General features: G+C 33.4%; 11 protein-coding genes, 1 long non-coding RNA gene and 1 pseudogene across 18 annotated transcripts in view; 4 read left to right on the top strand and 9 right to left on the bottom strand.

Moving 5' to 3' along the window:
• Positions 1 to 247: 247 nt before the first annotated feature.
• Positions 248 to 4,797, bottom strand: LOC114371156 (U11/U12 small nuclear ribonucleoprotein 48 kDa protein). Of its 5 annotated transcripts, XM_028328589.1 has the most exons (6): positions 3,578 to 4,797; positions 3,289 to 3,403; positions 2,701 to 2,808; positions 1,406 to 2,100; positions 722 to 1,306; positions 248 to 618 (listed from the first exon to the last, which is right to left on the bottom strand). In XM_028328589.1, exons 1-4 carry the CDS (start codon positions 4,774 to 4,776, stop codon positions 1,456 to 1,458), a joined length of 2,067 nt encoding a protein of 688 aa, XP_028184390.1. In that variant the 5' UTR covers positions 4,777 to 4,797; the 3' UTR covers positions 248 to 618; positions 722 to 1,306; positions 1,406 to 1,455. The 5 variants fall into 5 exon arrangements, with proteins under 5 accessions (XP_028184390.1, XP_028184389.1, XP_028184391.1 ...); XM_028328588.1 differs by having other exon boundaries at positions 248 to 1,306; XM_028328590.1 differs by lacking the exon at positions 722 to 1,306.
• Positions 4,798 to 7,379: 2,582 nt separating this feature from the next.
• LOC114370504 (germin-like protein subfamily 1 member 13) lies at positions 7,380 to 8,577 on the top strand. The gene is made up of 2 exons (XM_028327865.1): positions 7,380 to 7,569; positions 7,864 to 8,577. Exons 1-2 carry the CDS (start codon positions 7,440 to 7,442, stop codon positions 8,430 to 8,432), a joined length of 699 nt encoding a protein of 232 aa, XP_028183666.1. The 5' UTR covers positions 7,380 to 7,439; the 3' UTR covers positions 8,433 to 8,577.
• A 5,075-nt stretch (positions 8,578 to 13,652) lies between these two features.
• LOC114371772 lies at positions 13,653 to 14,802 on the top strand (annotated as a pseudogene).
• Positions 14,803 to 15,993: 1,191 nt separating this feature from the next.
• Positions 15,994 to 27,576, bottom strand: LOC114372510 (probable UDP-N-acetylglucosamine--peptide N-acetylglucosaminyltransferase SEC). The gene is made up of 28 exons (XM_028330099.1): positions 27,393 to 27,576; positions 26,755 to 26,900; positions 26,568 to 26,666; positions 26,401 to 26,451; positions 25,910 to 26,026; positions 25,707 to 25,763; positions 24,793 to 24,912; positions 24,393 to 24,455; positions 24,225 to 24,303; positions 23,682 to 23,791; positions 23,536 to 23,589; positions 23,362 to 23,429; positions 23,177 to 23,279; positions 22,795 to 22,997; positions 22,354 to 22,450; positions 19,098 to 19,169; positions 18,910 to 18,986; positions 18,689 to 18,805; positions 18,490 to 18,574; positions 18,234 to 18,401; positions 17,853 to 17,963; positions 17,676 to 17,762; positions 17,432 to 17,559; positions 17,215 to 17,297; positions 16,950 to 17,055; positions 16,668 to 16,814; positions 16,445 to 16,565; positions 15,994 to 16,352 (listed from the first exon to the last, which is right to left on the bottom strand). Exons 1-28 carry the CDS (start codon positions 27,574 to 27,576, stop codon positions 16,239 to 16,241), a joined length of 2,967 nt encoding a protein of 988 aa, XP_028185900.1. The 3' UTR covers positions 15,994 to 16,238.
• A 9,528-nt stretch (positions 27,577 to 37,104) lies between these two features.
• On the bottom strand, positions 37,105 to 57,119 carry LOC114372164. Of its 2 annotated transcripts, XR_003658165.1 has the most exons (14): positions 56,644 to 57,119; positions 56,405 to 56,576; positions 55,797 to 56,014; positions 54,121 to 54,181; positions 53,769 to 53,841; positions 53,567 to 53,644; positions 51,712 to 51,869; positions 45,455 to 45,623; positions 41,180 to 41,645; positions 40,678 to 41,079; positions 40,158 to 40,361; positions 38,590 to 38,723; positions 37,524 to 37,824; positions 37,105 to 37,409 (listed from the first exon to the last, which is right to left on the bottom strand). XR_003658165.1 is itself a non-coding variant. In XM_028329599.1 (13 exons), the coding sequence occupies exons 1-13, from the start codon at positions 56,983 to 56,985 to the stop codon at positions 37,638 to 37,640; spliced, it is 2,664 nt and encodes an 887-aa protein (XP_028185400.1). In that variant the 5' UTR covers positions 56,986 to 57,119; the 3' UTR covers positions 37,105 to 37,637. The 2 variants fall into 2 exon arrangements, 1 of the variants encoding a protein (XP_028185400.1); XM_028329599.1 differs by having other exon boundaries at positions 37,105 to 37,824.
• A 1,587-nt stretch (positions 57,120 to 58,706) lies between these two features.
• On the bottom strand, positions 58,707 to 61,139 carry LOC114369342 (GDSL esterase/lipase At5g33370-like). The gene is made up of 5 exons (XM_028326563.1): positions 60,841 to 61,139; positions 60,511 to 60,638; positions 60,170 to 60,412; positions 59,661 to 59,913; positions 58,707 to 59,308 (listed from the first exon to the last, which is right to left on the bottom strand). Exons 1-5 carry the CDS (start codon positions 61,094 to 61,096, stop codon positions 59,073 to 59,075), a joined length of 1,116 nt encoding a protein of 371 aa, XP_028182364.1. The 5' UTR covers positions 61,097 to 61,139; the 3' UTR covers positions 58,707 to 59,072.
• A 5,341-nt stretch (positions 61,140 to 66,480) lies between these two features.
• Positions 66,481 to 68,883, bottom strand: LOC114369266 (GDSL esterase/lipase At5g33370-like). Its single transcript, XM_028326459.1, has 5 exons — positions 68,573 to 68,883; positions 68,188 to 68,315; positions 67,852 to 68,094; positions 67,061 to 67,313; positions 66,481 to 66,967 (listed from the first exon to the last, which is right to left on the bottom strand). Exons 1-5 carry the CDS (start codon positions 68,808 to 68,810, stop codon positions 66,735 to 66,737), a joined length of 1,095 nt encoding a protein of 364 aa, XP_028182260.1. The 5' UTR covers positions 68,811 to 68,883; the 3' UTR covers positions 66,481 to 66,734.
• Positions 68,884 to 80,191: 11,308 nt separating this feature from the next.
• On the top strand, positions 80,192 to 86,529 carry LOC114369874. Of its 2 annotated transcripts, XM_028327142.1 has the most exons (8): positions 80,202 to 80,517; positions 80,632 to 81,270; positions 81,414 to 81,500; positions 81,639 to 81,896; positions 82,879 to 83,049; positions 83,444 to 83,497; positions 85,624 to 85,770; positions 86,014 to 86,529. In XM_028327142.1, the coding sequence occupies exons 2-8, from the start codon at positions 81,046 to 81,048 to the stop codon at positions 86,389 to 86,391; spliced, it is 1,320 nt and encodes a 439-aa protein (XP_028182943.1). In that variant the 5' UTR covers positions 80,202 to 80,517; positions 80,632 to 81,045; the 3' UTR covers positions 86,392 to 86,529. The 2 variants fall into 2 exon arrangements, with proteins under 2 accessions (XP_028182942.1, XP_028182943.1); XM_028327141.1 differs by having other exon boundaries at positions 80,192 to 81,270.
• Positions 86,530 to 90,627: 4,098 nt separating this feature from the next.
• LOC114370988 (ammonium transporter 1 member 2-like) lies at positions 90,628 to 92,576 on the bottom strand. Its single transcript, XM_028328388.1, has one exon. The coding sequence runs from the start codon at positions 92,548 to 92,550 to the stop codon at positions 90,976 to 90,978; it is 1,575 nt and encodes a 524-aa protein (XP_028184189.1). The 5' UTR covers positions 92,551 to 92,576; the 3' UTR covers positions 90,628 to 90,975.
• Positions 92,577 to 104,125: 11,549 nt separating this feature from the next.
• Positions 104,126 to 106,077, bottom strand: LOC114370989 (ammonium transporter 1 member 2-like). Its single transcript, XM_028328389.1, has one exon. The coding sequence runs from the start codon at positions 106,020 to 106,022 to the stop codon at positions 104,493 to 104,495; it is 1,530 nt and encodes a 509-aa protein (XP_028184190.1). The 5' UTR covers positions 106,023 to 106,077; the 3' UTR covers positions 104,126 to 104,492.
• A 1,454-nt stretch (positions 106,078 to 107,531) lies between these two features.
• On the bottom strand, positions 107,532 to 108,142 carry LOC114370326. The gene is made up of 3 exons (XR_003657817.1): positions 108,087 to 108,142; positions 107,735 to 107,807; positions 107,532 to 107,610 (listed from the first exon to the last, which is right to left on the bottom strand). It is a non-coding gene; the product is annotated as an uncharacterized LOC114370326 (long non-coding RNA).
• Positions 108,143 to 111,694: 3,552 nt separating this feature from the next.
• LOC114369204 lies at positions 111,695 to 117,226 on the top strand. The gene is made up of 2 exons (XM_028326400.1): positions 111,695 to 111,862; positions 116,711 to 117,226. Exons 1-2 carry the CDS (start codon positions 111,710 to 111,712, stop codon positions 117,086 to 117,088), a joined length of 531 nt encoding a protein of 176 aa, XP_028182201.1. The 5' UTR covers positions 111,695 to 111,709; the 3' UTR covers positions 117,089 to 117,226.
• Positions 117,227 to 121,116: 3,890 nt separating this feature from the next.
• The window catches only part of LOC114369696 (ammonium transporter 1 member 2-like), a 2,149-nt gene continuing 1,369 nt past the window's right edge, over positions 121,117 to 121,896 (bottom strand). Inside the window, exon 1 of the mRNA XM_028326941.1 lies at positions 121,117 to 121,896. This exon is cut by the window's right edge and continues 1,369 nt beyond it. Within this exon, the coding sequence (XP_028182742.1) occupies positions 121,448 to 121,896 (449 nt within the window). The 3' untranslated portion in view covers positions 121,117 to 121,447.

The following is a 121,896-nucleotide window of genomic DNA, read 5'->3' as shown; positions in this document are numbered from 1 at the left end:
TATTTTTAAAAGCAAACCAGATTTCAATATATTGTACCCAAACTTGTTTGTACTGATTAACAGACTAAAGTAATCAGAATAAACAGTCAGGGGATAGTTCCTCAGTTCCTTTATTATCCCAAACTAATTGTAGCCTTCGCGCTAAAGTAAGATATTATTCCATAAAATTGTACTGCATTGCAATTTAATGCCCGATTAATTTTTTTTGTTGTGCTCCTACGTTTTTTTATGTGGAATGCCCAATTAATTTAATTATAGAACTCAGTAATCAAATTATTTCATGTTACTCTTTAAAAGTGATAGCAAAAAACACAAATGGAAAACGAGTTTGCAATTTGCACAATTTTAAGAAGTAAATCATACACTAGGCCAGGCTATAGCCTACAGTTGTCACACTAGTTTCCCTCCTCTTTGTATATGGCATGCGCAAGGGTTTACTTTATCAGAACCTGACATCATTTTTGTTGAAGTCACTTCATCACAGCTGGATCTCTTCTACTAAACAAGGAAGAAACCTAGTGAGACAATTGAAGAATCTGTCACTCTGAAGAAGCAAGTATTTAAAAAGAGCAGAAGAATTCAGGTAGAAATTGAAAGATTTTGTTGTTTCAAGCCATTCTGAAATCAAAGCACAAAGAATTAGACGAACCAAAAGCATTAATGCTCAAGACATTTTCTTGCAATAAAATAAAAGGCTAAATAATGACAAAGCTTGACCAACCTTGGCAAATTCTAAGCTAAGATTAGGAGCAAGTGAGTGGAAGAGAACACAACAGGGAAATTGTTGATTAAAAAAAATACTTGGAAGTTCAAACAGGTTCAAAAACAATCACTCCTAAGTGAGACACTGACAGATATAAAATTCATTTCCAAAAAAAAATAAGACATAATTTTCAGTGGCCTCTACAGCTGCTTCACCTTAATACCTAAAGCCTTTGTAAGATATCAAAACTATATATAATTGATCTAGTAGTAGTTAAATGATTCAATATCCAAAGTAAAGCATTATTCAAACTGTTTCATTTCTCCTAGCACGTCACATGCATAACCATAATTGATTCAAAAACTATCTTTTTTTGTTAAGTAAAACAATCATAGAGTAAACTACAAAAATCTAGCGATGTAATAGATTCTAATGTGGTTGACATAATTGGTATTTTATTACTTATTCTCTAAGACACTAATAATATTAGTAACGACAACAGCAATAAAATCACTCCAAGGCAAGCTTGTTTAGAAGCACTTTCACAATCAAGGATACAAAGGAGGATACATTGATAAATCGCTGAAGCTTGATAAGTTATTACTGCAAAGTTATGCAAAGAAACCACGTTAACAGTAGAACTTCACATTAAATTTATATATGTTTAACCTCCAAATAGGAAATGTAACTAGCAAAACTTACCCAAAAGCCACAACAGGTGTAGTGTCTTCCCAGTTCTGACCAAGACAATGCTAATAACCTTCCTTGTCGTAAAATTTATCTGACTTGATATATTTAGAGTCCGAGGAGATATCATCCTCACAGATAACAAGAGATTCTGAAGGATCATATCGATCTGAAAATGCATTATTGGGGAAAGAATCTGAAATATGACTCCTGTGAGTGTCCTTTTGCCATCCATCCTTGATTCTAGATGAGTTGTCATGCTTCTTTCTATTTGAGTAGTAATCCTGTTTGTTATGATGACTACTATGCTCACGCGATCGACTATAACTTGAGTACCTTTCAGGGCTTATAGAACGACGGTCTCTATGATATTTTCCTTGGTCAGCATTCTGTTGATCTTCTCGGCAATAATGGCTCCTATGATGCTCATGTTTCCGTTGTTTGTAATCTCTAGAAAATGCATCCTCCAGACTTTTACTTTGATCACAACAGTTAGAGTCTGATTGTTGCTCACTACAACGTAGGCTACTGATTGTAACTGTAGGAGAGTTATTACAAATCTTTCTTGAATTATTAGCTTCCATAGGAATGTCACGGTCAGGAGGTTTAGATGGAAACAACCCACTCTTTTCAGACATCTTCACATGGCTCTCAAAATCCCCAGCCTGCTTGATTTGGTCCATGAAATCCTCTATCATGTACCTCATTACCTTCAAGGAGGAATTTAAAATTAAGTATAAATTAGCTAAAATTAAGAAATTAAATTGCAAAATGAAAATCTTACTTCAAATAATTTTGCTAAAATAGTGATATAAGACGTATAAGCCAAAAAGGTATCCACCACCTCTGATACAATAGTAACACCAAGTCATCAACTAGGTGTATGTTTGGATTGGCAGGGGCAAAATTGATTTTGAATGAAATTGATTATGAAGTAAATTAGAGAAAATCTACCATTATTTTTTCCATTAAAATTGCTTCTACTAGAAGTGAGGGGTAAATTAGACAAAATTCAACTAGAATTGATTTTGGTAGAAGTAGAAGCTAGCTACTCCTCCTACTTGCTTCAACTACACCATGATTTTTTCCATAAAAATTCAAAATCAAGCTTGACCCACCTCACCATGCTCTACCATGATTTTAAAGCCAGTCCAAACACACACCTAGAATAACTGTGATAATTACAAGATACTCAAGATTATTCAGCTTTAACGGAGCAATTGGAAAATGAAACCAGGACTAAGTACGTGAAGTTACCATGGTTCAAGATATAAGTAGAAAATTTCAATAACTACAGCAGTACTTCTAACCTGCAGAGGTGATTGATTTGTTTTCTTGCCACGATAGGACATTCTTCGACGTTTGTAATCCCTTTCTTCAGCTAGCAACTCCTCTCGTGTCTTTTCTCTTGATGTTTCCTACAATTGATAGCAGATAGACAAAACGTAATTACAGGTAAAATAACAGAAAATATAATATTCACTTCATGGTCAAGATTCATTAGGGTGTGTTTGTATATGTTTTTAATTTTAACTATAAAATTGTAACCTTGTTTTCAGAAGCTTATATATGAAACAGTGAAAATAATTTTTTATTGTTGTTTTCACTATTTCCTACCTAAAGTTTTGAAAATATGAAATGAAGAAAATATAGAAAATGTTTCCTCAAATAAAACGGCCCCTTACATAGCTTGACTTAGGCACAAATTTATAACAAATTGCTCTCATGCTATTGAATGCAGACCAAGTAAGGAAAACAAATAGAATGTGGATTGAACAGTCATTTTCATTTTTGGGTGAACCTAGGGCATCTCCCTATCGAGAGACATTAACTAATCCCCTAAGATACCAAGATTCATTTAAGAATTTGACCTCTCCTAACATAACATATAAAAATACCTGGTTGGATGATTGCGGAAGATGAATGCTATCATGATCAATTAGAGGTCTATAATCAGGACGCTTTGCCCGCTCTTCATTTGCTTTCTCAGACAAATAAGAATACTCAGCAACCCTAAAGAAATAAAGCTCCATGTATTCAGATTAAGCCCACAAAATTCCAAATCATTTGATTGTAAATGACTATCAGCCAAGATAAAAAACACTATTCGTATCTAATAAGTTTCACCAAAGACACATTTCTGAAAGAAAATATACACAATTTGAAGAGTATATAAATACAACATACAGCTGATAGTTACTTGGCTGCTGAGAAAACCAAAATCCCTTAATTTTTTGTTCAAGCAAAGATCGTTCGTGCAGTGCCGCAACCGCCGCTGCAACTTGGGACACAGAAATCTTTCTATTCAGTATCCAATTTTTCTTTTCTCCACACTGAGCACCAGGTTTCGCTTCTTTGGGGTCTCCACTCTCTGTACCTAAATTTTGGGACTCTTGCTTTGAAGCAGCATTGTCCCCTAAAGGAAACAACAACAGAACCGAAGCACCAACCAGAATGCATTTTTTCACGAAATTAAGAACAAAAGCCTTTCCGTTAGCCGCACCGTAAAGAATCGAAACCTGAGACGCTAACCACGTCAAAGCCTGGTTCGTAACGGGGCAATCCACGAGCGAATTTTGGTTGTCCACGGAAACGGAAGCTTCTCTCAGAATTGACTTGAGGCACATACAGCATAGTAAAAATATATGGTGCTGCATAGAGGAATCAATAACGACGCCGTATCGAGGCGAATTCGCTATCATCCAGTCCGTTAAGTCACGGTCGTTGGCAATTCCGAGACCTAAAATTGCACGAAGAACGGAACTGGAGTAGGTAGCGGGAAAATCGTTCCAGCAGTCGAGTTCACGCGCGATGGAGAAGTACTGAGAGGGAAGAATGGGCGCGTGGAAAGAAGCGCTCTCGGGGATGGAGTGAGTGTATGTGTCGGCGCATTGGAGAGATAAAAACGAGGGAAGGGTGAGGGAGGCGGTTCTGGTGAGGGAGTCCGCATGGGAGAAAGCAACGACGGCGGGGGAATCGCGGTAGAAGAAGTTGGAGAGAGAATCAAGATAGAAAGAGAGTTGATCGGAGGGAGAATTGTGGAGGGTTTTGGGGTAAGTGAGAGAGGGAGAGGGGTTTAGATCGGGGAGAGGGCGAGGAGAGGAAGGGCAACGGAGGTGGTGAAGGAAGAGGGAGGGAGGGGGAAGGAGGTGGTGGGGATTGAAAGGGCATTGTATAAGGTTGGAGTTTAGGGTTGGCGGTGATGGTGTGAGGGAGAGAACATGGTTTGAGAGAGTGATTAGGTTGTTGAGGGATGTGAGGGTGGAAGAAAGACTAGAAGAGCTGGGAGATGGATTCATGGAAGAACGAACCCCCTGTAATCTAGATTGCCGCCGCACCAACTCCTCCAAAATCCAATCAACCAAGGGAAGGCCACCCGCATGCATATGTGAGAGACACTGGTTATTTTTGTTGGCTCTTGCTAAATACGCCTTCCGGTTTGTTAAGTCAGTCCCCTTTCTTCTAATTAAATTTGTTATTACCCATTATATCCTTTTTCGATACCCTCTCCCTCACTTGTATTATTCTTTAAACTTCTTTCACACCCTATCTTTTTGTTATAGACAATTTTAATGGGTGGTAATAACAATTGTGATTCCATTGTATTTTTTTTTTCACCCCCACTAGTGCAGCAAATGTGTGTTTCCTTTGAACATATGGGTTTGTGAAAAATGTGTACAGTGGAATTATGATTTTGTTGTAAAAGTGATAGTCAATTAAGCATGCATAATGGAAGTATGATTCCACTGCACAATGTACACCGAAAATCATACTTTCATTGTACAATGTTCATAAATTGTTACACAATAAAATCTTGATTTCGTTGTTACATAGGGGACAAATTTGCAACACAACAAAATTATGATTTTATTGTGTTACATAAATTCTTATACAATAGAATTGGCTTGCCAAAAACCTAGGAAAAGGTGAAATCATGATTTCGTTGTGCATATGAAAAAAAAATGGATTGAACAAGGAAGAGTTGCATGAGGCAAAGAGTGAAGAGAGAGAAAGAGAAAATGAAGAAGGAATGAAGAAAGGGAAAAAAGAAAGGAGGGAAGAAATGAAGAAAGGGAAAGAGGAAAGAGTGATGGGTGGGAAAGGATGGTGCCAATTATTGGAAAAGGTGTTTTGGTCTTTACAAGAATCTGGTAGGGATCAATAGCAATTTTGTTGGGACAATAACAAACCCAGTTATGTAAGATCTAGCTTGCATTCTCATATATGGCCCAAAAACATTTCGCCCTAAATAACTTCAAGAACAAAAGATGGGCTATATAACAACACACAAAAAAATAGTTTTTTATTTAATTATTCCTGAAATAGTATAAAAGATGATAAAACACGGAACATTAAAACTCAAAGGACACGCATTTGTTATTATGAAGATAAACATACTCAATTTACCTTTTCATTATCCTAAATCCTAACTCTCCTAGACATTAAAACTACAGTCATATGTAATCATCACTACCACTTTGAACGCCACTATCATTATCTCCATCATCTTCATCTTTATTTTTTTTATAAAGATAACTTTGTCGTTTTTAAGAATTTAATTATTATTTTCCAAGTTATTCGGTACACATAAAATAAGCCTATATATTATAGGCAATTTTTCATTAGTCCATCTAATACTTATGCGTATCAAACAATATCATTCAGTGAAAGAAAAATATTTGTGTTGTATTTATAGACTGATCTAGCTATTACACAACTATACCATACAGTATTACAGTTCGGGAGTGCATATTCTATTTCTCAATAAACAACAAACGTAGTTGTTGGTTTTGAGTGTGAATTTTCCTATTCGCCTAAGACATGGAGGGGAAAATAAATGTATGTACATTCTGCTTGTTTTCTCAAATGCTGACTGGTTAAGATATTAAGAGTGGGTATAATATTTGTCCAGAAGGATAAAGATAAAATAAAACACGTTAATTATCCTTATGATTTTGCAACTGTAAAATATAACAAGGGAGGAGAAGGATCACAATTTTACCAGTGGATATTCCAAGTTTCATAAATTAAAATGAAACTCAGATTCATAAATTTTGAAGTCATTGTCATGAAACTCTTTAATTACCTGCTTTGTAACAACTTTCTTGTTGGTACCATTACTATCTTATTCTTGTCCTATTGCATGGGTAGAAAAAAGAAAAATATAGGGAAACAAAATAAAAGAGAGAAAATGATAGATATGATACATGATTTGATGAGAAATGAAAAAAGAAATAAGAAAAAATAGAATAGAAATGACATGGAATTGAAAAATAAATGTTTGATAATGTATGTTTATATATAATTACTCTTTCTTGGGTTTCTACCAAATCTGATATCTTTCTTGGGTAGGAACTAGGAACCATTCATTTACGTCACTTGTGTGAGTGAGTCATCTTCAAACACTGTAGTGCGTTTGAAATCCTTTGGTAGTGTAAGAAAACAAATCAAAGCTAGGATGCAACTTAGTTATTCCCCGGATAGAAATCTCGGATCAAAGACTTTATGGACAAGATAAATATACAAAAGTGGACACTCGTTTCTTTCAAAATATAATTACGAGTTGATACATATTTGAAAATTTAATCAATTTTTTTGTCTTAAATAATTTCCATTATCCTCCACTTACTCTATACGATATCTATACCGCAACATGAAGGACCAATTAAAGACTTTGGCAAAAATAAAATAAAACCATTGAGGTGTAGCACTAGTTCCGGTCTTCTAAATGCTCACAAGATTTTAATTAGCCGCCGGGTCTCAAAATTAACATGTTCTAAATCATGCACCAGCTCCCATTATAAAACTAAATATTTCAGGCACAGGTAGTGGATACGTACAATGTCGAATGTACACTGTAATACTGAAAAATTTATCATGACAAGCGTGCAGACATTAAGAATGCTTCCACCATCAAATAGTTTACTAATTCTACAAATGCTAAAATATCTATATCAATGGCTCCGTACCCTATAAATAGCTAGCTTCCCATGCTACAAAATACACATCTCTCACACACTTAGAATTAAGTTAGTAGCGAGGAAGAAAAATGAAGGTTGTTTACCTCTTCGTTGTGCTGATGGCTTTGGCATCATCTGTTGCCTTTGCTTATGATCCAAGCCCCCTGCAAGACTTTTGTGTCGCTATCAATGACACCAAAGCTGGTGGTCTATACGGTGGTATGTACTGTATTCTTATATGAGCACCACTATTTAGTACGAAACTTTGATGCACAAAGCATACGTAATACATGTGTTAATATATTATTGGTTAAAAGAAAAAATAAAAGATAAGATACTTAATACAAATCACGGTGAATTGTCTTTATATATATATATATATATATATATGTACAAAACGAATTCGTACTCCATAGCATTTTCCATTCTTATATACGTAAATTTTGTAGCTACAATATTTTGTGTCAAGAATAATCATCATAAAAGTTACATTGTGATTTTATGTATGTGTAGTGTTCGTGAATGGAAAATTTTGCAAGGATCCTAAGTTTGCTTATGCTGATGATTTCTTCTTTGGTGGATTGGGACCCGGAGACACTGCAAACGCACAAGGATCAAAGGTGACAGCTGTCACAGTTAATGAAATATTAGGGCTCAACACACTTGGTATATCCTTGGCACGCATAGATTTTGCACCAAAAGGTTTGAACCCTCCTCACACTCATCCTCGAGGGACAGAGATTCTGGTAGTCTTGGAAGGTACCCTCTACGTTGGTTTTGTCGCGTCCAATCAAAACGACAACCGGTTATTCACCAAGGTGTTGTACAAGGGTGATGTGTTTGTGTTCCCAATAGGGCTGATTCACTTCCAGCAAAACGTAGGTTATGGAAATGCCGTGGCCATTGCTGCTCTTAGTAGCCAAAACCCTGGAGTTATTACAATTGCAAATGCTGTTTTTGGATCTAAACCTCCTATCTCTGATGAAGTTCTCGCCAAAGCTTTTCAAGTGGACAAAAACATAGTCGACTACCTTCAGAAGCAATTCGGATACAACAACAAAGTTAACGGGGAACATAATTAAATTGTGATACCATCTCTGGCTTGGACCTTGGATAAATAATTTTCTCAATTTCGCTTCCCAAGCCATTACTGCAATATTATGCTTAGTTGTTTTGTGTGGATTTGAACTTGTAAGTGTAATAAAGGACACAGTAACGTGGCTAACATATGTGTCTTTACAAGATCTTATATATATCAATATTGATACTGTTAAGTAAAAAAACCTAAGAGTTCAAAAATTTAAATAGTATATATATATATATATATATATATATATATACCTTCTTTAATTTCATATATTTTTCAATTAAATTATTACACATGACAACTTATAGAAAGAGATCTGTTTTCTTACTTGAGTTGTCCATGTAAGATTGAAAATAAATTAAATCAACTCGAGACTCAATTTAACAATTAATTTATTGAAGTGGAATTCTTGGATTAGAAGAGTTTAACTTAAATTAAAAATTGAGTTCATTAAATAAATAAATTAAACTTGAGAAATAATTATTTTGGCTCATTTAATTCATGAACAATTTTTGGATATAATTAAATTCATAAAATTAAGTTTCTAATTAATTTTATATTATAAAAATGTAATATAATCATAATTTTAAATTAAATCAAGCTAATGATCTAAACTAAATTAACTACTTCACAAGTTTGAATCTAATTGATCGAGTTTAAAGTGAAAAAAGATCATTTTAAACTCAAATCAAACTTTGAGTGAATCAATTCTTATTAAGTTTAGATAAATTAATTAAGTTTAATTGGATTCAACTCATTTTTAGTCTTTATAGTACCATTATTCAATAGAAATAAGGAATGATATAAGAAAAATAGAATATATATATATATAATCCATGCTATGAAATAAAATGTGAATTTTGTCTTAAATTGGCCTTTTTTTATCCAATCTCACAAGTATTTATCTCCATTCTATATATTTAAAATTTTTCCCCTTTCTTCTCTTTTAATCTTTGTTATAAATAAATTATAGATTTCTTATTTTTATCATTTTGGTAGTATTAATTTGTTAGAACAACAACTCTAATTGGTTTGCACAACTTTTATGGCATGTTTGGTTATGCTTCTCCCATTGTACCATATTTACCTTCAATTTATTTTTTATATATAAGAATCAAATGTTAAAAAAATAAAAGGAACACCTGTATAAAATGCCTCCCTCCAAAACACGTATTTAATCAATTAAAACCTATTTAACAAAAAATAATAAAATTAAAGCCTATTCCTAATTGAATAGATGTTTTAATTATCTAATCAACTAAAAATGTTGGAAAGTTTCTAATCCATTAGAGGCTCTCCTCTTTTTTTTTAGGACTTTGAATTTTTTGGATACACACAACTTTAAAAAATAAGACCATTAATATAAAACTTTAATTTGATAATATATATATATATATATATATATATATATATATAATCATATCATAAATAAATGATCCTTATATTATGGTTATCTTATGCAAGAAATTCCAACTAACTTTTATCTTTGTTTATTAATTGAAAAACTTGTTTAATTATTCGACAAATAAGTTTTTTAGTATCTTTTAATTTTTTTATATTTTTTTCCACTTTTATCCTTATCATTTTTCTTGTTACTTTTTTAAAAATAAATCATGATTTTATTATTTTTCTATCATTTTATATTTTTTTAATTATTTCAACAATTAATTTTATCAAACACTGATAACTTAATAAGTTAGTTTTTCAATTTCCAACAAGTTTTGGCAAACGTGTGTGCGTGTGTGTAAAATGTCAATTTTGTCTTAAATTGGCCTTTTTTAATCCAATCTCAGTATTTAACTTCATTCCATATATTTAAAATTTATCTTTCTTTTCTTTTAATCTTTGTTATAAATTAATCATAGATTTCTTGTTTTTATCTTTTTGCATTATTTCAAGAATTTGATGTGAATATTAAAAGGAAATCATTCTGTTAAGAAATAAAAGGAACATGTGTATAAAACACCTCCCTCCAAAACACGTATTTAATCAATTAAAACCTATTTAACAAAAAAAAATTAACACCTATTCCTAATTGAATAGATCTTTTAATTATCTAATTAACTCAAAAATGTTGGAAAGTTTCTAATCCATTAGATGCTCCCCTCTTATTTTATTAGAAGGACTTTGGAGTTTTTGGATACACACAACCTACCCTATTAGAAAAATGCATTTTAGCGACATAAAAGAGCAACTGAAATGTATTTGTGACAAATAGAGACCGAATTAGCCACTGATTAGCAAAATTAGCATTTGCACAAATCAACGACCACCTTTGTGACCAATGTACTCATGGCAACACAAGAATAAATGAAAGGTTTAAATTTAAAATTTTTTGAAAACTCCAGCGACTGATTTTGTGACCAAGCTTAGAAATAGCAACCGCATGTCTTTCAATTGCGCCAAGGTTTCTTCTTCCTTAGCAACCGAGTTTGTTTCAATAGTTGTTTTGAATCTCAAGATAGCCACTGAAAAGGGAATCCGACACTAGGATAATATGGAATTCATACCAATTTAGCGACCGATCAAATTTTTAATTATTAATATTAATAATATTGTATACATTTCATATATAACTAAATATAAATAATAATAACAACAACAACATAGTTACCATAAATTATTTAGGATGTAATTTTTTTTAAGAATACCTAACTTAAAAATAAAATTGTCTTAAAACATAATTTTTTTTAAATATAATGTCACTTTATATATATATATATATATATATATATATATATATATATATATATTATCACTTTACATATTGTCTTGTTAATTGTGGATAAACATTATTGATATAATTAAAATTATAAATAATAATAGATCTATGTTTTTTGGTACAAATATAAAAAAAATATTTCATATATTACAAGTAATAAAAAAGTATTAGAATATAACATTAGAAATACAATATCATCCTATAAAATTCAAGTGTAACACTTATGATTTAAATAAGACACAAGTGTAACATTTATGATTGATCAATAATCAATAAGGCTTAAGGATAAAAGTAATTGACTAACCAAGGCCCAATACGACCCAAATGCAGAAACTAATAATTTACCAAGGCTTAGGTATAAACTAATGATTGGTCGAGGTTCAATATGACCTAAGTGTAACACTTATGATTGTCTAGCGTCCTAAAAGATTGAAGTATAAAACTAATGATTGACTAAGGTTCAATAAGGTCCAAGAGAAACATTGATAATTGATTATGGTCCAATAAGGTCTAATTGTAACAATTATATAATTAACCAAGGCCTAATAAGGCTCAAGTGTAACACTTGTGATTTACAAAGGTCCAATAAGGCCAAAGTATAACACTTATTATTGACCAAAGTCTAATAAGGTCCAAGAGCAACATTGATGATTGACCAAGGTCCAATACAACACTGATGATTGATCAAGGCCTAATAAAACTCAAATGTAACACTTATGATTGACCAAAGCTCAATACGACACCTAGTATGACTGACTAAGGCCTAATAAGGCCCAAGAACAACAATGATGATTGATCAAAATCCAATAAGACTCAAGTATAACACTTATGATTGACAAGGCCCAATAAAGTCCAAATGTAATCCTTATAATTTACTAAGATTCGAGTAACACTGAAGATTGATAATGTTCAATAAGACTCAAGTGTAACACTTATGCTTAACCAAGGCCCAAGTGCAACACTAATAGTTGATGAATGGATGTTGATATGTGTTGGTAGCTTACTAGTTGTTGAGTTATGAAAAGTGAGGATGAAGATTAAATAAGTTGCTTGTTGGATACTTACAAAGAGAAAGCAAGAGTTTTCCCTATGGCACTATTCTATTTTTCCTAATCTCGTGACAGCAGCCAAAAACGAATTAGGATTAGGATTTGTGCTTTTATAGAACAACAGTTTCAAGTGTCCTCTAATTAACTGAATTGGTTTTGTAATTTTTGGAGTCCTGTAGAATTTTTAGCAAATTTATTGGCAGAACATGAGAAAGCTGTCTAAGTGCAGGATTTTACTACATATGGCTACTAATTGAGTGCTTTTTTAATCGCTTAAGAGTCCTTACAGATAACCTCTGGATACTGGTCTACCCATTAGGAAAATTTCTCAAACATAATGCATTACATACTAGTTAGAACCTTTGAATACTTGTATGCCCATTAGGAAAATTTCTCAAACTCAATGCTATACATATTAGTATAACCAGTGGATACTTGTCTGCCCATTAGAAAAATTTCTCAAACCTCTGGATACTTGCTATAACTTTAACCTTTCTGTATTTAATTTGTCCAAGAGCCAAATATGCTTTAAGGTTCATTTCACTTCTTTTTTTTTCAAAATTAGAACTGCCAAATAATCTTTTCCTTCACGAGCAATTTGTTTTGTGTGTGTATAACTCGTGAAAGTTGTGATTCTGTTGTATTAAATTGGCTTGTTTTTTCTCATTTCTCATATATAAAGTTTATGAATAGGGTCAATTCAATCAACAAATGTTATGCATTACTTGTTGGACATTTAGGCTGATTTTCTATGTAATAGATTCGGCAAAAAAAGACCATATATTCAATGCGGATGATTTAATAAATGAAATTTTGGCTGATTCATAACTCTTGAACTTATCTATATGTTTTATTACAATTTTTATTCATATGAATGAATGTTTTATCCTATCTGGATACCTTTTTTCTCTTTAAGGTAGGTTCATTGTGCCTTCTAGTTGTTTCTACTTAAGCTAGCAATGTACTATGTTTTTTTATTGGTTGCTTTGAAACTTACTAGTGTGGATTATATATAATTTTTTTCTTCATTTTGTTGTGATTTCCTTGAATCCTAAATCTTACTAGCTTGTGATTTTCTACTTAAGATCTGTGATGGACATATTTAACTTTATTTTTTAGATAGAATTTCAATAATTGCAGCAAGAGGTCGTGGAATGTGTCACGGAGGAAGACTCATCTACCCCTTCTTCCTCTGTCAACGACAATGGCATATATTTTAATGCTATTGGAGGCAATGTCAAAGGGAATGTGTATGGCCTAGGTGCATTAAGCAAAATGTTCACCTCAAAATCTGCCTAACCTTTTGTGATTCAGTTTAAGGTGGTAGACCAAATACAGGAGACGCGTGAGAGGATTCAAAACTTGAACGTTGAGCTTACAACAAATTCATCCGCAAAAGGACTAGATGCAACTTATATTAGGGAACTTAAATATTAAGTCTCTCATGTCAGGTCCTACTACAACTACTCCCAGTGTAAATGACATTCAGAATGATGTTGACGATGTGGTAGTTGATTGGGCCGGAGAACCGTTCATTGCACCATATGACAATATTTAGCACCATGTTTATTTTGATTTTATTAGTTTCATAGTTGCACTACATGTCTTTCTTGTTGGTACTTTTTGAGTTACGAATCTACACTTCTAAGAATTAAGTTAGTTGCGAGGAAGAAAATTGAAGGTTGTTTTACTTCTTCGTTGTGCTATGGGTTTTGGCATCATCTGTTGCCTTTGCTTATGATCCAAGCCCCCTGCAAGACTTTTGTGTAGCTATCAATGATACCAAAACTGGTGGTATATATTTATATTCTTACTCTTACATAAATATTGTTGCTACTTGTTACATTATTTTGTGTCAAAAATAATATTCATCATAAAAGTTTCTTTGTGATTTGGTTTTTAAATTAAATGTGCAGTGTTCGTGAATGGAAAACTTTGCCACTAGGATCAAAGGTGACAGCTGTCACAGTCAATGAAGATTTCTTCTTTTCTGGATTGGGACCCGGAGATACTTCAAACCCACTAGGATCAAAGGTGGCAGCTGTCACAGTCAATGAAATATTAGGTCTCAATTCACTTGGCATATATATCCTTGGCACGCATAGATTTTGCACCTAACTCACCCTAGAGGGACAGAGATTCTTGTAGTCTTGGAAGGTACCCTCTACGTTGGTTTTGTCGCGTCCAATCAAAACGACAACCGTTTATTCACCAAAGTGCTGAACAAGGGTGATGTGTTTGTGTTCCCAATAGGGCTGATTCACTTCCAGCAAAACATAGGTTATGGAAATGCTTTGGCCATTGCTGGTCTTAGTAGCCAAAACCCTGGAGTTATTTCCATTGCAAATGCTGTGTTTGGATCTAAACCTCCTATCTCTGATGAAGTTCTTGCCAAAGCTTTTCAAGTGGACAAAAACGTAATCGACTACCTTCAGAAGCAATTCTGGTACAACTATAGTTGAGTGGGAATACATGATCGAATCGCGATACCGTATCATCTTGCTCGGGCTTTGGTTGGATAAATGATTTTCTCAATTTCGCTTCATGCAATAGTCAATTACTATACAATATTAAATAAATGAAATGCATGTAGCTATTATGTCTGTAAGAGTTGTTTTGTGTGGAGTTTACTGTTTGATATATCAAATCTAATAAGAAAGGACAATAACGTGCCAACACATTTCTATTCATCTAGTTAGACCAAGTCAAGTTTTTTCTTTTTCACAAAAAAAGAAGCTTGGGCAATCCTTTGAAATTTTCTAACGCAAATATTTTTATTTTTTTAATATAAATACTCTAGGAAGAGTTAAAATTAGATAATATTTTACAATACGTCAACAATGTAACTCAATAGCGTACTTTTACTTTAAAAAATAAGGATATATACATTCCCTATATTAAAGCCATATAATTATTTATCTTTTTAAACATTAAGCATGTTGATACATACACATGTATAAAAAGTTAAGCCTTTAAACTTATTGAATGATAAATTTATGTCTTATTTAATATTATTTTTAAAAGGTAATAAAAATATCACATTCAACCTTGAAATAAGTTTATATTATTTAAACAAGTTAGAGTAGGTTCTTATACATTTTAATCTACTTACTTTCATCCTCATTCCATGCTTTGAGTATTAGTAATTTTAATTTTTATATATTTTTTGATAATTTTTTTTTCAATTAGTCGATTATTCTACTCTGGGACATGTCATCTAAAAATTTCAACACAAAATAAATATTTAATAGATGAAGTCAACAGTAAAAAGAAACACCTTTAACACAAGTCAATTTAGACCTTGATTTTTTTAAATAAGTCAAAATTATTTAATAAAACCTTGTTTGCCCAATCTATTTCTATATTCATGACTGATACCGTCACTGCTGTTGAATAAATTAATAAAACACTGAATGTTAAAAATTTAAAATCTTCGTAAAATACTGCCTCAATTCATTATATTTTATCGTGTATCTACAAAATAATGATTACAAAGGTAATCTATACAGCTCCAATAAAATTTCATTATTAAACAAAAAATCAGATTAACTAATTTCATTTCATATTAAAATTCATTCATTTTACTTGAAAACAATATTTTAGAATGTCTATTGTTTTAAAAAATCTCTAAATTTAATGTCCAAACAAGTGATGTTTTTAAATTTGCTTATTTAATGCATATTTTAAATTCACTTTGAAACTAAATTCAACTCAAAATTCCTCATCGAAACACAATCATCTCTTAATAACCCTAATCTTGGAAGAAGAAAAAAAGAGAGAAGGCAGAACACCAAAGGCAAACATTTTCTTTTATAAATAAAAATACGTCACATTGTTTTACTCTTTTACTACTACGAGGTAATCCACCGACGGTGAGTACACATCACAAATTTTCTCTTTTACTAATACAAGATAGGGGTAGTACATCAACAATGAGTAACTAAATAACCCATCAACATTTGAGTAACTACGTCTCAACAATGCGACCTTCTCTTAATTTTCTTATCTACATTCCCGTCTAATTCCTATGCTACCTGTCGTAAGGGCATTCGAGATCATTTTCAGTGACCTTAAAATGCTGAGGACGTTGACCAGAGCAATGCAGATTCCACATTTTAAAATATGATCTCTCAAGATTCCTCACCTGCAACATTCAGTGCAGCAACTTAAAGAACTGAACAGGCAACAGAAATACCATAAGATTGTATAGAGGGTTTATATAATTTCGAAACTCACCCAGCGGGCAGTGTCAAATAGAGGGCAAGTCAAGCGTACAGCTTTAAGCTTATTAGTAAGAGCTTTAAGCTTCGGCCGATTCAGAGCCAATGAGACTGCTCTATCTTCATACTCTTTCATGCTACATGGTTCCACAAAAGTTGAAAATTAAGTAAAAGACAGGAAGAAGTTTACAAAAGTAAGCAACCAAATCAAACAAAAAAACAAACTGGAAAGTGCTAACCTGCTAACAATCATCTCGTCCCCTAGTCCAGTGGCAAGACAGAGTGAGCCCGCAACCCTAGTAGCCATTTTTTCAAGAGGCAGAGTAACCATTGGCAAACCTGCCCAAAGTATATCTGTTCCTGTTGTATGTGCATTGCATAAAGGCCTACAAGAAAACAAAGTCCACGCACATAAGACGAAGAAAAACTATAGAAGCAAACAATTGTAAGGAAGGGGGAGAGGGCCAATTGTTTGCGAACAGGAAAATGAAGATACAAATAAAATACAGGTCAGTAATTACGAGTCAAGGAATAAGTCTGCTAAAGAACTTCTTCTGATGTGTTCATTCTTCGTGGCAACATCTGTGAAAATAATTTGATCCGGTTGTACCCCTTGTGCAGCAGCATCTGAAAGAGGTCCAGTACTCAATACAAATAGGATAATAATAACTTAAAAAGATCTAAATGCGTATTCACATGGACAAAGCCCATTGGAGAACTAATGAAAATGAAACAGATATTACCGATCAGAGTCTTAAAAACATATAATCAAACGACAACACATACATGCTCTCAGTCTCATTTCCCCAGCTGCAGGAAATCTGAGGAGCCAGAGTGCACTGTTGGGTACACGTTTAAGAATATTACACCTAAAATAATACAAGCATTGTCAGACATGTAAAGAATAAGATGCCAAATTTTGGATAAAAAGAAGAAATATGGAATATAATTGAGGGATATTATATTTTATATAAACAAGCAATAAAGTCCTGACTGACATTACCATGTATTAAATATTTCAGGATCCATCTTGTACAGTTGATTGAAGCATGCAAATATAAATTTATCCTCAGGTAGACCATAATCTGATCGTTTGTGTGGGCAGTTGGGATCTAACACATCTTGATTTTTCTGAACAAACAAAACATGCAGGACAAAGACACTCAATGCCAAGCATACAAATACATTAAAAAAACACAAACAAAATTAAGCCCAAGGTTATCCATTAAAAGTTCAAAAAACATAACCTGTTTATAATCATTTACAAAGTAGCAATGGGGGAGATGTACAATCTTCTCTGAATATATATTTGCATACCCTAGTGGTGAAACAAACTGCAAGAGAAATAATAAGAAATCAGGAAGCAAGTAATGAGTTAATAAAAAATCGTTCTCTCACTTATCTGGAAGCATCAAGTTTCTAACCTCATCAGTGACTAAGTAGTCTATGTAAGTAGCCCCAGTTGTTCCAGGGAATCCCATATATGAAACTTGAATTGGTGCAGGTTGCATAGCAAATATCTCATTTCTGGCACCCTGAAAAATAATGAGAATTACACCGTGCAAGAAAAAAGAATATTTGAGACTTAGGAGGAGGAGGAGGAGGAGAGAGGGGCTATGAATTCCAAGCATAAAATTTACCAGGTCATGATACAATTACAGTTTCAAACAACAGGGGAAAAAAGTCACTCCCAATACTATAGTAAACAAGTAAAATAAAAAGTATAAAACCAACCCCGATATAACAAAATTGAATTAATTATGAAGCTTGAATACTAGAAGGAACATAAAAGAATTACTCCCTACCTTAGTATAACCATTTAGGTTGACAAGGATATGTATCTTATCCTCATTAATCATTTTTGCTATTGCATCTGATGACATGGCAGATACATCCACAAAGTGCTCTGCTTCAGACTGAATACGTTGCCTCCATTCAGTACCATCATTAGCACTCAAGGCATAGCAGAACACCTACATATATAGATTGATAATAATACATTGAGAACAGAAGGAAAAAAAATTGTAAGACAAATAGGTTGATTGAAACCACATTAAATACCTCCACATTCTTCCTGTTGTGCATACCAAAAACAGATCCCATGAGATGAGACAAGGGATGATTACCAAAGTCACTACTCACATAACTGCAACCCAAAAGTTTCCCACACTTAAAAAAAATATAACAAAACTTTTTGGTACAGATAGAACAGAAGGAGGAGAAAATTATTTAGAGATTTAGCTACAAAATTATGACATACCCAATCCTTAGTCTTTCATATCCTCCCTCGCGCTTGATTGGAATAGGAGAAGGATGGTTGAATGGAGGAAGAGCAAAACGAGATGCAATTACCGAGCAGTGTGCAGCATATTTACGGCTGCAAAGAGAGAATGGAAAGGATATTATAAACAGAATATACTATAGAATAGAGCATTTCATATTTTAATTGGTTGTGCCTCCTATGAACAGCAATATTCATACCTAATTTCCAGAGCAAGCATTGGATCAAGAGGATATGCTATGGCATGGAATGGCTGGACACTAGGAAGAACAGACATCTGAAAGACAGAAAGGATAATAACTGAAGGACATTCAAACAAAAGCATGGTTGTACATATCATTATATTTTTAATAGAAGAAAAGCAAATGGAGTATTCATTGCTACTGACATTAATCTGCCTCCTGATTATTGATTCAACTTCCTTGAACATTTTATCGCGATCCTCCCAACAGCAGACACACTGCAATATGACAAAAGATTATATACTGATTGATGCCAAATGAAATTACAAACTACACTAAATAATTTTAATAGTACTACCAACACTTGATCATGAACTAGCAGAGCAAAGCATTGTGATAACCAAACAATGGAGAAATGGCATTTAAATACATTACACACGCCAACAGACGGGAATTAACACCGTAATTCCTTTTTAGGTTGTGGGAATGGGCAGAGCATCATCACAAGACAATGCTAAAGATAATAGTAAACAAAAATGAGAAAGAACATTGTTGCATTATAACATATAGAGCATCATTTTAATCATGACTTCGGTCAATTTTACTGGAAAGCATATCTAAAACCCAAGTTTATGATATAGTCCAATCAGCTCTAACATACAGAAGGCTATACTATACTTATTATTCATTCCAACCACATGACCTGACCAGCATCATCTATCTGAAGCCCATAAATGCAATAGCCACTTAATCATATGGGTGGTACATTGGTGTAACAGCCCATAAATGCAATAGCCACTTAATCATATGGGTGGTACATTGGTGTAACAGCCGTGCCTTTTAAGTTTTCCTATAAATAAATAAATTAAATAAATTAGGTCATAATTTTCCAAAACACTTTTGTTCCTTTTTTCTTCTTCTAACGCACAAGAACCCTAATAGAGCAACCGGAGGAGGAGCTCTAGAAAGCACCAGAAACGCCACAATTGCTAACGCAGAATGCTTGAGCGACTACATCGAGGTAAGGGATGAGCTACTCACACTTGGGGATTAGAAGAAGCATGTATAGGGATCCTTAGAAGAAGCCGTGCCTTTTAAGCATGTATAGGGATCCTTAGAGGATCAATTCTCTAAAATTAAGTTCTGTTTTTTTTAATTGTTTCTCTTGTCATTGTGATCGAATTTTACTCGTGCAAGATTTGTTTTTTTTTTATGTTTCCAGCTTTGAATTTTACATGAATCATTTACATGTTTCAAGCTTTGATTTCAAATTTTGAATTGTATAATATACGCGTTAATTCCTTTTTTTTATATACGATCCCCTAACGTGAATGGCCAAACCTCAAATGGATATTTTTTTTTGTATGAATGATTCTTATGGCCTGGACTTTCTGAGTTTGGCATTAAGCAGCATCGCACCCCTATGTCCTTTGGTTATAATAATTAACTTTGTGAGAAGATGGATATAAGAGTGGCTTTCCAAATGTTTACTGGTCTAAAAAGAATTGCAGCGGGTAAAGAAAAAAGAACTGGTACGTTAAGGTGCAGTATGTATGTTTAATATGTTAATGAATTTTTAATATTAAATTGATAAACGGATTGTGGCAGGTGAACATTCTTTCAAGGTGCAATAATATATGTTAATCATTGGAAATATTAATTCATAAACGGCTGTGCAGTAGTGAAGCTTTAATTTACATATATATATATATATAAAGTAGATATCAAGCTTTTTGTTGAAAGTGCCCTGTACGTGATTCCTTGTGGCACTGTTTTTGCTGTTTGAGATTTCCTATAGCAGTTTAACATATATATTGGAGCATTAAGAAACATTTGAAAGTATACAAAATGGTTTGATACAGTGTTTATTTTTGTCTTAGTGTATTTCAAGTATGCATCTTCACTATGATGTGTAATAATAATAATAATAATAATAGGAATAAATAAAATAAGATTATAGAAATTATTGTTTCATAGTGATTATTTTTTTTACTTTATAAATTATTTGTTGTAGAAGTTTTTTTAATTATTTTGTTGAATTAATATATTTCAATTTAATTAATTTTTTTTTTGTTTTGTTGCGTCAAGTAAATGTTACTATTGAATGATATGTGTAGGATGCATGGGATGTGATAAATTATTTTATTATGAAATTGTGATTGGGATTGTGTGTAAGTGATAATCATTTGGTACGTAATGGATTGTGAATTACATGATTGTTGAGATGGTGTATGTATTGAGTTTTGAGCTATGAATTATGTAATCACACAACTGTAAGACCCTTTAAGGGCGACGAGTTAATGTGCAATGAGTTGTGAGTGTGAGAACCCAACAAGTTTAATCACTTGAGGTGCGATGAGTTAAAATAGTTTTTAAAAAAAATTGAAATTTCGAAAACAATTGAGTAGTTGTGTGCATTGCATAATTCATAGGTAAAGTTTATGTGTTCAAATGTTTTTTTCTGGATTGGACCTGAATCAGGAAGGAGAGGCCCTAACGGACTCTTTGGAGTGTAGGCTTTGGGGGTCACCCGATTTGAGTGCTCCTTTAAGCCTGTGTCGATCCCATATGGTTGGAGCATTCTTGCAAAACAAGCATGACCCTGACTGATCTCCCTATGATTTTACTTAGTGAGCATGACTTGATATACCCATTGCGTGGTGTTTCTTGTCATGTACTCCTAAGCGTCCGACGAGGTTTTTCACCGAAAAATGGTACCACATTGCATGTAGGCTTGAGTCTAGAGTATTTGTTGCATAACGCATGTGTTTGACATTCATTGAGTTAACAATAATTGTGGTTTGATGTTATTTTATGGAGTATGTGATTTTGTGAAGTGATGTTATTTATATAAATTCAGCTTTAAGTATTATATGTTTTAATGCTCTAATATTTTATTATATATGAATGTGATAACTAATTCCTGGTGTGTGTTTGTGTTTGAGTTGATTGTCATTTTCTTTCAGGTGAGCCATCATATGATGAGTTCCATGCTAGAGATGGAGAGACGTAGTCTGTGATAGGGATATGCTCTAGTAAGTGTGACATTAGGACATAGGATTGTACTTCACATGTGATAATTTCAGTAAATGATATGATTGCGTTATATTTTCTATTTTAGCTTTTTTATTCAGAATGGACAGCCTTGTTTTGAGCCAGGATAACTTTTTTTTTTATTCGAACAATTTCTACTATGTTTTTCACTAATTTCTACTATGTTTTTCACTAAGTGAATGTGAATCCTTTATCTTTTGAAATTAATTTAAAGTCGATGTGTTTTAAAAAAAAAAAATTCACATGATTGTATTTCCTTTTATTTGTTATTTGTGTGGGTAGAGGGTGTCACAATTGGGATATAGGATAATGAATTCATGTAACACATAAGCAACAGGATTATATCAAAAGCTTCTCTGCCAAACTCAGAAAATAATAAATAATATTATAATAAAGAATGGACAAAACCTGAAGTGTATGAAGGAGATTGCAAGTTGCTTCAGGGAAGTCTGGACGAAGAATCAATGCTTGTTTATAGCTCTTCACAGCAGCCTCTACATGTCCACTGAAATAGGTGACATAATTTAGATTAGCTTACAGCTATGACCAAGTATCTAGAGAGATCACATTGTTTACACAAACCACACAAAGGTTCTGCAAGGGCAATGCAACGATATGAAGTCTAGAAAACGCAAGAAACTTAACTAATAATGCAGCCAACTAGAGTAAAAAAGAAACAAGAAAAAAATTCCTAAAAGATGCAAGTTCCAGGTTCAAATTCAATATCCGACTAAAGGATACTTATATTTCATGCTCGTGCTGCTAAGAATGTAGTTTGACTTATTCTCTAAAGTTTAAGAGTATGCTGTGGGCTTCACTACCATGAAGCAAAACTAAAAATTAGCGTACCTATCTTTATAAGCAGAAGCCAAATTAGCATGGGCTTCTGCCATGGTGGGCCTGACAACAATTGCCCGTATGTAATCCTGGATAGCATCACTAACTCTACCAATCTCCTTATATGTATTGCCTCTATTTACTAGTCCATCAGCTGCCAAGGGGTCAATGCGGAGGACCTCATTGTAGCACGATATGGCATCTACATAATTCCCCTGCAATAATTTGTCCACAAAATATCAGTAATGATATATTTTCAACAACAATTTTTTTGTAAAAGCTTCTGATCCTTACAATATTTTTATCAAAGCCTACATAGAATTAACCCAACTAATGCATTAACAATTAAGACATACAAGCACTGTATTCATAATTATATTCACATCAGAGCTACCTGCTGCTTATAGATTATGGCAAGGTTGTTATAAGGAGCAGACAACCCAGTTGTTACATTCAGTGTAGCTTTATAATATTGAGCAGCAGCAGCTACCATGTTCCTGCATTTAACCAAGAAAACTCATTCCTACATGTACAACACAAATCACTACCATTAACATGATGATACAAGGGATCACATACCATTCCATGTATATATTTCCAAGATTGGTCAATGCTTGTGGATGGTTGGGCTGTAATGTAAGGCATTGCTTCATCCCACAAAGAAAGTACATTGAGTAGGAATTTTAATGGCATTAAAGCATAATGACTAGAAATATATGTATTGCAAGGCCACGGGATAAGGAAAGAACATACATTATAGCACTGGATTGCTTCCTCCACTCTGCCAACATCTTTTAGAGCATTACCCTATAAGTAAATCAAATAAAATATTATATAATTGCACATAAAATTGCATGTTCCGGTTTTTTAAACCAATTATGACACAAGAAGAAACCAACCAAGTTATTGTAAGCTTCCAAAAATCTGGGGTCACATGCAACAGCTTGTTTATAGTGTAGAATTGCCATATCCAGTTGACCTTGCTCATAATATATACTGGCCAAATTACCTGTGCACCATTTGAAGTGATAAGTATAAATTGGGTTCAATATATCAGTAATCGCAAAGCAGCATAATTTGAATAAATGGAAAGTAAATTTGGATTTTGCCAACAGGCAATAGTTATCTGCATATAGGACACATTTATTCACTGTTTAACAATTTTCAAAATGTTATTTTACATGAACAGCAGGATATATAAACCAATTATGCTACAAATCTACAATATATCAGTGGCCATTTGAGACAAGTCATTGATAGTGATTTTAGAACTAGATAGATAGTACATCAGTTGCACAAATATCAATTTTGCAATGGTTATACAAGTGATTATGAAAAATGAGTATTAGATCTTCATTAATATTCGAAGTCTTTGCACTGATCTTGTACCAAGAAAATAAATTAGTAGCAAACAGATAAAGAAATAAAACAACAGAACCCACCATAAGCCATGCCATAGTTTGGTCGTGTCTGAAGAGCATGTTGATAACATGCAATAGCTTCTTGAGGCATCCCTAAAGCCTGATATAGGGAGAATAAAGAAAACTTTCAGGTTTCCAACAACAATTGAAGTACTAATCCTATCCAACCAATCATGCTAAACACCATACCTTGTATACATTCCCAAGGTTCAGATATGCATCAGGGAAGGAAGGTTTTAGTTTCACTGCTTCCTGAAATATTTTTCAAAAATAAAAGTATGAGAATATATAATGACAGAATAGTGTGAGCAGCATCAGAGACAATTCTAAATATAAATATATCAGGACTTCACAAGTATGAAGCAAACAGCACAAATTTAAGGAAGACAAATGCACCGCACATATGTATGATATATCAAAACTTACACAAGTCCCTCTTGCAGGTAAACATCATTTAGTAATGAGAAACGAAACATCACAAGCAAATTCATCAAAATTAATCAGAGAATCTGATGCACCACTGACAATCTGACATCTATCACAAGTTTAAGAATTTCATTCGAGCATGTAATGTAGTAAAGAGACATACCTTGTAATACTGAAGGGCTCTGTTGAAATCACCAGACTCCATGAACAGGCCAGCAAGATTTGACCATGCAATAGCGAAGGTAGGTTGAATGCGCAATGCCTCAAGGTAACAACTGTATGCCTGCAAAAAATGTTAGATTCTGACTATTTGCAGTCTTGGAGATGGAAGTTACAACAAGAGCAACCATCATCTGAGCCCTGGCTTGAAGACAACAACTTGATATCTGTATCGAACTGTGTATTTGAGCACAGTTCCCATGCACGAATTACTTAAATCAGTAACTAAATTGTAAAGAAAAGATGTAGGGTACAAAATACAAAGCACTGAAGGAGCCCTCCAGGCTTCAAGGCCAGCACACAGCCAGTTTTACTACTTTTATGGGGCTATACAGAAAAGGGAAGATGAATTTGACCAGCATAATATCCAATGCTGACACTCATTCAGGGGAATCCAGTAGATAAGCATCTCAAACTAGAAGCCACATTAGGGTAAAGAAACTATAATGGCTCTGACAGCATGATGTGGTACACCAAGATCTGGGTAAGTAGCATTATGGCAGAAAAGGTCTTCAAAAAGTCAAATCAAGTCAAATCTCACATAAAACAACTAATTCAACGCGATGGAATATAACTCATACTTGCAAATCAAGTAGAGCATAGTCTAAAACTAGGAAGTAGAAAGCCCAATTCCACTTTAGAGAAACTATACAGGCTAAAGAATCAGGAAAGTGGTACAACAAATCCAATTTCAGGGATGTCCCACTGTGGCAGAAAGGTCATTAAGAAAAGACTAACTTCCTATGCGGTAAGAATTGATAGTTCAAAAAAACAAAATTATAGGTCATAGAAAAACCTCAAAACTCAAAAAGAATACCACTTAAACAAGATAATACATTATCCAATGTTAGGACTTACTTCTTGCACCAAGCCTTGAGCTTTCATAAGATTACCCAAGTTGCTATGGGCATCAACCTGTAGTAGTACAGTAGAAAACAATCATATAAGCCACATGATAAAACAGAATGTAGAACAAAAGTAAGAGATTACACACTATTCTTTCTGAATAACTACTACTTAGCATGAGAAACTATTGTCATCAAACAAGAAGTAAATAATACCATTAGAGGATTTATAGCAAGTGCTTGACGACAACACTGGGCTGCTTCAGTGAGTCTTCCTTTACGCATGTATGCACTAGCTAGATTTGACCATGCATCAGCAAAATTGGGACGGAGCTACAGCAGCAAAACCAAGAGGAGGCAACGGGTTAAATAAACCAATCAAGGATTGCACAAAAACATTACAAGAAAGTACATAAGGAAAAATTGCATTAAATGAAAGGGGAAATGACTAACTATTGAAAGATATATAACATAAATAACAGTAAAGCATTATTCTCATAATAAGAACGAGCACCAAAGAATTTTATGGTGAAGCTTATATGGTTGTTGGACACACAACGAGAATTTTGGTTGGGAAAAGGTTACTACCATATCTGAGGGGAATAATAATAATACAAAATAAAATAAAACTAAAACAAAACAACAAATAAGCTCATAAAACATTCACAAAACAAACTACAATTATTAGTCAAGAATTGCATACGGACCTCTATGGCAATCAAGTAGTAGCGAATTGCAAGGTCAATGTTTCCTTTCTCCTGCACAAAATAAAGCTCTACTGATTCTGGAAAATGTATGATATTCGCCTACTGCACACAAAAAATAGTATAACAAGCTCCATCACAGTCATACTGAATTGCCGGCGGTTACTAACCTTCCATGCATTTGCCATATTCCCGTAACACTCAGCAAAGTGTGGCTCAATCCTCAGTGCTTCTTCATTTTTTGCAACACACATATCAAAATCATGCAACTGCCAGTACAAGAAATCAGCACCGGATCATAAACAAAACATCCAACAAATGACAAGACTAAGCAACGACAATAGAAGAAGAACAAACCTGATAATAAACTGCACCCAGGAGTAGTAAGTTGTCAGTACGGAGCGGATTTCTCTCATAGACAGTGTTGCTGTGTTCTAGGGCTTGCTTATAATTGCCAGTCTTGTACATTTGATGTGCAAGAGACAAGTACACATCTTCATCAACTGCATCACGGAGTAGTACAAAAATCATTTCACGAAATGCTAAGGATACATACAAATGCTTCAATCAAAAAATTGTGACTTTACTTCAAATGCTCACACACTTTACCAACTAAAAAAAAAAAAACAAAGGGCAAGCAACTACGAATAGGCTATCCTTGCTCACCAAAACAAGCCACGAGATCGAATAACAGAAAAATCAATAAACAAATATTCCCAATTAAAAATTTCCTAATAAAACCTAATTATGAAATAGATGAAGCCAGAGTAAAATTAAAACTAATTTCAAATGTATTTGGCGCGAAAGAAGTGTAAAACCTCCTGAAAAATCCGCCACCAGCTGACTTAACTCCATCAAGAGCAATCAATAAAATGACGCACCGAAAACACAAACCATAAACATAGAGCAAGAAGGAAAAACAAAAAAAGTTGCAACACAAAATCAATAATGAACTGGATTTACAGTGAATAGATTAAAGGGAAGAAAAAAAAAACCTTCACTAGAATCATGACCGCGTAACGGCAGAAGAGTGAGCGACGCGGGTTCCTGCTTGACGGAGAAGGGCTCGACGCGATCCGCGGTGAACTGCTGCCGAGAGGTGTCGGCGGAGCCGGGAAGCTGCGGCTGGTGGTGGTAGTGGTGGTGGTGGCGGTGGTGGTCGCCCTGCGCGGAGATCATGGTTCCGGCGGAGAGGTGCGGCGAGAGAGATCAGAGCCGAATCAGAGGCTGCGGAAGACGACGATCATTAAAACGTGTGCGATCGGAACCAGATCGCGTGAGGTGAAGTGGCGGAGAGAGAAGATTGCTCGAAAAATCCAAACCCTATGTGAGAAATTTCTCGAGTGTTTCTTCTTCTTTCTCTCCTCTTTTGGGGCTTGGCTTCGTTTCTGTTAAAACTGTGGGAATGGTGACACGACGGAGGAGTCTTTTATAGTTGATGAGGGTCTCGCTCTGGAGTGATCTCGGCCGTTGATGTCAGACAGCAAGAAAATGCCACCGTTCGGTAAAGGGAGATCTCATTATACAGTGACACGTAAGTGCTGATATTTAATATTATGTGATTTTGTTATCTTTCTTTTCTCCTCCGACAAACCATGATGGAATTTTTTCACCTTTTTTCTGCTTTTTTATTTTAAAAAAACAAACTAGTAGAATTTAAAATATATATATATATAATCTTTCATAAATATATGAAGAAATAAGAAGTAAAAACTATATTTTTTAAATCTTTATGTTTACATCTGATTAAAGAAATAAGATAAGGTTAGGAGACTCTTCACATTTATTATGAGTTTGAATGAGAGAAAAAGAGAATAAAAAAAAGGAAAGTTTAAAATTTGAATTGAAATAAAAAAAAGTTGAATTCTTGTTTCTAAAACTCAACTTTTTTTATTTTTTATTTAACTAAAAAAAGAAAATACATTGTTATTTGTATTTTTTTTCTTTTGGTTTTGTTTCCTTTTTACCAAACGTATCATTAAAGTTGATTTGGTGAATTTGAATTAATTATAACCTAACTCAATTTATAAAAATGTTATACAGTATAAATATGTACAATTTTAAGTGCGAAGAAATATGTTGAAACCCTGTATTGATTATAAATATGAAAGAGTGAGAACTTTTTATACACTTATAATTAACTAAAAATAAGTTAAATTAATTTTTGGTACTCTAATTTATTACTTAAATTCGATTTAGTTTTTTAATTTGTTTGGGTTCAATGGTCAATGACTAACTAGTATTAGTATTAGTGTTAGTGATTATGATAACAATGGCACCGATAATAATAACAACAATACCAACAAAAATAATGATTAACTAATGACACGAATAATAATGATAAGTATGATAGTAATAATATGAAAATATTTTAAAAGATAAAATATACTTTTTATTTTAGACTTATTTGGTGGTTAATTAAATTGATGGTAGGATGATGGAGCAGTGGTGAAATTATGACAATGACAAACAATGATAATAATAACAACAAAAATAATAGTTAGGATTATTTGGAGTGGAACAATTATATTGATAGTCTATTTTCAGTTAAGGACACCTATCTCAGGTTATCAAACTCCCATAATCTTAAAAGATAATAGTTTATTTAAGAACATTTGGCAGCAGGATGTTATGAAAATTGGTAAGAAGTTATTCCAACAAATGAGTTGAGATATAAATGGCATATGACCACTCATGTTAATTGTCCTTTGTGTAATGAGAAAGTGGAAGATATGTTGCATGCGTTCAGACACTGCAAATAATTGGACAAATAGCATGGGGCTAGTGATGAGTGTTTGGGCTTGTTCGTGATATCAGTAGGAGTAAGGTAACTCATAAAATCTTAACTCCGGAGAATCCTAAAGACAATCGTGATGTATCTAGGAGATGGAAGAGTGAAAATGGTGAGTGTTTAAGAGCAAATATTTTGACTAAAGAATGAATATGTTAACTATCATTTTATTGATGCATATGCACTGTATTTCACTAGCTAATACAATCGAAGTAGGATTAAATATGTTATATCACTTATATGTGATAACACCATTTGTAAGAGATTAATAATACTAACTTGCCACGTGTCAATCAACACAAACCAATATGCTTAGAGGTGGGGAAATCATGCACAAAAAAGTAATTACAAGGTTCCTACTTCTCAAAAGTTGATAATTAGGTTTAAGCTTGGAAAGTATTTCAAAAGGCGACTTATCGTTTAGGATAGTCTGTTTATTAAGTACATAGTAGTAGTAACTAGTAAAAGCATCACTCCAAAAATGTTTTGATGGGGAAGAAGATGCAAGCAAGACATGTGTGTATATGGGCTATTTGGTGTGAGATGATAGGTTGTGAATTCTAAGAGAGAAGAATATCAACATCAGAGTAATGATAGATAACGCATGCAGATCTAGTTATGAGCCAACACTGTTTCTTTATTGATGAATATAAATCCACATTACAATCTTCTTTAATCTGTACAAAACAAAGTCTATTTATAGACAACTAAACTTAACTAACATTTTAAGAAATAGCAAACAGTTAGTCAGTTAATAACAGAATTGCATAAAATTGAATAGAATTGAACAGGTCAGCATAGCTGACTGGACCAAACCTACAAATCTCCACCTTGGTTCAGTAGCTATGAATTTTTGAAGGATCAACAATGTGGCTGCTAATTTTTGACAAAACAGTGGACAAGGATCACTTGAGTTGAATCAGATCCAAACAGTAATAGAACTTACTGCTTGGTAACACTTTAATGATCATGTCAGATGGGTTATCTTCAGTAGCAACTTTCTGAATAGTTACAACTCCCTCTGAGATGACTTCTCAAACAAAATGTAGCTTGATGTCCACATGTTTGGTTCTCTCATGATAAACTTGATTTTTGGACAAGTGTATTGCACTTTGATTATCACAGTGTACTATGATGATTTGATCTTGAAGTTTGAGTTCTTGAGCTATTCCTCTCAGCCAAAGAGCTTCCTTTACAGCCTCTGTTAGTGCAATATACTTTGCCTCTGTAGTGGATAAAGCCACCACCTTTTGTAGGCTTGCTTTCTTGTGAGTGATTTCCTAGTGTCAAGGCAGCCATCATAATCAGAGTCCACAAACCCTTCTATGGCAGCTGAACTGTAACTGTTCTTATTAGTTCCACCATAAACCAGACCCTTCCTAAATGAACCTTTGATGTATCTCAAAATCAACTTCAAGGCTTGCCAATGCTCCTTCCCAGAATTTGACATGAACCTACTCACCAAACTCACTGAATATGCTATATCAGGTCGAGAACACACCATGGCATACATCAAAGAGCCTACTGCATTTGCATAAGGAATTTTAGCCATAAATTCCATGTCTCTTTCTGAACTAGGTGCTTGATCATTGCTTAGTTTGAATTGTTAGGATATAGGTAGGGTTACTTTCTTAGCTCTAGACATTCCAAACCTGTCCAATACTTTCTTTAAGTATGACTCTTGAGATAGGAACAAGTACTTCTTGTTTTTGTCCCTTTTGGTTTCAATTCCCAAAATCTTACTGGCAGCACCTAAATCTTTCATTTCAAACTCCCTTTTAAGTTCAACCTTTACCTTTGTTAACTCACTCTTATCATTGCTTGTTAGCAAGATATCATCATACAACAATAAGAAAACAAAGGTATTGGGTGTGATGAATTTGAAGTAAACACAGTTGTCATACTTACTTTTGTTGAACTTAATTCTTGACATGAAATCATCAAATATCTTATTCCATTGTTTGGGAGATTGTTTCAGACCATACAAGGATTTGTTCAGCTTACAGACATGATCTTCCTTACCATTTGCTTCATATCCTTCAGGTTGTCTCACGTAGATAACCTCTTCCAGCTCTCCATACAAAAAAGTTGTCTTCACATCCATTTGTTCTAGCTTCAAATCAAACTTTGCAACCATAGCTAGAAGTATCCTGATAGACCTGTGCTTTACAATTGGTGAGAAAACATCATTGTAATCAATGCCTTCTCTCTGTGTGAAGCCTCTAGCAACTAGCCTTGCCTTAAATTTGCCATGTTCAACTCCTGGAATTCCTTCTTTCATCTTGTAGACCCATTTACAACTTACTAACTTGGCATCAACTGGTTTCTTCACTAACTCCCATGTGTGGTTGTCATGGAATAATTTCATTTCCTCATCCATAGCTTTTCCTTATTTCAACTTTTCCTTACTTGCCATTGCAACCTTGTAGCTTTTTGGCTCATCATCCTAAACTTCACTAGCAACTACAAGGGAGAAAGCCATTAGATCAGCATAACCAACTTTTTCTGGTGGTTTGATCTGTCTCCTGGTCTTATCTCGAGCCAGCAAGTAATCATTTGTCTCATCTTCAATATCAGGTTGAGTTCCTTCTAGGCATTCTTCCTCATGGGGTATGTTGTCATCTTGTTTACTTTGAGTTGTATCAGGAGGCTCCACCTCAACCATTGGTTTTATTGGAGCTAGATCCAATTGTCCCTTGTTAGTATTTGATGTTGTTTTGTAGGCCATTTCAGACTCATTGAAAACCACATCTCTGCTTATAATGCATGTCTTATGTCCATCTTCCAGACACCATGGCTTATAGCCTTTGACACCTTCTGGATACCCTATAAACATGCACTTCAAGGCCCTGAGTTCCAACTTGTCTTACTTTATGTGCACATAGGCAACACAACCAAACACTCTAAGTCTGTCATAGGTTAGAGGATGACCAGACCAGACTTCTTATGATGTTTTCATGTTCAAGGCTGTAGATGGACATTTGTTTATAAAGAAACAAGTTGTTGTCACAGCTTTTGCCCAAAAGGTCTTTGGGATAGTTGCACTCGAGAGCATGCATCTAACTTTCTCAAGTATGGTTCCGTTGAACCTTTCTGCTAGGCCTTTTTGTTGGGGCGTTCTAGCAACTAATTTATGCCTAGCAATTCCTATCTTCTTACAATAATCACTGAAAAATCATAATAGAATTGAAGACCATTATCTGTATGAAACCTCTTGATTTTCCTTTCAGTCTGATTCTCAATCATTGTTTTCCAATTCTTGAAAATCTCATAAACCTCATCTTTAGTTTTGAGAATGTGAATCCATAACTTCCCTAAGAAATCATCTACACAAGTCAGGAAGTATCTTGCACTAGAATGAGATAGAGTTCTAGAGGGTCCCCATAAATCAGCATGTATCAAATGCAAGGTGCCTTTAGTTCTTTGTTGACCAACTCCAAACTTTACTCTACAGGCCTTACCATAAACACAATGTTCACAAAAATTCAGTTTCTCCACTTTGTCACCACATAGCAAACCTTGTTTACAGCGCTCCACCAGACCCTTTTCACTCACATGCCCCAACCTTCTATGCCACAACTTAGTTCTTAACATATCTCTTACCGAAACTAAAGCTACTGACCCAGCTACTACCTCTCCTTCCAATGAGTACAAGCCTTGTTTCCTCACACCCCTTCATTACAATTCTTGAGTCCTTTATAACCTCCAATGTGCCATTTTCACCTCTAAACAAACAACCTTTTCTATCTAGTTCGCCAAGAGAAATTAAATTTCTCTTAAGATCAGGAACAAATCTCACATCTTGGATAATCTTTTCAATCCCATCATGTAATTTTAATCTGATTGATCCAATACCTTGAATTTTACATGGCTTATTGTTTCCAAGTAACACTGACCCTCCCTGTAGCTTAGTGAACTTCTCAAACCAGGGCTTATTTGGTGTCATATGGAATGAACACCCAGAATCCATAATCCATTCTCCATCAGATTTCCCAGAGCCTACCATTAAAGCTTCTGTAGATTCATAACCATCTTGGACTATCGCTGCATTTCCTCCTTCCTTTGATCTATGAGAATTGTAACCATTCTGCCTTTCAAGACAAAATCTTCGAGTGTGCCCTTCCTTTTTGCAGTGGTAACATGTTATATTAGGCACATTTCCACTATTTCCAGAATGCGGCTTTGATTTCTTCTTTTCTTAATGTGATATTTCTTGGTTCGTTTCCCTCGGACTATTAAACCTTCACCACTCATAGAAGCCTTTTGTTTATTTCTTTCATTCAATTCCTTTGAGTTTAGGGCTAATTGAACCTCTACCAGGGACAAAAATTCTCTCCCATCCAAGAGAATTTCTTTAAAATGAGAGAAAGACTTTGGTAAAGCACACAATAGTAATAGGGTCTGATCTTAGTCATCAATAGTCACATCTATAATTTCTAGATCAAGAATCAGTTTATTGAAGACATCTAATTGAGATTCCATAGTTCTATCTTCTTGCATCTTGAATGAATATAAGGCTTGTTTAAGATAAAGATGATTTACCAGAGATTTGCAATTTCGACCAAATTCCAACTGTTATCTTCTCCTTCGAGACCTGTCTTGGTAACTTGTCTCCAAGACTCAAGATGATTGCATTGTGAGCCTTATCCATCAAGATCTTCTTATCCCTTTCCTCCAACTTTGCATTAAGAGCGGTTTCACCTTGCAAAGCTTCTTCAAGACCCTGATGAACAAATAATGCTCTCATCTTCAATCGCCATAAGCCAAAATCATTTTGGCTTGTGAATTTTTCAACCTCATAGTTCACAGATGCCATATTTTTTCGTTCTGCGCTCACTGCACCAGTTTGTTGTGAATTCTGAGAAAGAAGAATATGAAGATCAAAGTAATGATGGATAACGCACGTAGATCTAGTTACGAGCCAACACTTCAACATTGTTTCTTTACTAATGAATATAAATCCACATTACAATCTTCTTTAATCTGTAGAAAAACAGAATGAACAAAATTGCACAAAATTGAACAGGTCAGCATAGCTGATTGGACCAAACCTACATAGGTTCTAGAGGGATAAGATTTTTGTTGGTGGTGATGTGTGATGTTTGGTAAACACAGAGTCAGAGTAACTCATGCGACCAACACAAAAGTATTGTTGAGGGAGGGTGTTGAGTTAGATGATTAAGCCATAATAGTTCTAATGATTAGAGACCTAATATAGCAATACCAGGTTTTGTGGCCAAATTTTTCAGACATGGAACCATGATCTCTGTCCTTATCAGATTTACCATGATAATTACCACCAAAAAAATTCCCAAAATTACCTCAACACCTTGCAGTGTAGACATGACTAGAAGCATATTTCTTTTATTGGAGAGAAGTAGAGAACCAACATTTTTTGTACTTCTCTAAGCTTTCGAGTTCTGAGGCCGTGTAAGGCTATTTTAAAGTCACAGAATTAGTGAAAGCATCAATCCATCAAAGATGCTTCTAAATGATCTATAGAGTCTACTGCTGTCAGCATATTTATCAACACTTAATTACTTGATTTTCAACATGGATGATGTAACATTCCAAAAATAATTTAATAATTATTTAGATGAAAATTATCTAAATATATCTTCTAATAAATAAAGGAAAAGATAGATTAAATCGTTTTAATATATTAAATTGTTATTTAAAAAAATATATTAGTATGTATAATAATATATTAGATTGATTAAAGATAATAATAAGTAAATATAGTAAAAATAAGAGATAAAAAAAAGTTGGTGAAACAAATCTTAAAATATATAATTTTAAATTGTGTATAACATTTATATATAAGAATAAATCGTTATTTTTCTTAAAATCATATAAATAAATAATTTTTTTTACATTAGTGGGTTGCTCAAGGATTGAGAAGAATGAAAAAACTGAAGAAATCTTGTTGAAACAATTGATAGAAAAAAAAGATAATGAAAAACTCAAATTAAAGATTCAAGAATTGAGCAAAATATTTATCTTTTTAAAACTTTCATGGTATAGTTTTTAAAGAAAGTGTTTTATATTCTTGATATAAATAAATTGGATCGACCAAATTGTAAGTGTACTACTAAAGTTCATAAAAAAAAATCCTTAGGTGCAATCTACTAACAATTAAATTAACCAAGGCATGCTATGCCGACATTTAATTTGTGGTGATGATACTTGCTTCTTCTTGTTTTTGTGTACAAATTGAAACCTTGGAAAATACAGATATGCGGCACGGGTGTTTAAAAATACAAAAGAGAACCCGAGTAGTATCAATTCCTTTCAATTGCTAAAGGGACCCCCCTATTATGATGACCTATATTGGAGTCTTGCCTTTAAAAATCATGGTGCTAGTAAAGGACAAGAATTTGGATGCTATTGGCCTAAATTTTGTAATATAATAACAGTAAGTTAGAATACATGACACTAGTAAGGGAAAAGTTAGAGTACGAGTAATATATACTCATTATGTAAATTAATGTTACTTTATGATATTGTGTGTGTGTCTTGTGTTTGAGTGATTGTATTGGTATTTGTATATTTGTATGTTTATTTAAGTATATTTTGAATAGTGTATTGTTTATATCATAAATTGATAATTTTGAATTATATGATAGATATTTTTATTTGGGATAATGATGAAATTATTATAGATAACTCCATGTGGGATGAGAAAAAGATTTCAAATACCTTTATCTATGATGGGAAAAACACTAAGACATCATTCTATAAAATATGAGCTCATAAATTCTTTAAAAAATTTAAGATCCATACTGATTTCAAGAATCAAAAAATTGAGTCTAATGATTGCGATTATGAGAATCACCAAGTTAGATATGTTATATTTATTTGAATGCATTGAGGTGTTGTTGTTTATTTAAATATTTTATTTATTCAGAATGTCATAAATTGTGATTGTTTTAATCTTATTTTTATTGGAGTATTTGTATATATATATAATCTTGTTTTCAATTTATCGCAGATGTTATGGTTTATTTTTTGGATTACTGTGTCAATTGAAAATAATATTATTTATAAACACTTTAAGTTTGTTTTATTCACTGAAATTATCATCTTGTTAAAAATGTTATTTTTGGACCACGAGGAAGAAGATGTTAGAATTGAGGATAAGACTTAGTTACCTTTAAATACATTTTTAACTTTGTTAATATTCAAAATAATATACCAAATGTGGTTGATTAAGTTATATTTTTAGTGAGTTATTTTTAGATGTTCATATTTAAGAGTAATATTTTTATTTATGTAAAGACTTATTTATTTGACTTTATTTATTATACATGAGATATTTTTCTACCAATATAATTTTGAAATTTTATATTCTTTACCGTATGGGATGTTATTTTAATAAAGAATGTTACATATGAGTTCTTACGGAAATTAGCCAACTCAATTTTCAATCTACAATCTATCGGAATATTCGAGGAAGGATCAACTAAAATTACTTCATCTCATTTACCTTGTTTGGGCGTTGCATTTGCAAGGCAGCAGGTGTAATTTCCATTGTCAACTAGAACTCCTAGTAAAACAAAATGTCTACCTTCAATGCTATTTCACGTACCTAACTAATAAGTAATAACTACAGCACTTAATTATACTTTTTCGTCAACTTTTTTAATTTTGGCAATTTTTTTATCCAATAAATTAATTTGATTCATTTTATCCTCAACTTTTAATAAACTTGAAAATTTTATCCATCAATTTATCCATTGATAAGCACAAAAGTTGTGGTAAAATTTGTCAATAATAATTCGGGGTAAAAAATATAATTATGTTAGGAGCAAATTAACATATTAGATAAAATTCCCAAATTTCTTAAAAATTGGGATAAAATGAACCAAATTTAATACCAAAAATAAAAAATTAAGAATAAAAAATGTAATTAAACCTAACGAAGTCCTATAATGCTGTCATTAGTTTCTTCAATAAATGTTATTAAATTCCTTAAATATTTTACATGAAATCTACTAGTACTAATCAACCAATGAAGTTTTGTTGCTGAAAGGAAGGGAGAATCAACAAATAAAGTGGACCGGGTCTTGACAACCCAATCACATTATTATCCACCGTGAAACCCGAGTAATTGGTTGTTGGTGACGTTAAATTTTCCACAGCATCATTTCGTGTTGGTGGAATGAATAAGCATCGTCGTTGCAACAGTAGGAACCTTCCATTGCTTCATTTTCAAAACACCCTGATCAAAACAATAGATTGTGGCGGAGTCAAAGAGAACCGAAAAACTCGGGAGAGGAGAAGAAGTGCTACCAATTTAAGTAAATTTTCAAGGCTTGATACTGTAAATACATACATTTGGCTCAGCACAAAATTTGCACATATGTGCAATGGTGGTGATTCATTAAACATCAACCGCTAGCTATACCAGTCCGAAACATTACAACCATTACAGCATGAAGGTATAGTTTTACAATCCTGCATCCCTAATGACACCATTGGAGGTATTGTCAATCCTCTGTTTGGCAGAAATCACCCTATCTAAAGTGTGGTCTGAAACTGAGATCCCTGTGGTTTCCAAATCTGCAACTACAGCAACAGCTGCATCTAGTTCCCCAAGATCAACGCAGAGAGAGATGGTCTCATCATAAAGAGGACTGCAACATGGCATGGGGGAAAACAGGGAAACAATAAGCTGAAAAGCAACAGATATGGGATGGCAGAAAACAAAAGGTTGCCTTCATTTTGCAGCTCTTAATCATAGTGAATAAACTGCTGCATAATCTAATCCAACCCAGTCGAACAGTTATGCCTTCAACCATAGGAATTAAAAAAAATAGCGTACAGAAGTTAAATACTGCATCTCAATTTTAAAAAAAGCAGTAATACACAATTTTTTCACTTATTCATTCCAAGGTGGAACTATGTGGTCCATTATGCTTTAGCTCCAAAGGAACCATAATGACTAAATTAAGCCACAAATTGCAAAAGAGAGTTTCTTGAAATGTAAGAAGATAGAGTTAAGGAGTACCTTAAGGCACTTGTTAAGAATTCAAAATTGGAAAATAGTAATGAAAAGTAAAGCTTTTTAAGTTGACAAATGCATCATTAAACACTTTCTATTTTTCATTTCTTAAAAAGTGTCCTTCGTGCATCCATTGTCAGGACCCAATGTAAAATAGTGAACTTCTACAAATTAGAGAGGAACAGTAAATTCATATGATTTTGAAGAATGTTATGCTTTATGTACTACAGATATGACAGTTTCAGGTGCCAAATTTAGGAGGGTAATTCTTTCCTCCGAAATCTCAGTTGGTTTAACTTTCTTTACCCCTGGTCAAGCACATAAAATGTCTAGATTTTTGTTGACTGGGTTGGGAAACCCACACTAGAAAGTCTTTTTATATGAAGAAAATAGTTACCTCCCAAACTTAAAACCAAGAGCATGAGTTGTTTGCAAAATTGTCAAGAAAGCTGAAGGTAGAGGTGCCCTTATAGCTGCACGCAATATCATGGCACAATCTCCTATAGTTGGTCTCCCTCCCAACTCTATGACCTGTACCATACAGCCCAGAATCTCATTCAGCAAAGACATGCATATTACAGAAGAATGTTGTTAGGTTAAATACATCCAAAAAGACCAAAATAGTATTGCTATTTGCTAAAAAATATTTATTGAATGTGCTGGCTTCAAAAATCAGAGGGAGCTTCTAACTTTAAACAAAATTAGAGGAAGTTTCAGAAATATTTACAAGGATGATGAATATATCTCTACTCCATTGTAATATATAAGCCAAATTTCCAAATTGAATGAAATATTACACTATGCCTGAACAGGAATGTACAAGCGGATAGGTAGACAACTAGACATCAATGTAGTCCTTTTCTTTCTTCTTTGATGCAAAACAAAAATAAATATCACTATTCAGAGTATTTATAAGTTCATTTGTGACATGCCAATAATGTTTAATGTCCCATTGAAGGGAGGAATGAATCAATAGCTTAAGAAAACAAGAGCAACATATCCATGTATCCCTGTAAAAGTTGAACCAAGTAAAAAAAAAAACTTGTCACCAAAAAGATTGCCAACCAGTATGTTCCAGTAAATTATTTTCACAATTGACAACCGGAAGACATAATCTCAAGAGTATCCCTTACATTTAAGAGATAAAAAAATGTAAAGTGATATCCTAGATATGCTAGTATTCAGAACATAAATGGAAGAAGTGCTCCAATGAATCTTTCTCACAATATATTTCATAGAAATTCCCTTGGTTTTATGATCTTCAGTCTTCACCTCAAGTGAATGAATAAACTCAGAAATGGAACTAAAATAATTTACAGATTAAGCAACTTCACCCAAACTATTGGAGCTTCTGGAGACTGACCATTACCAGTAGAAAGGAGAGAAGATACTAAAACAGGGGATACAATATCCCCCCAAATATGGGTATAAAAAAAGGCAGTTGCCCAATAAAAGCATAAAATATAATAAAATAAAGCACTCCAATTTATTTGTCTATCTGCTACTTAGAAAACCAAAACACGCTCAAGTAGAACTAACTGATGCCAAATTAAATTACTAATCCAAAGGCATAAAAACATTTTTGCTAAAAGTTCCAGCATCAAAATTAATAAACACTAAAAAACACTGAGGAATAAATTTTTTATAGTGGCATCAAATACACTGATGTTTGAAACCTGTATGAAAATAGATGTCTTAATATATGAGCAAATCAATCAAGAATACAAGATAATTAACACTATCAAAATCAAAATACAAAATTTAATGTCATTCAATATCCTTTTGGATCTAAGTTTACTTAAAAGTGGAGTGTGAAAAAGTATAGTTTTCATTTTGTACATGTGAAGAGGCAGTAGTCATGTTCTCTGTCTACAAGAAACAGAGGAATTTGATCATTTAAAACCATTTCAACAAGAAGCAAGTTTGCAGTTAAAAGGAAAAAACAGTTAAGGTTTAGCTATTTACCTTGTGCATAACTTTGATTGCCAACTCAACTTCCCTTTCCTGTGACCATCTACGAGGAGGTTTGTTCTTGAGTTCTCTCTCCCATGTCCATCCCCAAGCATCTGCTAATGTATACATGTCTGACACATCAAAAATTTTCCGTTTCCTCATTTCCTTAAATGCCTCAAATAGGTTCAGCGGAAGCCAATCATCATCATCATCATCCTGCAAGCAAACAATATTAGATTCTCAAAGAACAGAATGTTCAGAATGTAAAAACTGCAACAAAGGTTGAAAGAATGTAATGTTAACAGTGAACACAATTTATGGTCCAGACATGGCTCTCAGTTTCTCATGAATCACTCTCACTCAAAATCTCAGGCTCCTATATTAGTTTTATCATATTTGTTGACACATCCCAACATTTTACGATCTTTTGTACAAAAAAACTTGCCTGACTGACCAAACAAGTTGCTGAATCTCACTATCCCACCCAAATTTACAAAGGAAAAGAAGAATACCAAGGAATCATCTATCGTACCTCAACCTGCACTCTGCGAGATCTTTTAAACTTTTTTGATGTAGCAGTAGGTTGATCAATATCTTTCAACAACTGGACTCCAATCATTTGAAGAGGCCTTTTAGCTTCAACTTCTTTCTCCTTTATCCTGTTTACATCTTGGTTCTCTGCTGGTTCTACTTCCTCTTCTGCCTGCTCTGCTTCCTCCTCCTCATCATCTGCTTCATCATCTTCAACCTCTTTTGCAGCATCTTCAATAGCATCAACATCATCCAAAACTTCAGGGACATCTGATTGAACTGCATCCGTTGGCATTTCTTGATCACCATTTAAGCCTTCTCCTAAAAAGCGACGTTTCCAGAACTCTGTATTTCCTTCCTCCAGCTTTATACGTGAAATTAATGCATCCAGCTCTTCGTCCACCTGGAATATGAATCACATTTAAGTTTAGGCATTATATATTAAAGATCCAGATGGAGAGAAAAGAAAAAGGTATTTAGATGAAACAAATGAAGAAATCAACCTCTTCTTCCTCCTCTTCCACGGGAGGAACCCAAAGGGGCCTACCACGAGATCGATTTATTCTCCTTGCTTTCTGTACACGCTGGTAAAGAACATTTCTAGTTCCATCAATAGGCAAGCCTTGTGCATCTAGTTCTTCCTTCAGTTCAGACACGAGCATTTTACTAGCAGCCTTAGGCTTTAAAACATTCTGTTCAGGCCCCTTCATGAGCTTTTTTAGCCTTTCCTGCACTCTAATATAATCAAATTCAGATACATCATCCCCTAAAGCTGCAAGTCCTTCATTCTGCAAGGTCTTCAGAAGCTTTTTATTGTGCAACTTCAACTCCTCCATGCATCTTTGCTTGAAGGATGTCTCCATTGGGTTTGAATAAATAAATCCATGAGCATCAGGATCTAGAGGTGTTTTACCTCTTCGAGGCACCCACCGCTTACGCTCCCCAGTTAGGCCACCCTCATCAATATATCTGTTTCAATTAATAGCAATCAACACATCAACAAAAATAAATCAATACACAATAATAAGCATGAGTTCATTAAGGTTGTTAAGAAAAACTCAAGTCCCACATCGGCTAAAGATAAGGCCAAAATAGAGTATATAAGTGGGAGACAACCCTCACCCCAAAGCTAGTTTTTGGGGTTAAGTTAAGTCCAAACCTACATTCTAAGATGGTATCAGAGCCTATCCTAGATCCATTAAACAGGTCATCTACCAAGTTATCCATGCACCAAGCCCAAAAGTGTTGGGTGTGAGGGAGTGTGTTGAGAAAAACACAAGTCCCACATCGGCTAAAGATAAGACCAAAATAGAGTTATAAATGGGAGATAACCCTCACTCCAGAGCTAGCTTTTGGGGGTTGAATTAGGCTCAAACCCACATTCTAAGAAAGGTCATCAACTAATATATACTAGATATTAAATAAGAAAGAAAACCAAAAAGAAAAAGTAAGAAACTTTTCTAACTAGAAAACTTACAGGAGATTCTTAGGACCGCTGCTTAGATTTTGATTTGCATATTTCGCCAATATTGGCTACTACTGGTATTTTCAAAATATTTAAGTTGCCCCTGGTATGCAAACTAGGATGCACACAAACACAAACTATAGAAACACAATTTATGATCAAGAGGTAAAATAACATGCATTTGGTATGCACACTGCTCTTGTACAGCATAAACACAATTGAAAAGAAAAGCCAATTGAAATAAATAAATAAAAGACAAGTCAAATCATTATAATAATTTCAATTCTCCCTAGCCGAGAATAGATAACTGTTGACAACTGTATGTCTATATTAAGAAATAATTAGACAGCTGGATGTTTATTTTTGGAATTAATTTTCTAGAAGATTGAATAATTAGGATCAAGATCAGATTATTCCGATTTGATCTGATTAGATTATTATTTTGGATCAGAATCAAATCTCTTTGATTTGATCTGATCCCTTTTTATTTACTTTCTTTTCTGCATTTATTATTATGTAATTGGCAGCCTTGCCTATATATGTAAATCTTTTATTCCTGAATAATATACAAGAATTATTCTTCCTTTCCTATTGTTTTTCTCCCCAGCAGTCCCTAAAATCACATGGTATCAGAGCTTCGGCTCTGATCTTGTGGTATCCCGCCATGGAAAAAAATGCTGCGACTGGAGAAAATTCCTCCACCACTTCTACGAATTCTGGTGGTAATGAAACTGTATCATCCCCTATCATATCTGATTCTCTGTCCATAGGTACCAATTTACAGCTTGTGATTCAAAAGCTGAATGGTAAAAATTATGTTGAATGGGCTCAATCTGTGAAATTGGCCCTTGATGGCAAGGGAAAGTTGGGCTACCTGACAGGAGACACCTCTCAACCAGGAGTGACCGACCCCTCTCTCCCAAGATGGAAGTCAGAAAATTCACTAATCATCGCATGGCTGATCAACTTAATGGACTCTTCCATTGGGAAGTCATACTTATTCCTCCCAACTGCGAAAGATGTGTTGGAGGCCGTCCGTGATTGTTATTCTGATCTAGAAAACTCTTCTCAGATTTATGAACTTAAGACTCAGTTGTGGCAGTCCAAACAAGGAGACAAGGATGTCACAACCTTTTACAATCTCATGGTTACTCTCTGGCAGGAGCTGGACCAATACTATGAGGATGATTGGGAAAATCCCAATGATGCAACTAGGTTCAAGAAGAGAGAAGAGAATGATAGAGTTTACATGTTTTTAGCAGGCTTAAATCAAGAATTGAATGAGGTGCGTGGTAGAATTTTGGGCAGAAAATCACTGCCGTCAATGCGAGAAGTGTTCTTTGAAGTTAGGAGGGAGGAATCCAGGAGGAAATCATGCTGCGAAACTCTGATGGTACAAGGATGCAAGAAGCTGAAAGTTCAGCCCTGGTTGCAAGGGGACACGAACCAGAAGGAGAAAAAAGAAGCGACCTTGGTGTGATCATTGTAGAAGACCATGGCACACTAAGGAAACCTGCTGGAAACTCCATGGAAAACCACCCAACTCCAAAAAGAAACCAACTGGAGGGGGTCAGGCTTTCCAAACCTCAAATGCTGAAAATGTGGAGTAGAAAGGCAACTCCGAGTCATCTCCGTTCACTAAGGAATAACTAGAGCACTTGTATAAACTCTTTACCACAAAAATGTCAGTGACTCCATCCTCTTCTTTGGCTCAAAAAGGTATCTCTTTCTCTGCTGCTCTCCTTAGTTCCAAACCTGATTCCAAAGCTCCATGGATCATCGATTCTGGAGCCTCTGACCATATGACAAACTGTTCAAAATTGTTTTCCACATATAGTCCTTGTGCAGGTCACAAAAAGGTCAAAATAGCTGATGGTACCTTTTCTACTATAGCCGGTGTTGGTTCTATTCCTATATCTAAAACTTTAACCCTTCACAATGTCCTTCATGTTCCAAATTTATCATGTAATTTTTTGTCTATAAGTAAATTAACACAGGACTTAAATTGTTTGGCTATTTTTTATTCCTTTACATGTAAATTTCAGGAGTTGAGTTCAGGGAGGATGATTGGCAGTTCTAAAGAGGTTGATGGTCTCTATCTCTTTGAAGATGAGTCTGGTCCTAAGGAGAAACTCCAAAAAAATTGTCTCAATTCAATTCTGATTCATGAAGATGAAGAAATAATGCTATGGCATTATCGGCTAGGTCACCCCAATTTTTTGTATTTGAAGCATTTATTTCCTGACCTCTTTAAAAATAAAAATCCAAATTTGTTTTCTTGTGAAATTTGTCAATTTGCAAAACATCATTGTTCTTCTTATTCCCCTAAGGATTATAAACAATCTAGTTCATTCACCTTAATTCATAGTGACGTTTGGGGACCTTGTCGGGACCCTACACCAAATGGAAAAAGATGGTTTATTCACAGATGCAGACTGGGCAGGATCTATTACTGATCAGAAATCAACATCCGGTTACTGCACATTTGTTTGGGGAAACTTGGTTACTTGGAGGAACAAAAAACAAGATGTTGTGGCCAGGAGCAGTGCCAAGGCTGAGTACAGGGCAATGGTCCAAGGTGTTTGTGAGATTTTATAGCTTAAAAGGATTCTAGAAGAATTGCAGCTTCCTATGACTCTTCCAATGAAATTGTATTGTGATAACAAGGCTGCAATCAATATCTCCCAGAACCCTGTTCAACATGACCAAACCAAGCATGTTGAAATTGATAGACATTTCATAAAGGAAAAGGTGGATGCCGGCCAAATTTGCATGCCTTTTATTCCTTCTTCACAGCAAGTTGCTGACATTCTTACAAAAGGATTGTTTAGGCCCAACTTTGAGTTTCTTGTAAGCAAGTTGGACATGTTGGACATCTATGCACCAACTTGAGGGGGGGTGTTGACAGCTATATGTCTATATTAAGAATTAATTAGACAGATGGATGTTTATTTTTGGAATTAATTTTCTAGAAGATTGAATAATTAGGATCAAGATCAGATTATTCCGATTTGATCTGATTAGATTATTATTTTGGGTCAGAATCAAATCTCTCTAATTTGATCTGATCCCTTTTTATTTACTTTCCTTTCTGCATTTATTATTATGTAATTGGCAGCCTTGCCTATATATGTAAATCTTTTATTCCTGAATAATATACAAGAATTATTCTTCCTCTCCTATTGTTTTTCTCCCTAGCAGTCCCTAAAATCACAATAACAATCATATATGCAAACATAAAAAAAATAATAATAATAATAACAACAACAAAATAAAATAAAAAATGCAACTATTGCTGAAATAGAAACAATACCTAGAAATATAATCAATCTCATAGCCAATTTCAGCCTCCTCTTGTAATGGTTCAATCCATGAGCTCACTAATGTCCGGTATTTTCTGCTCAAGATCATTGCCCGTGAGGGGATTGGCTGGTTATCTTTGGCCATAGCTTCTAAAGCTTCAAGCATTTCAACAATTCTTCCTGAATTTAAAAATGACAACTAGGTTGAGGCAAAGCATTCCAAGAGAATTTTGGTCATAAGATTTTATGAACTATAAATTGAACTCCAGAGAGAAGGCAATACCATGATGGTTATCTTTAGTAACAAAGTTCTTGGTCTCAACAGGGGCAACAAAATATAAGAAAAATAAATTTTAAAAAAATGATTATGTATTGTGGAACCAGATCTTCTACATATAATGGCAAGGCGGGTTACCCATCAACTACTCTCCTATAAAAGGATTTCAGAATCGAAAAGAGAGAAAAAGCTTAAACTCAGAAATGGAGTTTTTGATATTAACTAACTCAACTGAAAGTAGTTACATCTCTAGTATTTATACTAGAGCTAAAGGTTGTTACAACTAACAATAGTAATTGTCAACTAACCACTGTCAACTAACCTAAGGTTAGTTGAGAAACTAACTCAGTTAACATAACTATCAATAGTTAAAAGACAGAAAAGGAGTAATTCTGCTCCTATAATCTAATACCCCCCGGCAAGCTCACGAGGGGTTGACAAAGTGTTTGTCAACAACTCTGAGCCTGTCCCTAAAGATAGTGAAGTTGGAAGGGGAGAGAGATTTGGTGAGAATATCTGCATATTGATCAATGGCAGGAACATGAATCACTTGAAGGCTTTTCTCCATGACTTTTTCTCGTACAAAAAATAAGTTCAGTTCCATGTGCTTGGTTCTGGAGTGCAGAACAGGATTATGAGCCAAGGAAACTGTGCTCTTATTATCACAGAACACCACTGGAGTAGAGTGTCTCACATGTAATTCAGACAGCAAAGTCTGAATCCAAGTTACTTCAGCATAGGCAAGAGCCAGGCTTCTATACTCTGCCTCAGTACTTGATCTAGTCACAACCTTCTGCTTCTTAGACCACCAGGACACCAGTTTTGGGCCTAAGCAAACAGCTACTCCTGAGGTTGACCTTCTGTCATCTGGGTCTGAAGCCCAGTCAGTATCACAGTATGCTTGAACAGAAAAACTGGATGATTTAGAAGCCTGTAGCCTTAATCCCAGGGTAATGGAACCATTCAAATATCGCAGAATCCTCTTAACAGCCTGCCAATGCTGCTCTGAAGGATTGGACATAAACAGACATACTTTATTTACAGAAAAACTGATTTCTGGTCTTGTGATAGTGGCATACTGAAGTGCACCAACCACTGATCTATAAAGAGTAGGATCTGAGAACCTTTCTGAACCTGACTTGGATAGTTTGCACCCTCCAACCATGGGAGGTGCAATGAGATTAGCTTCATCCATATTTGTTTTGGCTAGTAGATCCCTGAGATACTTGGATTGAGTGAGAGTAAGAGAGCCATCAGCCTGATGAGTACTTCAATCCCTAGGAAGTAATCCAAATCCCCAAGATCTTTTAAAGAAGAAACACTATTTAACTGAGAAACCAGTGTTCTAATGAGTTTAGAGTCACTCCCTGTGATTATAATATCATCCACATAGATGAGGATGTAAACCATAGAACCTGCCTTAGAATAGACAAATAGAGAAGGATCACACTTGCTGGGAACAAACTGAAACTGCAGCAAAGTGTGTTTAAGTTTATCATACCATGCTCTAGGTGCTTGCTTAAGCCCATAGATTGCCTTATTCAGTCTACAAACCAGCTGTTTGTTAGAATTTTCAAAACTAGAGGGTTGTTGCATGTACACTTCCTCTTCCAGCACAACATTGAGGAAGGCATTGTTGACATCCAGCTGTTGAAGGGGCCATTTATTGGAGATAGCAAGAGTAAGAATAATCCTTACAGTGACAGGTTTTATCACGGGAGAAAAGTTTTCATTATAATCATGACCAAGCCTCTGATGAAAACCCTTGGCAACCAGGCATGCCTTGTATTTGTTGACAGAACCGTCTGGATTTTGTTTTAACCGAAAGACCCACTTACATCCAATAGCTATCTTGTCAGAAGGAAGCTCAACCAAAGTCCAAGTTCCATTTCTATTAAAGCATCATATTCAGACTGCATGGCTGCAAACCATGTGGGATTTGAGATGTCAGTTTTAACAGATTTGGGTTCAGCATGAGTCAACAGCAGTGTAGGGTTAAGTCTGGGTTTTACTATTCCAGACTTGGCCCTTGTACACATGGGATGAGTATTTTCTGGTCTAGATAAGGAGGGTTGAGGTGGGGAAGCAGGCTGTAAAGGTTCAGGAATTGGGGAGGGAGGGTCAGGTGGTAAGTTTTGAGAAGTGGGGATAACAGGATCAGAGGGAGTGTAGGTGTAGGGGAATGCAGCTGTGAAACAGAAGCAGTTGTGGTAGGAGAAGAAAGGCTAGGTTCAGGTGTGGGATGATAAGAAGATTGCTGCTGTTGTATAGAAGCAGTGGATAGGGATAAGGTTGAGAAACAACAGAAGAAGCAGGGATAGTTGGTAAAACTGTGAGAGGAGTTGGATTTGATTGGTCAGCAATAATAGGGTTAGGCTTTGAAGAAAATAGGGTAGGATAGGGAAATTTTGACTCATTACACAGTACATCCTTTGAGATGTAAATTCTGCCATCAGATGCTAGACATTTGTAACCTTTGTGTGAGTAAGAGTAGCCCAAGAAAACACATTCTTGTGATGTGTATTGATGTTTATGGATGTTGCAGGGTCTTAGAAGAGGGAAACAAACACACCCAAATATTCTGAGAAAAGAATAATCTGGTGTTTTGTGAAACAATTGCTGAAAAGGAACCTCATTTTGGATGGATGTAGATGGAAGTCTGTTGATCTAGTATACTGCAGTTAGAAAGGCCTGACCCCAATAATGAAGAGGCATAGCAGCCTGAGATAACAGTGCCAACCCCATATCAACTATGTGCCTGTGTTTTCTTTCTATCACCCCATTTTGGTGATGGGTATGAGGGCATATTAATCTGTGCTGAATGCCCAAATCACTCAGAAACTTGGTAAAGGGTCTGAATTCACCACCCCAGTCAGATTTCACAGCTTCAATAGGAAAGTTAAACTGAGTATTCACCATAGCCTTAAACTGCTTAAACACATCCAGAGTTTATGACTTGTTGTTAAGTAGATAAATCCAGGTAAATCTGGTATTAGCATCAACAAAAGAAACATAATACTTGGTACCAGTACTCGATAAAAATGGTGCAGGGCCCCACAGGTCAGTGAAAACAAGTTCAAAAGGACTAGAATAGGCAGATAGGGAAGGAGAAGGCAGTCTATGTGACTTGCCAAGACAGAAATGGGAAAAGAAATCTGAGATATTCTTATTGATTGTTGAAATTTTACAGATTTGGGATACATGTCTCAAGACATCAACACTAGGGTGTCCTAGTCTAGCATGCCAAGTGGCAGCAGAAAAAGGTTTACAAGTGGCAGAAGTGCCAACAGAAGTATTATTCTGAGTACTATTTACAGAATCAGAACTAGAACTTGAGTAAACAGTAGTGTAAGACTTTGACTTGGGAAGTTGAAGCAAGTCAGGAAATTGGTAGAGACCATCTTGTCCCACCAAGCCCTTGAGAAGAACTTCTTTAGAAACCTGTGATCTCACCAAACAGAAGGTAGGGTGAAACTCAAAATAGACCAAATTGTCCTTACAAAACTGACTCACACTAATCAGATTTTTAGTAATTGAAGGAACAAAGAGAAAATTATTAAGAATGAGAGAAAACTTAGGGTTTAAAGGAGATGGAAATAAGGTTAGACTTGTGGAATTAATATCAATACCCTGCCCATTACCAATGGTTATTTGATCTGGACCTTCAAATGGTGTCAACAGCTGACTGTTTTGAGAAACATTAGTGACATGATGGGAGGCACCAGAATCTGGATACCAACTGTTTGAAGGAGCTGAACCAGCAGTAGCAAGGTTAGCTTGAGGAGGGGCTTGAGGAGGAAGAGTTGCTTGAACTCCAGTATCATGCACATATGGCATTTGAGGACAGTAGTAAGGAAAAGGACATGATAGGCATGTATTGCTGAGCAGAGGGAAGTTGTTGTGTTACAGCTTGCTGAGTGGAAGGTTGCTGAACTGAAGACGTGGTTTGTGTTTTCATAAACCATGGGCTGTGTAGCAACATAATAAAAACTTCATAGCGATGGTAGCAAAATGAAGCCTCATGACCAAATTTGTGACAAACTTGGCACTGAACATTTGCAAACCTACCATCACCACAGCCATCTCCTCTACTGGCATTGCTTCTCCCTCCATTGCAACCTCCATAGCCACGTCCACCTCTACCAGAATTAAAAAATCTGTTACCATTGTTTGCATTGCTTCCATTGTTCGAAACATTGGAATTATTATAATTCCCTTGAGTGAGGTGAGCTTGAGCATTAACAGTTTGAGTGCTTGAGCTACCACTGGAGGAACTTGGCAAATTTTGTAGCACTTGAACTGGTTGGACATAGGCAGAACTGTTAGAAGTTGAAGCTCCTTGGGAGAAATTAACAGCAGAGTTAGTAGAAGCCCCTTGAGTCAAGTTAACACTGATTTGGGAGTCAAGTTTCTGAAACCTATTAAGCCTAGCTTCATGACCTAGCAGTAACATCGCAACCTCATCAATGGAAAGTGGTTCAAACTTACTGCAGATTAGTGGCATAGTGGACTCATAATCCCTGGGTAGCCCCTCAAGAATAACATCAAGTCGCTCATCAGGAGAAATTGTGACTCCAATTGAACCAAGTGAATAAACAATAGTCTGAATTTGTAGCAAGTACTCAGATATAGACTTATTTTGCAACTGCATACTACGAAGCTCAGTTCTCAGTTTACAAGTTTTTGCACGAATTAAAAAATGAAAGTGAGAATGTAGCCTATCCCACAAATGCCACGAGGTGCGACATCCAAGAAGCCTAGGAAGTCCTCAGGAGAGATTGTTGCTTGAAGACAGGACAGCAGCAACTGATCCTGTGATTCCCAAGCAAGGTACTCCGGAGAAGAGATTCCAAGATCGTGATCTGCTAGGGTTCTGAAACGCGGAGGAATAGTAGGATTTACCAGAAAGTGATGAAGACGATGACCTTTCAATACAGTTTCAACTTGCAGACACCACAGCAATTAGTTCAAGTTTGTAAGTTTTGCCGAGATCGCATGTGAGAAAGAGTAAGGCTGCGAAGACAAAGACGTTGAGGCTTCTGGAATCGCTGCCGTCGGAGTAATTGCCGCTGTTGGAGTAGGGATCGACTGAAACGGTGTTGCAAACACTGGAGTCATCGTTGGAAACTCTGTCGTCGTCAGAAAAGGCTGAGTCACCGTTAGAAACGGTTACTGAACCGCCGTCGCTGGAAACAGTTGAGGAACTGCCATCGCCAGTGTTGAAGCCATAGTCACCGGAATAGAAGAATCCGCCACTGGAGCTGAAGAACTTGGCAGTGGAGGAGAAGGAGGAGGTTGAAAATTATTTGCGGAAGACATTGTTAACAACACAAGGATCGAACAAGCTCTATGATACCATAAAAGGATTTCAGAATTGAAATGAGAGAAAAAGCTTAAACTCAGAAATGGAGTTTTTGATATTAACTAACTCAACTAAAAGTAACACATCTCTCGTATTTATACTAGAGCTAAAGGTTGTTACAACTAACAATAGTAACTGTCAACTAAACACTGTCAGCGATCCTAAGGTTAGTTGAGTAACTAACTCATTCAACATAACTATCAATAGTTAAAAGACAGAAAAGGAGTAATTCTGCTCCTATACTCTAATATCCTAAAATTCTTCTTTGAGCTGAAATTTTAGTACAACTGTAGGATACATGCCTCAGATCTCCTTACATTTCACCCAGAAGATGGGATGACATTTTTTTAGGGGGTACAAAATTTTTAGGTTAAGGAGATGGTGCCCCAATCCAACGTAGGGAAAGCTTTTGAGTTCAAAGAATACTTATGGAAGATTTACACTTCACTCCATGGAGATAAGTGCAGGTTCAAAATTATGACTAGTGAAATGCAACACATGCACACCATGTGTTGCTTCACTCAACCAACCCCTTAAGGTTGATTAAATGAAATTTTAAATTCTTTATTAATAAAGACAACATCTTTAAGAATAAGAAAACTAAAAATACATAGCCACTATAAGCATACCTTCCCGACATAATGCCCGAAGGTACAAAGAAAGTGGATCTCCATGGTTCCCTTCATTATGTAGAACTTCTATACCCCCTTCAAAGTTTTTAAGAGCACGGAAATGCCTAATAGCTTCTCGTACCACACAGTACTTGGTAAAACACTCCACCAACAGCCTGAAGAGACAATATGGGACAAATTAGATCAAGATGACACTTCATAGTCATATATTACAAGATCCTTAACCAATACGAAATCAATTTTAATTTAAATAAAACAGCTTAATGAGTACCTACCTATCTGGTCCCAAAAAATTACAGGTCATTATTCAGTTTACCTGATAATCTAAGGATCCTTCAGAAAATAGAAGGAAAACTTCAAGTTAAAGAATAGCATAGAAGCACTAAAAAGTCAACATATAGTTGACTGTAGACTACTTATAGCATGTTTATTTTTCTGATTAACAGGTCTGAAACCCACGTTCATATGAAAGCTACTCCCTCTATTCCAAAATAATAGTCTTTTTAGTCTTTTTAGCCTTTTTAAGCTATTTTTTTCCAACAATACCCCTAGATATGATTAAGAAGATATATTAATACTTGCATTAAAAAGAGACATCAGCCATAAAAATAAGTTGGTGGTAATAGGATATTTATGACAAGAGTAGTTGAAAAACTAATTGTATTTTGCCTAAATTTGTGCCAATTGAATATTTCTTAATCAGTGTTCCATTACCTTAAAGGACTATTTTGGAATGGACTATGGAGGGAGTACGATTTTTTGCTTCTCTGTAAACGGAGCATTGGAATGTGAGCCTACAGAGTATAATGCATACACATACATGTTATTAGTCGTTGGTGCAATGTAATTTCCTTGCTGTAGGCAGTATCACTAAAACCTATATATTAAACCAGGATTCCAGAGGACTTCTGAGTTCTGATCATCTGAATTTAAACTCCTGGTTTTTCTGTCTAATAAAGGGTTCTGTGATTTAGTAGCAGATTAGCAGCGTCAAGTTGTTGTGCTTCTCAGGTGTATTTAATTGGAGAGCAATGCCCATGTTTTCAAGGGGACTCAGCCCATATAATTGTTATGCTATAGATTCAGTTTTATATTTTCTCTAGGAAGCTCCCTCATTGTTGTTTTAAGGGAATTTCACAACCGATATGCAGACGGCTTTGTAGCAATGTTTAGCCTCACTGCTGCCTTCCTTTGGTTTGGGAGGAATCTCTTCATCCCCCCCCCCCCCCCCCACTCTTTCATAATGTTTCTTCTTTTTATACACATACAGACTCACTAAAGCTTCTTTGCAATCTATTGCTTTGTCACAGGACTTGCTTCAAATTTCTGTTTATTACTGTTAAGATTACTTATTATTGTTATAATTATAACTGTTACTATTTTTTAAAATAACAACAACAACAACAAAGCCTTATCCCACTAGGTGAGTTCGGCTACATGGATCACACGATGTCATTCGGCACAATTAAAAACCAAAGGCTAAATTATATACTAATAAATTCAAGACTTAAATATCTTTTTAGTCCTTACAATTTAGCATTCTTTTGTTTTTCGTCCTTGCAAATTTTTTTTTCTTAATCCTTGCAAATTATGCTTGTTTCATTTTTCGTCCTTATAGCGCTTTAGAAAACATTTTTTACTGTTCAAAGCTTTATCTAAAGTGTTTTAAGGACTAAAAACAAAACAAACATAATTTGCAAGGACTAAAAACAAAAAAACAATTTTGTAAGAATGAAAAAGAAAAAAAAACACTAAATTGCAAGGACTAAAAAGGTATTTAAACCTAAGTTCAAACAATTTTACATCCAACATGTTAGTCAGGTTTGTAAAAGAAAATTAATACGTGTCTTACGCATGGGTCTTCGCATTTGGCTGTATACGTTTGTGATCCTCAACCATCATGCCAAGTAACTCAGCAACATCTTGTACTCTATAAGCCACACACAAACAAGTTTAATACAATCACATCACCTAATAGCAAATTTAACTCAATCCATGAAATAATCAATTTAAGAATTCCAATGGGAGGTTTCACAGCTATTTAAATGTCTAACCTGTCATAAGATTCAGCTCTAGTATAAGCTTGAATAACCCAATTGTATGTCTCTGTATCAGGCTTCATGTAATCTGTTATGTAACAAATTAAAGATAATTTACCTTGCATAGAATTAATAATGAAGAAAGAGAATTTAACAATTTAGAAAAGAGCATCCCACCTCCACCACACACAGAAACAAAAAAGAAGAAAGATACCATAAGAATTGAAACATAATTGTGAACCCAGTAAGAGTATAAGAAAAAGAAACGAGATTCCCTTAAAATGGTAAATGAAATCTTTATAAGTAAACAAATATAAGCATCAGAAAAAGAAGAAAGAGGAAGAGAAAGCAGATGTGGAGGGCAAACCTTCTCCATATTCCATGTTCTCAAATGTTGCAAAAGCTATTTCAGGTATTCCGCAGGTAGCCTAATGAATTTGTAAGATAATATTAAGAAAACATAATGCAAACAGAAGAAGATCACACAAGCTCATAATTTGCTTTAACAAAGCTAATTGAAATTTGATAAGTTTTAAAAAAACAACAACTCAGCATTGTTTGCCTGAAACCTGTAAAACTGAGGGTCCTTTTGATATGTACCAAGGTATAGCACATAATAAATACTTAAGTTACAGAACATTTTTTTTATCCTGTAGATTGTTTGTGAGACAATGGACAACACAATCAAAGCAAAATAATGTGAAATTTACTGCAAAACCCTTTTTAATAATATTAATTATAAAAAATGGTGGTAACGGTGGCGAAGTTTGTGCCAACGACAATGATGACAACAATCATGGTTTTAAATTGCAGTCCGCAACCGCAATGTCAAGGTATTTTGACACTCTGCAATCACATCATGACCGCAATTGCAGCCACATCAGATGCATTTTCTCGCAATATAAAGGTTTTCAGGCTCACCGCAATGCGACCGCAACCGCAGTGGTGGGAATAGTGGCAACGGTGATGGTTACAGTGATAGTGGTGCCAACGACAACAATAGTGGTGATGGTAATAGTGGTAGTGGCAACAATGATCATGGTGGTTACAACATTGGTGGCGTGACGGCAACAGCCGCATTAATGGAGGTCGCACATTAAATGAAATAAAATTGGGTATTTTTGTCTTATGAGTATTTTGTATTTGGGACAAAAAGTTGTCCCATGGTAACAAAAAAATTAAGTTTTTGTTTTGTCCTTCATTTGATTTGTTTGTCCCATGATCTTTTTATAGATCAAACATGGGACAATTGTATTTGTGTTGTCCAGTACCATGCTTTTTAGCAAATGAAACGGACCTAAAGTATTATTGTATCATAATCCATATTAGTTACCTTCACATCTTTTCTAGTCACAAAGAGAATGAAAAAACAGGAAGCAAGGATTTGATTAGTGTTTTCATAAGGGAATTTATCCTTATGAATCATTGCCAAAGATAGGAGTCACTTAATTGCCACAATATATGAATCATTGCCACAGGATAGAAGTCACTAAATTAGCACCAATAATCGGTTTGATTTGATGTACAGAGAAAAAAAATAAGGAATGAGATATGTATGAAAGATTATTTTTTTTAAGAAATACAGAACTCTAAATATTTTCACCCCTATTTTTAAGGTGATACAAAACCAACCACTAATAGTTATAAAAAGAACCACCTAATCTTGCTTTCACAACACAATTTCCCTTGCAAAATTCATGGATATGGGAAAAAATTAAAAAACATGGCATCTACAAAATTATAATCGAAAGAAAAATGCTATATCTTCCTAAAAATCCTCCTCCTATTTTATAAAGAAAGTGTTAAATGAAAAAATTAAATACATAAAATGTCTAAGAAAATATAAAACGTTTTTAATACTTACCATACAAGGGAACTAGGGGGATTTATAATTATTCTAATTGAAAACATATCATCTGACAATGAAAACAAAAGACTATCCAAAAGTCACCTAAATGTTTCCACACCTATTTTTTCAGCAACACCAAACTGACCCCAAGAACACAACATTTTGACCACAAAAACCAGATTGAGGAAGGTAACCTGCACACTGAGGAGGCAATTGAAATGAAACGTGGTTGCCATCCGGCCAGCCGCCTCCATCTCATAGGCAATGTCTAACGCATTAGAATGGTCCCCCACTTTGCAGTCTTCCTGGATCAGAAGATCATAAACCTCATCAGTAGCTTTAAGCCCACCCTTGGCACCCTTCAAGAACACTTCGTTGGCATCTTCTAAATGCATGTTACGAACAAGTTCCTCTACACAACACCACAATTACAACACACCATAAAGGAGACACCAAAACAAATTAACAATAAGTAATCTGCTATACGATAAAACAAGAAGGCAATATGAATTGAGTTCCTCCTATAAGTTAAAATAAACTTGTACACTAAATTATGTGAGAGAGCTTCTACAAATTAGTTAATGGAGGAGAACTAATTTTAGTTTATGGAGAAACTCATTTCATTTTTTTCTTCTATTAGAAATGTTTCTAAAGAAGCTCACCGAAAGAGGCCCTTATATAGAAACTAACTTCTCAAAAAGCTGAGATGCATAAGGTGATTATAGCCAACTCGATTCATTTTACTTTCTTATTTTCTTTCTCCTATAACTGTTTACAAAGAAGTTTATCCAAAGGAACATACCAATGAGAATAAGCCAAGCTTGGCGAATATCATAATTTAGCTTTTCCATAGCTGCAAGTATTTCTAGACCTCTAGTGGCGCGACCTTTAGACCCGAATAACCTTATCAGTGCCAAGAACGTCTCGTGAACCGGTCGAAGACCTGCGGCCAACTCTCTTCTCAACGATTCCATCTGCGTAACAAAGACAATAATCAGTTAAATTGAGACGGCGTCGTCGTGGGGCAATGAATTAACATACCGCGGCTTCTTCGTCGCCGTTGAGGGCGTGCGACACCACCAAGCCATGAAACGACCGAGGACCGGGGCTGAGTCCCGCGGCGATCATGTCGTACATGACTTCCGAGACGCCGTTTGAGTCGCGGTTCCTGGCTCGGTCCATGAGCTCCTCCATGAAACTGAACCGGAGGCCGTTCTCGACCGCACTTTCGTCATCCTTCGACTGCTTCTTCTTTCTGCCTCGCTTGTCCGGAGCTGAAACCGCGGCGCGAACCGTCACGGCTCGGGGAGAGAACCGGTTCAGTTTGAAGGGGAAGCGGGCGTAACCGTAAGTGTAAGTGTAAGGTAAGATGAGTGAGGACATGAATGCATGTATGAGTTTGTGTAATGGCTTCAATTCGAGGGAGTGACTCAGTGACAGTGTCCACTGAGTGACGCACCAGGGTGGCGTGTGATACACCGATGATAAGGCAGACCGCGAATTGAAAAATATAAACAAAAACTAATAATGAAGATATAAATCGATCTAAACAAGAACAGGATCATTTATGTAGTAAAGTTAAGAATTGGATTAATTTATAGATCCCATCAAAATTAAATTAAAAGAATTAAAATTTGTAAAGTTATTTGATTTGATGGTTAATATTAGATATTATTTTCATATGTATTATTATTTGTTTTATTTTTTAATTATATTTATATTATTAATGGATCATATTTTATTTATTTGTTTCAGTAAGTCTAGTTGTAACAAATCTGTTTATAATAAAGTTTATTGTAATAAATTAATTTTTAGAGAATAGTTATGATTTAGATTATTATAATAAATTTTATTGAAAAATATTTTATTTTAATTTGAATTAGTCTATTTTATAATATTATGTTGATAGTATTAAATGAATCAATTTTGTTATTATAATATTGTTTTAATTGAATTAGATATTTGAATAAATTATGATATAAAATAATAATTCTAAAAAAAAGATCAAATTTAAATAAATAATTGGTTGGTCTGTGAAAAAAAAATTGTTTACATATGGGCTGGGTTAAAAAAAACGGTAAAAATCAAAACAAATCAAACCGATCAATTCTAATTGAGTTGAGTCATAAATTTGATCAAAGTCGACTCAAACTTCCTCTAAACACCCTATCTACAAATTTATAATGATAAGTTGTTTCTTGCACCTCAATATATGTAGGTTTCGTGCGCCTAATCCTAATAAAATGTATAATCACAATTTAGATTAGCCTTTCTGAAGGATTAAAAAAGTGCAAGAAGCTACTTCCTTTTTTATGCCATGCAATTCAATTATTTCTTATGGATAACAAATGGAAGAAGATAAAATATATTTAAAGGATTTAAGACATAATAAATATAAGATGTAAATTAGGGTTTAAAGAATAAAAGAAATGGAGGTAAAAAAATTAGGATGCAAGAAATTATAAAGATGAAGGGTTTAAAGAATAATGTTGTTAACTAACAAAGGTCACCTTAGGAAAAAAAACTTTTTTTACTGCACTAAGTCTAAATCATAAACAATTTTGCCTAGTTAAACTACTTAATTAATCTTTCCGTATTAGGAAATTTCTTTGTGTATCAACAAGATTTTAGTGATGCAAAAAATAATTGAACCTGCATCAAGAAGAAAAATAATTGATCCGACATTTTCTTTTTTAACTTATCAATCATGTTTATGATAATGATATCTATTTTATTTCTTGTCTTTATATTTTTTATATTTATTTACTTTTTTGTGTTCTTATCATCCGCATCATTACCTTTTTATGAATTTTTTGAAATTATATTTTTTTTATAAAAAATGGCACGTTTTTTTTATAAAAAAAACAAGAGATCTTCATAATAATAATATTAAATTATTAATGGATTTCTTATATACACTTTTACAAATCACAAGAGATGTTCTAAAAATTATTTACATCACCACTATAAGAATAGGATGAAAGTCACGATACAACTCAAAATGTCGTATAAAAGAGTGCCACATGAAGATTCAAAATCAACAGTTTATCGAAGACCACCAAAAACCTCACTTTTTTAATAAGCAAAATTTCAATAGACCTCACTTTTTTAATAAGCAAAATTTCAATAGATTGGAGAGTACAAGGAGTACTCTAAGCCATTAACAAGATACAAAGAGTGTCAACACTCACAGATACAACAGAAAGGGTCAATACACCAATCTTAATAGTAAGAACGCTGTAATTTTTTTCTCAAAACTAAAACCATAACTAGACCTTAATAAGATCTAAGATAGAAAGTTAATAATATCTATTGACCCTCTCCTAAATACATTCTCATTCCTCAAAATCACACAAAAGAACTTACTTCTATAGAGAGGAAGGTACTGTCATTATTCGATGGACCGGAACAACATGTATATTCTGCAGTTTTATTCTGTAGTCTGTAATGTATGGAAGATGTATGCATGATTAGTATTTCTTGGAATCCAAGGCCAAAATGGTGCTGAGATTCATTGGGTGCATGTACTTTGAAGTTCCTGACATAATCTGCTGAACGATCAATTTGCTAGCCTTTTCCGATGGATGGAATGCATCCCAAAACGCAAATTCGTCACGGTATGGACATAAGTTGGACGCCACCGTGCACAGTCCAATACCATTAAAGGGTCCTTGACCACAACATGCTACTTTTGACGTAATAAATCCTGCACCAACAAATTGATTATGCAATCATTTAAGTCTCCTTTAGTTGTCAGTTATTTATTGCCATCTGGATTATAAGTTTAAGAAAATAAATATTTTAAAAATTATTCTTAAGAAAATTAATTAATTAAATTAAATTGTATTATTTTTAATTAATAAATAAATACTTTTTAAAGTTATTGTTTATTGAAACTTGATATATTTTAGAGAGAGTCTAGTTAAATTAGACCTAGTTAATTGAGATTTATTTATATTTAAGATTAAAAAAATAAGAAATTTTTTGTTGTTTATGAAGAGAGTAATTCATATTCAAACTATCTAACTTAGAATAAAGGCTTAAAATGAATTAATTACCATATGTTTGAGGATTAGTGACGAAATCATTGTGCATGAGTTGTGTGTTGGCTGCAACGAAGACATCTGAACCAACTTCCTTATTGAGTTGTTTGATCATCTCAACAAGTTGTGGGTTGTACAAGGAAGCAGCTTGCTGCAGCTCCTCTGAGCATTCACCATTTCTTCCTCGCAGGGCTAATTCGGCTGGAACACAACCTAGTGGACCAGTTCCTGTCACCACCACCCTTCGTGCTCCAAGATCATATAGCCTCTGATCCAATAATCAATTAATTGCATTCCATTGATCAAACTCAATTGTACTATTTAAGGCGTAATTATATTATATATTATGAGAAAACTGAAAAAGTAGAGTGGGCAAAGGAAAATGTTAATTAATTTATTGTATGTACCAGCTTGAACATGATCATCACATGAGTGACACAATTAGTTTTAAAATGGTCAACTACTCAACTATAATAATTAGAAAGACTAAGAAAGAAAATTAAGGATAGTAATGGGGGAATTACCCGTAGAACCTTCTTGTATTCAGAGATCACAAACGTGACATAATCTGGCAAAGCGAATTGACGGGATCTAGCAGAGTTAGGCACCAAGTAGTAGTTATTCACAAAATCATTACCTCCACAGGTGATGAGGACTAGTGCTCCATTTACTAATTCCTTTGTTTTATCATCTCCGATGAGGGAACTCACCCTTTGTTGGTATTCTTGGAAGTATTCTAGTTGTCTTGAGATTCTGATGATGTTTACCTGAAATGGCAACAACATATATACATGCCCTTAATTCAACCGAATCAATTGCACATATATATAAATGGTCCATATTATATAGATACTAATTCACATACAAATTGGACTCCAGTGTCATTGAGGACTCCAATGCCAGCAGAAGCAAAGTTGGCACCAACGAACAATCTTTCCCCGTTGAGCTCAGGACTTAAATATGGCAACGTGGACTCTGACCCAAGTTCTTGACCTGCAAATATTAATCACAAATTAACTTACACTATATGGCATAATAAGTCATATTTTTTTTTTTTGTCTAAACCACAGATATTCTGTGCACAGAGACAATTCTGTCTAAACAGGATATGATCACTATGTATAATAAGTCATATAGTATTAATTAAACAGCACAAAATAAATTAACGATGGAGAAATCAAAATTAGAACTGAACTGATAAAATCAGGAATGTTGAGTCCATTAGAGAAACGGCCAGTGGGTCTGCGAGTTGGATAATCAATGCCATAAGGTGGAGCGTCTGCTCTAGCTGTGGTGGCTAAATAGTTGTTGTTGCCATTATCAACGAGAGAATCACCAAACACAAAGAAGGCACGTGCTGCCTCTGACCCTTTGAAATTGAAACCGCTAATTGCTAGTGCTATCACTAGACTCAAAAAAATGCAAGACGTGAAAACTGAAGAGCCAGCCATAATTTGGAATTGGATGAAATTGAAGGCTAAGAGGGTTATTTGTGATCAGTGGTGGCTACACTTTAGAGCTGTTGCCCATATATATATAGATTGATGTGTCAAGTGCAAGCATGGGAAATAGTCGATTTTACATAGTTCTGTTCTGACTAGGTGGTTGTGCCATTTTAAAAATAAATGGCCCACGTACTGATAGTTGCATTTTGATTTTTGCATATACGTACGGTTACATGAATAGCATAGTTGTATTGGAAATTAAGGTCGCGAGAGTTGGGACGTTTTATCTGACAACTGCACTGGTTATGGCATGATTTAGCAAATTCATGCAAACACATGCATGCTATATTGTGGGTAGATTTGATCATGCTTATCAAACTCAACTCGTTAATTATTAGAAGTTTACGTACGAATTCACTTATTATTTATTCTTTGTGAATTGATTTGTGTGTAAATTTTTTTAAAACTCTGGATAAATTTAATAAACTCTAAGTAAAATTTTTTGAATTTACTATCGAATCAATGAGATCGAGTTAAAAAAAATTAAAGCAAAACGTGAGTTATTTTAGATTGTTTTCTACTAATTTAGTGTTCAACATACCTCCAAATCGAAAAATTCTCATATCTAATAACATTAAACTCTTGTTTTCTAATAGCATTAAGTTTTCGATGATAAGAATGTTCTATCACTACTTCATTGTTATTTTATTATTATTTAATCGATATATTGTTCATAGATATTTTGTTATTATTTTTACATGAGGTGGACTTACAAGTCTAGGATTTAAGTTGATGAGTCGAGTTTATAAAATTTTTTTAGTCCATTTACATATTTGATCACCTTGGATTTGACCTTTTTTGGAAGCTACATTTAAGACTTAGTAGATTGTAATAATGTAACTAAAGTTACTAACTAAACTAGAGAAAGCATTGGTAATTTGATTCCATCCATGCGTCTGCTGGAATTTCCCCGTCAAATTAAAAGAAGAACATGGGATACTTGAGCATCGTTCGTCATTTTTCGTTTTACTCTAGCTAGCCAGCCCTACAAAAGTTTAGAGTTAGTTTTTCGGGAAAAAAAATGCTAATCCCAGCTTCTATTTTACTTTTTTTTTTATAGGAAAATTTACCTTTTCTTTCTTCTTCTATGCTTCTTTATCTTTGTTTGAGTCTTTATCTATTTTTATATCATAAAATGATCGATTTAAATACTTCATCCACATCTGAGTGTAAGACTTTTTTAATTAATTTATACATTTTAAGAAAAATAATTATCCTATTAAATTTATTAATTATTTATATTATAATTCTAAAATTATTCTTTTTTTCTCTTTACCCACTTAATTTTTTCTCATTAATGTTTGGAGATATAATAATTAAGTAAAAATATATAGCAAAAAAATTAATATATTAAAAAAATAATTTTATAAAAAGGAACAAACAAATTCTTAAAAATGATCTTACAAGTAGGAACGAAGAAAATATATTGTTGGTTCACCTAAGTTTACACTTTTTTTAATTTTGATCCCTTTAAGTTTTTTTTTTCATTTTTGGTTCTTATAAATTTGTGTTTTTCAATATTTATCATTATAATTTGTTTTGTTTATCTTTAGTCCCTATAAATTGAAGTCTTTCCAATTTTGGTCCATCTATTTTTGCATTTTTTTCAATTTCAAGAACTAATTAGAAGGACTAAAAATTGAGATTTTAAAGGGACTAAAATTTAAAAAAAGTAAATTACAACGACTAAAAGCAAAAAAAAAAAAAAAGAAGCTTACAAGAACCAACAAAATTAAAATACACAAACTTACCAAAATAAAAATATATTTAAGTAAAAAAAAAATTTAATATTTCTTTTATGATTTTTTGTTGTTTCAGACACCAAATATGTAATTTTTTATTACTTTTTATTTTTATAAAAATATCAATTTAAAATAAAAGCAAATTACACTTCTCTTCTTTATACAGGAGATGTTTAATTAAATTGCATGTCATCATTTTTTTTTAAAATATACTCTCTACCTTTTGGCATTATTAATTTAAGAAAGAAAGTGAGAGAAAAGAATGAAAAAAAAAGAAGAAAATGAGATAGTCTTACAGATTATTTGGTACCAAAATATATAACAAAATAAAGATATTTTTTCTATTTTTTTAGTTACATAAAATGTGAAAGAAAAAAATTGTATATAAAATTATATAAAAATTCCTGATAAAAAAGAAATATTTAAAAATAAATATATTTTAGTCCTTTTTTTTTATATACCAAAACACTTTTTTCTCTCAAACTGGTCCCACGTTCTTTTTAATTCATCTTTTCCTGAGTTGACTCCCTCTCTCATAGTATGTATCGATCCAATGAAAAAATTAAGACTAAATTGTAGTTCTAGTAAAAAATCACGAAAAGAAATAAAGGAACAAGAATTGTGGATCAATAATTAAAAATTGGCTAAAAATTATAATTTAACCAAAACAAAAAATGTATTTTTTTCTTTCTTTGACCAATCAATCCCTCCCTCTTTTCTTTTTAACAAATAAACCCTTTAATTTTGGAGATAAAAAATAGGACAAAACTTAGATACAAAATTTTAATTGTTGTTTGTTGTTGTCTAATCAAATTCAAGTTTTTTTCTCAATAATCTATCAAATAAATATTTATATTAAAGGATTATGTGATTACCAAAGTAAAACTTCAAAAATAATGTGCAAAATGTATAGCAGTCATCCATATGCAGGAAAACTGAAAAGGAGAACACTGGGGAGATGGAGAGTCTCACTTTCCGAGTTGTAAATTTTAATTTTACAGTTTTTTTTCTATTTTTTTACAAATAAAATTACAATATAAGAGTAAATTGATGTATAATAAAAAAATATTAAATATTTTTTATTTATGAGTAAAGTACGGAGATATTTACTACAGGTGTATGAAATTATGAATGATCAAAGCGTGGTTATCGACGTAGAAAAAAGTACTATCACGCCATGCATACATTACTATAGCTACTTCGTTAATAATCAATGTTCAAAGACTGGATGCATAAGTAATGTGGACATGTGGTTATCAAACGTAGAATAAGAAGGTACTATCAAGCCAAGTATATATAAGGCTTTTTTACTACAGGGGTATTGGTATTTTTAAAAGTAATTTTCTAATGGGTGAGTTTTAAAAAATTATACAAAAAGAATAAGTCATTACAAGTGTCATGATTTTCTACTTCTTTTTTAACTGATCGTAACAGTTAATTTTTCTTTTTTACGATTTTAAAGTTATAAGTAATTTTTATTTTGATTTTAGGACTTTAAAGTTATAAAACCTTTTTTTTTTATCATAAAACTTTTTTTTAATGTTTAAGTTTTTTGTTTTTTTCAAAGTTTATAATTTTTTTACGGTTCATTTTTTTCTAATTTTTAAATTTTTCTAAAATTATTTAAATGTAAAATAAATAATTTTAATTTTACTTATTAATAATATATTTTTAATTTTATTATGTATTTTTATTAATAAATTATCTAAATTTTAAATAAATAAAAACATTTAAATAAAATAATATTAAAAATATATAACATATTTTAAATAATAAAACATTAAAATAAATTAATAACATATAAAATAAAACCATACAAAAATATACTATTAATAAGTAAAATTAAAATTATTTATTTTATATTTAAATATTTTTTAAAAAATTTATAAAAGTTAAAAATAATAAACCGTAAAAAACTTATAAACTTTGAAAAAAAACATTTAAAAAAATTATGACTTTAAAGTTATAAAAAAAATTTAACTGAAATTATAAATAATTTTACCATTTAAAAAATAGAAAATCGTAATAAATATTATAATTTTTAACTCAAAAGTTGTAACACACGTGACTTATCTCTTTGGATAATTTTTTAAAATTCACTCTCGAATGAAAAATTAAGTTTAAAAATACCCTTTTACTAAAAAAAGTCTATATATAAAATTACTAGCTACCCTGCTAATTGACTCGTATAGCTTAGTGGGCAAAATTTCTTGAAGAAGTACTGGTACACATGACGTTAGGTTAATTTTAAATGAGTCTAAATACTTGCACCTACATATCTCCATTTTTTTTCCTATTAGATACATATTTTCTTTTTATTTGCCATATTCCACCGCCTGCCAATTATAGCTTCAAACATAAATAGGGGGACATTGGTAAAAGGAAATGTGAAAGTAAAACCAGTCGCATTAAAATTCGTTGACTTTCTAACCATAAAATATAAATAAAGAATACAATCAACCGTTAAAAGAATTTCAATGCCTGTCTAATATGAAAGTGCTACTTCATTAAGTAAGGGTTTCGGAAAAAAAATTATTATTAAATAAAAATACAATTATCCAACATAATAATAGTTTTAAAAATATTTCATACCTTTTAAATAATAAATATAAAAATATTACTTTTATTCTTTAATATTTTGCAGGATCCAACTTAATTAAGTCTTTATATTTGTTTATATGGAAATATAGAAGAAGAAAAAAAAAAAGAATATGCGATAGAAACATCAAATTTGTAGTCTTTGTTTTTTCGATGCACTTAATATGCATTAGGAAGAAAGTGGTCTGAATCACTTTAATAATCTCCCATATATATATATATATATAAACTACATAGACGAATATTGTATAACATAAAATAGACTATTACACTTTAAGTAGCTAGAGAAAATACTTGTCTTGTGAATACAATATAGTTAATGAACCTTACCCTTAACCTTTACTTAGTGAAAAATGGTAGAAGCTTAAAGAGGCTGACTTTGTGTGTAAAGAATACGTAGTTGCTTGGAGAAACAAGTTAAAGAATACTTGTGTTTGAGCTCAAGAGGCTTTGGTTAAATAATACTACTTATAACAATGTTTTTGTTGGTGAAAGTCTTAGTGGGATACTAAAGTCTGGATATAGATTGAGTTTAAGACGAACTTCTAAAATTATGAGACTTATTGCCCCTTTCATGAAACTCGATCACCTCTTCCAGGTTAAAAACTATGCATTTGCTCTTGCTTATATGGTCATAAGCATCACAATTAAAGCAAATCCAATGGAGTGATATATTTTGTTGTTTAATTCAAACTTTTATACTATTGTTCTCGTGAGGTCAACTCTAATGCAAATCTCGTCCTTTGAGTTATTGAATTATCATCTAATGCATCTTCATGTTTAGACAAAGTGTTTGAATCCACCTTGACTACCCAATCCATTCTCAATTTCTAAGAGGATATGCCTACCATAATACTTAATAGGAAATATCTCGACTGCAATTGGTTTTAACTTATTGACTTGCGTACGTATGAGACTATAATTGCATTATTGAATAATCAGAATTGAGAAGGACTTCGACTATGATCGTTATGTTCATCACGCGCATTATCCATTAAAAATACATTCTAATCATAGATTTCTAAATTTTTAGGAAGCACATAAAGTTGAGAGCCATGATCACAATTACTACTACCATTCTCCACTACACACAAAAATTCTCACAACGATGCAATCAAAAGAATACTACATTTTCGAAACCACAAATGACACTAGCTAGAGGATTCATCAACAGATAACAAAACTTAGGGAGGGCACATATTTAGAATATGGCTTCACACTTATCCTGTTGCATAATGTATCAATCAAACCCTGGAATCTAGGGCCATGATGGTGCTAAGATTCATGGGGTGCATGTACTGGTCAGAGCCAGTCATCATCTGTTGGACTATGATTCGGTTAGCTTTCTCCGATGGGTGAAATGGATCCCAAAACGCGTATAGGTCTCTATTTGGACACAAGTTGGAAAGGGCTGTGCAGAGTCCAACCCCATTAAACGGGCCTTGCCCACAACAAGCTATCTTTGATGTAACAAATCCTGTTGGCCCAAGTCCATAGTAAAAGTTTAATATGCTTTCTTAATTTCTGTCCTAAAAACTAAATGAAATGAAATAATAGTGCACGTACGTACCAAAATCTTGAGGGTTGGTAACGAAATCCATGTGCATTTCATATGCATTTACAGCAATGAAGACGTGAGCGCCAATCTCTTGATTGAGTCCTTTGACCATTTCAACAAGTTGTGGATTAAACAAGGACGCAGCTCTCTGGAGTTCCACGTCACACTCACCATTTCGGCTTCTCAAAGCTAACTCTGCTGGCACACACCCCATTGGTCCCGTCCCCGTTACAAGAACCCTACGACCTCCCAAATCATACAGCCTCTGCACTCGTTAAGTATATGCATGCATTAAGGATGTAATGAATTTATACGTGTATCAAACCAACATTGGGTAAGATCGATGTCAATGCAACAAACAAAATTGCAAATGCTAATAAGTATATTAATATTTTTGAGATACTGGTTAGGAAATTGAATAGAAAAGGCTTTTATCAAAAAAATGCTATTAATGTATTAGACCCAAAAACATTTTTTGTTTATAAATTATGTTATGAATTATTGATTCCTTGGAGGAATACCGTCAAAGACCCATCAAAACAATTTCAGTATGGTTCACCTACCAAATTTTTTATGTCTCCTGCATGGTCACACTCATTTGCTAACTTGAGGCATGTAGGGCCCTTCTACATTTCCATGAGCATTAATTTTATAGGATCATTATTACCCTATAAACTAAAGATCTCTGCTATTTAATTTCGTCAACAAACTGCAATGTCAAATTCTAAGCAATTGAACTATATATACGCATGAAAGGGCATGCATGGGTGAAAGAAATATAGTATTTATTGGGAAATTAATACCCTCAAAATTAGTCGGTACTCGGATATGATATAGGTCACGTAGTCTGGGAGAGAAAACTGGCGAGATCTTACTGAATACGGGACCAGGTAATAATTGTTCACAAAATCGTTGCCTCCAAGTGTGATGAGGATTAGTGCTTGGTTTACATGCCTCCAAGCTCCCTCCTTACCAATGTGTGCACTCAACCTTTGCTGGTAATGTGCGAATAGCTTCAGTTGCTTGTAGATGTGAATGATGTTCAGCTGCCAAAACAATTTGCATAAGCTACTATTACCTTTGGTCCCGTATATTGAACCTTTTTTATAGTAAAATTAACATTAAGTAATTGTACTTACAAACTGAAATCCGGTATCATTGAGAATTCCAATCCCCGCTGATGCAAAATTTGCACCAACTAGGAGCCTCTCTCCGACAAGCAGAGGACTCAAATACGGCAGAGTAGGCTCCAAGCCAAGGTTCTCACCTGTCACAACATAACATGAAACTAATTACTTTCAGCCATGCATGCATGCAAATGGGAGACTAGAAGCAAACAAGCATTGTTATAACTTGTATAAAAATTAAAATTAGTGACTGAAAAATTTATATGTAATTTTTTTATATTTAAAAATGTCACTAAATTTAGTGATTTTAGAGTTAGCGAGGAATAAACAATTTTTCGTCACTAAATTTAGTCACTAATCCATTCTACTAATTTTCTAACATGTCACAAAGTCATACTGATTATGTCGGGGATGTTAAGGCCGTTAGAGAAGCGTCCAGTGGGTCTGTGTGTTGGGAAGTCAATGCCATAAGGAGGGGCATCTGCTCGTGCAGTGGTAGCCAAGAAATCATTGTTGCCACTGTCCACGAGTGAATCGCCAAAAACGAAGAAAGCCCTCCCTTGTTGAGCAGAAGCAAAACTTAGAGACATAAACAAGCTTGTCACTATGATACAACACACTAAACAACTAGCCATGGTTTTGGATGGATATTAATTGTTGCAAGACTTTAGTGGTGATTATATTAGTACTTTATATGGATCTCTCAGTGTGACACTGGTGTGGTGTGGGAAGGGCTATATATAAGGTCTGATCTGAGATGTTGATCTAACGATTTCTCGAGTGTGAAATGAAGCTAAGAGAGCACATTGATAGTTCATAAATGTGGTTTTCTACCACCTCTACAAAGATTAAAGCAACCGCCGAATGAAGAAGAGAAAGTACCTAAATTAATTGCTCCTGGTTGTTTGTTTAAGCAAATGTGTGACTTTTTCCTCAGATTCCAAAACATATCCTTCGTATCAAATGAACACTACATTGTGGTCCGCCAACCCCCGCTACTTGTCATTACTAGCAGCCTATAAAGCATGGTAAAAAAAAAATGGGGGAATGATGCGTCATTAAAACCACATGCAACTTCAAGTTAAATATTTTTACTTTTACCCACACATCTTGGTATAAGTACTTCACTTGTCGATGCCATATCTATGTTACATCACCTGTGATTTAGATCGATTATTCAATTCTTTGAATTTATTTTATATGACTCTTAAATTTGTTTTTACTTTCATTACTAATAAAATAGATTAACATTATGTAGCATCTAATAACTATACTTGAGAGTTTTGATGTGTTTTTGAAAATAACAGGTGTAACTTAATTTGCTTCAGATGGGTTCTAACAATATAAACTAAAAACCAATTCTAACTAAAAAAAAGGGGGCTTTCTTTTCTTTCATTTTTTCAGTTATTTATTTGACCAAAATTTATTTAATTTTTTACTTTTTGTTTATATTGGTTTGGAAGTTTAAAATAATTTCATTTAATTTTTAACACTCCTCGTGATAATATATTCTCTCCATTTCTTTTTACTTAAAGTATTGTTTATAGTACACAAATTAAGAAAAATAGTTAAAATTTTTGTTTATCTTAATTTTTTTAATTTTTTAATAAGTCTTTTATTTCATTTATTTATTACTTTGGCATATTATATATTAATGTTTCTCCCTCTATTTTTGGTATGAGTAAAACTGAAAATATAATAATTAGAGCTATCTTATAAATCTTAATTGATAATTAAACATTTTTTATAAAAAAGAAACCAATATAGTAGTGAGCAGTGTCAACGAATTATTAATAATCTAGAAGTGACTATTGATATGAGGATATATTAAATTATACTTCATACAGTTGAGGTAGATTCAAACGCAGCTGAAGTCAAAGTGAGCTGATAGTCGATAGAATGCTATTATGTCAGAGTTTTAAGAGTTATGCTCTGCAGTTTTGGTGTCAAGCTAGATCTGGAACTTGTTTGTTGCGATGTCATTTGAAAGATCAAACTGAACCCATGTGCACCATGTCGCCATGCGCCTCAAGTTAATTGACTTGAATCTTGTGTTGTTGCGATGCTTCTTCTAATTAATTAATCTCACGAAGTCGGGTTTACTTTAAAGGGTAATCAATTAAGCCATCATAAATGGTTTTCAGCTAAAACGTGTCCTTAAGCCTCTCGGATCGACATGCAGGATAAAAAAATTAATAAAAAGGTAAAATAAGTTAAATAATTTCATAGATTTATATATAATTATTTTTTGTAAGTTAAAATTAACATGTACACTATTACGAAAAAAGTTAGATGAAGAAATTTTTAAAACAGTTAAAGTGACTGAGTGAGTCATGAGAAAAATTTAATTATTTTGTTTACATGATTCGTTTTATTTTCTTCTGATAACAAAATCTCTAACTTGCATAGCAGAAACCACAAACTTGCCCTTGCGGGGATACTGGAGAAAGGAAAGAACGCATATAGTATAATTACATGAGAGAAAAAGACAGGCCTCCCGACAGTGTTATTTTCCTGATATTCAAAGTTCATTTATGAAATTATGCTTAATCAATAAATTCCCTATTGTCACAATCATATCTTGGTTCATTTGGACCAAGATAGCAAATGACCAAATGCTCTCTTTCTAACAAAACCCCATTTAACGAAGTACCTAACCTTGTTGCTTTCCTTCTAAATAAGGATTTCAGTCAAGGGGCGGGGACCAATTAAGAGGAAATATATATACATGTGATCAACATAAATAGGGTGGGGTTTAGTCACAGCAACCTCTTCTAGTATCACTGACTCATATCTTTGAGTTAATATATAGCATCACTTACAAAGCAGAACTTTGCAAAAAAAAGGCATGTGAAACCGCCTCAACCAAAAAGACTGATACATTAGATAGATGTTTAAAAATCAGGTGACAAAAATGTGTTTAATGTAATTTTGCAAAAGAATCAAGATCCTTTTGTTTTTATTTTTTTAGTAGTTAGATTACATTGAAACGGGTATCACAATCATTATAATTGCAAACCAAACATGCACACAATCGGCAAACAAATTCTTTAAGACCTTTCTTATTTTTCTCTCCAACTATGCAAACCAATTCTTTAAGACCTGTAAGACCCTGCTTAGTGGAAAACACACATACACAATGGTTTTCCAATTAATAAGATCCATCGCTATAAGTACAAAAATTTACATAGCCAGAGGCAGAATGAGAAGACTCTGCTTTTTTACAGTCTCTTGTACGTAGTATATTCTTTACTTCTACCAGCATTTAAGCGATGACACGCTAATGTATGCTGCATGTTTATCTTAACATAGACCATGGTTAATTCAGCTTGATTATCTTGTAACTAGAGTTAATTTAATTAATTACAAAGTAGTTACTCTTATAACTAACTATATAATGCTAACATTAATCATATAAAAACTCAATATATTTATGTAAATAATGATTTGATCATTTGAACATTATTAAAAATAATATTCAATTTCTTTTTTCTCTCTTTTTCATCTCTATACCATAGATTCTAACATGGTATCACAGCAAAACCATTTTCTCTCCGTTGCCACCTCATTTCCTTATTCCCTCTCATTCTTCTTTTTCTTTTTTTTTTTTTGCTTTTCATCTAATTTCTCAATTTCTTCATCCTTGTTTCTTCATTTTGTTTCTTGGTCCCATTTTTTATTCCACATTTATCTCCCTTTTTCTTCCACCATTTGCATCTTATGTCTACAACATATCTCATTTATTTGCGTCTTCCTTTTTTAGAACCATCATTTTTTTATGAACCCTAACCATCGCCTTCACTTCTGATTTCTGACCACCACCGGTTTTATTTGGAAAAACGAAACGAGAAACAAACTCTCCCAACAATCCACAACAAAATGCCTTTGTTTTTGGTTGCCGCTGTCGTGAGGCAATTTTTGGCCGTCGTGCGCAGCCTCCCTCCGCCGTGAGTGGCAATTTTCGGCAAGGATGCATATGAAAGTGTCGTCTTAGGCTTGATGTTGGATTTGATGCCCTTGAGTTTGGTAGATCTCGATGTTCTCCCCATATCTAGCATTGCCCAGTTTTACCTACAAGGTGTTTGATTAAATGCTTCTGAAGATTTTGAAGATATATTGACTACTATTTGAAGTTTTGTACTATTTCAAAAAGGTTCACACCAACTGTTTGGTGATTTATCTTTTCATTGTTTCATTAATATTTGACTTGTTTTGGCTTATTGTTTTCAACCTTTGAGGCTTGTTTTGATGATTGCAGCTTCTGCCATGTGTGGTGGTTAAACATTGTTCTTTTGTTTGCTTTTGTCCATGGTGGTTAAATACTATTTTAGCTTCTGTCATGGATGGTTTGGTTGCTTCTATCTTGAATGGTTAAGCATTGTTTAACTTCTGCTCTTGATGATTTGAGCTTCTGCCAAGTGACCTTGTTGTTGCCTTTGCTTGGTAGTTAAGTTTTGATTTATTTATTTTGACCTTTGATGTTTGCTTTGGACTCTTGAAAAAAGATTAAAAATGTCGATGCTGATCGAAGACTTCTAGGAGCTATGCACCATGGCCGCACCTACATTTTGATTTGTTCCTAAATCATTCTATTGTTCCAGCATGTTTATTTTAGTTTTAAAGATTACTAGTGTTACTAGCATTAGCTATATTTTCAATTTCTGTATTCCAAGCTAGGAACGCCAAATATTCATTCCTAGCTTGAGGGGGGCTCTTAGCATAGACCATGGTTAATTCAATTTGATCATTATGTAATTAGAGTTAGCTTTTGAGATTGAATTAGACATAAATTTACATTCTAAAAATCTAATATGGTATCAAAGTATATCTAAGATTAATTCAAAGAGTCACTCACCATGTTATCCACACACTAAGCTCAAGAAGTGTTGGACATGAGAGGATGTATTGAAAAAAAACTCAAATCTCACATCAACTAAAGATAAATCCAAGTTAAAATATATAAGTGAGGAGTAATCCTCACCCCTTGATTTTTTTTATTTTTGCTATTAAAAATACAGTTTAATTAACTTTTGTTTATTTACTTTTCACCCAATAACCGCGCGTGCATGCATGTAGGAGGAAGATACACGCGCAACTCATGCCAACAAACGGTTCTATGTAGAATGGAGGGTAAATAGAAGAATCCTGCCCCAGTAAATGGCTCTACGTGGAATGGTGGATTTTGGTGATCACAGAAAATAATGTTTCACTTTCCATGTATTGGTGGGGACAACCTCCCTTCTCAGTTCTCATAGATTATATTTATGTATCTACTCTCTATTTTCTTTTACATTACATCACTTGTTAAATTTTACATTCACTACATAATACGGTGATTTATTAAAATGGGTTAAAAATTAAAACTAATTATTAAAATGTGTTGGTCAAGAAAGTATTTATTAAAATGAATGATTCTTGTCATGTAAGAAATAGGAGGTGCTGGTGCCATCTTGTATTTTTTATTTGTCCACAAGATGTGTCAACTTGGTAACTTTTATTTTATCCCGTATTTAATGTCAGTCAAATCAACACTAAATATTCATGTTTATTAACTAAAATTGTGTAACATTTTTACTCAATAGAGTCAACTAAGCCGACGCAATATACCTATAAAATAATTTAATTATATTAATGAGATTACTTATAATAAGTATAAATGTATAATTAATTAGGAAAAAATGATATGTACTATTAGTAACAAAAAATGTAGTAATAAGAGGGTGTATGTTTATTTCTTTTGGTAACCAAGAATGAAGTAATACAAATATGTATTTTATTATTGTTATAATGTACTACAAATCATGATAAATAAAAATAGTTATATTCTTTTTTCTTCTAATACATCTTTGTATATGTTATTGTCATCTAATACTGAACAAAAGTTTTGACTTGAAAAAAATAAAAAATATCTTGAGACAAAAAAATCATTTTAAACCTCAATTTTTTTTATATACATAATATCTCTTTTTAAATTCATTTGTACACAATTTTTTCAAGTATTCCAATGACTTGTTTTTTATTCTTCAATTTATTTATATTATATATTTGTGTTATAGTAAAGGAGATTCATTTAGTCATAATATTACTTGATCTAAAATATCATTATTATTATTTTTTATTCGTAGGAATTAATTAAGAAGATTTACAATAACTCACATTTTACTCAATCAACTCAATTAGACTCTTTTGGTAAAATATATTATTTTATTAAGCAAATATATTTTTTGAAAAAGAAAAAATTAAAATTGTAGTTCTAAAAATGTTTGAATTACTGTTTAACCCTTCATTATATAATTATATTTTATTGTAAATTTTATAATTATAATATACTCTTCATTTTATACTTATATTTTATATTCTTAATTAAAAATTGAAATAAAGATTAAAAAAGTAAATAGGAATGAAAATAAAATATGGGTGAGTTTATTTAAATTTATTTTTTTAAAAAATATATGTTTTTAATAAAATAACTAATTTCTGTTTTTGGGTATGCCAATCTTAAAAGGGTGTCTTGTGACGGCTTGAATTTAATTTTAATAAGAATTTAATTTTTTTAATATTTAGTTATAAATTACATTTTAAAAATTTGTTAAAATGATGCTAAATTAAGTAAAAATGTTATTAAATTGAAATATTTAATATCAATTAATTTGACACTAAATACCTAATAGGAACTTTTAAGGAAGAGACATTCAGTTATATGACAAATAAAAAGTACAAGGTATCACTCAGAGTTATACGTCCTATTTCTTATGTGGCTAAAACTATCTTTGTATTTTAAATTTAATTTTTTTAAATAATATAGTACAAGTTTAATTTAATATTTTATTAAGGCTAAAATAGAATGTTGTTTTCTTATCTATACTTTTATCTTAGTTTGATTTTTTAAATAAAAAAAGTTTTACTTTAGTTTTAAAATATTTTTTTATTAGATTAAATTGGTCATTCCTTTAATGTTTTACATTAATATTGTTAATTTTGATTGATGTCATAAATATTAATCTGATGTAACATTTCTCGTATTTTGCTGCGTGTTATTAAGTTGACGATTTATTAATATAATAAATAACGAAATAGTTAACCTAATCTAATAAAACACTTTGAAAAAAAATATTTTTCAAAGCTTAAAAAACTCAACTAAAACAAAAATATAGATTTGTTTTTTGGTAGTTAAACAGAATTATAGATAAGCCATCAAATTTGATTTTATCCTTTTATTAAATATTCATATCTTTCGTGACTCGAAGGATTAGTGGCACGAATTGTCTTCCCTGCGACAGCCATGTGGCACTGATTTGAACTTCCAACTATCAACCTCGAACTAAACAGAGTACCTGTCTTGAAGTATTGGCAATGCAGGCCTCAAGGACCTAAAAAAAGCCCACAGAAATTCTCGGGCTTGTAGCAAACCTAAGGCTAACGAATTGCCAGGTGACTTTTGTAACTTTAAGGCTTTTGCTATATTTTTTGATAGAGTATTCAATTAAATAGTTATGTACTTCTGTTGGTTTTTCTTTATCTTTGACAAATAAACAACTTTGAGCAGATTATATTATGATTTACTTCAAATGAATTTTCACTTTCAAATCATATTGAGTATTAAAGAAGAGTACAGTGGTGGGACTATTATCTTCGGGAAAATGATTGATCGATCTATAAATTTATTGGAGATCAGACGACTGAAAAATCATTTTAGTTATCGTGCAAATTGGTCCCTTGTTATTTCCTTTACTCGTACTTGTCTCGCGTTAATTATTAATAGCTGTCAACTTGTTCCGTCTTTGAGACCAACAGTTTAATATTTTATATATACAATATGTCATGATAAATACTGTTCAGATGTCACGATAAGTGAATTAGACAAATGTGTGCAAGTGGGCACAAATGCTATCTCGCAATATAGAAGGAAAATTATAATAGGGGCGTAGTTTGATAGATGATTGGGACAACCATGTTTGCTTGGGTTCTCTGACTACTATCTGCACTGCAACTTGTTGAATCTGATTGGAGTTGTTCTCACCACCAACAATTTAGTTCACGTTAATTGTCATTAATTTATACAAAACATGGTTATTTAATTAATTACAGAAAAACGCGACGAGGAAATAAATAATGAAGTACTAGTATATGCATTGCATGTGTACGAGCTGAATAAAATTATTACTATCCCAAATTAAATAGCTTTAACGATGGGTACCAGTGGAAGCCATGAGGCCAATTGTTGGTGGCTGCTGAAGTTTTCTTGATTTGCTTTCCTTCTCCGTTAAAGTAAATGAGTGATGGTTGGTGTGTTGTGTGAGATCAAGCATTCAAGCCAGTAGCCACGTCTTATCTGAAGGGAGAATAGAAAGAACCTTTTGAAAGCATTTGAATACCATCTCACACACGTATAATTAGGTGCCGTTTTTTTAGTAATGATCACATATATATCTTTTACAGATCAAAGTAATTAATCTTATTCAAGCCAAATAAAACTGTTATACTGTAGATAGTAATATTTTATATGTCAAGCGGAATAATAATTTGGCGCTGCTAGCTGATCTATCTCAGTTTTCAAGAATGATAAACAGGAACTTGATCACATTACCCATCAGCATTAATCCTATATTAATCACCGAGCTCACTTCATATTCATAATGACTAGATTGCCCTCGATCACCCAACGTTGACCTGCTGCAATTATCAAATCTAATATAAATAATAAATAACTATCCAGGTACTGTATGCCTATATTCTCCTGCACCATCCTTTCTACCACTACTAGAAAGAGCTGATTTTATGATTGTTCTTTTATATTTTTGAACACGATTTTTAACTGTTGTTGTTATTGTTGAATGTGCTTAGACTTAGGAGGATGGTTCGTCAATTATCTTAGAAGCATTTTCCTCTAACATTGTTGTGAACGTCGTTTTAGAAGTGTACTATCCTTTTATGGTATTTAATAAATATGTTTTATATTTTTAAGACATTAAATGTATTTGTTTTTTATTAAATATTTATTATTAAAAGTTGAATGAAGATGCGTACGTAAGAAGATTTAATAAGAGGATATGATATTACTTCGAAGAATTTATATATATGTGAACTTCAATATTTTTCATAGATCAAATTGACTCTTAATTCAAAATAAAATTAAGATGGATAAAAATGAAATAAAAGTAATATAAAAATTACAGATAAGATGCATCATGCATGTATGCATGTACATGTGATCCTTAATATTCTACCTTAAATTAATTAAGGCATCATTCCAATCATATTTCATTGTTCGTTGAAAATTTATTTATGCTTAATTATCTTACATTTGTTTTTTATTGAATCAATTTAAAATTTAAAGCAAAATTAGGGTTGATATACAGTGGTGGAAAATAATTTGGAAATTTGGCATGAACATGGGGAATTTAATCAATATTCCTTCAATTCGTACCAAATACTCCCATCAACATATGCAATAAGCAAATCTTTTCGTTCTCAACTCCCATCAACGTACATGTAGGCAGAAAGATTCCTTATTAATGATTTCTCAACGTAATTAAGCCAAATTCCTTTTTGGATTGTTGATTTTTTTTACTTAATTCTATTTGAATTGGATAGAACTATTTTTTTTTGGTAACTAATAGATAAAACACAATTCCACAAAAAGAAGAAGATAAAAACACAAAAGCTAGCTAAATAAATGAGGTAAACTACCAATTTCTGGCTTGTGTATACAATGTATATGTCAATTATATATGTGTATGAATATGTGATCAACCGATGATGAAAACGCAAATAGGAGTTCATCCTGTTTGGAACCATTTCTGGCTAGTGTATACAATGTATATATCACTGCTTTTGAATGCTAAAGTATGAATAGATGTTACCGTGGTATTGATTGAAATAAAGAAAAAACCTATGACCTTGGATTGTGTATGTTTTGGCCTAATAGGGAGAAAAGGGAACTTAAGTAGGTTTGATTAATTTAATTGGGTGAGTTAGTGATTTTATGAGGAGTCTTATGTATTATGGAATTGTACGTTAATATGACTAAGTGAGGTAGTGGCCTATTGTTCTTTGAAACCGTACGTGATAAGTAATTTTTCAAGTTTAGTAATGAGAACAAGTAGTAATTAGGAAATAGAAAATATTGAATAATATAACTAAGAAAGCTACATGATGGATAAGTTAGGAACTAAAGGAAAATAAAGTTAGTCATTAGGAAAATTAAATATACAATCTCATTTTTACAACTAACAAATGGAACTAATATATGGTGAGATTAACTTAGACGCTAAGAGTTAGTGATTATTAATATAATTGTTCTTGATCCATTGAGTAGTAGACGAATAAAAAGAAGACATTAATAAGAACTTAAATTCCACAACAAAATGTGTTTGATTTTATACGAGAAATAAAATAGGATATAATGGAAAACTAAGCTAATTTGATTGGTTTCCTTCTCTTGGTCCTCGAAGTGAAATTCTATAATGAAGTGATACTTTTGCATATAATTATATATGTTTTATTGCATATATATATATATATATATATATATATATATATATATATATATATATATATATATTGTAACTATAATGAAATATCACGTGAATTATATCGACTAAGGACATGGGCCACAAATGTACTTTAGCATATAAAAAAGAAAATATATTGAGAGGTATATATATTACTAGTGTGACTATATCAACATGCCACAACAATGTCTCAAAATCTATCAAAAAATTTACTTTTTTGAGATGGAAAATTTTTCTACTACAAAATTTTGTCTCAATTTTATTTTTTCCTTGCAGTGTGATGAATTCATTCATTATTATGTATATTGGTTTAATCTTTTAAAAAGTATAGTAAATGCATTTTGCTTAGCTAGCTGCCATATTTATATAATAATCAAAATTTATTTTATAATAATATTTTTCAGAAAAAAAAAAAGAATTCTCATACAAAAGTTGAATTATTTTAAAATTGTATCACATGATTGACTGTTCGTTTTGAAACACATATTCAAACAGAAACCTTAATATCCACAGACAAATTGCAGAGAAACAGAGACCTTAATATCCCAAGAAATCAAACCTATCAATAGCAAGCTCCATATTTGCATAGTTAAATAGCATGACGATGTGTGTGTGTGTTTTTAAAGTGACGAAGTGTTTTTTTCAATAATGAATATTTTGTCTTTTTTCCCCTTCAAGGAGACAAAGGGCAAGTTGGCCAAATGTATATTTGATAAGATATAGTAATAATTAATTTGATTGGTATATTCGTATAGGGTTATCATGAGGGGAAAAAAATTAAAATACCAGCCATAGAATTTATGATCATGCTATATAAGCTAGATGTTCCTCTAACATGTTTTTAATTTGTGTGAATTAGAAATCTAGCATGTTGAATCGACATATATACTTTTCATAGAGGAAAAGAAAAAAAAAAAGAGAAATTGTTTTTTTTTATGAGTTGAAGACATTAATATATATGATATTTGGTGTGACATGAAAAAAGAGAAAGATGGGAAGAAAAATGAGGTGAAAATGAGATAAAAAAAAACTGAATATATGTTAATAATAATAACTTATGTTCTTGATAAAAAAAAAATATAACCTATGTGAGTAGAGAAATCATTAATGCAATGGTACAAAATTGTGTAATTTTAATTAATTTTTTATAGATACGCCATTAAATCTTTCATAAGGGTCCTAATAATTATTATTTTTAAGACATTAGTTAAAAAATCAATAAATAAAAAGATATTAATAGGAGCGCATTAGAAGTCACAATATGCAGTTAAAAAACCTAATACCCTAAAGATAATAATTAAAATTTTCATTTTGATAAATATAAAAAATATATTAATATATCATGTGAAGATGAATCCTGATCACGTTGTCTCTATCATGTAATAATTTCTTGTGTTAGCGGACTAATGCTTAATTATTTGAAAACAATTATTTTTTTTTTAGAAAATTCTTTGAAGAAACGTATAAATTAAATACTTACTTTTTCAGAATAAACTAATTTAAGACGCACTGGACTCTACATTATGCATTCACATAAATTCGGATACACCTACGTCGTCGATCTAGGCGATGAAATTGAAAAGTAGGGCTGCCCCCCACGTGGAAAAACCAAAAGGTTAAAAGCACACATTTCTCCACCAATTGAGTGCTATTTAATTTGTCAGAGTTTAAAAAAAGGTTAAGCAAAGGAATGGAGAGACTGTGAAGGAAAGCAAGCTATAGCTATCGAGGGAGGGAAGGTGTGCTTCAAGGGAAATATTAATGGCAAAGTGTATGGTGGCAGATACACATTGAAGAAGTGCAATAAAAGGTGGATTGTTTCAGTTGGGTAGGTCTGAGTTTTTATAATGCTTTCATTAAGTTTTCAACTTTGAAATCAATCTAACGAATTCAAATCACCCTATTCCTCTCTAACCTCACAAACTCTCTCCTATGGTTCAAGGTTTTTTGTGCAATCACAATTCACAAACAACACCAGAAATTAATCTCCAAACTGCATGTGTGGTGCTTCATCATCATGCACCATCAGCACATAAATCTAAAGCAGGCAATCATGATCTTGATGCTGAAGGTTCAAAAGGGTCTCTGAGCTGCAGCAGCTTAATTGATCTCAACTACTCCCCTTCTCACCATTAATACTATTAAATAGAGAGAGATAGCTAGGGAGAGTCTTCCTTCCTTTCTTTTTTCTCTTAACAAGTCACTTTCCAACTTTCTTTTCTCGGTTTAGTGTTTGGGCATGGAAATAACCATGAAAGTCAGATTTTCTTTGTGCTATTTGCTTTGCTAGTAATGGCTTCCTAGCCTTATTACGTTTTTGTTTTTGCCCATTTTCTTTCTTGGCGCTGAAAGAGATATGGGTATTATTATTGGGAGAAAGAGAAGGTGCTCCTGTTCAGCTCCTCGTGAGGACCATCATCTTCTCCTTCTCACTTTCTTTGTTGCCATACTTCTACAAAAGGCTGTGGTTGAATCCACGACGCTAAATTACACGAGGCATAGGCAAACCAGTACCCTTAGACTTGAAAGGATTAGTAAGCACTTGAACAAGATCAATAAGCCTCATGTGCTCACCATAGAGGTAACATTATTACTATTAATATTATTTATGTACTATAGTTTTCATTGTACGTTGATCAGTGGTTGAGATTTTAATGGCCACATAAATGTTGGTTTTTGCCCTTCTTTATTATATGTAACAGTAAGTATTCTTTTGTATTGCAGAGTCCAGATGGAGATCGTATAGATTGTATTCACAAAAGAAAACAACTGGCTTTAGATCACCCCCTTTTAAAGAATCACAAGATCCAGGTATATATATACATGTACATACAACAACCTAATTATTTTCACAACGTACCTCTTTGCTTTCCTTGCACTTTACTCATGGCCCAAAAAAATGTTGTTTGGTTTTTCTTTAAGTTTTGTATTATTTGATGGATGTAATAGAAAATGCCAACGGAGATGCCAAAAGGGATGAAAGTGAAGAAAGAAGAGAATGATAATAGTACTAGTGAGGTGGCATGGCAAATGTGGCACCTAAATGGGACACGGTGTCCTAAGGGAACGGTTCCCATACGGCGGAGCACAGTGCATGACGTGATGAGAGCAAAGTCTTTGTATGACTTTGGCAAGAAACGGTCACGAGTTGATTCCCTCTCTCGCCGCCACGATGCACCCGATATTCTCAGCGGCAATGGCCATGAGGTGCGTGCGTACCTATAACATTGGATAGATATACTTCAAAGTTCAAATACACTATTGCACCTTCCCAATGAATATAATGTTTTTTTTTTTCAAGCGACAATGAATATAATGCTAATGGCTAGGTATACACACACAAATTAACTACAGCTGCAGGCACGTTGTCAATAATCAATTTCTGGCTACAGATGAAATTATGAAGAAAAAAAAATTCTGCCTCTATGGGTTGACTAATGGCTGCTACTACGTATACATACCACAACCCATTGCTTTCAAGCTTAATTCCAAATATATAAATAAATGCTGCATCAATTGTTTATATAAAATCTTTTTTTATTCATGGGTAATTCGACTACATATATATGTAAAATTTGTAGTTTGTACCCCTTAGTGTTGGAATTCCTTATATATATATATATATATATATGTCTGTCTGTCTTAAAGTCTGTATCATCTATTCTCTATTATCAATGAAGAGAATGATCCAAAATACAATAGTACTTTGTTTTATAATATAATTTTTATCTGTAAGCTTACCTATTACTACAATCTTACAGTGAAGTACTGTACTAATATACCATATTAATCAGGGATACGATTTTTTACATGATTTTCCCCATGAAGGTATTTTTGGGAATAAAAGATTAACAGATAATGATAAGTCATATGTGCAAAGGTCGAAATGATATAATTTTTTACTCTACGAAAATGTAACTTTCAGAAATAGATCTAGCAGATGTTGCTTGCTGTTTGACGTACAACACCGAATCCTTTTAAATATTACTTAATTTTAAGATTGAAAGCCTATCAAGATTGCTTCGTTCGTACTTCAACCTATGTTCTCTTTCTCGTACAATAATTCATTAATTCTCAACCTTAATTAGGATTTTAAAAAGAAAGGTTTTGTCATTAGAATTAGTAATTGTTGTTTTTAATGTAAGGAGACTTTGATTTTCTCTATTAATTATAAATTTGCGGTATGCAGCATGCGATCGCATATACGGGGTCATCGCAAGAGATGTACGGGGCAAAGGCAACAATAAACGTATGGGATCCATCAATTCAAGTAATCAACGAGTTTAGTCTATCACAACTTTGGATCCTTTCAGGATCCTTCGATGGCACTGATCTTAATAGCATCGAAGCTGGATGGCAGGTACTCCTTACAATTTCAACACTCTCTCAAGTTGATCCCTTCTCTATTATACTATCGTCATGATGATATATAATAATACAAGTTGACAAAAAAATATTTAATTCATTGTTAACTTTAGAAAGGGGATGAGTTCCCATAAAACATAATTAGATAAAATTTATTGCAAGACAGCGAGTTTCAATCTCCATTCACGTAGCCACACTTATTATTATTATTATTATTATTTAAACTTCATTTTCATGTTGGTTCCTTGAAGTAACCGAACATGTCACAAACTAATTAGAATGCATGTGATACACGGCACATTACATTGCACCGAATGTGCATGCGTGTAGGAACATAAATACTAATTTTATCAAATAGTCTCTGAAGCTTTGATCATTCTACTAGTCAGGTTAGTCCGGAGCTCTATGGTGACAACAGACCCAGATTGTTCACTTATTGGACGGTTAGTACTTCTTTATTTTTCCTCCGTCTCGTAAATATATATTCTTTTGTTTCTCTTACAACATAAGCATCAACAAGAAGAAATGCAATATTTTCATTTTTTGAACTTGAATCTTCTCATAATGTTCAGTAACATAACATGGTTATTTTAGGGAGAGCAAGACAATATTTTTAATCAAATTTAATTAATGAGTCATAAAGTATTACTATAGATCCTCACTAAAAAAAACTTGCAATTTATAATGTCGTAAAATGTAATTTTAACAGTTAAAAACTGATTTTGACATATTTTAAAATAGTTGTCAAAATCTGATTTTGACATATTTTAAACAATTGCTAGTATTATTGTCAGAAAAGTCTCAACATTTCCTAGTAGTTAATAATCACCACAAAAACATTTAAACAGCGGCACAATATATTCTATTATACTAAATTTAAAAGAACGATCTCTATAAAAAAAACACCATATTAAAAGACAAAAGAAAAAATTCCAAATTGCAAAATGCTAAGAGTCAAGAAGTGTGAATAAAATCAGAAAGTAAGACCTCAAAGATGTCAATGTCAAAAAAACTTAACTTTCACCATTACCCAGCACATATAATATACATGTCCTGTTCCTTTATTAGTAATACAATATCCTAGATCCATTTTTTTTGGGTAGAGGATGAAACAAAACTAAAGAACAAACAAAGAATCCCGAAGACAAGCTTCCAAAACTACAGGCGGAGGTTGCTGCCACTCCCTAACCAGAACGTGATTGCAGAAGCACCATTTGGCTAAAATGTCTGCCACAGAATTGGCATCCCTGGAAATGCAGCTGATGGAGACCTTCCAGTAGGAGCCCACGTATATCTCTAATTACCTCTCTGTGTCTATGAAAATTGATACTGTACTCTCATCAATCAAAATATCTACAACAGATTGACAATCTGTTTCACAAATAATGGATTTAACTCCACAATTCCAACAAATTTTCAACACTGGAGACTTTATTCCCTACTATATCAGAAGGAATTACTTTACTAGTTTTGCTATTTTTCTTTAGTTAATTTTCATATTAGCTACATCTGAAAATCAGCTAAAGCAAAATAGTAAAACTAGTAATTAAATAATGACTTGTGCATTAATTAGTCTAGCCGGCCGGTAACAATTCAAGACACGTCAAAGATTGGCTTTAGGAACTTATTATGACCTACTTAACCTTCAGTTGACATGAATTATTTGGGTTGTAACTTGGGACTGATTTTTGACAAACAAAAGGCATAGATGTAGTTAAAAATAGTAAATGGTTTTCGGTGCTGTGAATTAATACACTACATTATGAAAATTATTTTTTGGGAAGTTAGGAGGTTTATCGGAGAAAAATGGATATATGGAGAACCATATATTTACCAAGAAAAAAAAAACTATAACTTGATAGAGAAAAATGTAGTAAAAGAATTTCAATCTTTTACATAATAAACCAATTTATGGTCTCCTAATCCAGCTGATAGCTTTGCTCGAGGGTGAAATCAGTCAGTACAACTATCTATTGATGCCAAATCCATTATGCTGCTACTGTTCATTTTTTTAACGTACTAGTGGTAAAGAAGAGAACATTTAAATTCAGTTCTAATTATGTAGCTACAATTAATACACAGCTGCTAGGGGTATTCATGGACGTGTTTATATATTCTTATTCTTATTTGATCTAAAATTTTGACAAAAATCATTTATTTGAATCCAAATTTAATCTATAAATTAAATAAGACTGGGTTTGCTTAATTTGTTTTATAGTATATATTTCAAAATAAATAATTTTTGTATTAATATAATATCATGTTATGTAAAATAATATCCATTAAGTTAATTTTTGTTTTACAGAAAAATATCCATTAAGTTAATAAATCTTATTATTACTGTATAATTGTTAAAAAACATATAAAACACTTAGTCAAGGTGAGACGACATGAAATATAATCTCAACTCTTCTTCGAAATAATTTAAGTTTAATTTTTAAAACTCAAAAGTCAGTGATTAAAGTTAGTCTGGGACTTTGAGTAGGGCTACAGTGAAGCAGAAGTGCAATTAAGTTGCAGAAGTGCAATCCTTTATAAGTATCTGAAGGTTTTTCTTTTGGCAATGCAGAGTGACTCGTATCGGGCAACCGGTTGTTACAACCTTCTTTGTGCTGGCTTTATTCAAACGAATAGCAGAATAGCCATTGGAGCTGCCATTTCTCCTGTCTCTTCTTATGATGGCAACCAATATGACATCACAATCGTCATTTGGAAGGTCAGTATTTCTTCCACGCACATACAAATTCATGACTGTGCATTTCATACATCTCAAAGTCAAATAAAGGATTTAATACAAGAATTTAATGACCATGTACATGCCAGAGTCATACAAAGGAATATTTTTTTATTAGTTGACAGTATATATCCGTCAGTATGTAACCTATTTTTCTTTCAATATAAAAATGCTTCGCATGAAAATATATTTTTTTGACAATTTGTTGTTGTGAATATGAATTAGGATCCAAAAGTGGGGAATTGGTGGATGAGTTTTGGCGACAACACATTGGTAGGGTATTGGCCCGCAGAGTTATTCACACACTTAGCAGACCACGCCACGATGGTGGAGTGGGGAGGAGAGGTGGTAAATTCCCGGACCAACGGCCAACACACCTTTACCCAAATGGGCTCTGGACACTTCGCCGAGGATGGTTTCAGAAAAGCAAGCTACTTCCGGAACCTTCAGATCGTAGACACGGATAACAGTTTGAGTTCTGTGCAGAGCATCTCAACCTTGGCCGAAAACACAAACTGTTACGACATCAAGAGCTACTACAGCAACGAATGGGGCACTTACTTCTACTATGGTGGGCCTGGGAACAATCCTCAGTGCCCCTGATTATAAACTATATACAACGTATATATATCAATGTACTTCAGTTTCAAACAATCCTTCTACTCTAAATGTTTCATTCTTTCATTGTACGTAATTATAGAATTAATATTGTGCTATATATTTCCATTCTTGTTTCTACCACTTCCACTGTTTTGTTTGTTTCGATCGATGAAAGGGCCGGAAAAGGAAATTTTGAGTTGTAGTCAACAATAAATAAGGAATTTGCATATATATGAATGCAAAAAAACACGATTGGAAATTGCTAGTTTTGACCGGCTAAATATGATGTCTGAAATTTTACGCATATCGATTTCTTTTTATTCTCATAATTTTTTCTTAAGAGAGAGTGATATTAGACAAACTTTGCATTAGTATTATACACCAAAAAATTTAGAAAAAACCCCAATAATTTTTTGTGCAAAAAAAAATTGCATTATACACCAAAATTTTTAGAAAAAAAAAACCCAATAATTTTTTTGTTCACTTAAATTTTATTATTTAAGGGATATTGTATTGAACGAAGAATGCTTCTTTTGAACATTCTTCTGGGTAAAATTTACATGTGAGTCACGAATAGAGTGTGTGATTAACATTATTTGTAGATCATGCCACACCTACTGGTAACATGTGAAACGGTAGCAACAAAGTATGGATGAAATTGTTCTTTATTTAATGAATATCATTTATTAATTAGTGAAACTTATACAATTTTTTCAAGTATTAAAAAGATTGTTAAAAAGAATAGATTGAGTAATTAATAGGTTATTAAAATACATCTATACATTCAGGTGTTTTTTTCTTTTTTCCTGCACTCTTGAAATTGCTTCCAGCACTTTCCATTAACAATTCAGGAAATGCATAAAGCAATTTGCTGATTGATTACCGTCAGGGAGATTGAGAGCTCGCGGAATGGACAAGAAAATACCCATTAATGGAGAAGAAAATACCCATTAACAAGTTTGTTGAATTTTCATCATTTCTTATATTAATTTAACACAGCATTCTCTTGAAGATCACTCAACGTGTATGTCAATATATATATATATATATATATATATATATATATATATTGTATAAGTGTTATGCAAAATTCATTATTAAATTAAATTTTTTTATAACATTTTAAATTAATCTAATCTTTTACTTCACTAACATATTCCTTGGAATACATGAAAATAAAAATTTATTTAATTATATTCCTAGTAATTATTAGTTTAAATACATATTCGTTGAGGCCTTGAGGGTAAGTGTATCCTATGAAGTAACAACTCTAGACTCAAAAGTTAGGATATCATATCCTAGAGATTATTTATATTTTCAAATAATCTAAATCATATAAACTAAATAATTTTGAGTTTTTATCTTGAGTTGGAGATTACTTGTGTTTACAGTCAAGAAAATAAAAAAATAAAGACAAGCAACAGATAAGAAATATGTATGAATAAAAGTGACTTAATTATGATTTTACATGTATCATTTTTCCTAATTCATATTTTAATTAAGAATTCCTAGTTGCCTATTAACTATCTTATCTATTATTTTAATTATTAGCATATATGGTCAAGGTCTCAGAATACTCTCCCCCCTAAATCAATCTTACATTGTTCAGATTTAACTTAGGGTTAAGAATGAATAACAGATAAGTTTGTAAAAAGGAGATTCATGTCGTGAGTTTGGTCATTCAAGCTTTATAAACTCTATCATTCTATAAGTCAATTAATTATGAGAAGATAGTAAAAAATACACAATTAACTAATAATTAGAGTGACCAATTCTAATATGGAAGTGAAAATGATAGAAAGATACAATTAATTGAATAACATTGAAGAACTTTATTAAAAAAATAAGAATTAGAATACATGAATACAACTACATCACAATCCAAGTTCTAAGAGGTTTAACCAACCATAGCCATAGAATAACGAAACAATATACAATATTGCATTATAAAAATAAAAGAGATAAAAAAATCCTTATATATTCATACTTCAATGGCTCCTAGTACAATCCTCCTCTCAAAAGCTCTTAATATTCATAAAATGAATTTTGAATCCATCAAGTACAAATTCTAACTTCTTATTTATAGACTCCTAAAGATAATTACTTTAATTAGGCGCGCGCACACACACACACACTATATATATATATATATATATATCTATTCTAATATGATCTATAAAGATAATTTTTCTTAATTAAGATTACGATGGTCATGGTGATATTCACCACGATCATTATCGGAATCCTGACGTCGAAACTTGAGTTATTATGAAATGACAAAGACCCTCATGATTGATCGTGATCTTCTTGGATGACCATGACTGTGATCAATGTACCATGACCGTTATCAAGTAAAAATAACATCAAATCTTCATAAAATGATGTATTCTTCAATTTTTTCACTTGATTGAATGATTATATTTTTGCAAAGTAAAAAATTAAAGTCCAAATGTAAATTTTGTAAAAAAAAAATACATAAAATAACATAAAAATTCATATAAAATATCACTCAAATTATAATTTATCATTCCCTTTTTTTATAAGATTGGATATAAACATATAGATAATTATGGATAACTATATTTTCCAATTCAACGGATGAAACAATGATAAGAAATTAGACGTGATTTGATCTAATCCAGCCTAAGAGCTAATGATGAAGATGGCTACTGACTATCCCTTGCCTAGTATAAATGGGGGAAGGAGTCATCAAAGTTGCTATCACAAAACAGTTATTGACAAGCTGAAATCATGGGAATACACTCATTACATGAAAATAATTATTTTGCACATTCCCCCACAATTACATATGCTTAAAAAAAATGATATTCATTACATAACTCGTTGGAAGCTCTCCAAGATCAACATTAACTTAATTGATTGAATGATTAATTATGACATGAGGCTATTGGGTGGTCTGTCATCTCAAGCTTTTCGAAGGAACGTGACTGGAAGGTCGAGGTCCACAAGAATGGCGTGAGTGAGCATCCTCCATTTTTTTATTTTAAACTAGTTAAAAATACACAGTTGAATCTCCTTGTTAAAAATAACTTGAAATTCTAAATAATATTAGTGTCTTATTAATTTCTTAACTAACATTTCTCCTTTTCTATGCTTGCCCCAGCTTATAGTCTTGCTACATTGCCAGGATACGTACCCTGATGTGTTGGACTAATGTAATAGTTGAGAAAAAATATAAGAGATAAAAATCTTAGTTTTTTTTATAGGGTTTAGGGTTTAAGGTAACATGAAAAAATTAAAACATATATGTATATAAGGAATTAATTTAAAATAATGGAACAATTTTAAGCATCTCCATATATGTGTGTGTTAAAATATTGCAAGCATGTAACTTATTAAAACATTTCTTCTGAAAAACTGTAGGAATATGTGTGTGTAACCAAATTCGTAATGCTACGTACATTTTAAACCACGGCTTTGTATAGAGTTTTCCTTGAATAATTTTCTCTTAATAAAATAATTAATACTTACACATTTTCTTTTTAATACACTCTCCTTACTTTTTACTTTAACAAAAAAAAAGTGTGTAGAAAAAAAATGGCGTGTAAGAAATTCTGTTCATCAATATATATTATCCGATTTAGATTGTGGTTTATTAATTAATTGGTTAGCCAGAAAAATAATGATGATAACATGCAAATGTCTGTCTGTCAATATAAAATAAATTTTTAACTTCTCCTTTCTCTTGATTAATTTCAGTCTTGCTTTCTCAAATGATGTTGTGAACTTTACAACTATACAAATAAAGCTCTAAGCGATAAAAGATTTGTCACGTTGATGAGTTGTTGACTGTTGAGATAAAACTGTATGCATTGTTTTTTATTTCTCACCAAGATCGTGACAAAATATGAATTAGGTTCCTATTATCCTATACTCCTTATTATTTACTTGCGAGAATTAATATTGAAGTGTACAAATATGCATGTATTGGAAGCACAATGAACTTCAAAACCACAAAACAAATATATTTTTTATGAAGTTTCCATAGTTAGGCCATAAGATTTTCATGTACAATACTATTCAAATATTAAATTATAGTTATTTGCTTTTGATGCTCCTACACTGTCGGTCTTCTGTTATGATGAAGTATCTTATTCTCTGAGAACATATTTCAAGATACCAAGCTGAGATGGATGGTACTTGACCTTCAGCTATGATATTTATTTTATCAAAAGAAAAAAATGTATGTTGAAACACTAATATCACAAGATTAGCAAAATCATAACCTGCATTAATGCATTTAGTATATATAATATATCACTATATATCAACTAATCAGTATACAATTACAAGCAAGTTATTCTGCAGCAGGATACAAACTAACGTGATAACAGTCGACCAAACTAGTCTTGGAATTCAAAGATGAAAATAATAAACCAAGCCAACAAACATTTTAAAATGTACAGTAACTCTAGAAGACATTTCCTAAATGTTGACCCCCACGCATTAATTTTTATACTTCATATATGCATCCCTTGTATATGGTTTTGACTAGGCTAGCTTTGCCCAGAGCTATGTGCAGGTACGAAACTAAAAAACGCTTGAAAATCATAAACCACATTTTGATTAAACTTGTGGTGCAGCGGGGGGAGAGGGAGTGGTAATAGCTGCAGGCTCAATTCTACGCAGCATGAACCCTACTCCCCTGCTTGAACCATCTTCATCATCATGGTATGCATAAGCAAACCCACCATGCCTCGTCAAATCCATCCCCGCAGTCTCATCATCCCTCGAAATTCTCAACAGTTTCATCTTATGAAGCCCATAGAACAACGGCGCCATGGTCGCCGTAACCCACCCGCACACCACCAATATCTGAATCACCTGCGCCGCCAGCAGCCTCCCTCCGCCACCCATCAAAGCCCCGAACGGCCTTCCACCACGGTAAATCTCCTCCACGTACTCTTTCTTCGCAAACAATCCCGTGAAGAAAACCCCCCACGCTCCGCACCCGCCGTGAAGCTGCGCCGCCTCCAACGGATCATCGTACTCTACCTTCGCGGCAAGCTTATTAAGCCCAATCAAAACCCACGCCGCCACAAACCCACACACAATCGCGGCCCACGGTTCCACAACGGCACAGCCCGATGTAATGGCAGCGAACCCGCCAAGCAGGCCGTTACACACGTCAATCACGTTCCAGTGGCCAGCCAATAACCGCTTGCTGAACAACGTCGTCAGAGCCGCAGTGCTCCCAGCCAATGTCGTCGTGACAGCTGTCCTCCCTATAGCGCTCCATTGACCATAATACCCTCCACTTCCATACCCCTTGGCTATTGTCAGAAACGAACCAGGGTTGAAGCCGTACCAGCCGAACCATAACAAAAACGTACCAAGCACAACTAAAGACGCGCTGTGGCCACGTAAAGCAACCGACCGGCCCGAACGGTCGAACCGGCCGATTCTCGGGCCTTCAATTAAAGCCCCCCACAGGCCCGCTATCCCGCCAACCATGTGAACAACGCCTGAGCCCGCGAAGTCGATGACTCCAGACCCGAATAAAACATTTCCGTCAATACGAGTCGCGCTGGCCCAACCGTCTGAGGACCAGAACCAATGCGAAACGATGGGGTAAACGAAACCGGTTAAGAAAGAAGAGTAGATAAGGTAAGCCACGAACTGTGTTCTCTCGGCGATGGAGCCGCTGGTGATTCCTGCGGCGGCGATGGCGAAGGCCCACTGGTAGAGGAAGAAGCTGCCGAAGGGAGAGATGGTGATTCCTGCGTCGGCGATGGCTAAGACCAACTGGTGGAGGAAGAAGCTGGAGATAGAGGAGCCCATCGGGTAATCTCGTAGGCCGAAGTTTTGGCGGCCGATGAAGCCGTTGGAGCGGCCGCCGAAGGCGAATGCAAAGCCGAATAGGTAGTAGGAGAGACCGCCGGCGGCGGCGTCGAGGACGTTGGTGAGCATGATGTTCATGGTGTTTTTGGCTCTGACGGAGCCGGCGCAGAGCATGGCGAAGCCGAGCTGCATGGCGAAGACAAGATACGCTGAAAACAGAAGGTAGGTGTTGTCGACGGCGTAGGTTGTTTCGGCGAGCTTTCTAGAAATGGAATCGAATTGTGCGCAGAGGTAGTTGGCGGCGGCGGTGTCGTTGATGAGTGGGGCAAGGTCGTTGGCGGAGCAAGAGAGAGAAGCCATGCTTTGGCTGTTAGAGTGAGACAAGAGTATGGAGAAGAACTGATGGCGGCAATGATTTAATATATATACTTAGAATTGATGAGGGCCACTTGCTGTTATTTTATCTCTTTGGAGTTCAGCTATTAGGGTTAGTGGTTTTGAGAGCTGCAGAGGAAATCTTTCAATTATAAATCACATGCGCGAATAAATCCTCCTCAAATATTGTGTTGGAATCCTACAGATTGAGTTCGGGATTCGTTGGCTCCTCCTCAACCCTACGCATTTAGATATCTTTCCTCTCCTTTTTTCTGGCTCACTCACTCTGCTACAACTCTTCTTCTTTGCCTTTCTTAGTCTTTGACAGTGAAATTATATATATTTCAATGGATGATAATTTTTTATTTTTTAAAATAAAAAATATTATAAATTTAATGTTTCGCTGCTTTGTTTGTTTTTATAAATATCAGATAACTCTCTAAACGTCAAACATATATATTTTTAAACATTATGGTGAGTACATTAGTTAACAAATCAATAAATAAATTTTGTATCAAATTTTTTCATGGAGTTGGCTGCGTAAATATTATGTTTCTTATGAAACATTTTCACTTTTATTTCTTAAATAGTAATATATATGTAAGATACGAAAAGGATATAATTGAAAAATAATTAATATTATCTTAGTCTTTTAAATTAAAAATTAAAAGTGGATAAGTAAAATAAATAAATAAACAGATAGAGAATATACCTTACATTACAACCATTTTAGCTAAACTAATATATATATATATATATATATATATATATATATATATGTTATTAATTGTTATATATATCAAATAAGTATTATATGTTCAGTATATTAATGTTAATTAAGCTTTGGATGGTTGATTTTTAGAAAACTGAACACACTATATGTTTGTGTAATAATAAAAAGTGTTTTACCTACATTTCAAAATCCATTCTTTCTCCTTATAGCATTATACTTTATTTCTTCTAAAACTCTCTCCTTAATTAAGCTTTCAATTTAACTAATAGTTTTAAATTTAAACTTTAAATATACAGTTTGAGATTAAATATTTAAAAAAATTGTCACCTGTAATAAAGATATTTTAAGTCGAACAATATTATTCTGGTGAAAGATATTTGCCGCCTCGTACTAAACAAAGCTTCTAGATACACCCATCCTTATTAATATTCTCTCAACAATTTCATATCACAGTTCTGAGACAGCAATAATCTATTGGGAAATAACCAAAGTCCCACATCGACTGCCTCAATCCTTGGAGTGCGGCTTATATATCTGTTGGGCAACTTCACTTAATGCCAATTGGTTTTAAGATGAAATCTAACATGATATCAGAGCAGGTTCTGACCTTGGGACCTCATCTTCGTTTCCGTTGCGACACGCACCAAGCCCAATAAGGGTTGGGCGTGAAGGGGATCCTTGGAGTGCGGGTTGGGCGTGAAGGGGATCCTTGGAGTGCGGCTTATATATTTGTTGGGCAACTTCACTTAATGTCAATTGGTTTTAAGATGAAATCTAATATAATCTTTGAGACCCCTTAACAAGCCAAAGCCATGTTGATAGGTGCATGGAGACTTACTAGCCGAATATTAACCCCATGTCCCTTAAATTTTATATATATTCCGATATTTAAGCAGGTTGATCTCCATATTCACACTAGATGTAATTATTATTAATTTATTTTGGTTAAGGAAAAATTAGGATTTCAGGATAATTACCCCAATCGAAATAGTGCAATATCATAATATTAAACAAATTCAAACTCCCATCATGTATATATATTATGAACAAAAATAACAAGAGTTTAACCCTGAGACTCAAAATGATCATATAAAATCGTTTTATATATATATTATCATTTAATTATAAATTATTAATTTTATGATTTTTAAGATAATTTTATAAAAATCAATAATTTATCATAATTTTGGGTCAAAGACTACCGATTTTCTATATATATCAGTTAGCTTCTATTAACTGAAAAAAACATAAATCTACTTTAAAAGAAAACTTTAAAATATTTATCATATCTAAAAAAAGTAAATTATTATTAATTTATTACTTAAAATTTACTTTTTGTTATTTATGTATATTTGTTATGTTTCAATATAATCTAAGTTAGTTTCATTAAGTTAAGTGATAATGTAACAAACAAAATATCATATTATCAATTAAGTTGAAGTTATATTATTATTTATTATTTAATTTATTTTAAAAATTTAATTATTATATTTTATTAACTAATAAAATTAAAAAATAAATAAAAGTCACGTTTTTTTTTTCTTTTTTTTTCTCATTATTTTCCCATTTGACCCTAATTCTCTCTTCTCTCTCATCACACAAACTAAGTTACCGTTCCCAACTAAACCTTTAGGCCACCTTCATCCTTTTCTACCCTTCATCTTAAAATTCCAAGAGTTAAAACAACAGAACAGAGAAGGCAAAGCACAAAAAAAAACCAAAACAAAAAAAATTTCATAATGTATAAAGTTTCTCAGATCTGAGAATCAATACAAAATCAAAAACAAAAATGTACAACACGAGTCTTCAATAAACAAATCTGTATTTGAATAAAAAGAAAATCGAAACTTGAACCAAAGTGAAACCCGCAGCACCCACCAATGTGGCAAAACCAAAGGCCAACAAAACGAAAGCACCACGAACCACCGCAACATCACCACGATCCACAATGAAACTCACCGCAATGCGAAACCACCGCGAACCTCCGAGGAATCTCACTGCCGCGTTCGCGCTCAGATCACTCTGTTGTTGGGTCTGTTATTCATGAAGATTCATCTAACAACTCCGCAGACACCTTAAACGACGACGTCGTTGAAGCCGTCATGACAAAGATGGAGACCCAGCTCTAGCACCTCTTCGACCGCCTTCATGCGCCACCGACGTTCGTCATCAGCAACACGTTTCTCTTCTGGGTCGTCGCCGTCGGGAAACACGGGCACGAGTGCACCATAAAAATTAGGGTTATTAGAAAAAACGAACGTTTTTGTGAAATTGAGGCAAAAGGGTGAAATGGGTCAACCTTGGAAGTTCAATTTGAGGAAGCATCGGAGGAGTCTGAGATTTTGGGGTTGGGAGGAACAACAGTGTCGTCTTCTTAGATCTGAGGCTTAGATCTGAGTTTTCTGAGAACGAAGAAACCGGAGAGCGTTGTCTGCACCAAACCCTACCTGGTCGCGCAGGTGACGTGGCTCGAGGACCGCCCTTCTCCTTCCACCGTTAACGGCGACGGCACCGTTTACATGGCATCCGCGGATGGGAGGATTAAGGTTTGGAGGACGGAAGGCGAGGCGAAAGGACACAAGTTTGACGGAGGTGGTGGCGCGGTTGGACGGTGGTGAGAAGTTGTTTTCCATTAAAAAATAAAGAATTGAATTTTTTAAATAGTTTAAATAATAAAAAATAATATATGGGTAATTAGGTTTGATTTTAACAGAATAAAATTAATTATAATTAATATCAAAAATAAATTTTAGATAATAAATTAAAAATAACCTATGGAAAATATATTTTAAAAAAAGTAATAAAAATATAAAATAGGACACTGTCAATAATATAAACGCGGGTAAGATCACCAATGAGTCAATATTTCGCACAACTCGTTATGCTTTGCATGATAACTCTTTTGTTTTGTTATATTTTTAACTATAAGCAATCATCTATCAATTGTTCAATTGTAAGTATTCAAATAGTAAGTTATATATGACCCAGTATAAATAGATGCGGACAGTCAATGAAAAACATTATAATTTGTTCTGGATCATATATATAGTTTAACTAACTTAAAAGATCCAGCTCAAATGTAATATCCATTGGCACAAAAATTTAGTTTAACAGATAATAACCAATTAAATAACAGTATAATTAATGAATTAACTATCATCCTAAATGATTAATCTTACTCGTGATAAAGAAGCTTCCAGATCTTGTATATATTTTAAATTTTGCATACATCTTAAAAAGAAAGCAGAAACAAGAGAGATTAGTATCAAATGTGAACTACACCCATTGGGTCAGCCAATATAAAAGGGGTTAACTGAGTTGGGCAAACAATCCTATTGACAAAGGCATTTTCATGCATTGCACCGTATTTGACAAGCCAGTTCGCGCATGCATTATCTTCACGAAGAGTATGCCTATAAGAGATCGTCCACTGCAAATTCATGATAATTAAGACCGATCGTGAATATGTTGAATCAAGCTGGCAGAAAGGAATTTTGTCCATACAACCTTCAATTATCTAACAGAAATAAATTACTAGTGTATAGATATAGGAAATGGTGAAAGGAATTTTTTTTTTACCCAAAAGTTTAAGGAAAAAATATTGACCGATTTCAGTATAAATAATATATCACGATTAAAAGACAACTTCTATGAGTTTTTAAAATGTAATTTGACTTTAAAAGATTACATGATATCAAATATAAATCGTCTATATATGATTATATAGACAAAATTTATTCTTCTCACTCTTGTTTATATGAAGTTATAATATTTATACTAAAATATCAATTTTCTTGATAAAAATTACTATATATTATTAAAAACAAGTAAAATAACAATCATCCTCTTCTGTTGGTAGTTTTCTTAATAATGAGTCAATGAGATTATTTTAGAACTCAATTATCATTCGCATAAATAACTGTTTTGTTGTCCTAATCCAGCTGATAGCTTTGCTCGAGGGTGAAATCAGTCAGTACAATTATCTATTGATGCCAAATCCATTATGCTGCTACTGTTCATTTTTTTAACGTACTAGTGGCAAAGAAGAGAACATTTAAATTCAGTTCTAATTATGTAGCTACAATTAATACACAGCTGCTAGGGGTATTCATGGACGTGTTTATATATTCTTATTCTTATTTGATCTAAAATTTTGACAAAAATCATTTATTTGAATCAAATTTAATCTATAAATTAAATAAGACTGGGTTTGCTTAATTTGTTTTATAGTATATATTTCAAAATAAATAATTTTTGTATTAATATAATATCATGTTATGTAAAATAATATCCATTAAGTTAATTTTTGTTTTACAGAAAAATATCCATTAAGTTAGTAAATCTTATTATTACTGTATAATTGTTAAAAAACATGCAAAGCAAGCTACTTCCGGAACCTTCAGATCGTAGACACAGATAACAGTTTGAGTTCTGTGCAGAGCATCTCAACCTTGGCCGAAAACACAAACTGTTACGACATCAAGAGCTACTACAGCAACGAATGGGGCACTTACTTCTACTATGGTGGGCCTGGGAACAATCCTCAGTGCCCCTGATTATAAACTATATACAACGTATATATATCAATGTACTTCAGTTTCAAACAATCCTTCTACTCTAAATGTTTCATTCTTTAATTGTACGTAATTATAGAATTAATATTGTGCTATATATTTCCATTCTTGTTTCTACCACTTCCACTGTTTTGTTTGTTTCGATCGATGAAAGGGCCGGAAAAGGAAATTTTGAGTTGTAGTCAACAATAAATAAGGAATTTGCATATATATGAATGCAAAAAAACACGATTGGAAATTGCTAGTTTTGACCGGCTAAATATGATGTCTGAAATTTTACGCATATCGATTTCTTTTTATTCTCATAATTTTTTCTTAAGAGAGAGTGATATTAGACAAACTTTGCATTAGTATTATACACCAAAAAATTTAGAAAAAACCCCAATAATATTTTGTGCAAAAAAAAATTGCATTATACACCAAAATTTTTAGAAAAAAAAAACCCAATAATTTTTTTGTTCACTTAAATTATATTATTTAAGGGATATTGTATTGAACGAAGAATGCTTCTTTTGAACATTCTTCTGGGTAAAATTTATATGTGAGTCACGAATAGAGTGTGTGATTAACATTATTTGTAGATCATGCCACACCTACTGGTAACATGTGAAACGGTAGCAACAAAGTATGGATGAAATTGTTCTTTATTTAATGAATATCATTTATTAATTAGTGAAACTTATACAATTTTTTCAAGTATTAAAAAGATTGTTAAAAAGAATAGATTGAGTAATTAATAGGTTATTAAAATACATCTATACATTCAGGTGTTTTTTTCTTTTTTCCTGCACTCTTGAAATTGCTTCCAGCACTTTCCATTAACAATTCAGGAAATGCATAAAGCAATTTGCTGATTGATTACCGTCAGGGAGATTGAGAGCTCGCGGAATGGACAAGAAAATACCCATTAATGGAGAAGAAAATACCCATTAACAAGTTTGTTGAATTTTCATCATTTCTTATATTAATTTAACACAGCATTCTCTTGAAGATCACTCAACGTGTATGTCAATATATATATATATTGTATAAGTGTTATGCAAAATTCATTATTAAATTAAATTTTTTTATAACATTTTAAATTAATCTAATCTTTTACTTCACTAACATATTCCTTGGAATACATGAAAATAAAAATTTATTTAATTATATTCCTAGTAATTATTAGTTTAAATACATATTCGTTGAGGCCTTGAGGGTAAGTGTATCCTATGAAGTAACAACTCTAGACTCAAAAGTTAGGATATCATATCCTAGAGATTATTTATATTTTCAAATAATCTAAATCATATAAACTAAATAATTTTGAGTTTTTATCTTGAGTTGGAGATTACTTGTGTTTACAGTCAAGAAAATAAAAAAATAAAGACAAGCAACAGATAAGAAATATGTATGAATAAAAGTGACTTAATTATGATTTTACATGTATCATTTTTCCTAATTCATATTTTAATTAAGAATTCCTAGTTGCCTATTAACTATCTTATCTATTATTTTAATTATTAGCATATATGGTCAAGGTCTCAGAATACTCTTCCCCCTAAATCAATCTTACATTGTTCAGATTTAACTTAGGGTTAAGAATGAATAACAGATAAGTTTGTAAAAAGGAGATTCATGTCGTGAGTTTGGTCATTCAAGCTTTATAAACTCTATCATTCTATAAGTCAATTAATTATGAGAAGATAGTAAAAAATACACAATTAACTAATAATTAGAGTGACCAATTCTAATATGGAAGTGAAAATGATAGAAAGATACAATTAATTGAATAACATCGAAGAACTTTATTAAAAAAATAAGAATTAGAATACATGAATACAACTACATCACAATCCAAGTTCTAAGAGGTTTAACCAACCATAGCCATAGAATAACGAAACAATATACAATATTGCATTATAAAAATAAAAGAGATAAAAAAATCCTTATATATTCATACTTCAATGGCTCCTAGTACAATCCTCCTCTCAAAAGCTCTTAATATTCATAAAATGAATTTTGAATCCATCAAGTACAAATTCTAACTTCTTATTTATAGACTCCTAAAGATAATTACTTTAATTAGGCGCGCGCGCACACACACACACACACACTATATATATATATATATATATATATATATATATATATATATATATATATATATATATATATATATATATTCTAATATGATCTATAAAGATAATTTTTCTTAATTAAGATTACGATGGTCATGGTGATATTCACCACGATCATTATCGGAATCCTGACGTCGAAACTTGAGTTATTATGAAATGACAAAGACCCTCATGATTGATCGTGATCTTCTTGGATGACCATGACTGTGATCAATGTACCATGACCGTTATCAAGTAAAAATAACATCAAATCTTCATGAAATGATGTATTCTTCAATTTTTTCACTTGATTGAATGATTATATTTTTGCAAAGTAAAAAATTAAAGTCCAAATGTAAATTTTGTAAAAAAAAAATACATAAAATAACATAAAAATTCATATAAAATATCACTCAAATTATAATTTATCATTCCCTTTTTTTATAAGATTGGATATAAACATATAGATAATTATGGATAACTATATTTCCCAATTCAACGGATGAAACAATGATAAGAAATTAGACGTGATTTGATCTAATCCAGCCTAAGAGCTAATGATGAAGATGGCTACTGACTATCCCTTGCCTAGTATAAATGGGGGAAGGAGTCATCAAAGTTGCTATCACAAAACAGTTATTGACAAGCTGAAATCATGGGAATACACTCATTACATGAAAATAATTATTTTGCACATTCCCCCACAATTACATATGCTTAAAAAAAATGATATTCATTACATAACTCGTTGGAAGCTCTCCAAGATCAACATTAACTTAATTGATTGAATGATTAATTATGACATGAGGCTACTGGGTGGTCTGTCATCTCAAGCTTTTCGAAGGAACTTGACTGGAAGGTCGAGGTCCACAAGAATGGCGTGAGTGAGCATCCTAGCCAGGAAGCATCTTTTGGAAAGGGTTAGAGAGATCGAAAACAGGAAGATAAAGGGAATTTTGAGGGCACAAAATTAAACTTGCTAAATTGAAGATAATTGAAAAAATCTCAACTTTATATGTTCATGTCACAGACATCCCCAACAACATGAAGTAGAGAAAATATAAAAGGAAGAAAATTCCCTCTCGACAAAAAATAAAAATATGGAATTTTTGCCTAACAAAACAGAAATTAGTACATTTTTTTTGGTGGGGTGAACCCAACCGATGCAGCCTCTTCTTTTGCTGGTGCCTCTATGGTGTCGTCATCAGGGGCTACTGCTTTGATTATTCTGGAGAACTTGAGGGGCTTCGAGCGGGAGAAGGAGAGGCACGGCGTTACACGAGACTGAGTAGGGTTTTATTGAAAATATATATATTAAAACAACGACGTGTTTATGATAGGACTGTCTTAAATCATCTTTCATTTAATTTCAAAAATGCCACTAGACCGTGCTTTCTAAGACGTCTTTAATGCAACCGTCGTAGAGTTCATTCCAGAAATGCTTATATTTACGGTAATGCCACTGCATTATTAATTAAAGCGGTTTTCTCACGACCGTCGTAGAAGGGACGTCGTAAAAAACCTATTTTTTAGTAGTGACTCTTCCCCTTAAATCAATCTTACATTGTTCAGATCTAACCTAAGGTTAAGAATGAATAACAGATAAGTTTGTAAAAAGGAGATTCATGTAGTCAGCTTGATCATGCAAGCTTTATGAACTCTATTCCTTCTATAAGTCAATTAATTATGAGAAAATGGTAAAAGATACACAATTAACTAACAATTAGAGTGACCAATTCTAATATAGAAGTGAAAATGATAGAAAGATACAATTAATTGAATAACATCGAAGAACTTTATTAAAAATAAGAATTAGAATACATGGATACAACTACATCACAATCCAAGTTCTAAGAGGTTTAACCAACCATAGTCATAAAATAACTAAGCAATATACAATATTGCATTATAAAAATAAAAGAGATAAAAAAATCCTTATATATTCATACTTCAATGGCTCCTGGTACAATTCTCCTCTCAAAACTCTTAATATTCATAAAATGAATTTTGAATCCATCAAGTACAAATTCCAACTTTTTATTTATAGACTCCTAAAGATAATTACTTTAATTAGGCGCACACTATATATATATATATATTCTAATATGATCTATAAAGATAATTTTTCTTAATTAAGATTATGATGGTCATGGTGATATTCACCACGATCATTATATTGGAATCCTGACGTCGAAGCTTGAGTTATTATGAAATGACAAAGACCCTCATGATTGATCGTGATCTTCTTGGATGACCATGACTGTGGTCAATGTACCATGACCGTTATCAAGTAAAAATAGCATCAAATTTTCATGAAATTATGTATTTTTCAATTTTTTCACTTGATTGAATGATTATATTTTTGCAAAGTAAAAAATTAAAGTCCAAATGTAAATTTTGTAAAAAAAAAAAAAAACATAAAATAACATAAAAATTCATATAAAATATCACTCAAATTATAATTTATCATTCCCTTTTTTTATAAGATTGGATATAAACATATAGATAATTATGGATAACTATATTTCCCAATTCAACGGATGAAACAATGATAAGAAATATTAGAGGTGATTTGATCTATTCCAGCCTAAGAGCTAATGATGAAGATGGCTACTGACTATCCCTTGCCTAGTATAAATGGGGGAAGGAGTCATCAAAGTTGCTATCACAAAACAGTTATTGACAAGCTGAAATCATGGGAATACACTCATTACATGAAAATAATTATTTTGCACATTCCCCCACAATTACATATGCTTAAAAAAAATGATATTCATTACATAACTCGTTGGAAGCTCTCCAAGATCAACATTAACTTAATTGATTGAATGATTAATTATGACATGAGGCTATTGGGTGGTCTGTCATCTCAAGCTTTTCGAAGGAACTTGACTGGAAGGTCGAGGTCCACAAGAATGGCGTGAGTGAGCATCCTCCATTTTTTTTATTTTAAACTAGTTAAAAATACACAGTTGAATCTCCTTGTTAAAAATAACTTGAAATTCTAAATAATATTAGTGTCTTATTAATTTCTTAACTAACATTTCTCCTTTTCTATGCTTGCCCCAGCTTATAGTCTTGCTACATTGCCTGGATACGTACCCTGATGTGTTGGACTAATGTACTAGTTGAGAAAAAATATAAGAGATAAAAATCTTAGTTTTTTTTTATAGGGTTTAGGGTTTAAGGTAACATGAAAAAATTAAAACATATATGTATATAAGGAATTAATTTAAGCATCTATACAAAGCCGTGGTTTAAGCATGTAACTTATTAAAACATTGCTTCTGAAAAACTGTAGGAATATGTGTGTGTGTAACCTAATTCATAATGCTACGTACATTTTAAACCACGGCTTTGCATAGAGTTTTCCTTGAATAATTTTCTCTTAATAAAATAATTAATACTTACACATTTAATTTCTTTTTAATACACTCTCCTTACTTTTTACTTTAACAAAAAAAAAGTGTGTAGAAAAAAAATGGCGTGTAAGAAATTCTGTTCATCAATATATATTATCCGATTTAGATTGTGGTTTATTAATTAATTGGTTAACCAGAAAAATAATGATGATAACATGCAAATGTCTGTCTGTCAATATAAAATAAATTTTTAACTTCTCCTTTCTCTTGATTAATTTCAGTCTTGCTTTCTCAAATGATGTTGTGAACTTTACAACTATACAAATAAAGCTCTAAGCGATAAAAGATTTGTCACGTTGATGAGTTGTTGACTGTTGAGATAAAACTGTATGCATTGTTTTTTATTTCTCACCAAGATCGTGACAAAATATGAATTAGGTTCCTATTATCCTATAGTCCTTATTATTTACTTGCGAGAATTAATATTGAAGTGTACAAATATGCATGTATTGGAAGCACAATGAACTTCAAAACCACAAAACAAATATATTTTTTATGAAGTTTCCATAGTTAGGCCATAAGATTTTCATGTACAATACTATTCAAATATTAAATTATAGTTATTTGCTTTTGATGCTCCTACACTGTCGGTCTTCTGTTATGATGAAGTATCTTATTCTCTGAGAACATATTTCAAGATACCAAGCTGAGATGGATGGTACTTGACCTTCAGCTATGATATTTATTTTATCAAAAGAAAAAAATGTATGTTGAAACACTAATATCACAAGATTAGCAAAATCATAACCTGCATTAATGCATTTAGTATATATAATATATCACTATATATCAACTAATCAGTATACAATTACAAGCAAGTTATTCTGCAGCAGGATACAAACTAACGTGACAACAGTCGACCAAACTAGTCTTGGAATTCAAAGATGAAAATAATAAACCAAGCCAACAAACATTTTAAAATGTACAGTAACTCTAGAAGACATTTCCTAAATGTTGACCCCCACACATTAATTTTTATACTTCATATATGCATCCCTGGTGTCTTGCTTGTATATGGTTTTGACTAGGCTAGCTTTGCCCATAGCTATGTGCAGGTACGAAACTAAAAAACGCTTGAAAATCATAAACCACATTTTGATTAAACTTGTGGTGCAGCGGGGGGAGAGGGAGAGGTACCAGCAGGCTCAATTCTACGCAGCATGAACCCTACTCCCCTGCTTGAACCATCTTCATCATCATGGTATGCATAAGCAAACCCACCATGCCTCGTCAAATCCATCCCCGCAGTCTCATCATCCCTCGAAATTCTCAACAGTTTCATCTTATGAAGCCCATAGAACAACGGCGCCATGGTCGCCGTAACCCACCCGCACACCACCAATATCTGAATCACCTGCGCCGCCAGCAGCCTCCCTCCGCCACCCATCAAAGCCCCGAACGGCCTTCCACCACGGTAAATCTCCTCCACGTACTCTTTCTTCGCAAACAATCCCGTGAAGAAAACCCCCCACGCTCCGCACCCGCCGTGAAGCTGCGCCGCCTCCAACGGATCATCGTACTCTACCTTCGCGGCAAGCTTATTAAGCCCAATCAAAACCCACGCCGCCACAAACCCACACACAATCGCGGCCCACGGTTCCACAACGGCACAGCCCGATGTAATGGCAGCGAACCCGCCAAGCAGGCCGTTACACACGTCAATCACGTTCCAGTGGCCAGCCAATAACCGCTTGCTGAACAACGTCGTCAGAGCCGCAGTGCTCCCAGCCAATGTCGTCGTGACAGCTGTCCTCCCTATAGCGCTCCATTGACCATAATACCCTCCACTTCCATACCCCTTGGCTATTGTCAGAAACGAACCAGGGTTGAAGCCGTACCAGCCGAACCATAACAAAAACGTACCAAGCACAACTAAAGACGCGCTGTGGCCACGTAAAGCAACCGACCGGCCCGAACGGTCGAACCGGCCGATTCTCGGGCCTTCAATTAAAGCCCCCCACAGGCCCGCTATCCCGCCAACCATGTGAACAACGCCTGAGCCCGCGAAGTCGATGACTCCAGACCCGAATAAAACATTTCCGTCAATACGACTCGCGCTGGCCCAACCGTCTGGGGACCAGAACCAATGCGAAACGATGGGGTAAACGAAACCGGTTAAGAAAGAAGAGTAGATAAGGTAAGCCACGAACTGTGTTCTCTCGGCGATGGAGCCGCTGGTGATTCCTGCGGCGGCGATGGCGAAGGCCCACTGGTAGAGGAAGAAGCTGTAGTCGCCGTTGGGAGAGGAGTCCATCGGGTAATCTCCCATCGGGTAATCTCGTAGGCCGAAGAAGTGGCGGCCGATGAAGCCGTTGGAGGGGCCGCCGAAGGCGAATGCAAAACCGAATAGGTAGTAGGAGAGACCGCCGGCGGCGGCGTCGAGGACGTTGGTGAGCATGATGTTCATGGTGTTTTTGGCTCTGACGGAGCCGGCGCAGAGCATGGCGAAGCCGAGCTGCATGGCGAAGACAAGATACGCTGAAAACAGAAGGTAGGTGTTGTCGACGGCGTAGGTTGTTTCGGCGAGCTTTCTAGAAATGGAATCGAATTTGGCGCAGAGGTAGTTGGCGGCGGCGGTGTCGTTGAAGAGTGGGGCAAGGTCGTTGGCGGAGCAAGAGAGAGAAGCCATGCTTTGGCTGTTAGAGTGAGACAAGAGTATGGAGAAGAACTGATGGCGGCAATGATTTTATATATACTTAGAATTGATGAGGGCCACTTGCTGTTATTTTATCTCTTTGGAGTTCAGCTATTAGGGTTAGTGGTTTTGAGAGCTGCAGAGGGAATCTTTCAATTATAAATGACATGCGCGAATAAATCCTCCTCAAATATTGTGTTGGAATCCTACAGATTGAGTTCGGGATTCGTTGGCTCCTCCTCAACCCTACGCATTTAGATATCTTTCCTCTCCTTTTTTCTGGCTCACTCACTCCGCTACAACTCTTCTTCTTTGCCTTTCTTAGTCTTTGACAGTGAAATTATATATGTTTCAATGGATGATAATTTTTTATTTTTTAAAATAAAAAATATTATAAATTTAATGTTTCGCTGCTTTGTTTGTTTTTATAAATATCAGATAACTCTCTAAACGTCAAACATATATATTTTTAAACATTATGGTGAGTACATTAGTTAACAAATCAATAAATAAATTTTGTATCAAATTTTTTCATGGAGTTGGCTGCGTAAATATTATGTTTCTTATGAAACATTTTCACTTTTATTTCTTAAATAGTAATATATATGTAAGATACGAAAAGGATATAATTGAAAAATAATTAATATTATCTTAGTCTTTTAAATTAAAAATTAAAAGTGGATAAGTAAAATAAATAAATAAACAGATAGAGAATATACCTTACATTACAACCATTTTAGCTAAACTAATATATATATATATATATATATATATATATATATATATATATATATGTTATTAATTGTTATATATATCAAATAAGTATTATATGTTCAGTATATTAATGTTAATTAAGCTTTGGATGGTTCATTTTTAGAAAACTGAACACACTATATGTTTGTGTAATAATAAAAAGTGTTTTACCTACATTTCAAAATCCATTCTTTCTCCTTATAGCATTATACTTTATTTCTTCTAAAACTTTCTCCTGAATTAAGCTTTCAATTTAACTAATAGTTTTAAATTTAAACTTTAAATATACAGTTTGAGATTAAATATTTAAAGAAATTGTCACCTGTAATAAATATATTTTAAGTCGAACAATATTATTCTGGTGAAAGATATTTGCCGCCTCGTACTAAATAGAACTTCTAGATACACCCATCCTTATTAATATTCTCTCAACAATTTTATATCACAGTTTTGAGACAGCAATAATCTTTCTTAATCATTGCAAATTATGCTTGTTTCATTTTTCGTCCTTATAGCGTTTTAGAAAACATTTTTTTACTGTTCAAAGTATTATCTAAAGTGTTTTAAGGACTAAAAACAAAATAAACATAATTTGCAAGGACTAAAAACAAAAAATTAATTTTGTAAGGATGAAAAAGAATAAAAAAACACTAAATTGCAAGGACTAAAAAGGTATTTAAACCTAAGTTCAAACAATTTTACATCCAACATGTTAGCCAGGTTTGTAAAAGAAAATTAATACGTGTCTCACGCATGGGTCTTCGCATTTGGCTGTATACGTTTGTGATCCTCAACCATCATGCCAAGTAACTCAGCAACATCTTGTACTCTATAAGCCACACACAAACAAGTTTAATACAATCACATCACCTATTAGCAAATTTAACTCAATCCATGAAATAATCAATTTAAGAATTCCAATGGGAGGTTTCACAGCTATTTAAATGTCTAACCTGTCATAAGATTCAGCTCTAGTATAAGCTTGAATAACCTAATTGTATGTCTCTGTATCAGGCTTCATGTAATCTGTTATGTAACAAATTAAAGATAATTTACCTTGCATAGAATTAATAATGAAGAAAGAGAATTTAACAATTTAGAAAAGAGCATCCCACCTCCACAACACACAGAAACAAAAAAGAAGAAAGATACCATAAGAATTGAAACATAATTGTGAACCCAGTAAGAGTATAAGAAAAAGAAACGAGATTCCCTTAAAATGGTAAATGAAATCTTTATAAGTAAACAAATATAAGCATCAGAAAAAGAAGAAAGAGGAAGAGAAAGCAGATGTGGAGGGCAAACCTTCTCCATATTCCATGTTCTCAAATGTTGCAAAAGCTATTTCAGGTATTCTGCAGGTAGCCTAATGAATTTGTAAGATAATATTAAGAAAACATAATGCAAACAGAAGAAGATCACACAAGCTCATAATTTGCTTTAACAAAGCTAATTGAAATTTGATAAGTTTTAAAAAAACAACAACTCAGCATTGTTTGCCTGAAACCTGTAAAACTGAGGGTCCTTTTGATATGTACCAAGGTATAGCACATAATAAATACTTAAGTTACAGAACATTTTTTTTATCCTGTAGATTGTTTGTGAGACAATGGACAACACAATCAAAGCAAAATAATGTAAAATTTACTGCAAAACCCTTTTTAATAATATTAATTATCAAAAATGGTGGTAACGGTGGCGAAGTTTGTGCCAACGACAATGATGACAACAATCATGATTTTAAATTGCAGTCCGCAACCGCAATGTCAAGGTATTTTGACACTCTGCAATTACATCATGACCGCAATTGCAGCCACATCAGATGCATTTTCCCGCAATATATAGGTTTTCAGGCTCACTGCAATGCGACCGCAACCGCAGTGGTGGGAATAGTGGCAACGGTGATGGTTACAGTGATAGTGGTGCCAACGACAATAATAGTGGTGATGGTAATAGTGGTAGTGACAACAATGATCATGGTGGTCGCAGTGGTGGTTACAACGTTGGTGGCGTGACGGCAACAGCCGCATTAATAGAGGTCACACATTAAATGAAATAAAATTGGGTATTTTTGTCTTATGAGTATTTTGTATTTGGGACAAAAAGTTGTCCCATGGTAACAAAAAAAAAAAAAGTTTTTGTTTTGTCCTTCATTTGATTTGTTTGTCCCATGATCTTTTTATAGATCAAACATGGGACAATTGTATTTGTGTTGTCCAGTACCATGCTTTTTAGCAAATGAAACGGACCTAAAGTATTATTGTATCATAATCCATATTAGTTACCTTCACATCTTTTCTAGTCACAAAGAGAATGAAAAAACAGGAAGCAAGGATTTGATTAGTGTTTTTATAAGGGAATTTATCCTTATGAATCATTGCCAAAGATAGGAGTCACTTAATTGCCACAATATATGAATCATTGCCACAGGATAGAAGTCACTAAATTAACACCAATAATCGGTTTGATTTGATGTACAGAGAAAAAAATAAGGAATGAGATATGTATGAAAGATTTTTTTTTTAAGAAATACAGAACCCTAAATATTTTCACCCCTATTTTTAAGGTGATACAAAACCAACCACTAATAGTTATAAAAAGAACCACCTAATCTTGCTTTCACAACACAATTTCCCTTGCAAAATTCTTGGATATGGGAAAAAAATTAAAAAACATGGCATCTACAAAATTATAATCGAAAGAAAAATGCTATATCTTCCTAAAAATCCTCCTCCTATTTTATAAAGAAAGTGTTAAATGAAAAAATTAAATACATAAAATGTCTAAGAAAATATAAAACGTTTTTAATACTTACCATACAAGGGAACTAGGGGGATTTATAATTATTCTAATTGAAAACATATCATCTGACAATGAAGAAATGCAATATTTTCATTTTTTGAACTTGAATATTCTCATAATGTTCAGTAACATAACATGGTTATTTTAGGGAGAGCAAGACAATATTTTTAATCAAATTTAATTAATGAGTCATAAAGTATTACTATAGATCCTCACTAAAAAAAAACTTGCAATTTATAATGTCGTAAAATGTAATTTTAACAGTTAAAAACTGATTTTGACATATTTTAAAATAGTTGTCAAAATCTGATTTTGACATATTTGAAACAATTGCTAGTATTATTGTCAGAAAAGTCTCAACATTTCCTAGCAGTTAATAATCATCACAAAAACATTTAAACAGCGGCACAATATATTCTATTATACTAAATTTAAAAGAACGATCTCTATAAAAAAAAAAAAAAAATACCATATTAAAAGACAAAAGAAAAAATAACAAATTGCAAAATGCTAAGAGTCAAGAAGTGTGAATAAAATCAGAAAGTAAGACCTCAAAGATGTCAATGTCAAAAAAACTTAACTTTCACCATTACCCAGCACATATAATATACATGTCATGTTCCTTTATTAGTAATACAATATCCTAGATCCATTTTTTTGGGTAGAGGATGAAACAAAACTAAAGAACAAACAAAGAATCCCGAAGACAAGCTTCCAAAACTACAGGCGGAGGTTGCTGCCACTCCCTAACCAGAATGATTGCAGAAGCACCATTTGGCTAAAATGTCTGCAACAGAATTGGCATCCCTGTAAATGCAGCTGATGGAGACCTTCCAGTAGGAGCCCACGTATATCTCTAATTACCTCTCTGTGTCTATGAAAATTGATACTGTACTCTCATCAATCAAAATATCTACAACAGATTGACAATCTGTTTCACAGATAATGGATTTAACTCCACAATTCCAACAAATTTTCAACACTGGAGACTTTATTCCCTACTATATCAGAAGGAATTACTTTACTAATTTTGCTATTTTTCTTTAGTTAATTTTCATATTAGCTACATCTGAAAATCAGCTAAAGCAAAATAGTAAAACTAGTAATTGAATAATGACTTGTGCATTAATTAGTCTAGCCGGCCAGTAACAATTCAAGACACGTCAAAGATTGGCTTTAGGAACTTATTATGACCTACTTATTAACCTTCAGTTGACATGAATTATTTGGGTTGTAACTTGGGACTGATTTTTGACAAACAAAAGGCATAGATGTAGTTAAAAATAGTAAATGGTTTTCGGTGCTGTGAATTAATACACTACATTATGAAAATTATTTTTTGGGAAGTTAGGAGGTTTATCGGAGAAAAATGGATATATGGAGAACCATATATTTACCAAGAAAAAAAAAACTATAACTTGATAGAGAAAAATGTAGTAAAAGAATTTCAATCTTTTACATAATAAACCAATTTATGGTCTCCTAATCCAGCTGATAGCTTTGCTCGAGGGTGAAATCAGTCAGTACAACTATCTATTGATGCCAAATCCATTATGCTGCTACTGTTCATTTTTTTAACGTACTAGTGGTAAAGAAGAGAACATTTAAATTCAGTTCTAATTATGTAGCTACAATTAATACACAGCTGCTAGGGGTATTCATGGACGTGTTTATATATTCTTATTCTTATTTGATCTAAAATTTTGACAAAAATCATTTATTTGAATCCAAATTTAATCTATAAATTAAATAAGACTGGGTTTGCTTAATTTGTTTTATAGTATATATTTCAAAATAAATAATTTTTGTATTAATATAATATCATGTTATGTAAAATAATATCCATTAAGTTAATTTTTGTTTTACAGAAAAATATTCATTAAGTTAATAAATATTATTATTACTGTATAATTGTTAAAAAACATACAAAACACTTAGTCAAGGTGAGACGACATGAAATATAATCTCAACTCTTCTTCGAAATAATTTAAGTTTAATTTTTAAAACTCAAAAGTCAGTGATTAAAGTTAGTCTGGGACTTTGAGTAGGGCTACAGTGAAACAGAAGTGCAATTAAGTTGCAGAAGTACGATCCTTTATAAATATCTGAAGGTTTTTCTTTTGGCAATGCAGAGTGACTCGTATCGGGCAACCGGTTGTTACAACCTTCTTTGTGTTGGCTTTATTCAAACGAATAGCAGAATAGCCATTGGAGCTGCCATTTCTCCTGTCTCTTCTTATGATGGCAACCAATATGACATCACAATCCTCATTTGGAAGGTCAGTATTGCTTCCACGCACATACAAATTCATGACTGTGCATTTCATACATCTCAAAGTCAAATAAAGGATTTAATACAAGAATTTAATGACCATGTACATGCCAGAGTCATATAAAGGAATATTTTTTTATTAGTTGACAGTATATATCCGTCAGTATGTAACCTATTTTTTTTTTCAATATAAAAATGCTTCGCATGTAACAACCAGATAAATATAAATAACTGTTTATCAATTTTTTGACCTTTCAAACTGAGTTGGGTAGTTTTGTATTCATACGTGATGAACGTGCCTTGTATTTAGGAGTTTAGTTTTCTGTTTAGTTATTTTTCATTCAGGTGTATATATATTCTGCTATTATAATCATGTAACAGAAAATATAGTGAACCTTCTTTCTTATATGGTATCTAGAGCCATTTTTTTCTGCCAATTCTTCTTTCCATGGCCACCTCAAACCCTTCCCTTCTAGCTCTAGCAAACACCACCACCTCTAATCTAAATCTCCAACTTCCTCCTATCAACATAAAACTTGATAGAGATAACTACTCTCTTTGGCGCTCTACAATCATTTCTGCCCTTGAAACATTTGACCTTGAATCCTTCATACTGAATCCTTCTCCACCATTGGAAACACGTATTCTAACCACCTCTGATGGCATCATTACTACCGAAACCAACCCTGAGTTTATTCTGTGGCGCAAGCGTGATCGTTTTGTGTTACTGTGGCTAAAATCTACCCTCTCTGAACAAGCTTTATCATTGGTTGTTCGTGCCACCTCTTCCCATATGGCATGGACAGCCATCGGGAAAACCTTCTAGGCCCAAACTCGAGCCAGGCGCATGGCAATGAAGTCTCAGCTTCAATCTCTCACTAAAGGATCACTCTCTATGTTAGAATATATTGAATGAAAAAGATCAATTTCTGACTCTCTTGTTGAAAATCTTCATCCAATTTCGGATGAGGATCTTGTCGGATACATCCTGAATGGCCTTGATCCTTCTTATGGCCCTTTTATCACAGCTTTTATGATGAAATCGGAGGATGTTTTGGTTGACGATCTTGCTGGTCTTCTTCTTCAAGAAGAGGCACGATTGGAACACGATCATGCTCATCAACCTGTTATTGTCACCCAACCTCCCGTAGTTGTCTCTCAAGCTCCAAATTCTGCTCCTCTACTTCCTACCCCCACTGTTTATACCACAAATCGCTCTACCTCGAGGCCCACTTCTAACACCTATCAGCCCCATAGCGCTGGCCAATCTTTAAACCACACCTTTGACAATCGTCGTCGTCCCAACATTCGTCCACTATGCCAAATATGCAACAAATCTGGGCACGAAGCCATTGACTGCTGGCATCGTGCAAACCAAACAGCCTACCCCTCTCGCCGTCCCAATCCACGATTCTCCAACCGACAGGCCCACATTGCTCATACTGGCACCTCTTCGACTGTCATGGATCCATCCTGGTATTTTGATACGGGTGCAACTGACCATGTTACTCCTGATCTTCATAAGCTAAATATCATTGATGACTACACTGGAGACGACAAACTGCAAGTTGGCAATGGTAACAACTTATCAATTTCTCATGTTGGTTCATCTTCTTTCTCTGATCTTACCTTACCAAATGTCTTCCTTGTTCCTGAACTCACAAAAAGTCTCCTAAGTGTGTCAAAATTAACCAGAGATAACAATGTTTTCATGGAATTCTGGCCTTCTCATTGTTCTGTTAAGGATTTTCAGGGTCAAACACTTCTACGCGGGGACGTTAAAAATGGTTTGTATCGGTTGCCATCTGTCAAAAATCACTCACCTACAACTATGGCATTAACTGGTGTGCGTACTACTCTGCATGGATGGCATCAACGCCTTGCTCATCCACATGAATCTCTCTTGCGGCGTCTTCTTTCCATATTTCAGCTTCCTGTGTCCAAGAATAAATTTCCCAACGTCTGTGAATCTTGTCAATTTGGGAAGAGTCATCGCTTCCATCTTCCTACCTCCCATGTTACCTAAACTAAACCTTTTGCACTCATGTACTCAGATGTTTGGGGGCCCTCCCCTCATTTTTCTATTAATGGAAGTCGTTACTTTGTTTTGTTCATTGATGATTGCACCAAGTTTGTGTGGATTTATTTTTTGTCTCATAAATCTCAAGTATATCCAACATTTGTGCAATTTCGTAAAATGATAAAAACACAATTCAATTGTGCCATTAAATCAATGCAAACTGATTGGGGTGGTGAATATCGCAATGTCTCTACTTTTCTAAAGCAACATGGAATAGAACATCGCATATCTTGCCCTTACACATAGGAACAAAATGGTGCTGTTGAGCGCCGAAATCGTATCATTGTTGAAAAAGGATTGACACTTCTTGCACAATCTTCCCTACCTCCTATCTTCTGGGAACATGCATTCAAAACCGCCACATATTTACATAACCGCACTATTACTCCCCTACTTCAATTTCATTCTCCATACCAAAAACTTTATCACAAAATTCCAGACTATGGCTTTCTCAAGACCTTTGGATGCTTGTGTTATCCCTTCCTTAGACCATACAACAACCATAAACTAGATTTCAGGTCTCTACCTTGTGTGTTTCTTGGTTACAGTGTTTCCCACAAGGGATATTTGTGTTTTCATAAACCTACATCCAGGATATATGTTTCCAGACATGTGGTTTTTAATGAGGACATATTTCCTTATGCCACCCCATCACCACATTCGGTTCCACCTTCCACTAACTCACCACAACCCACTAGCCACCAAATTCTCGAACATGCAGCATCTTTAGATTCTCTCTGTCCACTACCTACCACACCTCCCGTTTTAAGCAATCCTCCCTCATCTAATTCGCCTCCAGCAACACCACACTACCAACAACACACCGTCAGCTCACGTGCACGCCAAACTCAACCATCTACCTCCCATTTACGTCCCGCTGACCATAGCACACACCCCATGACAACTAGGGCACGCACCAATTCTCTCAAACCTAAGATTTTTACCACAACCACCATGACCTCTACATCCATGGAGCCACGCACCTTTCATCAGGCCATAAAACACACATGCTGGCAGCATGCTATGCAACAAGAATTTCAAGCCCTAATGAGGAACAACACTTGGTCTCTTGTTCCATGTCCTACTAATGCTAATATTGTTGGTTGTAAATGGATTTTCAGGTTAAAAAGACGCGCCGATGGTTCCATTGAACGTCACAAAGCTCGTCTAGTTGCACAGGGTTTTAAACAAGAGGCTGGAATTGATTATTTTGACACATTTAGTCCGGTCATTAAACCTACTACCATTCGGTTAGTGCTCTCCATAGCTCTTTCACGTGGCTGGTGTCTTAGACAACTTGATATCAACAACGCTTTCCTCAATGGTGACTTGACTGAGACAGTGTACATGCAACAGCCTCGTGGTTTCGAAGACAAATCCAATCCTTCACATGTGTGTCGTCTTCACAAAGCAATTTATGGTCTTAAACAAGCACCACGTGCTTGGTTCAACAAACTGAAATCCTATCTTATACAACACGGGTACAAGGCTTGCCATTCAGACACATCCTTGTTTGTTCACTACTCTTCCAATTCCATCATCTACATTCTTGTCTATGTAGATGACTTAATTCTCACAGGCACCAATGCTGCGCACATTCAAAGTTTCATCACTAAGTTGCATGTTGTCTTTGCTCTCAAGGATCTCGGTTCTCTGCACTATTTTCTAGGTCTTCAAATTCACAGAACATCAACTGGGTTAACACTATCTCAGGAAAATTACATTCATGACATTCTCTGTCGCAGCAAAATGTCAGAAGCCTCCTCCATTTCTACACCAGCTGACCCAGGTTCTCGGCTTCATAGTGAAGGAGCACCTTTTGAGGATCCAAAGCTCTTCCGACGAGTCGTAGGTTCACTTCAATATGTCACTATTAGTCATTCGGATATCGCTTATGCTGTCAATAGAGTATGTCAATTCATGCATTCACCCACTACTCTGCATTGGCAAGCGACCAAAAGAATACTCAGGTATTTGAAGGGTACTTCCACTCACTGCCTTCATTTTAAACCTACACAAGCTCAATCTCTCTTAGCTTATTCGGATGCTGGTTGGTTATCGGATCCTGAAGATAGCCGGTCACAATATGGGTATGCAATATTTCATGGTTCCAACCTCATCAGCTGGACATCAAAGAAACAAAAGGTTGTAGCCCGATCCAGTACTGAATCTGAGTACCGTTCTCTAGCATACACTGCCGCTGAATTGATATGGATTCAACAACTGCTAACTGACCTCTATATGCCTCTCATTCGTCCTCCTTTACTGTTATGCGATAATGTTGGTGTTATTTTTATGACAAAAAATCCTGTCATACAAACAAGGTCCAAGCATATTGCACTCGATTTTCACTTCATTCGTGAACTTGTAGAATCTAACTCTCTTCATGTTCGTCATATATCTTCAGTTGATCAAATGGCTGACATATTTACAAAGGCATTATCCAAGGATCGGATATTTCAGCTACGTTCCAAGCTTCAAGTTCATCCTTTCCTTGCGCTTGCGGGGGGGGGGGGGGGGGGGGGTAACAACCAGATAAATATAAATAAATGTATATCAGTTTTTTGACCTTTCAAACTGAGTTGGGTAGTTTTGTATTCATACGTGATGAACGTGCCTTGTATTTAGGAGTTTAGTTTTCTGTTCAGTTATTTTTCATTCAGGTGTATATATATCCTGCTATTGTAATCATGTAACAGAAAATATAGTGAACCTTCTTTCTTATAGCATGAAAATATTTTTTTTTGACAATTTGTTGTTGTGAATATGAATTAGGATCCAAAAGTGGGGAATTGGTGGATGAGTTTTGGTGACAACACATTGGTAGGGTATTGGCCCGCAGAGTTATTCACACACTTAGCAGACCACGCCACGATGGTGGAGTGGGGAGGAGAGGTTGTAAATTCCCGGACCAACGGCCAACACACCTTTACCCAAATGGGCTCTGGACACTTCGCCGAGGATGGTTTCGGAAAAGCAAGCTACTTCCGGAACCTTCAGATCGTAGACACGGATAACAGTTTGAGTTCTGTGCAGAGCATCTCAACCTTGGCCGAAAACACAAACTGTTACGACATCAAGAGCTACTACAGCAACGAATGGGGCACTTACTTCTACTATGGTGGGCCTGGGAACAATCCTCAGTGCCCCTGATTATAAACTATATACAACGTATATATATCAATGTACTTCAGTTTCAAACAATCCTTCTACTCTAAATGTTTCATTCTTTCATTGTACGTAATTATAGAATTAATATTGTGCTATATATTTCCATTCTTGTTTCTACCACTTCCACTGTTTTGTTTGTTTCGATCGATGAAAGGGCCGGAAAAGGAAATTTTGAGTTGTAGTCAACAATAAATAAGGAATTTGCATATATATGAATGCAAAAAAACATGATTGGAAATGGCTAGTTTTGACCGGCTAAATATGATGTCTGAAATTTTACGCATATCGATTTCTTTTTATTCTCATAATTTTTTCTTAAGAGAGAGTGATATTATACAAACTTTTTAGGTAAGATGCATTAGTATTATACACCAAAAAATTTAGAAAAAACCCCAATAATTTTTTGTGCAAAAAAAATTGCATTATACACCAAAATTTTTAGAAAAAAAAAACCAATAACTTTTTTGTTCACTTAAATTTAATTATTTAAGGGATATTGTATTGAAGGAAGAATGCTTCTTTTGAACATTCTTCTGGGTAAAATTTACATGTGAGTCACGAATAGAGTGTGTGATTAACATTATTTGTATGTGAAACGGTAGCAACAAAGTATGGATGAAATTTGTCTTTATTTAATGAATATCATTTATTAATTAGTGAAACTTATACAATTTTTTCAAGTATTAAAAAGATTGTTAAAAAGAATAGATTGAGTAATTAATAGGTTATTAAAATACATCTATACATTCAGGTGTTTTTTTCTTTTTTCCTGCACTCTTGAAATTGCTTCCAGCACTTTCCATTAACAATTCAGGAAATGCATAAAGCAATTTGCTGATTGATTACCGCTCGCGGAATGGACAAGAAAATACCCATTAATGGAGAAGAAAATACCCATTAACAAGTTTGTTGAATTTTCATCATTTCTTATATTATTTAATTATATTCCTAGTAATTATTAGTTTAAATACATATTCATTGAGGTCTTGAGGGTAAGTGTATCCTATGGAGTAACAACTGTAGACTCAAAAGTTAGGATATCATATCCTAGAGATTATTTATATTTTCAAATAATCTAAATCGTATAAACTAAATAATTTTGAGTTTTTATCTTGAGTTGGAGATTATTTGTGTTTACAATCAAGAAAATAAAAAAATAAAGACAAGCAACAGATAAGAGATATGTATGAATAAAAGTGACTTAATTATGATTTTACATGTATCATTTTTCCTCATTCATATTTTAATTAAGAATTTCTAGTTGCCTATTAACTATCTTATCTATTATTTTAATTATTAGCATATGGTCAAGGTCTGAGAATACTCTTTCCCTTAAATCAATCTTACATTGTTCAGATCTAACCTAAGGTTAAGAATGAATAACAGATAAGTTTGTAAAAAGGAGATTCATGTAGTCAGCTTGATCATGCAAGCTTTATGAACTCTATTCCTTCTATAAGTCAATTAATTATGAGAAAATGGTAAAAAATACACAATTAACTAACAATTAGAGTGACCAATTCTAATATAGAAGTGAAAATGATAGAAAGATACAATTAATTGAATAACATCGAAGAACTTTATTAAAAATAAGAATTAGAATACATGGATACAACTACATCACAATCCAAGTTCTAAGAGGTTTAACCAACCATAGTCATAAAATAACTAAACAATATACAATATTGCATTATAAAAATAAAAGAGATAAAAAAAATCCTTATATATTCATACTTCAATGGCTCCTGGTACAATTCTCCTCTCAAAACTCTTAATATTCATAAAATGAATTTTGAATCCATCAAGTACAAATTCCAACTTTTTATTTATAGACTCCTAAAGATAATTACTTTAATTAGGCGCACACTATATATATATATATATATATATATATATATATATTCTAATATGATCTATAAAGATAATTTTTCTTAATTAAGATTACGATGGTCATGGTGATATTCACCACGATCATTATATTGGAATCCTAACGTCGAAGCTTGAGTTATTATGAAATGACAAAGACCCTCATGATTGATCGTGATCTTCTTGGATGATCATGACTGTGGTCAATGTACCATGGCCGTTATCAAGTAAAAATAGCATCAAATTTTCATGAAATTATGTATTTTTCAATTTTTTCACTTGATTGAATGATTATATTTTTGCAAAGTAAAAAATTAAAGTCCAAATGTAAATTTTGTAAAAAAAAAAAAATACATAAAATAACATAAAAATTCATATAAAATATCACTCAAAATTATAATTTATCATTCCCTTTTTTTATAAGATTGGATATAAACATATAGATAATTATGGATAACTATATTTCCCAATTCAACGGATGAAACAATGATAAGAAATATTAGAGGTGATTTGATCTATTCCAGCCTAAGAGCTAATGATGAAGATGGCTACTGACTATCCCTTGCCTAGTATAAATGGGGGAAGGAGTCATCAAAGTTGCTATCACAAAACAGTTATTGACAAGCTGAAATCATGGGAATACACTCATTACATGAAAATAATTATTTTGCACATTCCCCCACAATTACATATGCTTAAAAAAAATGATATTCATTACATAACTCGTTGGAAGCTCTCCAAGATCAACATTAACTTAATTGATTGAATGATTAATTATGACATGAGGCTATTGGGTGGTCTGTCATCTCAAGCTTTTCGAAGGAACTTGACTGGAAGGTCGAGGTCCACAAGAATGGCGTGAGTGAGCATCCTCCATTTTTTTTATTTTAAACTAGTTAAAAATACACAGTTGAATCTCCTTGTTAAAAATAACTTGAAATTCTAAATAATATTAGTGTCTTATTAATTTCTTAACTAACATTTCTCCTTTTCTATGCTTGCCCCAGCTTATAGTCTTGCTACATTGCCTGGATACGTACCCTGATGTGTTGGACTAATGTACTAGTTGAGAAAAAATATAAGAGATAAAAATCTTAGTTTTTTTTTATAGGGTTTAGGGTTTAAGGTAACATGAAAAAATTAAAACATATATGTATATAAGGAATTAATTTAAGCATCTATACAAAGCCGTGGTTTAAGCATGTAACTTATTAAAACATTTCTTCTGAAAAACTGTAGGAATATGTGTGTGTGTAACCTAATTCATAATGCTATGTACATTTTAAACCACGGCTTTGCATAGAGTTTTCCTTGAATAATTTTCTCTTAATAAAATAATTAATACTTACACATTTAATTTCTTTTTAATACACTCTCCTTACTTTTTACTTTAACAAAAAAAAAGTGTGTAGAAAAAAAATGGCGTGTAAGAAATTCTGTTCATCAATATATATTATCCGATTTAGATTGTGGTTTATTAATTAATTGGTTAGCCAGAAAAATAATGATGATAACATGCAAATGTCTGTCTGTCAATATAAAATAAATTTTTAACTTCTCCTTTCTCTTGATTAATTTCAGTCTTGCTTTCTCAAATGATGTTGTGAACTTTACAACTATACAAATAAAGCTCTAAGCGATAAAAGATTTGTCACGTTGATGAGTTGTTGACTGTTGAGATAAAACTGTATGCATTGTTTTTTATTTCTCACCAAGATCGTGACAAAATATGAATTAGGTTCCTATTATCCTATAGTCCTTATTATTTACTTGCGAGAATTAATATTGAAGTGTACAAATATGCATGTATTGGAAGCACAATGAACTTCAAAACCACAAAACAAATATATTTTTTATGAAGTTTCCATAGTTAGGCCATAAGATTTTCATGTACAATACTATTCAAATATTAAATTATAGTTATTTGCTTTTGATGCTCCTAGTCGGTCTTCTGTTATGATGAAGTATCTTATTCTCTGAGAACATATTTTCAAGATACCAAGCTGAGATGGAAGGCACTTGATCTTCAGCTACGATATTAATTTTATCAAAAGAAAAAAATGTATGTTGAAACACTACATATATTAGATTTTCACAATATCACAAGATTAGCAAAATCATAACCTGCATTAATGCATTTAGTATATATAATATATCACTATATATCAACTAATCAGTATACAATTACAAGCAAGTTATTCTGGAGCAGGATACAAACTAACGTGACAACAGTCGACCAAACTAGTCTTGGAATTCAAAGATGAAAATAATAAACCAAGCCAACAAACATTTTAAAATGTACAGTAACTCTAGAAGACATTTCTTAAATGTTGACCCCCAGGCATTAATTTTTATACTTCATATATGCATCCTTGGTGTCTTGCTTGTATATGGTTTTGACTAGGCTAGCTTTGCCCATAGCTATGTGCAGGTACCAAACTAAAAAACGCTTGAAAATCATAAACCACATTTTGATTAAACTTGTGGTGCAGCGGGGGGAGAGGGAGTGGTACTAGCAGCAGGCTCAATTCTACGCATCATGAATCCTACTCCCCTGCTTGAACCATCTTCATCATCATGGTATGCATAAGCAAACCCACCATGCCTCGTCAAATCCATCCCCGCAGTCTCATCATCCCTCGAAATTCTCAACAGTTTCATCTTATGAAGCCCATAGAACAACGGCGCCATGGTCGCCGTAACCCACCCGCACACCACCAATATCTGAATCACCTGCGCCGCCAGCAGCCTCCCTCCGCCACCTATCAAAGCCCCGAACGGCCTTCCAACACCGTAAATCTCCTCCACGTACTCTTTCTTCGCAAACAATCCCGTGAAGAAAACACCCCACGCGCCGCACCCGCCGTGAAGCTGCGCCGCCTCCAACGGATCATCGTACTCTACCTTCGCGGCAAGCTTATTAA

This window comes from Glycine soja, chromosome 10, assembly GCF_004193775.1.
Source record: "Glycine soja cultivar W05 chromosome 10, ASM419377v2, whole genome shotgun sequence".
NCBI classification, from domain to species: domain Eukaryota; kingdom Viridiplantae; phylum Streptophyta; class Magnoliopsida; order Fabales; family Fabaceae; genus Glycine; species Glycine soja.
This window is presented reverse-complemented; position numbering and strand designations above follow the sequence as displayed.

Bases quoted from the DNA above. Each gene is read 5' to 3' on its own strand.
- LOC114372164 (XM_028329599.1), bottom strand. From the start codon at position 56,985: ATGTCCTCACTCATCTTACCTTACACTTACACTTACGGTTACGCCCGC. The intron at 56,577-56,643 runs GTATGTTAATTC...TTTGTTACGCAG, and splicing joins ACGGCGACGAAGAAGCCGCG to ATGGAATCGTTGAGAAGAGA. The intron at 45,624-51,711 runs GTATGCTTATAG...TTTTAAATTCAG, and splicing joins TCGGGCATTATGTCGGGAAG to GAAGAATTGTTGAAATGCTT.
- LOC114369204 (XM_028326400.1), top strand. From the start codon at position 111,710: ATGCAGAGTGACTCGTATCGGGCAACCGGTTGTTACAACCTTCTTTGT. The intron at 111,863-116,710 runs GTCAGTATTGCT...AATATGAATTAG, and splicing joins TCACAATCCTCATTTGGAAG to GATCCAAAAGTGGGGAATTG.
- LOC114369266 (XM_028326459.1), bottom strand. From the start codon at position 68,810: ATGGCTAGTTGTTTAGTGTGTTGTATCATAGTGACAAGCTTGTTTATG. The intron at 68,316-68,572 runs GTATGACTTTGT...ATGTTGTGACAG, and splicing joins TAACATCCCCGACATAATCA to GTGAGAACCTTGGCTTGGAG. The intron at 67,314-67,851 runs GTATTAATTTCC...TAACGAGTGCAG, and splicing joins AGTACCGACTAATTTTGAGG to AGGCTGTATGATTTGGGAGG.
- LOC114369874 (XM_028327141.1), top strand. From the start codon at position 81,046: ATGGGTATTATTATTGGGAGAAAGAGAAGGTGCTCCTGTTCAGCTCCT. The intron at 81,501-81,638 runs GTATATATATAC...TGGATGTAATAG, and splicing joins TAAAGAATCACAAGATCCAG to AAAATGCCAACGGAGATGCC. The intron at 85,771-86,013 runs GTCAGTATTTCT...AATATGAATTAG, and splicing joins TCACAATCGTCATTTGGAAG to GATCCAAAAGTGGGGAATTG.
- LOC114369342 (XM_028326563.1), bottom strand. From the start codon at position 61,096: ATGGCTGGCTCTTCAGTTTTCACGTCTTGCATTTTTTTGAGTCTAGTG. The intron at 60,413-60,510 runs GTATGTGAATTA...TTGCCATTTCAG, and splicing joins ATGACACTGGAGTCCAATTT to GTAAACATCATCAGAATCTC. The intron at 59,309-59,660 runs GTAATTAATTCA...TTGTTGGTGCAG, and splicing joins CACTAATCCTCAAACATATG to GATTTATTACGTCAAAAGTA.
- LOC114372510 (XM_028330099.1), bottom strand. From the start codon at position 27,576: ATGATCTCCGCGCAGGGCGACCACCACCGCCACCACCACCACTACCAC. The intron at 24,304-24,392 runs GTATGGTGTTTA...TCCCTATATCAG, and splicing joins ACCTTGGGAATGTATACAAG to GCTTTAGGGATGCCTCAAGA. The intron at 17,964-18,233 runs GTAGGGAGTAAT...ATTATTTTTCAG, and splicing joins ACCTAAATGGTTATACTAAG to GGTGCCAGAAATGAGATATT.
- LOC114370988 (XM_028328388.1), bottom strand. From the start codon at position 92,550: ATGGCTTCTCTCTCTTGCTCCGCCAACGACCTTGCCCCACTCATCAAC.
- LOC114370504 (XM_028327865.1), top strand. From the start codon at position 7,440: ATGAAGGTTGTTTACCTCTTCGTTGTGCTGATGGCTTTGGCATCATCT. The intron at 7,570-7,863 runs GTATGTACTGTA...ATGTATGTGTAG, and splicing joins AGCTGGTGGTCTATACGGTG to TGTTCGTGAATGGAAAATTT.
- LOC114371156 (XM_028328588.1), bottom strand. From the start codon at position 4,776: ATGCATGCGGGTGGCCTTCCCTTGGTTGATTGGATTTTGGAGGAGTTG. The intron at 2,809-3,288 runs GTATTTTTATAT...TATCAATTGTAG, and splicing joins TTCCGCAATCATCCAACCAG to GAAACATCAAGAGAAAAGAC. The intron at 2,101-2,700 runs GTTAGAAGTACT...TCCTCCTTGAAG, and splicing joins CAAATCAATCACCTCTGCAG to GTAATGAGGTACATGATAGA.
- LOC114370989 (XM_028328389.1), bottom strand. From the start codon at position 106,022: ATGGCTTCTCTCTCTTGCTCCGCCAACGACCTTGCCCCACTCTTCAAC.